The sequence below is a fragment of the Planococcus citri genome, chromosome 2, assembly GCF_950023065.1.
Source record: "Planococcus citri chromosome 2, ihPlaCitr1.1, whole genome shotgun sequence".
NCBI classification, from domain to species: Eukaryota; Metazoa; Arthropoda; class Insecta; order Hemiptera; family Pseudococcidae; genus Planococcus; species Planococcus citri.
The window spans coordinates 73,040,500-73,184,678 of NC_088678.1; the positions used below are offsets into that span (position 1 = coordinate 73,040,500).

The window sequence follows — 144,179 nt, forward strand, 5'->3', positions numbered from 1 at the left end:
GAATTGCAGCTTCTGACATTTTTGCTGGTGATATGCTTTGGGCCCTCTTTCGATTCTCCTTTGGTTTTCCACCAGCCTTGGAATTTTTCAAAAGTTCATCAAAAGTTGAATAATGAAAAACGGTTCTTAAAATTTTGCGTGATAGTGTATTTTTGGATGTTCTTCTTGGTTTATTGTCTCGATCGAGAATTGTTTTGCTGATTGGTATAGTTACTTCTCTAAAATTGATTTTTCAAATTTCAAGACGAGCGTCTTGTTCACGTGAATTTTTTGTTTTTTTTTCTAAGTTGGTAGGTAGGAACCCATAAAAAAATTCGAAAAAAAATATTCTGAAGAATATTTAATTTTTTGCCCCTGTACTTGATTGAAAATGAAATGAGTGCCCAATGTTTGTATTTATCTAGAAGTAATATTGTGCTTATTCATTCGTTGTATTTTTATTCATTTCATTATGATATAAAAAAAATACATATGTAATACAAGTACATCTGCATAAATTATTTAGATGTCAAGATGTGGTTTGTTTACAGATTTTTAATTGAAATTTTTATCCTTATTCATCACTCAAAGAAGTTCGGTGTACCATGACTGTGATGTTGAGTATGAGCACATTTGAAATGTTGAATCGGTGATCGAATTACTCTTTCCATATTGGGCATTCCATTATAATTTTTGAAGTATCTGGATGACGTAGTATAGAAACGTGATCAGCGTCAACTTTATTAATTTTGATAGGGTTTTTGAAATACTGAAAAATAACAAGACGAGAGTTAGATTAAGTTTTTAACAAGTAGATTCTATGTATAAATCAGACATCTCGCGCATATTTTGATTTCATAAACGAAAAAATTAATAAATATTCATGTACCTGTGATAAGCTATAAGCTTCGTCTGAATCGATTGGATCTTCGATACTCCTGATCAGCTCGCAAGATGATTCTAGCAATACCTGAGGAGGGTCGTAATCGAGTAATGCTTTAATTTGACCATAAATTCTGTCGAGTAATTGACCCAAAATATTCTTATCATTATTCAACACCGACGCTAGCAATGAGAAACATAGCTTTTTTTTGGATTGCCAATCTCGTTGATTATTTATCAATTCAATATTCTGTAAAATGTATGCAAATGTAGGTATGATTGGTTGAATGTTTCATTAAATATATTTTTGTTCGAGTTATCTTATTTATATTAGGTGTTTACTTCTTTTGTAGCCTTTATCGGTAATAGTGTTCGCATCACGTTTACACAAGCCCTGTTCTGCATTTGTTCCTCATTCGAAAGAGATTCCCGACCGCTCTGCTTTTGTTTATAGTACGATGGTGAACATTCCATCAAGCATAGATATCCTAGTTTTCCACGTTTTTCCAAAATATTAGCCACTTCTAAAGCTATCAGTCCTCCTAAACTGTGTCCAATGAGGTAGAATTCGCGGTCATGTTTGAAATTCTTCAAGATGTACTGCAAAAAAAAAAAAAAAATCGAGAGTAAATTTTGTGATGCGGATGAAAGATATGTACAATATACTTATACGTAAGTGAAATCGAAATTTACATCAGCAAAGTAATCCGGTAATTTTGCATACGAAAAACCTGCAACTTCGCCAAAGTAATACTGAAAGCATAACTTTTGTCCGGGTAGTTTTTTAGCCAATGGTTCCATCGTCATTGCCAGTCCTGTAATTTTTTCCAAACATATGTACTTGTATAATGTATGATAATTTAGAATATCGCAATTATAACGGGGGGGGGGGGGGTTGGGAGGGGTACAAAACCCACTAATTCTCAAATTTTTTTTTCAAACTAATAAGGCATGTATTAGGCACTGCCGATAGGCATTCTCCTACACAATTAACAATGAACTTATTATTAAAATAAAATAAAAAATATCAAGTATAACATGATAGGGGGTCAGGTCTGTACCATCATCCCAACAGGAAGTACTTTAAATTAGATCCATTGGCTTGGTGCGGTCTAATCTTCTCTTGACTACCGAATTATCAAGAAGCTGAATTGCCTCAGTCTTTCGATAGTCTCGTATAGTAAACTCTAGTCCCCTCAAGTGTGACAATTGGGCAGATCCGGAAAATGGCACAAAAATGGTTGCGCACCTCGTGGTTTAGTCAGGAGCTCAAAAATTCTATAAATGAAGCATTACGTTTCCAAAACGCACCAAGTCCAAAAAAATATTGATAAGAAAATCATGGTACTTAGTACAATTTGGGAACGTAGAAATCAGCCATTTTGGGCGGCAACTTTATGCTAGATGGCCTTGCAACCTCAGAATCATTGAAAATGGACTTAGTGCGTTTTGGAAACATATGCTTCAAATATTCAGATACAACGAAAATGTGTTTGAAAATTATTGAAGAATTTTGAGTCAAAAATTGGATCATAATTTTGGGGATTCCTGAAAACTTGTCATGCGGCTTATTCAAATTGGTTAAAATTTCTGTAGAAAATCGGAAGTTTTTATCAGATCTTTTTTGCGCGATTTTAAATAATTTTGTTTTGGGAATTGAATCCTTATTTTGGGGTTCAAAGTGGGTTACCTGGAGAAGAAATTCGTAATATTTTTAGCGTCTCTTGACAATTTCAAATGCCAGAAACGAGATATGAATTCTTATAATTTTTGGCCAAATTTTAACCTATTTTGATAATTTGCCTGAAATTCATTCAGAAACGATAGAATAAAATCACGACCCAATACCAATAGTGAGCGCAAAAGTATTCAAACATGCTCACAAAAAACATTTTGTTCTTGGTAATATTTGAATTTCTTACGATATTCAACCCATTTGCGTGCGCTGTAAGTCATTTTTGAATAATTTTACAACTGTTCCTTTTACTCAAAATTAAAAGGGGGTAGGAGGGTGGTGCTAGAAAATTCGATTTTCTCCTGTTATGCTCGCCGTTTTTCGGAAACTTTGGTTCAAAATGGCAGTGGAATCGACCTCTTTTATGCTATACTGTTTAGGGGTTTATGATTATTTTGGCTACTCGACTTTATGACACCTTCTAAGTAACCATTTTCCTGCTAAATTAGTCCAAAATTCACACTAAAAGAGCATGAGTAAATGAGTATTCACCATCAACCTATGCGAAAATTTATTTGGACCTGAGGCGTTTTGAAAATAGGGGTTTCTAGGCTCCGCATTCCAATTGTGACACTCCGAAAACCCAAAATAAGCTAGGTCTTTTCTGACATTTTAGCAAAAAAAACAACATCTTTTTTAGGACCATTTAACGAAGTGCCTTGCCGGTCCAATTCTATTGCAAGGGATTTTCTCCCCAGTTATTATTACCTTCTAATCCAGGGAGCATGAATACTGTTGGCTTCTCATTGAACAGAATTACATTTTCTTTATCGTTTGTTTCGAATGGAATTCGACGAATCCACTTGTTCGAAAGCATTTCATCCATAAAGATTTGAATGTGTGATTTCACTTTGGCATCTGCGTAAGAAGTACTTGATGAAAGAGTTGGGATAACTTTCATGTCTCTGATTCAGTGTTGAAAAATTACCAGATTTTGGTCTGTGTTCTTTTTCCTCCTTCATTTGATTCAATTTAACAAAAGTCATGTTTTGTAAATCTTTGGTACTGAAGATTAGGTTGAATTCAGATTCAAGAATTTGTTTAAGTTCAATAGCTATTATGGAATCCATTCCTAGTTCAGGTAACGTCCACGATTGATTGATTGTCTTGAGATCTTTAATACCTAAATTAATCCGAATTCGTTGAAATCGCGTTGCTTTTGAGAATTAAGATGGATGAGCGATGAAAACTTGTACCTACCTAGTATATTTGCTACAGTGTTGACGATATTTGAATCCAAATAACGTTTCTCAGCTACTACAATACTGCTTACAATGGGACTGGACGCTTCTTTCATGAATAAATTCAATATCTCCAAGCAAGATTTGAGTTTTTGTTTCAATGTTCCAACTGTAATTTGAGATTTTTACCGCCGATAACGCAAGTTCATGTCTCAAGATATCCCAGTTTGAGATTAATTACAAATTTGTTTCATTGAGTCAAACTGGGATACCGAGAAGAATCAGAAAATTATTGAATGCTGAGACGTCATCTTACTTATAGCAAATGGAATATTTTGTTCTGCCAAATCAGCAACGATACCGACATCATCGATGGCACCCCACTGTACTGTCAATGCTGGTAACTTATCTGCAAATCTGCGTTCACATATCCTTTCCATTGCAGAATTAGCGTAGCCATAGTTGGTTTGGCATTGATTCCCTTGACCACAAACTGCACTCGAAAATACGACAAAATGTTTCAAATCTGGGCACATTTTTCTGCTCAAAACATCCAGATGTTTCGTTGCAATTGCCTTCGGCTCATTGCTAATGATGAAATGTTCTTCGGTTTGTTTTGCAAATTCATCATCTTTGAGGATCTACATAAGCATATGATTTATGAAAACAATATTCAAATTTGGTCAACTGGATAATTAGCTGAAATAAAAGATACTTACCACAGCGAGATTGAATATTCCATCTACTGGTCCTAAGGAAATGGCTGTTTGGAGTAGATTTCTGACCCCTGATTCTTTCGTAACGTCTTCTGTGAAGATTCTTACGTTGACACCGTATGACTGCCATTGTTTTATTCGATACGATTGATAGCCATTTTTTATTCCGGTCCGAGAACTCAGTACAATATTACGAGCTCCTCGTACAACCAACCAATCTGCTAACTCCAAACCGAATCCTCCTAAACCTCCTGAAATGATACGAATGTAGTATTCTCTATTTTTTTTTGGATATTTATAATAAATAATTCGCTCCCTTTGCTCCATGATGAAACACTTCTCACTAGGAGTATTTTTTATCAACTAAAGTGTTTATTATAATGTACTTATTCAAAAACTGTTTCTCATACTGACAATGAGGCGCAGTGCTTGATTATGAATAGTTTTATGAAGATGGTCAACAATATTCAGCGTTTATACGAACCTACTATTATATACGAACTGCTTTCAGTACAGAGAACTCGAGGTTTAACTTTCATATATTTCAAAGTCGGTCTAGCTTTGAGGTTGTTCTCTTCATTTCTTATTTTTATCAAAACTTTTCCCATGTGTTTTCCGGCTGCCATATATCTGAAGACGGTGGAAAATACTGTTTTAATCTTTTTTCACAATAATAAATAGAGGGGTCGCTTTTTGTTGGAACCTAGTTACCTGAAAGCTGATTCTACTTCATTGGCTTGAAAAACGATTCTTTTTATTGGTTTGATTATTCCTTGATTGATCATATTTTGCATCCTATCTCCAAGTTCACTTAGTAGTTTGATGTCAGTTCGCATGATGAGATCTAACTGTACGCTATAGAAACATATGTTCTTCAGGAAATGCCTCAATTCTAAAAAAAATCATTCGGTTATCAAATGTGAGTGTTGTAAAGGATAATTTGTTGTGCTCTTCTCCGCATTACGTTGTGATGGTGCGTGTTTGTCTTCAAATACCTACCTAGAGAATTGTTTTTGATCATGTCGAATTTTCCAATTTCCAAGAAATCTCCACTATCAGCCAAACATTTTATTGAAGCTTGTAGTTTCTCTTCAGATAGACTGTTGAGGACTACATCAACCCCACGACCATTCGTCTGTTCCATTATTAATTTTAGAAAAGAGGTATTTCTCGAATTACCAATATGGCTTTCAGGAATCTGCACAACAGGCGTATTTCTTAAGATTGGAATGCAAAAAAAATGTCAAAGGATTGTGAGCTAATTCAGTGAAGACCTTCGTTTTGAGTTGGAAGCGTCTCAGAAAAAATTTAACTCTGGTGATACTCTTTCAGGGAGGGGGAGGGCATTGACCTTTACCCAATCTGTTTTGAAAAAAATGGCCCGGTCCCATAAAACAATATTTTGAGATTCTGCACTGACCCAGCTTTTTATCCCTATCAAAAAATTACTTTTTTATTAAAATGAACAGAAAATTTTCATATTTTACCAATTGTATGTTTTTCGCCCAAATTGTTGTAAAAAATCTTAATTTTTGTTGTACCGAATTAAATTGTCAGTCCTGTTTTCTGCTCGAAATTTCATTTAAATAATTTTTTCTGCCTTTCGTCAAAAAATCCTGTTTTTGTCAAAGTTACAAAAAAAAGGTCTCATTTTCAGTAAAATTATCAAAAAGCTTCAATTTTTTCAAAATTTTCATGATGCTTTATTTTTTGTTGAAAAGCATTGTTTTTTTTTTTTCAAAATTGCTCAATAAAAGTCCTTTATTTTTGGCCAAATTTGTCAGAAAAGACCTGTTTTTCGTCAGGTTTCCAAAAAGGTCTCATTTTTTAGCAATTTGATCAAAAAGTCCCACTTTTTTCAAAATTGTGTTAAACCTACACTTTTCATCAATAAATTACGAGTACTATTTTTTAAAAAATCGTTAAAAAGGTCCTGTTTTGCGCTCAAGTTGTCAGCAAATTTCATTTTTTATCTTAAAAAACTGTCAAAAAGTCCTTCTTTGGGTAGGGTAAGAACTGGAGCAAAGAACGATTCGAAAAACCCCTATTCTAGAACACTCACGTTTTTCCTCTAGAGGCACACCCACAGCTAAAAATGTTTTTCTCACTTTACTCGTAATTTCTGTCACTTGGTTATATTATAAGATGTGAAATTTTATTTTATACTTGAGGAAAAGTTTTCCTGATGAATTGAACTTTTTCTGAGGTACCAACGGTTGTGAAAATAGTGCAGTTGTAATGAAGGCATATGTTAATGGCTGCTTGTCCAATTCCACCACTGCCTGCGTGTATAAGTACGGAAGATCCTGGTTTAAAATTTATTTTGAAAAACAAAGCGTAAACAACCTGCAGTGTGTTCCAAAGAAAATAAATAAGGCAAGTTTTTAATGAGCTTTAATTTAATTCTGAATTATTTCGATGTTTTAGAAATTACCGTGAGGTATACTACTGGGATAGTGGCTGCTTCTTCTAAACTTATATGATCTGGTACTTTCCATGTCATATTAGGAGTTGTTTCAACCATTGTTGCAATAGCTTCTTTTGACACTACGCCCATAATACGCAATCCAGTTTCATCTCTACCCGAAAATTCTATACCCGTGTAGCACTAAATGCGAATTAATTGAATTAGTTTTTTATACATATATTCTGCCAACTCTGGCTTGCCAATGAAATACCTACCTCTGATAGACGATCATGAATGGATGCATCCATTGTAGACATTTTTCCACTGGCTAACATAATGTCTCGGAAATTAAGACTACTGTAATAAACGTATGCTAGATTTGCATTGGAGTTTTGATACCTGCGGTTATGGAATAAATGAACGGAAATAATGGTCAATTTCCCAAAGTCTACGAATTTGTTTTAGAAAAATGGATATGTTACGTTTGTGGATTCAGAGATCCTTCGACCCATTTGAATGATGAAAAATTGCCTCGTTCTTCCAGCGTGCAAAATGCATGGGCAGCATCTATTTCTTGGACCGGTTCAGTTTTTAAATGACAATAACAACCCCAGTGTCCATCTTTGTAAACGTTATGCGATAAATTCTTATCTAATTGCGATCTGTAGAATGTGTTTTCCAACGAAAAATTCGCCGCCTTTGGATCCATTATGAAAACAAACCTTTGAATTTCAAAATTGGACGTGAAATTAATTTCAGCTAACCACTCAAACAGTGAAAGTTTTGGTCTGAGAGTACTCGAGGAGGTAGGGTCAATTTCCTTGATACATTTGATGTCAAAATATTCAATCTCAGCTCCTGTAAGTATTAAGAACGGCGTACCTTAAATCTTTTCCGACATCTTCTCTTCTGATACAATTTGAGAATCCTATTATTCCATTTTCCGGATCTTTTTCGCCATAAATGACCAATTTTTCATTTCTATTGGAGTCGATTGTCTTCAGTTTATTTCGAATGTTCGATACCCAAGCAAACGAATCACTATGTACTTTGATCCCTTTAAACGTTGGCTTGTTTTCCTTCAACTGTGAATTACCATAAGTAAAATTCCAAAAGATAGCATTACTTGTATAAAGACTGAATGAATGATATTCAATTGGGCTAAGTAAAGTTATTTTAAATTGTGTACGAACTTTGTTCAGTAGTAGAATATGCTTTGTTGCGTTGATTTTACGGCTGAAGCAAACATTAAATCCTAAAGTTTCATAAATATTGAAATTTTTGCCGGTTGTTTCTATCGTGATGAGGAATCCATTATCTTTCAACGAATTACGTATATTTTCTAGTTCCTGATTACAAAAACGATCACTTTTATGGCTGTATATTAGTAATTTATTAAATGCACTCATAATGTCTTAAGGCTATACATACGTCATGTTTTCTTTGTATGTTTGACAAAGCTATCAAAGTAACACTTTTATCGCTGGGTAGTTTTTCATTTGATATGGCAACCTCATGTGGCATCTGAATGGCAGTTGCTTGTTCGGAGTTGGGTATTAAGATGTTGATATTTCCCTAAAAAGGTTACTGTCTAAGTGTATATGTGTAACTTGAAATTCATTGGTGGGCATGTTTGTGCACCAAAAAATTCAAGTTTCCATTTTTGGGTTTTTAATGAAGTGATCTTGAGATCGTTAAAAATGGGTCAAAATTCCGCCAGAAATTCAAAATGATCCGACGGAAATGCTGCTGAACATTTTTGAAAGGCTGTCCAGTGTTTGGCCAATTTTAATAGATAGCAAGTAGCATGAAATTATTTTTTTCAAATCCCGAAAGTCAAACCTCAGTTGTGATTCAAGTTTTCAATGAAATTTTAATCAATTCTGATATTAGAAATATTTGAATATCTTGCAAAATTTTAACATACAGGGTGCCCAGAAATATCGAGTACCCCTAAAAAAGTTTTCTACTAAAATACTTTGGTTGGTCACAGCGAATGATAATAATGATTGCACATGATTGGTTGTTGGACTGGAGAGATAACATTGCACCAATCATATGCATCTATTTCACGTTGCCAACCTATATTTTTAATGAAAAACTTTCTTAGGGGTGCTCAATATTTCTGGGCACCCTTTACTTGTTTTGATAGGTCTCATGATGCATATGACATCATATTCAGAAGTCCCTAAAATAAAGACAATTTTTTTGCAGGATGGTCCGAGAAGTAGTGAAGGTATTTGATGTACTTTCAGTGGTTTTAAAAAAAATACGATGCAACGACTCACCTGGATAAAGGGTTTATCACTCAATGCATCCTTAATTGCAGGTGATATCATATCCTCAGTAGTGTAATCAGGATCGAGTAATTCATACATTTTTATTTGAAATTCCATCGTGTTTTGCAGTATTATGTTCACGCATAGTCGGACCCCCTCCTTCTGATCCATTTCCTATTTGAAAATTTTGATAAACGATTGAGAATATTATATCGAATCGAAGTTGTTATAGATTCCATACCTCTTCGCTGGTGTAAGGTATAAATTGATACTTTTCCAATACCGGCTCTGCTAGACTTCTTTGACGAGAGATTGTGGAACAGCGGAAATCCCACATTTGAATACCACCCGAACTGATGAGACGATGGATGGGATGGAAATGGACAGGAAGTGCTGGAATACGAGTATATTTATTAAATTGACGCTATTCCAATTCGATGGAAACTTGGTTACCAAAGAACGCTTACTGCGGTTTGTCTCGTCCAAAGACTGTAGTATTTCAAAGTGTTTCTCAAAATCGATGACGATTTTCTGTATGAAAGTTGGTACGAGAAGTTCGCGAGTATCAATGCTCAATAGCTGCAGTTGGGCCATGGTGTCCATGAAACTGACGTAATTATAGTGCCATTGTACTTCGCCATATGTACCTGAAATACGAATTCAGCTATTTACTTGAGGATTTTTCAGCTGTTTTGTCGATGACGTCACTCACCATCACTTTTCGCCCTAAAGACCTTTTTGAATACTCCTCTGTATTGGTATCCTCGAAGTCTTAATTCCTTGTAGAAATCGCTGGTGCTTAGAAAGTTAATACATCCTGAATCTGAGAGCATGACTTTATCATTGGTCAATGCGGTATTTTCTAATTTTTTATCAGTGTTTTCGAGTATTCGAATGGTTCCTGAGGCTACAGCAGCACCGCTTTCACTCACTTCAAAACTTTTACTACTAATTTGAATTGTTACGTGAAATTTGAGGACATCTGAAACGATTTTAAGCGGGTTAGAAGAAGGACAGTTTCTTGTTTGGATCTGTTTTAAATGCCGATGAAATCTGTGTAACCTTTCTCAGGTACATTGGTTGCTCGTTCAAAACGAACATTTTCGAAAATCACTGGTATCTTTGTGGGTTTCTTTCCATGAATAGTAGAAAATGTTTCTAGAACTAGCCACTGAAAAAATAAAATCCACGTTTATACTTATTTCGTACCTATAGAAGATAATTTATTTTCATAGTTAGTCAACAAACCAGGTATCCTAATCCAGGGTACAGATTTCTTCCATCTATAACGTGATCTTTAATGAACTCGTATTCATCATTACTTGATCGTATGATAAAATTTCGTTCGGTGATTAACTCTTCGTCGGTTAGTCTACCCACTGACCATTGTTCATCATGTTGCCATTTGATCAGTGGTGAAATCATCGGAGTCGATCTGCTGACTGGAAATTCTACAGTAGGGTACAACGCACTCAACTTAGGAACGCATCCTGCTTCGTATAGTCTGCAGATGTAGCATTATTTCGATTTTAAAAAAAACAAAAGATACATTTTTTTGTTTACGTTGCCTGAGTAGATGAATACTCACTTTCCAAATGAATTGAAGAAAAATTCGACCTCATTTTTATGATTTTTCATCGTTAATGATATATTTGATACGGTTTTGGGTAGAGAACGTTCGAGTATGGTATTCAGGATACCGTGGGGAGCTATTTCAATAGTTATCGCATTAGAAGGAATGTGACGACAGCCTTCTTCAAATAATACTGCATTTTGTAAATTGTGGGCGTGGTATTCGGCCGAAGAGTATTTCACTCTTTTCATATTCCATTCCTGCTCCGGAGCAGAAGTACAGATCCATTTTTCTGAACGAAGTTTTGGCTCAGGGATTATCTATAAACGATTGCAATAGGATTATGATGAACTGGTACGAATATTTCTCGAAGAACTAGACGAATCCCTAACTTGATCTTACCTTTTTCAAATGCGAAACGAATTTTGGACCCAGTGGAGCAATGAAGCGACTGTGGTATGCTATGTTAGCTGTGTTAACTTTTCGAACAAATATTTTCTTTTCTGTCAGCTGTTCGATAAATGTTTCCATCATCGAAGTTGGACCTGATATTGTGCAGCTGTTTGGAGAATTGTGACAAGCGATTTCGATTCCCGCTGGGACAAGATCTTTCATAGTTTCATAACCCTCTCCTGTAAATAGGTACTTGTTTAGTGAAAACTTTTTGAAATATAAATCCAAAATATGACCGTTCACTTGCACTCTCCAATTTTGAGTTAAAATGAACTGTTGCATAGTCATTCAAAAATTAGGCATAGTTTTGAAATTTTTGGAAATTTTTCGTACGATTTACCGAAACGGGATCAAATTTTTTCGAGAAATTCAAATATATACCTAATATTGCAGAAGAAATGTTATTTGATCATTTTCGTAAAATTTTGACCTCAAAATTGGTTCATAATTTTTGAGATCTGCGAGAAAAGAAGTGTCATGTGATTTATCAAAGTGAGTTGAAAGTTCTGTAGAAGATCATCAAAATCTTTTTTAGCACCGTTGAAGAATTTTGAGCCGAATAAACATATGAACTCTTTTTCACGAACTTCGGTTCAATGGGAAATTGAATTTTTGGCGTCGAAAAAATATCATTCAAATTTAATTTCTAAATAAAACCCGTTTATCCAGTTATGGACTGTGACATAGATCAAAATATATTACCAACTGCAGCCATCGTGCCATGAACTAATTCAGTTTCCATCGACACCAATCCACGATAATAAGCTGCCAGCATCACTTGTTCAGTCGTGAAGCAATTGTCTGCATATCCACATCCCAATTCTCCGACGGAATGGCCGATTATTCCATCAGGTTCAATACCAATTGCTTTCAAAGTATCGAATAATGCAATCTGCGGTGAAATAAGCACAACTTTAAACTCTTTCACGGATTTGAAATGCTGAAAATTCTAGTGAAGAATCGCAGAAAGTACTTGAATGGCTGCAATTCCTAGAAACGAGTTTAAAATGTTATCGAAAATTTCCGGATCATCTTCTGTGATAATTTTAATCACATCGATTCCTTTTGTTCGCAGTATTTCGTAACATTTGCGTATTGATTCGGCAAATATGGGCAAATTCATTAACGATTTTCCCATCGCTGGCCATTGTGATCCCATACCCGAAAAGACAAACCATACTGGTCGTTTATCACCGGAAAACAACTGAAATTTTTATTCTGTTGAGAAAGTAATTCGTTATTTGAGAAATTTATTCTCGAAGAATTCTTACTGCTTTGGATTTTGTGTGAGGAGAGTCTTTGTGTAAAATAATATATCCTCTTTGTAAATGACCGCTGATATCATCGCTGAAAATTTCATGTAGCAAAGCCACGTATTCTTCATCTTCGTAATTTTTTTCAATCTGATTTTAAAGCAAGAATAGATGGTTGATAATTATCAATTTCAAGAGGTGGTGGGGGCGTGAACAAGTTTAAATCCTTACATCATTCAAAATACAATCCACGGCTTCTTCAGTACGTCCTGAAACTGCAACTATTATTGGTATCGTTTCGCTTTTGGATGCTCTGGATTTTTTAATTTTTCTATGAGGTGTTAGTAAAACATGTCCATTAGCTCCTCCTGCACCAAATGTATTCAAAGCGAAATATTCTCCTTCCAGCGGCGTTGGTTTTGTTATAACCTTTAAAATGGATACATAATTATGATCTATTTGTGAAATTCCGTCTAATGATCTATGTACTTGGCGTGTTCCATACTTCTAGTTTCCCATTGTGCAGACCTTTGATGTCTGGATTAGGATTATTGAAGTGTAAATTCGGTGGAATTAAACCACTTTCGAAAGATATGATTAATTTGATAATTCCGCATAATGCGGCAGCTGCTTCAGTATGGCCTATATTCGATTTAACGGATCCAATTTTTAGTGGAGTTTTTCGTCCTTTGCAGAAAAACTCTTCGATTGATGTACCTTCTACAAGATCTCCGACCTGAGAATTTTTACAAATAATGGAGTTAGAATCGATTTTTTGTACTTTAAATGTAAGTATCTGTTGGGTCATTCCATGTCAATTCGACCAAAAAAATGCGATTTTGAAAGTCATGTCTTTCGATTTCACTCAAATTTTTTTTACAATATCTACCCACCCAGTACTTAGATAAGAAACCGGCAATTACTTTGATCCCAGCTCCCTCAGTGGACGGGTGAGGGGGCCTCCATTATTTTCACATTTTTTCGAGGTACTAAACTTCTCAGCAGCGCATTCTTCCAAAACTATGATATGTACTTTGATCAAAACTGATTTCACAGCTCGAAACGGTATTGAATTTTGAACTTTTTAAGCATTTTTAAATTTTCAAAAGTCGAAGGTTGAACTTTCAAATTGAAAGTTTAAATTTCAAAATGGTGCTATACGTGGGAGCTACTATTTAAAATTCTGAAGAAATTTCCATACATGTACCTTTTGATGCTTTTTCGAAATATTCAAGTTTCGAGATTGGATCTCTTGGTGGAGGGGGAGCACCCTCACCCCCAATTTGGGGCAAAACTTTCGAAAAAAATCTGGGGCATGTGATACATCGAATTGTATGTTTTTGGTAATGCTGAACACGAATATGACGTTAGATTTTTGATTGGACTCTATTCACGGCCCCCAGCACCTCCTCAAATGGGGTAAAAGTTCAAAATATGGTTTTTTCGTGCGACACATCAAATAGTATGTTTTTGGTGATGCTGAACACGAATATGACGTCAGATTTTTGGTTGGACGGGGTACTGGGAGCCATGGGTGAGGTCAATTTTAAAAACTACGGCTATATTCGTGTTCAGCGATATTGAAAACATACTATTTCATGTGTCACACTATTGAAACCACTTTTTTTAGGTTACCCCCCTTGGAGAGGTTCTGGGGGCCGTGGATGGGGTCCAATCAGAAATCTAACGTCATATTCGTGTTCAGCGTTACCAAAAACATACAATTCGATGTATCACATGCCCCAGACTTTTTTCGAAAGTTTTGCCCCAAATTGGGGGTGGGGGTGCTCCCCCGCCACTAAGAGATCCCATCTCGAAACTTGAATATTTCGAAAAAGCATCAAAAGGTACATCTATGGAAATTTTTTCAGAATTTTAAAAATGGAAGCTCCCACTTACAGCGCTATTTTGAAACTTGAAAGATCAACTTTCAAATTTTGAAAATTTCAAAATGCCTAAAAAGTTCAAAATTTAACACCCTTTCGAACTGTGAAATTAGTTTTGATCAAAATATCATAGTTTTGGAGGAATGCGCTGCGGAAGTTCAGTACCTCGAGATAATGTGAAAAAAATGGAAGTCCCCCACCCGCCCCCTGAGGGGGATTGGACCAAACTGATTGTGAGTTTCTTATCTACTGGGTGGGTAGATATTGTGAAAAAAAAATTGAGCGAAATCGAAAGACATGACTCAAAAACGTTGGTAGAATTAACAAGGAATGACCCTGTTACATTTGATTAGAATGTATTTTCATCATTTTTACCGGCGTTCCTGTTCCATGAGCTTCCAGATACGAGATCGATTGCGGATTGACGTCGATCTTTTTGTAGAATTGTTCGTAGAGTTGTTTTTGTTGTGTGATGGAAGGATACGTGAATCCTTCCATTTTGAACCCGTCACAGTTGGTTGTCGAATGAATAATATTGGCGTAAATCCTTTTCGCATGGGTTCGTTTTTGTAAAAAAATGCTCACCACTGCTTCGCTCCTGACATAACCATCAGCTGCGAAATTTCCATTCATAAGTGATAAATTTTGTCGATGTTGTAGGATTATGCCTAGATTTGGTATGAAAATATCTTACCAGTGATGTCAAAGGGTGTGGATTGCCCTGTTGAACTAAGCAATACAGTATTCTTCATATGATCTTTGGTAGAAAAACTAAAATTAGGTGCACACACAATGGCTGCATCACATTGACCGCATTGGATGTATTTAATGGCCATGTCTAAAGCGTACCCGGACGAAGAACATGCCGTGTTCACTCCACAACTAGGTCCTGTTTTTGAATGCGTAAATTGTATAAAATACGTTTAAGTTCGTTGGAAAAATTATATTATGTTAATTAAATTGGTCTATTGCCATGCAAATCCAAATAATTTGAAATCCGGTTGGCGGCTGTGAATTGGCCTCTTTGCACGGCCACGTCGTGATCTCCAATTTTGGTTTCTCGAGCTGGATCACCCTCATCGCTGCCATCCCAAATTCCGCAGATAACTGCTATATTTTTACCTTTTATTTGCTGCGGATTGTAACCTTTGCACAGAGAATTGTTTGCATTTTTAGTGAATTTTTTCGAACGGATTTCTGCTTGTAAGCTGTAGCGAATTTCATGTACCTGCATCCAAAATTGCTTCGAATGTTTTCTCAAGAAGTATCCTCGAGGCGACAGTCATACCTTCAGCTTGGCGATGAGTGACGTGGAAAAACGTGTGATCGAAACGATCGATCGTTTTTACTGATCCCATTGCTACACCTTTAAGAAAAAAATTCCTATTTAGTCATCGAATTGTATGTTTGTTTGTTTTTTTCGAAAAGAAAAGTATTCATTTAATGAGAAAAATTCGTTGGCGTATTATAAACTTACTGGCACCGTATCTGTGAACTACCGAAACCATATCTTTTCCCGACAATAAATTCTCTTTGAGTTCTTGAACATTTTCACTGTCTGGAAACACTCCAGAAATTCCGGATATAACAATATCATCCGAGTTGTAAACATCGTCGCGTCGTGTTGCCATCGTGTCATGCAGAATTTAACACAAACAGAGCCGAAATTAAACCATGATGTGATCTGTGGTGTTGTTAGTTGTAAAATGAGGTTGTGGAGCAGAATTTCCTCGGATTTAAGTATGATAGCTATTGCTCGAACAAAGGAAAGTAGCCGGAATAAAATGAGTATGTAAATTTGTTCGCAATTAAAATTCAAACTTGGTTGGAATTTTTTTACCTTGTCTTGTTCGAATACCACAATTAGGTACATTGTTTGGGTGAATTTAGTGTATAAGAAATTTCACTAAATGCAATTTTATGTTAAATAACGATTTACCTCTGGCTGGGAGAAGAATTTGAATGCAAAATAGGTACATGTTTGAAATTCACGTCATCATTATGCATATTGCATACTTATACGAAATTTTCATGAAAATACGAATAGTGAAAATTTTTCAAAGTAAACGATATGGCTTACCAGCAGGACGTCGCACGTAGACCAAACGAAACCTTGTCTGGGCCACGTGTGTCTAATTTAATTTGACGAACTGCATACTTATTTTCAATACCTGAGTAAACATATTACTTATTGTAAAAATGGAAATTTTCTAACAAAAAAAACTGTGCAATTGGCAAACACAACCTTGTATACCTACGGTTTTAGCCTGAGGTAACATAATATGCCTGTAAAGTAATATAATATGCCTGTTATGGCTTCATTTTTCTAAAATGTGCTTGTAAAAGCATGAATTTTCAACATACATCTTTGAAATTTTTCCATTTGATTTTAAGCGAACATGATGTGATATTCATTTTTAAAATTGATAAGGAGCAAATAAAACGAAAAATTGAAATGAAACGTTATCTTTTTGGCGTCTACTTCTTTAGATAATATCGTGAGATGTTTGAAGACGATCAGAAAAGCAAACATATTTTACAAAAATTAGGCTAAAAACTTGAATATAAATTTTGACTCCCCCCACGCCTTAAAAATTCCATAAGTGCTCGAAAAATCTCCTGCTGAAAGGCCTTCTAAAAGTCCTACTCAAGTCCTACTCTTTCATTTCGAAATTTTATTAGACACCCGGTTTCTCAAAAATGAGCACTATTTGACTATTTTACCAATGATTGACGCTTTTTGACTTTTTTCCTCCAAAAATCGGCACTTCTTTACTTGGTGAAATTCGATAAAAAAAAAACAAAAAACGGAATCTTACTAGTAGATTTGGCAAAAAACATGATTTTTGTTTGGCAATTTTGGAACAAAAAGAGGACTTTTTAAAATGCGAAAATCAAATTTTTTTAGATGTTCGGGGCAGGAAGGGGTGGTACAAAAAAATATGAACTTACAACTTTCGAGAATTAGCGTGCCGTCAACTAGGAAGTGACCAACAAAGATGCTATCTAACAGAGACATTCGTGATGTCAACGTCTTCTTTCATCAATGAATATAAGATAAGTATAACTACCCACTTGAATTTTATTCCTTTTGTTTATGATTTCAGATTTCGTAGAATTGTCCAGCGTAACATATATTTCATGCTATTCATTCAGTTGAGTTTTTATCTCTCGGCGGTGGTAAGTGAACATTAATTAACTTAAGTATAATTATTTTGATTTGAAATTTGCACGATTCGATTGTTCAATTTCAAATACTATTTACCTACTTGTATAGATTTGAAACAAAACTCGATGATTTCGAACAAAGGTGTTGAAATGGTACACCCCCCCCCCCCCTCCCCCCGAGAAGATAGGCAAAATGCCCTCAACCTCGGATTTTGAGGAAACGCACAGGGTATGTTTAGTACCCCGAAAAAATAATTTTGGGCCCATAACCGACCCCCTACCCCATCCCCCTCAGTCTGGGGTGGGGACAAAAAAACGTGTTTTTCAGGGGGAAAATTTTGCATCAGCGCGTAATTGAGATTTTATTCTGTGCACGAATAAGTATAGTTAGAAGATACATGAGGGTACCTCCCTGAATTTTTTCAGAACTTTTCATCGCATGGGTGGAGATGAAGGGACAAAAGAAAACTTTAAATCGACATTACTGCGGAACGATGTTGAATTGTTTTTGAAAAAAATTTCCAATTTATATTCATTTGTTTTGTTGGAAATGAAGGATTTGAGCTTTTTCAAAACTTTCATTTTTCAACGTGATTTTTCTTTGAAAGTTCCACTTTTTTGTGGTCTGATCAATTGGGCAGGGTACTCTATTACACCCATTAAAGCAAATTGTTTCCCGAACATAGGAACCTAGAGAACCTCCAAAGGGTGACATAGAAGTAATGTGTTAATTCATTCGTTGTTGTACATATTATTTTTTATTCATCGCATATCTATTGTGTACATTATTTCGTGAAATGTCAAGCAGTGGTTTTTGTATAGATTTTTTAAATCGATTTCGGAAAATTGATGATGCGAGTTATTCTTTCCATATAGGACATTCCATTATAATTTTTGAAGTTTCCGGATGATGTACTATAGAAACGTGATCAGCATCAATTTTATTAACTTTGACAGGGTTTTTGAAATACTGAAAAGTAACAATACGAGGGTTAGATTGAATTTAAATGAGATGATTCTAGAATGCGTGGAAAGAGATATGAATGTATTAATCAAACGTCTTACGCGCCTCTTGATTTCATAAACGAAAAATGCATAAATATTTATGTACCTGTGATAAGCTATATGTTTCGTCCGAATCGATTGGATCTTCGATACACCTGATCAGCTCGCAAGATGATTCTAACAATACCCGAGGTAGTTCGTAATCAAGTAATGCTGTTATTAGACTATAAATTCTGTCGAGTAATTGACCAAAAATGTTCTCATCATTATTCAGCACCGACGATAGCAAAGAAAAACATAGCTTTCTTTTGGATTGCCAATCTCGTTGGTTATTCATCAATTCAATATTCTGTGAAACGTATGCAAATGTACGTATAATTGATTGAGAATGTTTCATTGAAGATAGTTTTGTTTAAGAGGTGTTTACTTCTTTTGTAGCCTTTGTCGGTAATAATGTTCGGATCACGATTACACAAGCCCTGGTCTGTGCTTGTTCTTTATTCGAAAAAGATTCCACACCGACCTGCTTTTGTTTAGCGTGAAATGGTGAACATTCTATTAAGCATAGGTGTCCTCGTTTTCCACGTTTTTCCAAAATATTGGCCACTCCTAAAGCTATCAGTCCTCCTAAACTGTGTCCGATTAGGTAGAATTCGCGGTCATGGTTGAAATTCTTCAAGATGTACTGCAAAAAAAAAAAAAAAATCGATAGTATTAATCAAGGGTAAATTTTGTGATGTGGGTGAAAGGTACATAAATTATAAGTTAAATCCAAGATTCACATCAGCAAAATAATCCGGTAATTTTGTAAGCGGAAAATCTGCAACTTCGCCAAAGTAATACTGAAAGCATAGCTTTTGTCCGGGTAATTTTTTAGCCAATGGTTCCATCGTCATTGCCAGTCCTGTAATTTTTTCCAAATATGTATGCAATTACTTGTACATAAAATGTGTAATAAGCTGGATTATCCGAGTTTTAGGTGGGGGGGGGGGGGAGGGGAGGGAGATGTGCATATCCGAAAACCCAAAAAAGGCCTTTTCTGTCATTTTAGCAAAAAAAAAAAAAAACCACTTCATTTTTTGGACAGCCTAACGAAGTGCTGGTCAAATTCTATTTCAAGGGAATTCCCACCGGTTATTACGTACCTTCTACTCCAGGGAACATGAATACTGTTGACTTTTCATCGAATAGAATTACATTTTCTTTATCGTTTGTTTCGAATGGTATTCGACGAACACACTTGTTCGAAAGCATTTCATCCATAAAGATTTGAATTTGCGATTTCACTTTAGCATCTACGTAAAAAGTACTTGATGATTGAGTGATCGAGGCAAACATTCGTGTCCCTGATTCGGTATTGGAAAATTACCTGATTTTGATCTATGTTCTTTTTCCTCCTTCATTTGATTCAATTTAACAAAAGTCATGTTTTGTAAATCTTTGGGACTGAAGGTTAGATTGAATTCTGATTCAAGAATTTGTTTCAGTTCAATAGCTACTATGGAATCCATTCCTAGTTCTGGTAACGTCCACGACTGATTGATTTTCTTGAAATCTTTAATACCTGAAATGCATCAGAATTTGTTGAAATCATGTTGCTTTTGAAAATTAAGACGGATGTTCGATGATAACTTATTCCTACCTAGTATATTTGCTACAGTGTTGAGGATATTTGAATCCAAATGATGTTTCTCAGCCACTACAATACTGCTTACAATGGGACTGGACGCTTGTTTCATGAATAAGTTCAATGTCTCCAAACAAGATTTGACTTTTTGTTTCAACGTTCCGACTGTAATTTGAGATTGTTTCCATGATTACTCATGTTCGTTGCTCAAGATATCCCAGTTCGAGATAAATTCTAATTTTGTTTCATTGAGTCAAACTGGAATACCGAGGAGAGTATGGAAATTATTGAATGCTGTGACGTCATCTTACTTATAGTAAATGGAATATTTTGTTCTGCAAATTCGGCAACGATACCGACATCATCGATGGCACCCCATTGTACTGCCAATGCTGGTAACTTATCTGCAAATCTGCGTTCACATATCCTTTCCATTGCAGAATTAGCGTATCCATAGTTGGTTTGGCATTGATTGCCCAGACCACAAGCTGCGCTAGAAAATACGACGAAATGTTTCAAATGTGGGCACATTTTTCTGCTCAAGACATCCAGATGTTTCGTTGCAGTTGTCTTCGGCCCATTGCTAATGATAAAATGTTCTTCGGTTTGTTTTGCAAATTCATCATCTTTGAGGATCTACAAAACCATGTGATTTTTGAAAACAATATTCAAAGCTGATTAAGTGGATTATTAGCTGAAGTAAAAGGTACTTACCACGGCGAGATTGAATATTCCCTCTACTGGTCCTAAGGAAACGGCTGTTTGGAGTAGATTTTTTACCTCTGATTCTTTGGTAACGTCTTCTGTGAAGACTCTAACGTTGGCTCCGTACGACTGCCATAGTTTTATTCGATACGATTGATAACCATTTTTTATTCCAGTACGAGAACTAAGTACTATATTACGAGCTCCTCGTACTACCAACCAATCAGTCAACTCCATACCAAATCCTCCCAAACCTCCTGAAATGATACAAATCTAGTGTTATCTTCCTTTTTCGCACATTTGTAATAGATAATTCACTCCTTTATGGCGTTATGTGGTTGATTATGAATGGTCAATTATAAAAACAGAATATATTCATCATTCATACGAACCTACTATAACATACGAACTGCTTTCAGTACAAAGAACTCGAGGTTTAGCTTTCATGTATTTTAATGTTGGTCTAGCTTTAAGGTTGTTCTCTTCATTTCTTATTTTTATCAAAACTTTTCCCATGTGTTTTCCGGCTGCCATATATCTGAATATCGTCGTGAAAAATGTTCGAAATTTTTTACACAATAATGTAGGTCGCTTTTTTGTTGGTACCTAGTTACCTGAAAGCTGATTCTACTTCATTGGCTTGAAAAACGATTCTTTTTATTGGTTTGATAATTCCTTGATTGAGCATGTTTTGCATCCTGTCTCCAATTTCACTAAATAGTTTCGTGTGATTGTGCGCGATAAGATCTAACTGTATGCTATGGAATGTTATGTTCTTTAAGAAATGCCTCAATTCTGAAAAAAAAGCATTTGGTTATCAAATGTCGGTGTCATAAGATGTGATTGTGCATGTTTGTCTTCAAATACCTACCTAGAGAATTGTTTTTGATCATGTCGAATTTTCCAATTTCCAAGAAATTTCCACACTCAGCCAAACATTTGATTGAAGCTTGAAGTTTCTCTTCTGATAGACTGTTGAGAATCACATCAACCCCTCGACTATTTGTCTGTTCCATTATTAATTTTAGAAAAGTGGTATTTCTCGAGTTACCAATGTGGCTTTCAGGAATCTGCACAACAAGTGTTTTTAATAAGAGTAGAACGCGAAAGAAAAGTCGAAGGATTATGAGCAAATTCATTGAAGACTTTCATTTCAAGTTGAAAGCTTCTCAGAAAAAAATTTAGATCAGGAGCTGCTCCTACAGGAAGAGAGGATATTGATCTTCAAAGAGTAAGCATTTTTGAAATACTCAAGAATTTTTTTGTTCTTGCCCTTACCTAACCTGTTTTGAAAATTCCATTTTTTGCCAAATTTACTTGTATGTTTTTCGCCAAAATGAATTGTCGAAGAAATATTGGTTTTTGTCGATATTGTCATGAAGCCTGAGCCTCCCCCTTCCTCCATTGAAACGTTCCGAAAAATATTTCAGGGGTCTGGAAAGTTGGAAAAATTAGTCCATAAAGGGAAAACTCATCATTGAAAAAAAAAAATTGAAAAGTTAAATTCTCAGTATTTTACCAAAAATCTGCTCTCTTTGAACATTCATGTTTTTCCTCTAGGAGCATATACCCGGAGCCAAGAATTTTTTCTTAATTTGCTCGAAATTTCTGTCACTTGATTATAAGATACAATATGAAATTTCATTTTGTACTTGAGGGAACGTTTTCCTGATGAATTCAACTTTTTCTGAGGTTCCGACGGTTGTGAAAATTGTGCAGTTGTAATGAAGGCATATGTTAATGGCTGCCTGACCAATTCCACCGCTGCCCGCGTGTATAAGTACGGAAGATCCTGGTTTCAAATTCATTTTGAAAAACAAAGCGTAAACAACCTGCAGTGTGTTCCAAAGAACATTATTAAAACATATTTTATATGAACTTGAACTTAATTGTGAATAATTTCAATATTTTGTAAATTACCGTGAGGTATACTTCTGGGATAGTGGCTGCCTCTTCTAAAGTTATATGATCTGGTACTTTCCACGTCATATTGAGAGTCGTTTCAACCATTGTTGCGATAGCTTCCTTCGGAAGTAGTCCCATAATACGCGTTCCAGTTTCATTTCTACCCGAAAATTCTGTACCAATGTGGCACTGTACGTGCAAATTAATTGAATTAGTTTCCTATATATTCTGTCAAGTTTGGCTTGCCCATCAAAATACCTGCCTCTGATAGACGATCGTAAATGGGTGAATCCGATGGAGACATTTTTCCACTGGCTAACATAATATCTCGGAAATTAAGACTACTGTAGTAAACGTAAGCTACATTTGCGTTGGAATTTAGATGCCTGCGGTAATCGGATAAATGAACAGAAATTATGGTTAATAATTTCTCGAAGTCTACGAATTTGTTTTAGAAAAATGGATAATGTTACGTTTGCGGATTCAGAGGTCCTTCGACCCATTTAATTGATGAAAAATTGCCTCGTTCTTCGACCGTGCAAAATGCATGAGCAGCTTCTGTTTCTCGGACTGATTCAGTTTTCAAATGACAGTAACAACCCCAGTGTCCATCTTTGTAAACATTATGCGATAAATTCTTATCTAATTGCGATGTGTAGAATGAGTTTTCCAACGAAAAATTCGCCGCCTCTGGATCCATTATGAAAACAAACCTTTGAATCCCAAAAATTGGACGTGAAATTAATTCCAGCTAACCACTGAAATGGTGGAAGTTTTGGTCTGAGAGTGTACTCGAGGAGGTAGGGTCAATTTCCTTGATAATTTTGATTTCAAAATATTATCTGAAGACTAATAAAAGGGAAGACGAGTGGAAAATGTCGAAATTCTGTAGATTCCTTATATTTGTTGACCAAACAAAGCAAGCTTTTAGGGCAAAAAAAAGGCGAGGGTTTGTATTCGTGTCTTTTCATCTCAACTCCTTCAAGTCTAAAAACGGCGTACCTTAAATCTTTTCCGATATCTTCTCTTCTGATACAATTTGAGAATCCTATTATTCCATTTTCCGGATCTTTTTCGGTGTAAATGACCAATTTTTCATTTCTATTGGAGTCGATTGTCTTCAGTTCATTTTGAATGTTCGATACCCAAGCAAACGAATCACCATGCACTTTGATCCCTTTAAACGTTTGCTTGGTTTCCTTCAACTGTAAATTGTCATCAGCAAAATTCCAAAAAATAGCCATAATTGAAGACGTCATAACAAAAAGGGGTATATATGACACATATGTCCTTTTTGAGACGAATCCATATTGTTATTCTTTAGACCTTCCTCTATCATATGAAACCACCCCCACTTCACAAAGTCGAAAAACCAGTGAGATATCACCATTTTAAAACTGTGAAGTCAATTAAAAATTTACTTTTTCAGAGATTATGGGTTACTCATGGTCGATTTTGTGTTGTCAACCATTATTTACCTGGTTTAAATCCAAAAATTTGCTCAAAAACATTTTTATAAATCAATAAAAAAAATTTTAAAAAAATTGGCCAAAAAAACTTGTCTTTTTTGTTGTTTTTTTTTACTCAACATAGCGATCTTTTTTCAGAGATAATGGGTTACTCATGGTCGATTTTGTGTTATCAACCATTGTTTATCTGGTTTAAATCCAAAAATTTGCTCAAAAACATTTTTAAATCAAAAAATAAATTGGCCAATTTTTCGCTTCAAAAAGGACATATAATATGAAATGTTTGAACGCTTACCGCTAACACACGGTTTCCTCCAGACTGATGGTGCATAGCATTTCATATAGTTAGATAGTGAGAAAATAAGATAAAATCGTCACCATGTTCAAATATGCACATTTCTAAACTTCACAAGCACTCAAACTTTCAAACAGTTTTTTCTCAAAATACAACTTTCACACATATGTCCTTTTTGCTATGACGTCTTCAATTGTAAAGACATGAATAAATGATATTCAATTGGGCTAAGTAAAGGCATTTTAAATTGTGTACGAACTTTGTTCAAGAGTAGAATTCGCTTTGTTGCGTTGATTTTACGGCTGAAGCAAACATTAAATCCTAAATTTTCATAAATATTGACATTTTTGTCGATTGTTTCTTTCGTGATGAGGTATCCGTTATCTTTCAACGCGTTGCGTATGTTTTCTAATTCCTGAAAACAAAAATGATCACTTTTATGACTGAATAATTTAATAATAAGATGCACTCATAGTGTTATAAAGGCTCTACATACGTCATGTTTTCCCCGTATGTTTGACAAAGCTATCAAAGTAGCACTTTTATCGTTGGGTAATTTTTCATTTGATATGGCGATCTCATGTGGCATCTGAATGGCAGCTTCTTGATCGGAGTTTGGTAATAAGATGTTGATATTTCCCTAAATAGGTTATAGTCTACGTGAAACTTGAAATTCTTGGGGTAGATTGTTTGTGCACCAAAAAATTCAAGTTTCCTTTTTTGAATTTTTTGATGAAGTTACCTCGAGATCAATCTAAATAGGTTGAAATTCCGCGAGAAATTCAAATAATCCAACGAAAAATGCTTCTGAGCATTTTTGAAAAGCTGTCCAAAAGTTTAACCCATTTTAAAAAGTAGCAAGTAGGTAGCTGGACATCATTTTTAAAAAAAAAAAAAATGCCCGAAAATCAAACCTCAGTTTTAAGGTCAAAATTCTTCAAAAATGGTCAAAAATTTTTTTTGATAGAGATATTCGAATTTTTCACGAAATTTTAATCCATCCTGATAGGTTGCAGGGCTCCATCTTCAAAATTTCCGAAAATTACGGTCAAATTTTGGGCTCAAAATTATTCGAATTTTTCATTAATCATGACAACAATTTTTTTTCGCCCGTTGGTCTGAGGAGTAGTGAAGCTTTTGAATATAATATGTGCTTGCTGTGCTTTTAAAAAAATTGTGAACCAATGACGTACCTGGATTAAGGGTTTATCATTCAATGCGTCCATAATTGCAGGTGATACAATATCCTCTGTAGTGTAACCAGGATCGAGTAATTCATACGTTTTTATTTGAAATTCCATCGTGTTTTGCAGTACTATGTTAACGGATAGTCGAATCGCCTCATTCTGATCAGTTTTCTATTTGAAAATTTCATTTTCAAATTATGAACGATTGATAATATCGTATCACATAGAAGTTGTGATGAATTCCATACCTTTTCGCAGGTGTAAGGTATAAATTTATAATTTTCCAACATCGGCTCCGCTAGACTTCTTTGACGAGAGATTGTGGAGCAGCGGAAATCCCACATTTGAATACCACCCGAACTGATGAGACGATGGATGGGATGGGAATGGACGGGAAGTGCTAGAATACGAGTATAATTATGCTTTTAAATTGGCACAATTCCAACTCTATGGAAACTTGGTTATCAAAAATTGCTTACTGCGGTTTGCCTCGTCCAAAGACTGTAGTATTTGAAAGTGTTTTTCAAAATCAATGACGATTTTCTGTATGGAAGTCGGTATGAGAAGTTCACGAGTGTCAATGCTCAGTAGCTGCAGTTGGGCCATGGTGTCCATGAAACTGATGAAATTATCATGCCATTGCACCTCGCCATATGTACCTTAAATACGAATTTTTTAGGTATTTACCTAAGAATTTTTCAGCAGCGCAATCAATGACGTCACTTACCATCGCAGTTCACCTTAACGACCTTTTTGAATAATCCTTTGTATTGGTATCCTCGAAGCCTCAATTCCTTGTAGAAATCGCTGGTGCTTAGATAGTTATAGTCTGAACTTGAAACTATATCGTTGGTCATTGTTGTATTCTCGAATTCTTTATCAACGTTTTCCAGTATTCGTATAGTTCCTGAGGCTACAGTAGCGCCGCTTTCACTTACTTCAAAACCTTTAGCACCAATTTGAATTGTTACGTGAAACTTGAGGACATCTGAAACGAGTTTAAATTGAGTTAGAAGAATGCAGTTTCTTGTTTCGATTTGTTTTAAATGAAGATTAAATCGGTGGAACCTTTCTCAGGTACATTGGTTGCTCGTTCAAAACGAACATTTTCGAAAATCACCGGTATCTGGGTGGGTTTCTTTCCATGAATGGTGGAAAATGTTTCTAGAACTAGCCACTGAGAAGAAAATCCACGTTGTTACTTTTTTTGTACCTAAACTAGATCATTTATTTTCATAGCTCGTCAACAAACCAAGTATCCTAATCCAGGGTACAGATTTCTTCCATCTATAACGTGATCCTTAATGAACTCGTATTCATCATTGCTCGATCGTATGATAAAATTTCGTTCGGTGATTAACTCTTCATCGGTTAGTCTACCTACTGACCATTGTTCATCATGTTGCCATTTGATCAGTGGTGAAATCATCGGAGTCGATCTGCTGACTGGAAATTCTACAGGCGGGTACAACGCACCCAACTTAGGAACGCATCCTGCTTCGTATAGTCTGCAAAAGTGCAGAAGTATAATTATTTTGATTAAAAAAAGACCTGAAGGTGCATTTTTGTGGCAACGTTGTCTAAGTAGGCGGATACATACTTTCCTAACGAGTTGAAAAAAAATTCAATCTCATTCTTATGATTTTTCATCGTTAATGAAATATTTGATACGGTTTTGGGTAGAGAACGTTCGAGTATGGTATTCAGGATACCGTGAGGAGCTATTTCAATAGTTATCGCATTAGAAGGAATATGGCGACAACCCTCTTCAAATAATACTGGATTCTGTAAATTGTGGGCGTGGTATTCGGCCGAAGAGTATTTTACTCTTTTCATATTCCATTCTTGTTCCGGAGCAGAAGTACAGATCCATTTTTCTGAACGAAGTTTTGGCTCGGGGATGATCTAAAAATAATTGCAATAGGATTATTTTTGTATCATGATGAACTGATGTATCTCAATGAAATGAATGAATACTTGACTCGATCTCACCTTTCTCAAATGCGAAACGAATTTCGGACCTAGTGGAGCAATGCACTGACTGTGGTACGCTATATTAGCTGTGTTAACTTTTCGAACAAATATTTTTTTTTCTGTTAGCTGTTCGATAAATGGTCCCATTATCGAAGTCGGCCCAGATATTGTGCAGCTGTTTGGAGAATTGTGACAGGCGATTTCGATTCCGGCTGGGACAAGATCTTTCATAGTTTCATAACCTTCTCCTGTAAATATGCACAATTACACATGGTTCTTGAAAATTTTGCTAGAAAAGTACCTAGAGCCTTGAAAAAAATATCCAAAAAAATGACGTCGTTCCCGCACTCTCCAGTTTTGAGTAAAAACTGGCTCTCGTACTACATATAATTATTCAAAAATGAGACGTGATTTTCAGAATTTTGGGAAAATTCTCGTACAGTCTATCAAAATGGGATCAAAGGCAAACATTTTAAATATCTCAGAAAATGTTTTTTCGCGTTTTGGAAAAATTTTGGGCTTAGAATTGGGTCATTATTATCGAGAGTTGAGAAAAAAGTGTCATGCAACCATGCAACCCATCAAGATTGGTTACAGTTACCTACAGCATAAAATCCAAAATGTTTGTCAAAACTTTTTCTAAGCACTTTTGAAAAATTTTGTGCCTAGAATTAGGTCCTGATGTTTTTTGGAAAAGGTACTATGAGACCGATCAAAATGGGTTAAAATTTGTCAAGAAATTCAAACACTTTGGCAAAGAGATTTTTTGACCATTGTTGATGAATTTTGAGAGCTAAATTAGAGCATGATTGTTATTATATGAAACGAAACGTCAAGTGGCCTATGAAAACAAGTTATACTTTCGCGACAAATTGAAATATTTCGACAAACAAGTGTTTTTGAGCATTGGATCTCTCGAAAAATTTGAATCCAGTTTCGAAAGCATTTTTTGTCAGTTAACCCTTTCGAGGTCGAGGAGGTTCCGGGGTACGCAAATTATAAATCTGGTGATTTTGTCAAAAGACATGTCTCCAAAGTTACAAAACAGAAAAAAAATTATCAAAAAATGAAAAATTCCAATCGCAAAAGAGGAAATTTGAAAAAACAATTTTGCTCATATTCAATTAGAGAAATGAGCGATGGAATGAAAAAAACAGTGTAAATTATTAAGTTACAGAAACTGAAAATAAAAACCAATAGACACGTTAAAAATATGAACATAATAAATTTTAAGGAAGGAAAAAAAATTAAAAATTGAAAAAAAGGTCAAGCCGCATTTCCTAAAGTTACCAATATCCAAAGGACCAGAAATCACAGTCTGGTGAAAAATGAATATAAGAAATAAGAATTTATGTCACCAAGAGAGCTTTTTTCATGAAGTTGAAAAATGGCATCGCATATCCAACACTAAGGAAAAATTGAAATTTTAATTGACAAATCAATACAATCCTGAAAATTGACTCAATTTGATGCTTTCTGAGTCCAATGGTTTCCATTTCAAAACATTTTATCTGTTGGTTTTGGGATAGAACATGGAAAAGTGCATCAGAAAATTATCAGACAGGTAGTGGAAAAAGGAAACCTGTAGTCGCAAATAGACAGTTTTTATTCTATACTGGAGACAAAACTGTTTTGATCAGGCTCAGAGTAGGGTTTGCGATGCGGGTTTCATTTCAAAAAACGTTATCTGGTCATTTTGAGATGAAACATAAAAAAATGCATTGGGAAATCACCAGACAGCGTGTGCAAAAAGGTAACTTGTGGTCATAAATAGACAGTTTTTATTCTGCAGATCTGCACAGATGAGTTTTCTATTTGGATTAGGTGTAAATTCTCAAAAAATCCTAAATGGAGTCTTTCCATTTCAAAAAGTTTTATCTGGTGGTTTTTGGATAAAACATGAAAAATTGGATCGAAATATCACCATATAGGGTGTGCAAAAAGGGAACCTGTAGTCGCAAATATAAGTACAGTTTTTATTGTACACTGATGACATTACCATTTTGATAAGGTTCAGATTTGCAGAAAATGTCAAAGAGTAGGGTTTGCGATGTGGGTTTCATTTTTAAAAATTCCATCTGGTGGTTTTGGGATAAAACATGAAAAAATGCACTGAAAAATCACCAGATAGGGTGTCGAATATTGACAGGTTGTATTCCACTAGATGAGTTTTCTATTTGGCTAAGTCGAAAATCTCGAACTGCTACTCGCTGAAATTTGCGATGCGGTTTCAATTTCAATGAGTTTTATTTGATTATTTTGTGATGCAACATGACGAAATGCATCAAAAAATCACCAGACAGGGTGTGCAAAAGAGAAACTAGTATTCGGATATAGACAGTTTTTATTCCACATTGATGAGGTTTTTATTTGGCTAAGTTGAAAATCTCATAAAATGCTACTGACACAGATTTGCGATGCGGTTTCCAATTTAGTAATTTTTATCTGATGGTTTTGAAATGCAATATGACAAAATGGGTTAGAAAATCACCAGATGGGGTGTGCATAACTCAAACTGTAGTCGGACACCGATGATTTGTAAATTGATTATGTTTCTTGTAGTAGATGTTTTTATGGATTTACTGTGTTGATTTGCGACTGGTTTATGCGTTCTATTGGGTGTCTGAAAATCGTATTCGAACAACTGCACGATGTTGAACTCAGAAAGCATCAGATTGAGTCAATTTTCAGGATTGTTTGATTTGTCAATTAAAATTTCAATTTTTCCTTAGTGTTGGATATGCGATGCGATTTTTCAACTTCATGAAAAAAGCTCTCTTGGTGACATAAATTCTTATTTCTAATATTCATTTTTCACCAGACTGTGATTTCTGGTCCTTTGGATATTGGTAACTTTAGGAAATGCGGCTTGACCTTTTTTTCAATTTTTAATTTTTTTTCCTTCCTTAAAATTTATTATGTTCATATTTTTAACGTGTCTGTTGGTTTTTATTTTCAGTTTCTGTAACTTAATAATCTACACTGTTTTTTTCATTCCATCGCTCATTTCTCTAATCGAATATGAGCAAAATTGTTTTTTCAAATTTCCTCTTTTGCGATTGGAATTTTTCATTTTTTGATAATTTTTTTTTCTGTTTTGTAACTTCGGAGACATGTCTTTTGACAAAATCACCAGATTTATAATTTGCGTACCCCGGAACCTCCTCGACCTCGAAAGGGTTAAGGACTGAGACGTGGACCAAAATATGTATTTTACCAACTGCAGCCATCGTGCCATGAACTAATGCAGTTTCCACCGACTCCAATCCACGATAATAAGCAACCAGCATCGTTTGTTCAGCCGTGAAGCAATTGTCAGCGTATCCGCATCCTAATTCTCCGTGGGAATGGCCGATTATTCCATCAGGTTCAATACCAATCGCTTTCAAAGTATCGAATAATGCAATCTGCGGTGAAATAAGCACAACTTTAAACTCTTTCACGGATTTGAAATGCTGAAAATTCTAGAAAACAATCGCAGAAAGTACTTGAATCGCCGCAATTCCTACAAACGCGTTTAAAATATAATCGAAAATTTTCGGATCATCTTCTGTAATTATTTTAATCAAATCGAGTCCTTTGGTTCGAAGTGTTTCGTGACATTTGCGTATTGATTCGGCAAATATGGGCAAATTCATCAATGATTTTCCCATTGCTGGCCATTGTGATCCCATACCCGAAAAGACAAACCATACGGGTCGTTTATCACCGGAAAACAACTGAAAATTTTATTCAGTTGAGAAGGTAATTCGTTATTTGAGAAATTTATTCTCGAGGAATTCTTACTGCTTTGGATTTTGTGTGAGGAGAGTCTTTGTGTGAAATAATATATCCTCTTTGTGAATGACCGCTGATATCATCGCTGAAAATTTCATGCAGCAAGGCTACGTATTCTTCATCTTGGTAATTTTTTTCAATCTGGTTTTAAATCAAGAATAAATGGTTGATAATTATTAATTTCAAGAGGTGGTGGGGGCGTGAAGAAGCTTAAAGACTTGCATCATTCAAAATACAATCCACAGCTTCTTCAGTACGACCTGAAACTGCTACTATTATTGGTATCGTTTCGCTGTTGGATGCTCTGGATTTTTTAATTTTGTGATGAGGTGTAAGTAGAATATGTCCATTAGCTCCACCTGCACCAAATGAATTCAAAGCGAAATATTCTCCTTCCAGTGGCGTTGGTTTTATTACAACCTTTAAAATGGGTACAGAATTATGATCTATTCATAAAATTCCGTCTAATGATCTATGCAACGTGCTCCGTACTTCTAGTTTACCGTTGTGCAAACCATTGATCTTTGGGTTAGGATTATTGAAATGTAAATGCGGTGGAATCAGGCCACTTTCGAAAGATATGATTAATTTAGCAATGCCACATAAAGCAGCAGCTGATTCAGTATGGCCCATATTCGATTTAACGGAACCTATTTTCAGTGGAGTTTTTCGTCCTTCGCAGAAAAACTCTTCGATTGATGTGCCTTCCACAACATCTCCAGCCTAAGAATTTTTACACATATGGAGTTAAAATTGAATTTTGGTACCTTGAATGTATCTGTTACATTTGATTAGAATGTATTTTCATCATTTTTACCGGCGTTCCTGTTCCATGAGCTTCCAGGTACGAGATCGATTGCGGATCGAGGTTGATCTTTTTGTAGAATTGTTCGTAGAGTTGTTTTTGCTGAGTGATAGAAGGATACGCGAATCCTTCCACTTTTAATCCGTCACAGTTGGTTGTCGAATGAACAATATTGGCGTAAATCCTTTTCGCATGCTTTCGTTTTTGTACAAAAATGCTCACCACTGCTTCGCTTCTAATATAACCATCAGCTGCGAAATTTTCATCCATAAGTGACGAATTAAGTCGATGTTGTAGGATTCAGCGTCTGGATTTGGTATAAAAATATCTTACCAGTGATGTCAAAGGGTCTAGAATGTCCTGCTGTACTTAGCAATACAGTTTGCTTCATATACTCTTTGGTGGAAAAACTAAAATTAGGTGCACACACAATGGCTGCTTCACATTGACCGCATTGAATGTATTTAATGGCCATGTCCAAAGCGTATGCGGACGATGAACATGCCGTGTTCACTCCACAACTAGGTCCTGTTTTTGGATGCGCAAATTGTATTAAAGGCGTTTTACTTTGTTGTAAAAAATACCCCATTTCAAATGGTCTATTACATACCATGTAAATCCAAATAATTTGAAATCCTGTTGGCGGCTGTGAATTGGCCCCTTTGAACGGCCGCGTTGTGATCTCCGGTTTTAGTCTCTCGAGCTGGATCACCCTCATCGCTGCCATCCCAAATTCCGCAGATAACTGCTATATTTTTACCTTTTATTTGCTGCGGATTGTAACCTTTGCACAGAAAATTGTTTGCATTTCTTGTGAATTTTTTCGAATGGATTTCAGCTCGTACGATTTAGCGAATTTTATATACCTGCATCCAAAATTGCTTCGAACGTTTTCTCAAGAAGTATCCTCGAGGCGACAGTCATGGCTTCAGCTTGCTGATGAGTGACGTGGAAAAACATGTGATCGAAACGATCGATCTTTTTTACCGATCCCATTGTTACACCTTTACGAAAAAAATTGCAATTCAATCGTTGAATTGTTTGTTTGATTTTTTAAAAAATTGAAAAATGTAGGTACCTATTTAGTAAGAAAAATTATTTGGGGTATTTTAAACTTACCGGTGCCATATCTGTGAACTACGGAAACCATATCTTTTCCCGACAATAAATTGTCTTTGAGTTCTTGAACATTTTCACTGTCTGGAAACACTCCAGAAATTCCAGATATAACAACATCATCCGAGTTGTAAACATTGTCGCTTCGTGTTGCCATCGTATCATGCAGACTTTGACACAAACAGAGTCGAAATAAAACTATGAAATGATCTATGGCGTTGTTAGTTGTAAAATGAGGTTGTGGAGCAGAATTCGCTGGGATTTAAGTATCATAGGTTAATGCTCATAGAAAGGAAAATAGCCGGAATAAAATGAATATGTAAATTTGTTTGCAAATAAATTTCAAACTTGTTTGGAATGTGTTCATATTGCCACGTTTGAATACCACAATTATAATTGTTTTTGTGAGTTTAATGTATTAGAAATTTCACTAAGTGCAATTTTATGTTAAATAACGATTTAGCTCTGGCTGGAAGAAGAATTTGAATGTAAAATGCATTTCTGTACGATTTCTGGGTAATCCGTTTACTAGTCGCATTTTTCAAAATTTCAATGTTATCAACAACTATAATGAGTAGGTATTAGGTACATAATACGTAATGTGGACATGACACTGAATTGCATAGCGTTCGGTTTATTTATTATTATTCGTGTTACCGAGTGATTGCAGAAAGGGAGGTGGGTGAGAGTATGTTTTGTTTGCGTTATTTCAAGTTCATCAAAATATTTTTGTTTTGGTTGAAATCCGAATTTTTTCCAGTTATTCATTACCTGTATAAAACTAGTACGTATCAACTCGAAATATACCTCACGTACTGTATTTTAATTTCCACGAGATTCGAAATTTTCGATTTTTTCTTTTCAAAAACTGTGGAAACCGAAGATCCGCTGGAGGCTCCAGAACGGTTCGAATGGAGGGTTCACACCCAGCTCTCTTATATCAATTTGCTGACATTTTAATTTTTTCTAATTTTGGCTCAAAAAACGTTCAAAAATTCGCCGAGAATCGAAAAATGAATTTCAGTTTCTGACATTTTTGCTGGTGATATATTTCGGGATCCTTTACCAATTCTACTTTGTCCAGTTCAAAATCCTCGTAAGCAATTTATAAATTATCAACCACTCAGTAGAATTCTATAAGTGGTTTTTGGGGTTTTTGGCAATGGCCCATATCAATGCAGAATCTCAAGTCACACACATTTGATGAAAATGAGTAAAACAAATCTAAAATTTCTTTGTAATTTTGATGAGATTGAAATACATATAATATGATGTACCTATTTCAAAACACGTTTCCAAATGCTTTTATGACCATAAAGAAGTAGCCACCTCTCAAAAAATGCCAAAAAGAATTCTTAGTGGAAAAAAACACCTCCTTTAAAAAATGTAAAAATATTTTTTTTCAATTAAAATCTTAATACAAAAAGAAAAAAAAATTAATTGATTTTTTAAATAATTAATATTAAATTTGATATGAGGAAATATGCCTTCATCGCGTAAGGGATAATTAATAAAAGCATCGTCTTAGTGATGAGTATAAGAAGCATCGCCGTAGCGATGATTAAAACAACAACTCCCAAAGACTGCGCAAGTCTGGTAATGTGAGAACTTCTACTATTACATTTTGATGACATCTCAATGTCATCAATAGCCGCGCATTGAACGATGCACCTACGACTATAAATAGAGCAACACAGCCACGAGCCAAACTAGTTGTATTTATTTTCATAGAAGATGCTTTCTTCTAATTAAGCTGCTCGTACAACCGGGTTGTACTGAGTTGCATTTAAAATGATCTGAATTTATAATCAAGTTGTACCAATTAAATGGTATGCTCGTGAATCTCGAATCCGACCGTCGCCAATGTATGTTAGAAGCGGATGAGTTCCCTTTACTGGGACACTCATCCCCTATTTTTTCCGATCTCGCCCACTTCTATAGTGGTTAATATTATTTCGCTTCGTGATTAAAATTATCGATCGTATTTATTCACGCCTTATTGGGTATTCTTCCGATCCTGCCGGCCATTGGGATATACTTCTCGTCTGAAAAGGCACTTTATGAAAATAATCAATTCCTGCCGACCATGTCTAGTATTAGGGACATACCAAAGAGGCAGGAAAATTGGACAGTTTGTGAACCTGGTGAGAAAGTCACCTGCATTAATCGCACATTTTCTAGGAAATGTGTACAGTTTCAATGGGTAAGAAATTACCAACCTCATGATCCATTAACGAATATTAATTATTACTTAACCTGCTAGTTCGAGTTATAAGGTAATAGACCCATTTTATACTCGATTAACCTATAGAATATGTATCTTTAATAATGTTTCCGAGCAACAATAAATCATATTATCTTGTATGTATGTATTTGATTGGTGATTGGAAAATGTTTCTGTGAAGAATGAGTAGTATGACTGAGACCTCTCCGATATATTGAGCTAACCAGGCGAGGCAATTATTCACTACCTTAGGGAATATTTCTTGATTCAACTAAGTAGGTGGAAATTCTGATAATAACTATCTCAATTATGCTAATTCTCACTCTATCAAATTTATTTCTATAAATATTTAATTTTAAATAAATTAATCTAAATTAAATTTAATTTACAAAAACTTTAAAATCATAATTTAAATACATTTTCCAATATATTTACTTTGTTACGACTTATTTTATATAATTAAAAGTGACGGGCAATAATTTTTTCATATTCTGAACATCTTACCACATTACTTACATTAATTTTAAGTTTTTTAACTAAATTTTGAGATCTTTGTTGGGGGCCAAAAAACGTATGAATTCATTAAAAATCAAAAAATGCACTTCAGCTCCTAAAATGTTGACTGATATGGTGTGATTTGCATGCTCTTTTGATCTAGCTTAGATCGATTCAAAAAATATTCTGCCATTTGGGATTCCTGATCACTTGTTTTGTCAAAAAAAAGCACAAATTTCGTAGCAATTTTGTCGGAGAGAATTTTGACGCAAAAACATTACAATTTACAATGCCAAAAATTGACACTCTGATAATTTTGATAAAAAACTGGAATTTTTTGATAGTTTTGCAAAAACAGAATTTTTTTGAGCAATCTTGGCAAAAACAGGACTGTTTTGACAATTTTTTTCAAAAATTGACCCCTTTTGATAAGTTTACCAGAATTGGACACATTTTAACGATTTTGACAATGACTATTTTACCAATAATTAACACTTTTTGACTAGGGTAAATTTTGTGAAAAAAAAAACAGAAGCTTATGAGCAAATTTTGGAAAACAGGACTTTTGTTTGGGAATTTTGGAACAAAAAGAGGACTTTTCAAACGTGAAAATCAATTTTTTGTAGATGTTCGCGATAGGAAGAGGGTAAAAAGAATTATGGACTTACAACTTTCGAGAATTAGCGCGTTCCCAAAAAGGGAGTAACAAAATAAAGGCCTGCTTATCTCACAGAGACCTTTGTAACGCCAATGTCTTCTTTCATCAATGAATATAATACATAATAACTTAACTACCCACTTGAATTTATTTCCTCTCATTTATGATTTCAGATTTCGTAAGATTGTTCAGTGGAACATTTCATGCTATCCAGTCAGTTTGGTTTTCATATCTCTTGGTGGCGGTAAGTAAACATTAGTTGACTTATTTTAATTTGAAATTTGCACAATTCGATTATTCAATTTTCAAATACTATACATTTGAATCAAAACTCGATGATTCGAACGAAGACACTTTCTGAAGCAATTGTCTTTATAAATTTCATCGCAGACATCAGTTTTTTCCCTTGAACTGATGCCCACTGATTATCATGCATAAGGCAAGTAGATGCATATTTATATTTGTAATTTTTATTATTCATTGCATTGTACACATTCAGGTTCTACATAGTACATACATAACTATTCTTTCTCAAAAATCGATACAAATACGTAGATCTGTCAATTTTCCCTCGAACTCGATGAAAATTGCTTTATAATTTCCGCAGTTTTTGAATGTTGCAAAATGCTCACGTGGTCAGCATCGATCTTTTGAATTTGTATCGGATTTTTGAAATACTGCGAAATATAAAAAAATGCATAAGTTACGATTATCGAACTAACTAGAACTAGGTTATTCGAGAAAAACTGCTAAAATATCCACGTACCTTAGATAAACTATAAGCTTCGTCCGAATCTAGTGGATTCTCCAGGCATCTGATCAGAACACATGGTGATTCGAGCGATGCTAGAGAAACTTCGTATTCGTGTAACGCTTTGTTTTTATGGTAAAAACTGTCGAATAATTGATTCATTGTTTTCTCATTGGACGACTTTGGTGATAGTAACGATAAACATAGGTTCTTCTTGGATTGCCAGTCTTTCATTTTCTCAATCGATTCAACGTACTGTAAAAGATATTAAACTTTGCGTAGAATCTCATTATTTTTCTTATGATATTTTGAAGGCTGGATAAAAAATTATGAAGTTTTATCAAAAATACACTGTATTTGAAATTTCAGATGATGAAACGAGTAATATTTCGCGTTTACTTCTTTCGTATCCATTGTTGGCAGAAAATATTGCAGCAGGAATAAACATGCTTGATTTTCTGTTTGCTCGTTCGATAATTTCATCGTTTGCTGTCCCCAAAATGCAGGAGAACACTCTATAATGTAAAGATGCCCCTTTTTTCCATATTTTTCTAGAATTTCAACCACTCCCAATGCGAATAGTCCACCCATACTGTATCCGATGAGATGAAATTCGCCATCTTTGTTGTTACAATTTTCCAAAATGTACTGCGAACATTACAATATTGGTGAATAATATATTAAAATCCTTCTATCGTTAATTGCCATCTGACTTTATCTTGTAATCGACTAATCGAGTTCACCTACTTTGGCGAAATAATCCAGTGTTTGTTCAATCGAATAATTAACAACTTCGCCAAAATGGTATTGAAAGCAGAGCACTTGTCCGGGTAGATTTTTGGCCAGTGACTCCATTCCAATAGCTAATCCTACAAAATGGACATGGAAATGGGTAATTTAATATTTATCGAGCGAAGAAAAAAGTTCATGGTTGTCGAATACTCCAGTCTTACCTTCGATTCCAGGAAACACGAACATGGTTGGATTTTCATCGAATGTAATAGGTTTCTCGATGCCATTTTCATCGAATGGGATCCGATGAATGCTTTTATTCAAAAGTACCTCGTCCATAGCGATTTCAAGCTGAGATTGTGGTTTTACCCCTGGATAGGTATCATTTTTCTCGGTTAAGCTATTAAATGAGCGATTTAGCGTCAACGATTAGAGATTAAGTATGTTACCTGATTTGGAATTATTTTCTTTATCCTGCTTCATTTGATGTAATTTAACGAAAGTCAAGTTTCGTAAATCTTCAGGACTAAAGATCACGTTGAATTCGGATTCGAGAATTTGTTTAATTTCGATTCCCAAAATAGAGTCCATGCCTAATTCCGGCAATGTCCACGACTGATTGATGGTTTTAAGGTCCTTAATGCCTGCGACGATGCGAAGATTTATTTTTAAATAATTCTAAATTATTGTATAATATCCATTTCGAGTTATGATTAATCTGCATGTTTTTACCCAAAATATTCGCAACAGCGTTTATTATGTCTGAATCATGTCGACGTTTTTCAGCTATCACGATACTGGCTACAATAGGACTCGATGTTTGTTGCATGAATAAATCCAACGTTTCCAAAGTAGATTTGAGTTTTTGTTGCAATGTTCCAGCAACTAGATATTTATGAAAAAATTAATGGAATAGGGTCAAACAATGCTCAGAATTAATGGTATCCATCGTGAAGTCAAAATTTACAACTCTTTGTACCCTCGGGAGTGTTGAGATTCGATTTTGAAAATTAATTTGTTAATAGGAGGCTATAAAATCATCTTGGCTGTGATTTTTTGAAAAATTCTAAATATGTAGCTTTCAATTTTTATATTCCATTTAGGTACAATGTTGAGCTTTCACCATGAAATTTCAACGTCGAGCTTTTCATACAGAGTGTCCACAAGCCTGAAAACCTGGAAAAGTCAGGGAATTTGGTCGGTCTGAAAAAGTCAGAGAATTTTGGAAATTTACAGCATCTTTTACATAAAAGTCTGGGAATTTTGTGAAAAGTTACTTCAAACAGATTTTTCCATTTCTCATAATGAAAAAATTCACCGTCGCTTTGCTCAGGCAATTTTTTTGCTGGTCAGTTTTGTCTAAAGTGATATTATCACTTTAGTTTTGTCATAAATTGCCAAATTCCCAGAAAGTCTTGTTTTTTGCAAAAATTGTTAAAGTCTTGCATTTTATCAACTTATGAGTTATGAGCAGGGCTCGGATTTTTATGCTGGAGCATATTTTTTGTATGCATAGAAGATAGGGAATTTTTCAATTATCTCCATGATTCATGATATTTCATCAAATAAAATGAGCCTAATTCGTTAGAGCATATTTTGGCATATTTCACCATAAAAGCATATAAAAGCATATTTCGGCATTTTTTAGGGAATATTCCGCATTTTTAGAGCATATTTTACGTTTTTGGCGGTTTCTAGGGAATATTTTGATCAATTTCAAATTTTTGTCCGTATTAGTGTTTGGCTATTTTTCATTTTTTTTTCCACAAAATTTGTAAAACTGGCAAGAGCTCGCTCGTACCTACTTAATTTTTTAAAATTTATTTTAGTTGTTTTTCAGACCTTTAATAATTCGTAATTTTAAAACGCTCTATTTTGCATTCTGTTCGTGAATTCTTGGTATTACACAACAATATTAGTAAAGTCGTACAGGAATTGATTTTCCCTGCAAAACAATACCCATATCGTTAGGGAATATTTTTAGTTTTTAGAGCATATTTTGGCATTTTTTGGGGAATATTTAAGCGCATATTTTGGGTTTTTTAGGGAAAGAATATCCGAGCCCTGGTTATGAGTAATTGAGTATCATTAATAAATCTTGCTCCTTAGCGCTAAAATGTTTCGCTTTTTTGATAAAAATGGTTAAGAAGATCTGCCTTTCACTGAAATTGTGGAAGTCTCATTTTCTGTCAAACATAGCAAAAAGTCTCGTTTCTAGCCTAAATTGTCAAGAATTTTTTTTTTTTTTTTTTGCGAAACAGATGCTATAAGAATTGTGTTGTTTTTTGCATCCGAAAATTCCCACTCTTTTCGAATAATAGTTGTAATGTGTCGTTTTTTCGCCAGAAATTGCTAAAAAAAAAACTTTTTTTTTTGCTGAAATTGTCAAAAGTCTCGTAATCATTGCTAAAAATCGCAAAAATTCTCAATTTTTGGTCTAAAATTAAATTACCAGAAAAAATTGTTTTTTTTTCAATTAAAAAGTTGCCAAATATTTTGTAAGTAGTTCAACTTTTTCTGCAAAAATTGGAAAAAAGGAATTGCCAAAATGTCCTGCTTTTTGCTGAAATTAAACAAGTTACTATCGGAGTTTCATTTTTAGATTTTAATTAAAAACAAAAAGTTCTGTTTTTTTGATATGTATTTTTTTTGCATTAAAAATGTATTACCTATGTTTTGTTACTTTTTTGGTTGCTCTTTGGTTACTATCTTGAGCGTTGTAGGTTACTGAAGTCGTTTTTTTTTTTTTTTTTTTGGGAAAAAATGTATGACCCCTGGAATTTCAAAAAGCTATTGATTAAATTTGAGTAATGTCGGAAAGATGAAAAGATGAACAGACAAAAAGACGAAAAGATGTAAAGAGGAAACGACAAAACGACGAACCAACGAAAAGACAAAACGACGAAACGACGAAAAGACAAAAAGACAAAAAAACGAAAAAGATGAAAAGACGAAAAGGCAAAACGACGAAACGACAAAAAGACTAAACGCAGGGTGTCTAACAGGTACTGCAGGTACTGCAAGTACTGTAAAAGTACTGCATTGAAATCCTCAGTACTGCATTTTGCCTGAAAAGTACTGTATTTTTTCTCAGAATCGTTGATTTAAAATTTTTTAAAAACCTCAAAATGAATTAATTGGTGAAAATTAAAAAAAAAATGTTCATTTTGTACCTCAAAAGATGGCATCACTTGTTAAATTAATACTTGTAAAAATTTTATCGACAAATTCCAACCGGTTCAAAAATATATTTTTTTTCTTGGGGGGGGGGGGGAGTCGATGTAAGCTGGATTAAAAAAAATAAGGTAATGCAAAAGGTACTGTAAAAGTACTGCATTTCTTCGGAGACATTTTGTTAGACACCCTGAAACGACAAAAAGACAAAAAGACGGACAGATGGAAAGAGGGCAAAACACCCATGTGAAAAAATACCAATAGTTTCAAAAACCCTATAGGCATTTTTGTAATACTTATCTATGGTTTACTGGTTAACCATTGATAACCTATGGTGTTTTAAAAACCATTGGTATTTTTTTACTAGGGTGGAAAGATGGAAAGACAGAAAGACTGGATGAAAGAATGAATTAATAAAAACATAAAATAATATTTCAGTATTGAAATGAAAATAAAATGAAATTGCAGTATTTAGTTCAGAATTCAGTTCAGTTCAGTATTCAATTCAGTATTCTGTCCAGTTCATCATAAGATGTTGAGGTTTCAAATTAAAAATGTTAAAAAGTTTTTGAAAAATGATGTTCTTCCATTGTGTCTATGCTTGAATGCGAAGTATTAATACAATTTTTGTTCATTTAACAGAACGCCTCTCTTTTTTAAAATTTTGATACCATTGATTAAGCGCTTAGCACGTTAAAATCTTTGATTTTTTCCACTAAAAAACCAAAAAAAAAAATTTTCCACCAAGTTTGATTAAGGGCCTTTCTTTTGACCACGCAGCCATGCTTGAAAAAAAAAGGGCACAATTGTAGATCTATTAACGATATTCGGAGCTCATGATGTTCGAAAGAGTTTTGCTAAAAATCATCACAAATGCGTGAAACTACTTACTTGTTATGTTGGATACATTTTGTTCTACCATTTCAGCAACGATACCAGCATCTCCTACAGCTCCCCACTGGACAGCCAAAGCGGGTAAATTATCGGCATGCCTTCTTTCACATATCCTTTCCATCTCAGCATTAGCGTAACCATAGTTGGTTTGTTTTGGATTGCCTAAACCGCATACTACGCTAGAAAACACGACGAAGTATTTCAGTTCTGGGCACATTCTCCTGCTTAAACTATCCAGATGCCTTGTAATAAATGCCTTTGGCTCATTAGCTATTCTGAAGTGTTCTTCGGTTTGTTCAGAAAATGGGTCGTCTTTGAGGACCTGAAAGCAAAATTGGTGGTTGAAAATGAATGATGACCTTTTTTCTATAGCGTCACCTTTTCAAATCACTTACCACTGCAAGATTAAATATCCCTTTTACTGGGCCCAAAGAATTAGCCTTTTGAAACAGATTTCTTACACCTATTTCTTGGGTTACATCTTCTGTAAATATGATTACTCTGACATCGTACGAGCGCCATAGTTTGATTCGGTATGATTGATAACCATTCTTGATTCCTGTTCTCGAGCTCAGTACGATATTACGAGCACCTCGTACAATCAGCCAATCAGCCAGTTCCATGCCAAGTCCACCCAAACCTCCTGAGATTCATGGATTAACAATCGAAAACTTTCATTAGAACGAGGATACATTATGATTAATTATTCATCATCCCCATACGAACCTATTATAATATAGCTGTCGGATTTTTGACACACGACTCGAGGTTTAGCTTTCATTTTTATTGGGATCGGTTTGACGTAATCTTGGTCATCTTCATCCCGTATTTTTATCAAAATCTTTCCCGTGTGCTTTCCACTTGCCATGTGTCTGGTTAAAGGTTTTAAAGGTTGGTTGACAGAGTTGATGAATTTCAATCAGACACGAATGTTTGTAAATCCATAGATTGCCAAATACCTGAATGCGGATTCGACTTCATCTGCTTGAAAAATCGTCCTTTGTATTGGTTTGATTATTTTTTTATCCAGCATTTTTTGCAGCTTATCTCGAAGTTCACAAGTCAGTTTAGGGCTGGTTTTCATTATTACGTCTAATTGTATGCTATGAAATGAGATGTTGTTCACGAAATGTCCCAGTTCTAGTGGAAAAAATTACCGTGTAAGTTGTATAGTTTGTGTGTAAAATTCTCGCATAAAAGCGAAATGAATGATGAAGTGTAAGTTGTGTAATGTTTGGGCTAGTTTGTGTGTAAAATAGTGAAGTACATAAAAACAAAGTGAGCTATGAATTATACATACCTAATGGATTGTTTTTAATCATATCGTATCTTCCAATTTCCAAAAAATGTCCATGGGTGGCCAAACAACGTACTGATGCTTGGAGTTTATCGTCAGATAAACTATTCAAAACTACGTCGACTCCTCGACCATCTGTCTGTTTTTTGATTAATGTCTCAAAAGACGCATCTCTTGAGTTACCAATATGACTTTCTGGAATCTAAACATTTTATTGATTTTATAATTTTTGAAGCTGGGGTTTTGGAAAAGTATGGTGGAGGATTGTAATACTTGTGGGAATGTTTTTCTAATGAAATCCACTTTTTCAGGAGTACCAACGGTGGTGAAAATGGTACATTTGTAGTACAGACAAAGGTTTATGGCTGCTTGCCCAATACCACCACTTCCAGCGTGTATAAGTACAGACGATCCTGGTCGTAAATTTATTTTGAAAAAGAAGGCGAAAATGATCTGCGAACAAAAACCGGTTCATTTTCAGTGTCATAGTTCAAATGCAATTGCTTATTTTCATGGGGTGTTTTTTTTTTGAAAAACTTGTCAAAGCATTTTAAGGGACCGAAGGGCTAATGCGAGTGAATTTTAAATGAAATCAGTTATTACCGTGGCGTATACTACTGGAATGGTGGCTGCGTCTTCTAATGTCATATGAGCTGGCACTTTCCAAGTCGTAGTGGGAAGAGTTTGTACCATTGTTGCGATTGCTGCATAATTCACCAACCCCATTATACGTGTTCCGTTTTTATCTTTTCCAGAAAATTCAAATCCTTGATTACTCTGTGGGATAATTGGTCATAGTATTAGTACAAATAATACGCATAATCCGTACCCACCTCCGTTCATTCCCTTTTTTAAAAAAATGTCTACTGAAAAATTCCAATCTGAATCACTCAAAACTTCCTTTATCCCTTAATGTCGTCCATTCGAGCCGATTTCAACCATTTTTGAGCAAATCTGAAGCCTCCAGCGTTCGTTTCTTTGGATTCCACATTCACCTGACTCGATCGATTCACTTTTTGAAAGACTGGAATTTCTGAAATATTGTAGGAGGCTCCGGAACGGCTTGAAACATACTTCCAGTCGACTCAGCATGTTGAAATTTGAGTATAATGTGAATTTTAGGGTGCAATTTAATGGAAATATCAACTTTTTGCAATATTCCGGAGGCTGCAGAACTGCACAAAAAGGCTTCGAAACATTTTCCAACCTGTGACCCAAATTTTATTTCCAAAATTCAACCAAAATCGAAAAATGCTCTTCATTACCTAAAATTTTGGTAATTTTGACGTATTTTTGCATGATTTTTTTTTTAAATTTAGTTTTGTCTACTCGTACCTAGTTCAAAAATTGTTATGCCGATTGGAATATTTATCTTGCAAACATCGCACTGAAGTGTAGATTAAATACTTACTTCCAGTATACGATTATAAAAAGGTGTATCCAAAGCAGAAATTCTACCAATTGACATCATAATATCACGAAAATTCAAACTGCTGTAGTATACATGAGCCAAATTTCTGTCTAGATTTTCATTCCTACATAAAGAGGTAATTACGAGTAATTCAAAATTGTTCTCGGAACCCTAGCATTATTTCGTGTGTATAGAAAATTTTGAGCTTTACCTGAGATAAGTTGATGGTGCTTCTACCCATTCGAATGATGATAGATTTCCACGTTCCTTCAATGCACAAAGCGCATAAGAGGTTTCCACATTTTCAGATAGTTCAACTTTTGAGTGACGGTAGCAACCCCAAGTTCCATTCTTGTAAACGTTGTGTGACAGATTTTTATCCAATTGCGATGTGTAGAATGAATTTTCCAGAGAAAAATTCGCTGCTTCGTCGTCCATCATATAGACACACCTAGGTGTTTAAAATTTCAATAGATTATTTTTATGGGTTGATGACTTTGAAGAGAGTTTCATGGGAAACACTTTTTGTAAATTTATTTATATGAAACCATTTTTCAGGCAATTTAAAACCATAGAATAATTAATGATTGATTATTAATTATCATTTTTTATGAAACAGAGTAAAGAGAGAGAGAGGCGTCGAACTGAAAAAAAACACTGAAAATTTACTGCTTTTCATCATCTAGCTCATTGGAAATAATTAGCCCTTCGCTATACCCTAGAATAATATGATTTACGAACACCCTTACCTTAGTTGTTTCCCGTTTTCTTCTCTTCTTATGCAGTTGAAAAACCCTAATATTCCATTGGTTGAGTCGTTTTCCGCGTATAGGACCAATTGTTGGTTTATTGCAGTTTCGATAGTTTTCAGTTCATTTTGAACGTCCGATATCCAAGTATACGAATCTCGTTTCACTTCAACAGCTTTATAAATTGGTTCATTCTTCGTCAACTGTTGAAAATTCGAGCGAAAATACGAATTATTTGAAAAATATTGTACATATTGGTGTTTTCGATCATACCTTGTTCAAGAGCAGGATTTTTTCCGAATCGTTGATTTTACGACTGAAGCAGACATTGAATCCTAAATTTTTGTAGTCAGCCATGTCCTCAACAGTGGGTTCTTTCGCGATGATGAAACCGTTATTTTTTAAAGCATCTTGTATATTTTCAAGCATCTGGAAAGACATGTGATATTTAACGAGAGAATTTTTGGATTCGAGTTTATCTCGAATGAATAATGATGTGGATGACTTACGTCGATTTTGTTCTTTATATTCGATAATACTATCAGTGTGCAGTTTTCATCTTTTGGTAAATTTTCGTTCGATATGGTGATTTCATCCGGGACTTCTATTTCTGCCTCAAGATCTGAGCTTTTCAAAATGTTGACGTTAGCCTTCGAAATGAATATAACTTTTCATAATACATGTATGTAATTCGTGCATTTTCTGCTTTATAGCTTCCTTCGTCCATCAGCCCTTTATAGAAAATAGAAATTTAATTCAAAAGTACCTACCTGAACCATTGGTATATTGCATAATGCATCCCAAATCATTGGCGACATTATGGAATAATCTGAATTATAATCGGAATCAAGCATCTCGTAACTTTTAACTTGAAATTCCATCGTGTTTTCCAATGCAATTAGAACGCATAGATGGATCGCCAGATTTAATTCGATTTCCTTTTTGAAAAAATATCAATTTGAATTCCATGCAGTACTTCTTTGACTTTGAATCATTGGAATTTTTTTTTACCTCGTCGTTGATATAGGGCACAAAGTGATATTTCTCCAACAGTGGCTCGGCTAGATTTTTTTGACGAGGGATGGCAGTACCTCGCCAACCACTCATTTGAATAGCCCCGGAGCTCATCAGACCATAATTAGGGTAAAAATGAACTGGAAATTCTGAAAAAAATAAGTATTCTCATTTAGAATAAAATAATGTTATTGAGCTTATTATCGACACACCAACTTAACGTATAATTAGTTCAATGCTGATTTTGACACGAGGAAAGAAATCGACTCAAAATCAGACCATTTTTTATCCTTAATTTATAATTTACCATAGTTGTGATTTTTTCTTAAAATAATGAGAGAATTTGAGAGAATTTTTTACATTTTTTTTTTGTGTTCCATCGAATATGTTTTTTCCGAGCCAACTTTTCTCCTAGTTATTGGTTTTTATGAGAAAATTAAAAAAAAAAAATCAACCTACTCTTTACTTGAAATCAAGCCTTTGAAAAAAATTTGCGAAATGTTTTAAAAATGTCCTTCTAAAAATCCTGCCAAAGTCTGCTTTTTAATTTTTAAACTTTTATTAGACATGTTGAATTCATCCAAAAATTATTTTTATTTTTGCCTCAGAATTTTTTTCTGAATAGTATGATTTTAACGAAGAAACCTCCTCCTGTTTTGGAAAATATTCTGATTTCCTTGCATGAAGCCCTCTCCCCACACAAAGTTGGAAAAAATAAAAAAAATCGAATCAGTATTCGGTATTTTTTTTGTTGAAAATTTTCCTATTTCTGGGTCAGAATTTTTCTAAGTAACCTTCTTTTCAAGAAAACCCCTTCCTCGGTCTTCAATCCCTCTAGAACTGGAAAATAAGTGTGAAAAAAAATGATGAAGTCTATGAAAATTTTAAAATATTTTCTCATTTCTGGCCAGAATCCTTCTGAATAGTCCATTTTTTAAAACAATGGATTCTTTTTAAATTAAAAAATTACTTGGAAAGAGAAGAGAGGTTTTTTAAGGAATGCAGGCTAATGAAAAAGTTGAGAAGGATTTTTGGTGTTGAATTTTTCATTCTATGCTATGTTCATTTTTTCCTATTTAGAGGAAGGGATTCTGTTCAAGGGTATCAACATTGTTCGGAAACCGAGCGCGATTTTTGCCCAAAAAAAGGGCTTTCTATATACTCTCTAAATTTGAAACAGTCAATTTCACTGCTTAGCAGTCACGACATTTTGCCTTTTTAAAGCAGTAGTTTTTTTTTACTGCAAAACAGTGAAAAATTACTGAATTGGTCAGTCAAAATGATTTTTTACTGACCAATTCAGTAATTTTTCACTGTTTTGCAGTAAAAAAAAACTACTGCTTTAAAAAGGCAAAATGTCGTGACTGCTAAGCAGTGAAATTGACTGTTTCAAATTTAGAGAGTAGAAGGATTTTCCCCAAAAATATCATAATTTTTTAGACTTTGGTGGGAGGGACAGGGCTGGCTCTATTCAAGGAAATCACCTTATTTGGGGCACCGAGGAATTTTTTTTTGAAAACAGAATTGTTCAGAAAAATTATCACTCATAAGTAGGAAATTTTTAGAATTTTTTACCCATTTTGATTCATTCCATTTGTCTTGATTTTCTATCGAAGTGGATAAAGGGGCTTTATAAATAGAGAAAAAAAAAAGCTCGTTGAAGAGAGAATACTTACTGGGATTTTCTTTGTCCAAAGATTCCAGTATTTGAAAGTGTTTCTCGAAGTCAATAACGATTTTGCGTACAAACGTCGGTACGAGAAGTTCGCGAGTATCGAGGTTCAGTATCTGTAGCTGAGCCATGCTGTCCATGAAGGTAACAAAATTCTCGCGCCAGGATATTTCCGCATAAGTACCTGAAATTTGAATCAATTTTATCGTGAGAAGCTTCAGAAATGAAGTCCTATATACAAATTTATGAACTTTCCATGTAAAATAAAAAGTCTCTTGCAATTTTGTATATTAAAGAATCGAAAAATTGGTCTTTGAAACATCATAAATGTGTTGTTGTACTTTTTTTTTATTAACCAAAAAAATCTGTTTTCAAGCAAGTTTATTTTTTGAAAAATTTTTCAAAAATGGAAAATTGAAAGCAAAAAATTGAAAATTGAGCCTTAAAACTCTAGGAAAATTCAATCAGCGTTGTGAAAAGACTTTCGCAAAATTGCAATTGTCACATCAATGTTTTGATTTTTTTTTGACGAAATTGAGAAATTATTATATGTACTTAAACAGAGGATGCCATACCATCGAAATTAGCCCGCGCAATATTCCTAAACATTCCTTTATACTGGTATCCTCTCAATCTCATCTCCTTGTAGATATCGCTAGTGCTCAAATACTCGTCATCTGTATTGGAAATTGTGTAATCAATAGGTTCCAGGTCTACCATTTCTTTATCAACATTTTTCAGCGCTCGTACGATCCCTGTGGCTACAGTGGCTCCGTTTTCAGTCACTTCGAAAATTTTACTACCAACGTGAATCGCTACGTGAAATTTGAGCCCACCTGAAATATATTTTCATTCGCTTAATAAACCACCTTTCGTCTTATTTACCCACTTTGAATGGTAGACAAAAGTTTGTTCAACCTTTCCGAGGAACGTTGGTTGCTCGTTCGAAGCGAACGTTCTCGAAAACTATCGGAATCTTGGTCGCTGTGGTTTTTTGGGCGATTGCCACCGTATCCAGAACTAACCACTAGAAAAGGGATTGAAGATCCTACTGTATAATGTGATCTCGTATACATATGTATTACGACGTGAGAAGAATCTGTGTTGGAAACAAACCAGATATCCTAATCCAGGATATAGATTTCTTCCATCGATAACGTGGTCTCTTATGTATTCATACGAACTATCATCTGGCTGAATGACAAAATTCCGTTCGGCAATTGTGTCCTGTTGGGTTAGTCTACCAACTGACCACTGTTCATCATGTTGCCATTTAATCAACGAGGAAATGGTTGGAGTAGACTTGCTGACTGGAAATTCAACCGCAGGATATAATTCACTCAGCTTGAAGACGCAGCCTGCTTCGTACAATCTACAGATTTTGAACATTTACTCGTATAATTGAAAATATTTAGTTCAACTCGAATTTGTGTGAGAAGAAAGATGTACTTACTTTCCCAGTGAGTTGAAGAGAAATTCAATTCCGTCTTCGTGATTTTTCATCGTTAATGAAATATTCGTCGCAGTTTCAGGCAGTGAGTGTTTAAGTATAGCGTTTAAAATCCCATGAGGAGCTATTTCCACGGTGATAGCGTTACTAGGAATATGATGACATCCTTCTTCGAAAAATACCGGGTTTAGTAGATTATTCGTGTAGTACTCTGCGGAAGAATACTTCACCGCATCAGTATGCCATTCGTGTTCTGGAGCCGAAGTGCATATCCATTTTTCTGAACGAAGTTCTGGTTCGAGAATGATCTGAAAAATATTCAGGACCAATTTACGAATTACCGAAATCTCAAATAGCCTATTTCGAAATTGGAATCCAATCGATAATTCGATATTACGTTATTCAGATGTGACATTAATTTCGGGCCCAAGGGAGCGATGTATCGACTGTGATATGGTATGTTGGATGTGTTAACTTTTCGAACAAATATGTCTTTTGCCTCCAATTGTTCGATAAATTCGTCCATTTTCGATGTAGGACCAGATATCGTGCAGTTTTTTGAACTATTGTGACAAGAGATTTCAATTTCGTCCGGGATCAGATCTGTCATCGTTTTGTAGCCCGCTCCTGTAAATTGAATACTTCGTTTGAATTGAACCGGTTACATAGATACTAAAGGGGTTAGTTTTGAAAGTATTGAATTTTGAAAGTACACATCAAATCAAATGGGTCATTCGATGTCAAATCAGTCGGATTTCGTAATTAAGAAAAAAGAAAAAATGGCATCATTGGATCCCTTCCCTCTCCCTTTAATTCCTTCAAGGCAGGTGAGATGGGGAGTTGAGCTTTTTTGAAAGCTTGATTTTCAAAGGCTTATCAAAATTCCCATCTGTAATTTAAAAATTTGAATAGATCCAGGAAGCATACAATCATACATTTGTATGATACTCCGTATTTATTTAAAACAATAAAAACACAGCGAACCATTGGTCTTCCAATTTTTTCAGAATAGGGGAAGGGGGTGCTGAAAGGTCATTGAATAGGTCAAATTATAAAAAATGAGTTTGTATTCGTATTCGGTCTTTTGAAAACATTTTTTTTTCACATTTTGAGCAAAATTTTGGGACTCTGTACCCTCCATGGAATTAGACTTACGTATCTCATGACGAAAAGTTCATTGTTGTAAATATTATAAAAATAGGCTTCATGGATTTTTTTTTTGAATTTTCAAATTAAGGCTTCAAAACACGGCAATCTATAAAATTTTGGCAAGTATTTCTGAAACTGCTCTCAGTGTAAGTTTCAAATGCCACGAACAGATTTTCTATGGATGGCGGCAGTCTCAAACCATTGAATTTCAATGTTGGGGCATTACGACAAGAAATTTTCAGTGAAGTAGAATAATACTCGTATATTCAAATCACCATGACCTAATGAAAGTTCATCAACATTTGGCAGCACTAACAAAAAAGGATAAAATGACTTGAAAATTTTTAAAAAGAATTACACGAGTAAAATCATTGAAAATTATCTAAGTACTGAAATCTGATGTATAATTTCAGAAAACTTTGGCAAAATTCAGCGAAAATTTCATCGCACGTTATCTAAAAATGTTTTTAATGGCATGGCATAGGAACATTTTGAGAACATTAAAATCATTAAAAATTACAAAACATTATAAAATTTTAGAAAAATAGGTGAAAATTGCAAAAAAAATGAATTATTGTTAAGAATAATCAAAAAACTATAAACTTTGACCGAATTAAAAATTTTTCCGATTTCAATTTTTTTGAAAATTTTCCTGTGAAAAATTTGATTTTGTTAATTTTTGTATCTGTGGGGGTGGGGAGGGGGTAGATTGGAAAGCTTTCTAAAAAACTTGGTTGAAAAAAAGGACAAATTTTATGACACTTTCTGCAGTTATGACAAATCATCATTCTATTTTTGAAAATTTCCGATTTATTATTTATATTGAATATTGATATTTTTCAATAATAATCTAAGCAGTCTATGCAAAATTTCACCCAAATGAGAAATTTTCCCTAATTTTGGTCGTCTTTTGATGGTCCGTCAATTTTTGATATTTTTAAGTGATTTTCACAATTAATTTTACAATTTTTAATGATACTTTACTTTACTTTGGCCTTTGACCATTATTATTTCATAATTTTATAACTAACTAATCCACCTTAATTTTTCTTTGTTTCAGGTGAGTAGAAATTTCCTTCCAAAAAATATGATCGATTATGAACTCGCGTATAAGAATAAGTGAGTAATTTTTATAATCCTCATGAGAAAAGTCACTCATGTCACATGTGTCCTTTAATTTTCAATGGCAAATCTAAAAAAAAATTCTAAAATCACGGAATTTGAAAATCAGCTGCAGAAATAATTGTTCATCAGGTTTAAATCGAGCTGATCTGATTTTACGAGTACGAATTTGGAAACAGTAGATCAAATTTTTGAGTTCTCGAACGATTTTGATGAATTTTAAAATAATCAAACTTGGGTCAAAAATGAAAAAAAATCAAATTTTTACTAAATCGGCCAAGTAGGCTGAAATTTGGTGTGTGTCCTGTTTTCGACACTCCAAATCGATTGGAAACGGTTTCGAACCATTTGAGTGGTGGTTCTGGAGCAGCCTAGCAGATTTTTGAAAATTGAAATGTCCACCACATTTTATCCAATTGAGTTGTTGAAATGAAATTTACTTAGTACCCCATTTTTAATATTCTGAGTCGATTGGAGGTGGTTTCAGGCTGTTCCGGAGCCGTTGGGTGTATTTTGGAAATTACAGGTTTTCTAAAAAGTGGTTTAAAACCGGACCAAATCAACTACAAATATAACGTCATTTTTTTCAACAAAAAAAAAAATACTTAGTATACAAATTTTCTTCCAATTTCAATTTTTTTGAAAATTTTCCCGTGAAAAATCTGATTTTGTTAATTTTTTTTTTGTGTGTGGGTGGGCTGTTAGACAATAGACACTATGAACCGATGATAAAATTATTCGAGTCATTTACCGACAGCAGCCATCGAACCATGAATTAATTGAACGTCTATCGAAACCAAACCACGATAATATGCAGCCAGAATAGTTTGTTCAGCTGTTAAGCATCCGTCTGCATATGCGCATCCTAATTCTCCAACAGAATGACCTATTATTCCATCCGGAAAAATACCCACAGATTTCAACATGTCAAACAGGGCTATCTGTGGATAGAAAAAAACGTGATATGTTTCTATAGAAAACCCTTTCATGACGGGCAGAGAGGTGAGGGTCATGCAGATTTACCTGAATTGCCGTTATTCCCACAAACGAGTTTAAAATATTGTCAAACATTTCGGAATTATCGTCCGTTATTATTTTGATTAAATCAATCCCCCTTTCCAACATGATTTGATGACTTTTGCGAATAGATTCGGCGAATATGGGTAATTTCATCAACGATCTTCCCATCGCAGGCCATTGCGATCCCATACCAGAAAAGATAAACCATACAGGTCGTTTATCGCCGGAGAAAAACTGAAAATTTATTCGATCAAGTTACAAATTCACCTAAGGGGAAATTTACTCGTACTTCAACACAGATTTCTTACCGTTTTGGATTTTGTGTGAGGCTTGTCTTCGTGGCAAATGATGAATCCTCTGTGAAGATGCCCGCTTATATCGTCGCTGAAAATCTCGTGTAACAAAGCTACGTATTCTTCATCTTGATGATTTTTTTCAATCTGGTGGATAATCAAGAGAAGAAACTCGAATATTTTGAATGGGGTGTAGGAATGGTTCTGGAATAAATTTTTCTTACGTCGTTGAAAATGCAATCGACAGCTTCCTCGGTTCGTCCAGAAACGGTTACAATTTTCGGTATTGCATCATCACTCGGCTTGTTAGCTATTTTGATTTTATTATGAGGAGTTAACAACAGGTGACCATTGGCTCCTCCAATTCCGAATGAATTCAAACCAAAATATTCTCCTTCTATAGGCGTTGATTCTGTAACAATCTGATATTATCTAGGTCAGTATAAGAAGAGGCTTCAGAGCTAAATTTCATGCTAACTTTAATCCAACATCCTCTCTCTGACCCCCCCTCCTTCACTTCAAATGTTTATGAAGGTTACCTGCAGTTTTCCATTATGTAAACCTTTGATGTTCGGATTTGGATTCTTGAAATTTATATTTGGTGGAATGGTTCCAGTCTCGAAAGACACAATTAGTTTAGCAATACCGCATAAAGCTGCTGCTGCTTCACAATGACCTGTATTTGATTTAACTGTTCCAAATTTCAGAGGAGTTTCGCGATCTTTGCAAAAAAATTCTTCAATCGAGGTGCCTTCTACAACATCTCCAACCTGTAGAAAGAATAACGTTCAATTGGGTATACTGTACTCGAACGCTCTGATAAAGAAGCCTATAGACAAATATTGGATAGGTAGAGGTACCTGTGTCCCTGTACCATGAGCTTCTAAATACGATATGGATTTCGGATCGATGTTGATTTGTTTGTAGAACTGTTCGTAAAGATGCTTTTGTTGCACAACAGAAGGAAATGAGAAACCCTCCATTTTGAATCCATCGCAGTTGGTTGTCGTGTGAATGACATTAGCGTAAATTCTTCTCGCATCTTTGCGTTTTTGTAGAAAAATACTCACTACAGCTTCGCTTTTAATGTAACCACCAGCTAAGAAATAATGAGAAGATGTTGAATTTGCCTAATTTTTAGCAAATTAGTGGGTTATGCCAGTCATCCAAAAAAAAATTACCGCTTTCATCAAAAGGTGCAGAAAGCCCTGTATTGTTTACAAGTGCTAATGAATTCATGAATTCTTCGGTAGAAAAGTTGAAATTCGACGAACATACGATTGCCCCATCGCATTGGTCATTCTTAATGTATTTTATAGCCATATCTAACGCGTACATTGACGACGAACATGCTGTATTCACAGTGCAACTGGGTCCTAGTAAAGAAGAGAAAGGGGAAAGGCTGAAATTCATCGCGAAATGAGTGGAATAAAACAGCCAATTCTCGGTTTTTAGAATATTACCAGTTGAATCCAAAAAATTAGATATTCTGTTAGCGAACATGAACTGCGTTCTGCTTATACCCTCTTTGTAATTTTCAATTCTTAAATCATAAGCTGGATCACCTTCATGGCTACCATCCCATACTCCGGCCAAGACAGCTATTTTCTTGCCCTTTATTTGTTGAGGATTATAACCTGCGTGTAAAGTGTAATTTTTTGCATTTTTATTACTCTCTTTAGTTATTAGAACATCAAAAAAATCAAGATTCAATGAAAGGGCTCACCCTCTCTCTATAATTTCAGGACTGATTTGAAAATAATGTCGGAATCATGCGATTTATAAAATTGTTAAAAATTGTCGGTTCTTTGCAAAAAATTTCAAATGTCTTTCTTTTTTGACAAAGGCCAGAAAAGTCTCGCTTCGTTGCCAAAAATTGCCAAAGTCTCGCTTTTTGTCAACATTTTCTAAACTAAGGGATTTTTCCCCAAAAGGTAGCAATTAAGTCTCGCTTTTTGCCCAAAATTAACAAAAATTCCCAATTTTGTCAAATTGCAAAAAATCTTGCTTTTATTTACCTGAAAATGCCAAAAATTGTCACAGTTTTTTTTGTTCTAAAAATTGTTCAAATGTCTCGCTTTTTACCTGGAATTTAAAAATTCACGTTTGTACCAAATTTTTAAAAATCTTGCTTTTCTACTGTAAAATTTATAAAAATTTACTTTTTTTTTCTCAAAAATTGCTCGAAAAAGTCACTATAGTAAAATGTAATACGATATAATATATTATCCTTCAAATGGTATCATGCATAGAGATTCCCCGCATAATGCGGGGAATCCCTCACAGTAATACTACTTATTCATGTGACAAAAAATTTAAAAAAGGTATTTTGAACCGTAAATGATATCATTGTGAGGGAATCCCTCACAAATGAAAATTGTGTTTCTACCCAATCACACATCACGCGGGGTAAGGGTGGGGGTAATTTTTCTGCCGGGGATTCCCTCACAATGATATGTACCATGTATGTAACTTTTTCTCAATTTGGGTACAGGTGTGTGAGAGATTCCCTCATAGTGATAGATACCATTCATGGTTTTTGCGGGGATTCCCCTCCACTGATACCATTGGCGTAAAATTGTGACATGATACTGTTTAAAGGTTATGTAAGGTACATAAAATCAACACCTGCATCTAAAATCGCTTCAAATGTTTTCTCGAGCATAATCCTTGCTCCTATTGTCATGCATCCGGCTTCTTGGTGAGTTATATGAAAAAAAGTATGATCAAAACGATCAAGTGTCTTTACTGCGCCTATGTGCATCGCTATTTATCGAAATAAAACAATCAGGTGTTGAAAAATGTTCACTATTTTCTAAAAAATTTTAAAAGTATTTATGTAAAAAAACTTACTTCTTCCATATCTTTCAACTGGTATGATCATGGATTTTCCAGCTAGTAAATTTTCTTTAAATTCTTCGAAATTTTCGCTATTCGGAAACACTCCTGAAATTCCCGAGATCACAATATCGTCCGGATGGTGAATTTTCCTGTTTTGGGTCGCCATTTTTATTCATTCACAAAACCGAAATAGCACAGAAACACACGCAGTTGTTTGGTGTAAAACAGAAACACAGTGAACCTACGAGTAAAAGTGGTAATTTTTTAGCCTAGGTAGATACTCGTATGTATAAGAAAAAATACCTACATCGAAATTTTTCCCATTTTTGAATTTCAAATTTAATGTATTCTTGCTTGATTGGTACCCTTGATCATTTTCTTTTTCAAACTCATAATTTCTGGAATAATTAATTTGGCAAAAAATTTAAGTATACAATTATTATAATGTAAATTGCCTTGTCCTCGAAAATTTGCATGCGTCGAAGAACAGAGAAACCAGGTGTTTGAACTGTTCATACCTAGTTGGATATATGTTTATAGTTTTTAATTTGAAATTTCGCGAGTGTGGTGAAAAGAACAATTAAGCATCATCTTGTACTACTTTTAGCGTGTTGATCAGTGTCTTTATTTGCTCAATTTTTATCGCAAAAAAACGACGGAACTAGTCTCCAATCGACAGAAATGCGCAATCTTCAAATTCAAAATTAATTGTAAAATTTTGTACTAAAAGTAAATTTTGAACAGTGTTGATGATTCATACTTAGTTGAAATGAATGAAATAGAGTGTTAGAATGTAAATAGACATAGATATACAATATACTTACTTACCTACATTTAATAAGGTACTGCGAGTAATTACATTTCAGGCAATTACATCACGTACATTACCATTCAACTTTGTATACCGAAAAATTACCTGCGGGTATTTTAATTACCCATTACTAGTACCTATGGCGAAGAAAAAAATGAAAAATGTTGAAGGATTTCGGCCAAATTCAGTAAAAGAGATTTTCCTGTTGAGTTGAAAGTCACTCAGAAAAAATGTTTGCAGGGGGTGCCAGTGTAGGGGAGATAAGAATCTCCAAAGAGGAGATATTTTTGAAAAAACTGTTTTTTTGCTGTAGTCTCTTCACAGATTGTTTTGGAAAACATGGCACAGTTCCAAAAGATAGTACATGAGATTCTGCGTCGACCTAGACTGTTGCTTCAAGACCACTTTTTGGGTTTCACTTGCAGTTGAAAGTCACCAAAAAATGACTTATCTTTTTGGTATTTGTGTTCTAAGAAAACATTTTTTTTCAAGTAGTTATTTTGCATGTATTTTCCAACCACAAAACTGTCTAGGAAACTACTCATTTTCCAATCATATGAAATTAAGAATTTAACATGGATACCTGTTTTTTCCCACTCTTATGGAAGAATTACACTAATATTTCCCACAAATGAATTATGTATGAGTACATCATGAACCACCTATGGCGGTTAAGGCAATCCTGCTCATCACAAATTTCAAAAATTTCCTACCAACAGAAATGTTTTTCTTTTTAAAATACTTATACTTTGTAAAAGAAAAACCACTTGCCCTGAAAATGGGCTCAAATGCTCCACAAGTTGATTTTAAAGCCCTCAAATTAATTTCCACACCTTTTACATTGAGAAATTTTCAGATTCTGTGGAAATGAAAAATCACGCTGGAGGCTCCAAAATGGTAATACTTACGAGGGGTGATCAAAAATAACATAGACAATTGCTCTGGTAAGAGTTCTATTGAAGCTATATAACTCACAAACATATCATCTGAAAGCTGCATCTTTCCTCAATAAAATCATCCTTAGTATAAGAATTTCTGTTCAGTGATTCCCAAAATATGGTACATAGAACAAAAGTTCTCAAGGTGCACTCGGCGATTTTTGTTTAAATAACAAAAATTGGGTGAAAAAACGTTTATTTAATTAATTGCACGAGGAGTATTAATTAATTTTACATAACCTTCAAAGTAATAACCACCGTTATCAATACATTTGCCCCAACGGCTTGTCAACTTTTTAAAAAACGTTTTTGATTCCACGACGCGAATGGCACAAAATCGAAAATCATTGCACAGTGTTTTATTGAATTTTGCTGATGGACTGAAACCGCTCCCCTCTCAAAAATGCAAACATGTTTTAAGCAGTTGAAAGGCTGTTGGGCTAAATATATCGATAACGGTAGTTGTTACTTTGAAAATGATGAAAAATTAATTGTGCATAAATATTTTTTTCACCCAATTTTTGTTATTTAAACAAAAATCGCCGAGTGCACCTTGAGAACTTTTGTTCTATGTACCATATTATGGGAACCACTGAACAAAAATACTCATACTAAGGATGATTTTATAGGGGAAAAATGCAGCTTTCAGATGATATGTTTGTGAGTTGTATAGCTTCAATAGAACTCTCACCAGAGCAATTGTCTATGTTATTTTTGATCACCCCTCGTACTTACCAATGTAGAGGTGATTTACTATAATTCTTGATCCACTTGTTTCACATCATCATGGTGGTGATTTGTGCTCAAAAATGAAAGTATTTGACAATTACCTACATACTTTATTATGTTAGCTTCCAATTGTTCCAGTGATTAATATGATGGCTGTATTTTGGATTTTGTACGAGGAAAAAAAATGATAATTGAAAGAAATTTAGAATACCAAACGAAGGAATTTATTTCATAATCAGCTTTAGATGATAATTATGTAGAAAGTAATCATGGCATTCTTCTTGTGAATATTATAGGATAACCAATTTTACTTCCTATACTCAAAAATATTGACAAGTTATCTCTAGTTAGTTCCTTTATGTTTGTTGATAGATGATATTTTCGTATAACATACGCAATTTGAGTCTTGATTGACATTATGGCATACCTTCCCCCTGCGAATGAATAACACCGTCGTGTTCATCCAATTGATGAAGGTACATAATAAAATTCAAATTCAAACGTATAGACATAATTTACGAAAAAAAATTGATATTTTATTTATATATACCTTACCTAAACAAGATCGTGGCCCACTCCCAAAACTCATAAAACTTCCTTTGGGTCGATTTTCCACTGCGTCATCGCTAAAGTGTTCCGGATCCCATTTTTCTGGATTTTTATATAACTCGGGATCCTGGTTGGCAAGATGTAAAAGTGGTACGACTGTGATATTAGCTGGTATAATCGTATTGTCTGTAGAATAAAGATTTCAAAAAATCAACAATCATGAACAAATCGCTCCACACGTTTTACTTTTTTGATCAAATTAATTTTCAGTCTTCAGTGATCGACTACGACAGTGGGTTCAATTTATTGAAATATTTTATAGTTTTTACCTCCTAATATGCATTCTTTATGAGTTCGTCTTACTGTAATCGTTGCATGAGAATATTTTCTTGTGGTTTCTTTGATGCATTGTTCCAAATATTTCAATTGATGCAATAAATGATCTGCAGTAAGACTTTCGTTGTTTTTGAAAAGTTCACAGACTTCTTCATAAACTTTTTGCTATAAAATGAGGCATTTGTATGAACTTCCAATTAACACGTTTTTCATTAAAGAAAAAGATGTGTGTCTACTTGAATATCTTGATGCATGGCCAGCATCAGAAGAGTGTATCCCACATTTAATTCTGAAGTTTCACTACCCTGTTAATTAAGAAAGAAGGAATACCTCGTATGATATTTCCACGTTAAAATGTTACCTTTTAATTTTAAATTAAAAAAAGAAATTCAGTACAATTTTACACTCACTCCAATAATTATTTGTATAAGTTCATCTGTCATGCGTGTTTCAGTGAACGTTGGCTCTTGCAGGCCTCCTTTAACGATTAAACTGATAATTGATTTTGAAGAAATGTCTAAAAATGTGCAAAAATAATAGGTAGTAAAAATGGGATGTAGATAATTAGTATGTATACTTTGAAAAGATGACGTTTATCAGGCGAAATTTACTCACCATTTTCTTCTAAATCTTTTTGGTTTTTATGATTATTCAGGGCGTCTTTCACTATCTATATACAATTAACAATAAAATTTAAAAAATAGGTAAGTAGGTCTGGGTACCTAGACCTACGTATACCTAAGTGCAGTTAATTCTACGTTACCTTAGCAGGCAAATTACGATATTGCTGGATAATATTTTCTTTTCCTGTTAGTTTTAAATACATTTTATGAATAAAACTTGGATATAACCAAGGTCTTGTCATGCGCTTTCCTATGTTATACAATGCCCTAAAAAAATTACATTTTATTAATTACCAACTTAGGCATTTAAGTGATCATAAAAAAATTCTGATGTTCTTAAAAAATTTCCATCCAAGAATGTATCAAGCGGAGCAGGATTTAGATTTTTGAAAATTTTAGTACACCCTTTATTAAAGTTGAAAATCACACAGAGAAAATTTTGGCTCATGAAGTGGGGGATATGGAGAACTCAGTGAGTAATAATCTGATCTCTCTGGTTTGGGCAAAAAAATAGACAATTCTAACTTACTGGGGAACAGCATCAGCAAATTGTTTTCCTTCTTCTCCCAAGCTATCAATTGGTACACCGATTGTGTTTTCTGAAAGAAGAATAATGCAAATATTTCTTTTCCATTGCACGTTGGACTTGCTTCGGAAATAAAATCAAGTTAAAAATTATTTTTCTTACCTATAATTATATCAAGATTAGTTTTCACCAAAGTTTCTCGAATATTGAATACTTCGCCAGAATCTGCTGTCGCCTCAAAGGAGTCCGCAAGAAGTGAAGCTTTTTTATTAAAAACATCCACGTATCTCGAGAGCATAATCGAACTGAAAGCTGGTGCGAGAATTTTTCTCGATTTTTTCCATTCGTCATCTGTAGGTAAAAATTTTCAAATGCAGTGTACAAGTATACTTATGCAATCTGAGTTGCGAATTAGGAAGAAATCTATGTTGTTGGATAGTCTTACAGTTAGCGTTGATTATTCCGGTGCCCAACCATTCATCTCCCAAGTTGAGAAATTGGTCACGATCTTGACTTTGGTTTAATATAGCCTATGAGAATTGAGAAGTAACAATAGTAACTACAATTTAATGCTACTCAGGTTTATCAAAAAAAAAAAAAAAAAAAAAGGGAAATTCAAGACGACTTACTATAATATCGTCATATTTTTTCAAAACTATGACAGGAAAGGGGCCCAACCAGAAAAGTAACCGACGATGAGGTCTCATTATATTTTCCATCGTTCTCATCCTATCTGATTCATAAAATTTCTAATCAAATTTGTAGTCCCAACAAGGTATTGTGATTTACCTGGTAGACCAGTCGAAGCTAGATCAAAAGAGCGTGCGAAAATACGCCACTACAAAACATTTTAGTTGGCAAAGTGCTTGTTTAGAATTTACGTAGAGCGATTCTGTGAAAATCAAAGGGTCAAAAATGGAGGAAAAATTGAAATTTCACCAAATCGAGCCAGAAAGCCGAAATTTGTTATGTACACTGCATATTTTTTTCATCCCCCCCCCCTTGAATCGGTTAGAATCGTTTTGAGCAGCTTTGGAGCCTCCAGATAATTTTTAAGAGTATAGAAATTTCTAAATAGACACTTTACCCAATGACGCTGGAAAGGTGAAATTTACTTTAAGTATACTCTAATTTCAATCAAGTCAAGTCCATTGGAGGTGATTTCAAGCTCTTTTAGATCCGTTAGTTATATTTGTCCAAATTAACTTTTTTTTCGAAAACTAGAAATCTCAAAACATAGCTACAGACTCCAGAACGTTCTGAAATCATTCTCAATGGACTCGGCATGTTGAACTTCGGGTTTAAAGTGAATTTCAGCTTTCCAATTTCATTAGGTAAAATTTTTTGTTGAAATTTCTATTTTCAGAAATCTGCTGGAGGCTCGAAAACTTTTCGAAACGGTTCGAAACTTTTTACAATCGATTTGGAGGCTCTAAACACAGTAGATATTGAATTTTTCCTTTCTCAATTAATTTGGTAAAATTTTAATTTTTACTCCATTTCTGCAGATGTTTAAAAATTTACTAAGAATTGAACAATCCACTTTAGCGTCTGAAATTTTGGCTGATGTTGTATTTTTGCATGTTTTTTCGATTTAGCCTCGTTCGCTGTTCAAAATTGCTTCTGATACGTCTCAGAATAGGTACCTCCTTCTTAAGTTTTAGAGGGAATAAAAAGTTTGATTTTTTTTACCTTTTGGTGAAACGCGAGCCATAAGATAATTTCCAAATAAAGGTAATTTAGGATACGATGGAAATTGCTTCAGTAGTTCGTAAAACCTTTTGTTTCTCAATTTATCCACGTATTTCATTAAAATGAAAATAATTACAATTAAACTCGCGAATAACACGAACGCCATTTTTTTTAGAAATGGAAAAATCATTAACAAAACACTATGGTTTTTAAATAAGTACTGGAAATGAATAATCAATGAGGATCAAGAAGTTTTAACTCCTGGCCTGCCAACTACCTAAATATTTACGAAACGCAATCACATGACTGATTCTTAAAAATTCAAACAGCATTGGGATTAATTTTTCTGAAGGGGGAGGGGAAATGGTATGTAGATAACGTTTTGTTTTAGGTACGCAATTTTTAAAAATATCAAGTACCTATTATATATATGTACTTGTATAATTAAGCATGCATTATTTATGTGCAATAACTTATGGAGGTACGAAATAGCTTAAGTATTTATGTTAATCACGGTTCGCGCAGGAAACATGTTATTATAAAATTCCTTCAAAAAATTTTTAATACGTTTCTACGAGACCGCATGCATGATTAGCGTTTCGATCATCGTGAATATTTTGATGTATTGAAAACCGTTCTAGCATCTCAGACGAGATGAATAATCTCGCCCTTTTGAAAAATGTCAGTCCCAAAGTACTAAATAAAACTGTTTCAAACGAACAAATTCGTTTCAATGAGGTTTTTAAAATCAGAAATGAATAGACGACAAAATGTATGGCACGTAAAGAAGGACTATATTATTAATGTTGATGAGAGATCATGAATTTATCACATTCATCAACAGTGCTTAAAATCACACAAGCTCAGTTAATTAATCATAAAAATGTTGAGAATATTAGTGAAAAAAACTAATTACTCGAATTATTCAAAATGAAAACCTACAAGGTTACCTTAAAATCAACCTATCAATCTTCTATTCAGAGAGAATTTCTGAGAAACAAACATTACCAAAAAAATACAAGAAAAAATTTTAGGTCATTAATTTACCCAAAATAACGAGCTCGTATGTAAAAAAAAAAAAAATATTCAGTAAAAATACCAACAAGCTGATGAAATAGAGATCCACATCGAAAGCCTATGCGAACGAATGACCCATATTCGCAAGATGACGACCAAAATTATTCCACAATATCATTGACTAATCCAAGCTTGTAAAATAATCCGTCGGAATAGCCATCAATTAAATCGAATCAAACATCTGCGAGTGTCCACCGGCACGAAAAAGGCGAGAATTTGACCTAGGTAGCACAAAAGCACGAAAATAGTGCAGAAAGAGCCTTTCAGGATAAGATAGTGAAATTCGCCCTTACTCCAATTTTTACGAAACTCACTCAAAATGTTAGTACGGATGTGAAACCATCATAAAAATTTTTTGAGCCGACCCCCCCCCCACCCCAACCCCAGAAATGCCCATCTATGTGTTAAAAATTCAAAATTCTCGTTCTCCGGAGGGGGTGGTCCAAAAATTTTGAAACTTTCACAAAAAATAATCACTAGGTAGGTGCATGCGTGAAATTTTTTTCAAAAAAAATGTTCGTTTTTGGGGGGTTCAAAATTCCAAAAATTCGTAGAAAAAAAACGGGGAGGGGGGCCTCTGCGAAATTTTTTCAGAAATTTAGTTACACCTTTAGGTATAACATATAATTTTCCCAGGGTCCCAAAGGGCGGTGCAACATGGTAAAAAAAAGAAAGTTTAAAAAAAACATGTTTTGTCAACACTGTTCCACGGCACCACCGTGAGAAAACTTCACCTATCGCGCGCTCTCAAACTTGGATTTTTTTTCAGAACCCTATTGAAATACCATAATTGCCATCAAAAGTTTTTTTGGTGAATATTTTCTAGGGTGGTGTGGTGAACAACAAAGGTATACCTACAAGAATTTTCAACCCCCTCCCTTCATATTTACCCCTCGAAATTGAGGGTTCTCAAAAATAAATCCAAGTTTGAGAGCGCGCGATAGATGAAGTTTTCTCACGGTGGTGTCGTGGAACAGTGTTGACAAAACGCGCGGTAGTACTGCAGAGTGCAGATACATGTTTTTTTTTCAAACTTTCTTTTTTTTGACCATGTTGCACCCCCTTTGGGACCCTGGGAAACTTACATGTTATACCTAAAGGTGTAACTAAATTCAGAGGCCCCCCTCCCCGTTTATTTTCTACGAATTTTTAGAATTTTGAACCGCCCAAACCCCCCCCCCCCCAAATATGAACATTTTGTTTTTAAAAAAATTTCACACACGCGCCTACCTAGTGATTATTTTTTGTGAAAGTGGATGGTTCCTACTATTAATATCGGGTGATATTTTCCCAGGGGAACCCATAGTGGGGCTGTGGGGTGGCCCCAAAGTTGAAAATTTCAAAAATTTTTAGAACCACTGTTCGAAAATGTAAAAAATTAAAAGTAGCGAATATATGTTGCTTTAAGGGTAAGCAATGCAGCACGTAACGCTTTTTTCATTTTTGACCTTTTTGGGGGTTGTGGTGGGGGTATTTCTATTTTTGAAAACTTTGGAACCCCCTTTTTTGACCCTTCCCGTCGAGCCCCGCTAACGCCCTTTTCATGGTTTATTGCTACTAGTAGTAAGTTCAATTGATATCATTTGCAACCCCCTCAACAACTTGGCTCATATCGAAAAATTCAATTTTTGATTTTTTTTGAGGTCTACATTTTGGGAAACCATGAAAAGCTATCGAGGTCCGGTTTGCGAAAAAGATGTCGCATTTTACTTCTTAATCGACTGGCATGCTTGAATTTTTATTTCAAGTCAATTTTTAACTTCATCTTTGAAGATCACATTCGGGGGTGGCGAACTTTGAGAACCCCTGAAAAAAGTTCTCAAGTCAATGTTTTCAAACTTTGAGCTGAAATGGTCTTAAATACATGTGTTTAACCAATATAATAATTATGCGAATGCGATACTTTCATTCAATTTAGTCATTTTGGTTGATTTTATCAAAAAAAAAGCAGCGTTCTATCAAAAAAAAGGTAGTGATTGAACAACAGACATAGCATTACCGAATCATCCAAAATGACCAAATTGAATGAAAATATCGCATTCGCATAATTATTATATTGGTTAAACACATGTATTTAAGACCATTTCAGCTCAAAGTTTGAAAACATTGACTTAAGAACTTTTTTCAGGGGTTCTCAAAGTTCGCCACCCCCGAAAGTGATCTGCAAAGATGAAGTCAAAAATTGACTTGAAATAAAAATTCAAGCATGCCAGTCGATTAAAAAGTAAAATGCAACATCTTTTTCGCAAACCGGACCTCGATAGCTTTTCATGGTTTCCCAAAATGTGGACCTCAAAAAAAAATCAAAAATTGAATTTTTCGATATGAGCCAAGTTGTTGAGGGGGTTGCAAATGATACAGGGTGTCTAACACTCCTATTTATCCTATATATCCTATAAAAGTCCTTTTATTTGCCTATGACACCTTTTTGTCCTTTTAGTGTCCTATTTTTCAACAATTTTATCCAAAAGTCCTATTTTTTACCAATATGACTTTTTCAAATTTTCAATTTTCCCCCCTTTCTTTCCGGAATTTTGAACTTGTAGAAAAGAGCTGATTTGTCGACTTTTGTAGAACTTGAATCACACATTTTTGAGAGCTTCTGCCCTCGCTTCGCTCGGGCTATTTGCTTTTACTTTTCCCAATATGTAACTTATTGTTCAAATTCAAGAAATGTTCAAAGTTTGAATCAGAAAGATAAACTCCTCCTTCTTTACCAAATTACCCATTTCTTTTTACTTCTCAGCAAAACATGAATTTTTTGAAAACTTTTAGCTTAGCCTTGCTTCACTCAGGTTTGTTTGCTTTTCTTTTTCAAGTTTGAATTTTTCTTTTCTTTTTGTTGAATTGGGGTGTTGAATCATCATTTAAATTTTAAGATTTTGTAGCAAAATAATATAAGTAACTTATCACTCAAAAAACATCGTTTTTATACCTCTCAAAATACTGAATTTCTAAAGCTTTTGTCCTCGCTTCGCTCGGGCCCGTTAGCTTTTCTTTTCCAATTTTAAATTTTCAAAAAAAATCATAATTTAAATTTCAAAATTTTGAAGCAAAACATTCGAAAAATTTGTGCTTTTTTCCAAATTTTCCATTAATTTTTTTACATTTTTTAAAAATTTGTTATTTTGAAACAAGTTTTTTATTCGCCAAATTTCATTACATTGACAAGAACCTAAATACATCAAAAATTGTAATGATAAAATTACCTTTTCGACATACGCTTGCTTGAAAATAATCTTGGGATGTTTGAAGACATTGGATAAGCGAAAAATTTGAATGTAAAGTTTTGCCTCGCCCACTGCATGCCTCCCCCTCTTGAAAAATACCAAGTGTTCAAAAACTGTCCTGTTGAAAGTTCCGCTAAAATTCCTGTCGCTAAAAACTTGAATATAAATGTTGACCCCCCCCCCCCAAATACATTACAAAATTCCACAGTAATGCTGGAAAAATGACCTGCTGAAAGTCCTGCTAGAAGTCCTATAAAAGTCCTATTTTTTCATTTTGAAATTTTGTTAGACACCCTGTGATATCAATTGAACTTACTACTAGTAGCAATAAACCATGAAAAGGGCGTTAGCGGGGCTCGACGGGAAGGGTCAAAAAAGGGGGTTCCAAAGTTTTCAAAAATAGAAATACCCCCACCACAACCCCCAAAAAGGTCAAAAATGAAAAAAGCGTTACGTGCTGCATTGCTTACCCTTAAAGCAACATATATTCGCTACTTTTAATTTTTTACATTTTCGAACAGTGGTTCTAAAAATTTTTGAAATTTTCGACTTAGGGGCCACCCCACAGCCCCCTATGGGTTCCCCTGGGAAAATATCACCCGATATTAATAATAGGGACCATCCCCTATAAGAAAAGGCCATTCAAGTCTCGAAGTAGCAAGGGGCACGAAAATGGCCATAATGACCCTCCTTCTTTAGCTTTAATGGGGTAGAGAAGAATTTTGAAAAATGTTTAAAGTGATCGAGGAGGTTACAATTATATTATTATCGATTATTTGCATCCCATTTTGCAATACAACCATATCTTATGTTCGTCAATTCTTATCCAACTTCCGTAGGATGGGATGACGATCTGCTTGATAAATTTACTGATTTTTTGTTAGTTTTATCTTCGTATTTCCTTGCAGTTTCTTCCTCCCGGACAGGAAGTAAAGTGTTCATAAATGGCAACTATCAGTAGCTATGCACGATAAGGATAAGAAATGAAATTGCTTTGGTCTTGCGATAGCCGTATCCGGACATAGAACGTGATTTACACTGCATTCTAATTACTTTCCAATTGTTTCATTGAATAGTGCAGTTGTGTTCTTCATTAGTACTGTAGTTGATTCAAATCGTATTCGTTGGCGTGAAATTTCGAATTTTCGCGAAATCATGTCAGAAAATTCTTCCAATTCTACTGAACCGATTAGTAATGAAAACGTTGCTCGTATTTTGGCCCTTTTGAGGACCGGAGACGAAAAAATTGGCTCGACTCGAATCGATAACGCGATTTTAATCGTCGGAAAGAGCGGATCGGGTAAGACAACTTTGACTAATTTCTTAGCTGGAAACAATGCAGATCTCATATCCGAAGAACTGGGTCAAGATACAGGCGAATATATAATTCGCGATAAAAATAACAAAATTAGTGATGGAAATAGCACGATTATCTCGAAAACGATATTTCCCGAATTGGTATACGATAGCGAGACCAAAACCGTCTTAATAGATGCTCCCGGATTCAACGATCGAGGTCGTAATGAAGCTTACGATATTGCGGCTGCTTGTTTCATCAGAAAGGTTCTCAAGAACGTGAAAAACGTGAAAATTGTACTGACCGCCAACCACCCATCTCTTCGTAGCGGCGTCAGTCGCGACGATTTTCCGGATTTATTAGAACGAGTAACCACCCTGATAAAAAATATCGACAGATACGTCGATAGTGTGGCGCTCATCGCTACCAAAGTCGACAATGCTTATACAAAACGAAAAATTCGAGGCGAAGCTGAGCTCGTTCTTGTACCCGATAAATTAGTCATTGAAAATATCGCCAAGTTTTTGTCCCAGGTTGAGAACTCCTTGAAAAAAATGCAGACTTCTGATCCGATTTTGAAATCGAATTCCACATTATCTCAAAACGAGCTATTTTACAATAATAGCCAGAAATTACTCGATGCTTTGCTTCGAAAAAAAGGCAGCGAGTATACTAGACTGGGGCTTTTCAGACGTCCGGATGCTGCTGGTCCCATATCTAAAATCGAGTTACTTCAAGAGGGCAAAAAAATCCTCAAAAATATGCTGAAAAACAACCTCGAATACGCACCAATCGATGCGTCCGATATCGGTTACGCCGTCTCCGATAAGTCTAAAAATATCATAACGCAATTGGTTAGTGAAATTAATAAAAATATCGTCACCGATATGTCTCAAATAAACGATATCTTGATCGATTTCTTCAGACAGTTGGAAAACAACTTGTTCGACGACAGCATTTACGTCCTGAAAGAACATTTGGAAGCTTGGTCCATTGCCTTGGCCAAAATATCAGCCATCGGCGAGTCTGCGAAAGTCGACGAATTGGTGTCCCTAATCGAAGGCAATATCACCGAGTTTTTTAAACGAGCCGCTGACCCGCTTCTCAACGATATGAAAAAATTAGGCAATTTCATGGACTTCATTCAAGACGTGAATGACAAGCAGTTTGAGTCGTTCGCTTGGAAGTGGGTGGCCGAATTGAGAGAGGCGGTCATCTACGTAGAAAATTCGCTAAAATGGTATAATTTCCTGATAGCCCTTTACGATAGGTTATCAGACCAGGACGTACAGAAAGATACCAAACGCTTCCACGTTCCAAAATTCGAATCCAAGTCCGGTTGCCTTGAAAATTTCGCCGATTTTTCCAAATTCTTCTTCGAAATAAGTAATTCGCGTATTCTCAACGTTCAGTATTTAAAAGAATTGCAAAAAGTGACCATCGACGTTATCAAAGTGCGATACTTTGATCGAGTGATCGAATCGACTTTACAGCCGTCTGTTAATTTCTCCGAGTTTAATAATCCAGGACCTAGACTCCAAGTTACAGGAGAGTACGTTAAAATTAGCGACGTTATCCAGCATAGTCTTTACCCAGGGAGTAAATCTGTGCAGGTATTGGCCACTCATACCGTCTTCATCGACGCAGATATGACCAAAGAAAACGATATCTCGATTATCGCTCCTCGTTGGGTCATTATCGGTTCCAGAGTGATTAATTTGAATGGTTCCCGTGCAAAAGTCTGGTACTCTGATAAAGCATCAAATGGCTTGTGTTCAGGTTGCAGTGGTAAAAATGGTTTGCCAGGCGAACCCGGAAAATCGGCGGGTCACTTCTTTGGTCTCGGTGACGTATTTGAAAATGCTTCGCAGCTACAAATCCAAGCTGTAGGCGGATCAGGTGGCGGAGGACAGCACGGTGGAGATGGAGCGAAAGGAGCTACAGGTTTAACTTATAACATCGTAGAAAGTAAAAGGTATTTGTATTGTCCTTCTAGTCAGAGTTGTTCTACTCAAGTTTTATATCGAGCAGGAGATTTATGGTCTTACTATGATATGTATCTAACATTATATGGTACCGCCGGCGGAAGAGGAGGCGATGCTGGTCGAGGAGGTGCTCCTGGACTAGGCGGATTCGCCGGTAATGTCACCGTAATCGGCGTAGGTAACGAGAACCCATTAATTTTGCAAAACGTGGCAAAAGGAAATGATGGCGAGTTCGGCTTACACGGTAAATGTGGCGAAGGAGGCGAAGGTGGGTATAATAAATGTTCAAGAATTTGTGTCAACTGCTCTGATCGAAATAAGGATTCGACTTACGACGATGGAAAGCAGCCGGATGGCGAGAAAGGTACATGTTTGTATTACTCATCGGTGGCTAACTCCAACCTGGAAGGTCGCGCACAACCTGCTGGAATCAACTTCTTCTATCCTCTTGCTTCCTTGATTAGCGACTTCAGAAACGAGCTGGTGAAAAATTTTGCCAACTGTATTCGCAAATCGCATTCGAAAATATTCTACGAGATGCTCCAGAAAGAAGACATACTGAAGTACGACAACGTCGACGTGATTTTTTCGGAATTTCGCCAGCTGCAGCAGTACAGCGAATTCCCTCCGAATTTCAGCAAAACATTATACGAATCTCTTTTGAAAAGAATCGAAAAAATCTCAACACCGGCGAAAGATCCGTTAAAACTTGAAAGTGGTAAACCATTCGATTTTTTGTCATCGGCTGTGATTAGTAAATTGACTGGACTGGAGAAAAATCAGCATGCTAGGTTACCTTTCAATCATCGTGAATATTTTGACGTACTAAAAACCACAGATGTGGATAAAATTAGTCGGTATTTCGTCGACAGAGCCAGTAAGGATATCGAGCAGACTGAAAATCTCGTCGAAATAGTTGCCAACGATATTTACAGCGTTATTGAACGTTCCATTTATAAAATCTCCAGTTCCTGTCTGAATGATGATTTGGATATGCTGCAAACACAGCTCTTGAAGTTAAAATTATTTTCCAAATTTAAAACGACGAATGAATTTTTATCCTTGGCAATTTTCTTGGCGAAACTTGATCTGGACCTTATCCACACCATGCGTATTACAAACACTATACCCTCTGTTGAAATTTCTCTCTCTGCTGTTGATGGAAGTATGATCAATTCTAAGCTTGCAGCCATCAAGAAAGCAGCTGAGAAAGAGGCAGATGCCATCGAAGGTGCGATATTGAACGAAATCAGAAGTCTACAATCACTCGGAGACGAATTCGATTTGGCTGCTGATCAACTGCAAGATGCTGCGATGAATTTAAAATCACGGTCGTCTGTTTCTAATAAATCAAACCAGTTTTCGATATTTTCGAGCATCGTAAACGAGATAAAAACTATTGATGGAATCAATTTTGCCCTTTTGAAAAATTTCGGCCCCAAAGTAAACGCAACGATTGATAGATTTGAAAAAGATTTGAAGATTATTCAGTGGAACGTTGATCTATTCGCTGCTTCGACGACGGATGAGTTTGATAGACCCAGTTTAACATCTGCAATCGATAGTATCCGAGAAAAAGGCGCAAATTTCAGTGAAATTGCTCGTGAAGTATTTCATTCTTTGGAGCCTGTGCTAATTACATTGAGGAACGGCCTCACAGGTGATTTATTCAAAACTGAGGATATAAAGAAGCTAAGAGTGATGGTATCTGATGCTCTTAGTACCATCAAATGGAAGTTTTATCAAATGACATCTCAAGTTGAGATTGACGAAGATTTGCAAATAATCACACAAAATTTCGATGAGGTTTTGAATCGGCTTAGCACAATATTCAACGAAGTTCTACCCGATCAACATCATCGAGCTATTTTAAAAAATCTGCATAGTCAGCTTAAAATGAGAGAAGAACCGAATAACGAACTTGAAAACTACTTGACAAAAATGATCAGTGCTGATCAAATTTTCTACGAGTATAAGCATTTGGTCGATGCTTACAAAACGTCAATTTTTCCATTCGATGTATTGACCAATCGTACGCTGACTCTTCCTGTTATCCCTCAAGTTGATGAATCATTAGTCAAATACCAAACTTTCATCGCTGATAACATCAAGCAATTGGAGGTGGAATTGGATTCTTGGCAACAAAGCGTGAAGAACGTAACCATTGCCGAAGATTTCAGTATCAGTAATGAAAATGGAGCTTTCTTTGCTTGGAGATATGATCAGTATAAAGAATCCATTTCAAAGTTATTACGTGGCCGAGCGGTTGTGTTGAAAGCGTCACTTGATGTTGGTGATAAACGTCAATGGCTGAAATTTGACAATATCGGGCTCCGTTTCGTATCCAGTAATTCGACGGTTCAGCAGTCACTCGATGAAGATCTAAAATACTTTAATGTCAGCATGACCCATATGGGTAATTCTTATTTTTCATTATGTAATCGCGTTCGATTAGTCAACCAAGATGCTACTCAGTTCATTCATAATTTTAATGAAAGCACAACACAAGTAGTTGATCCAAAAACGAGCTCGTTGAAACCTGTTTTGAGTCCATTTGCAACGTGGATGTTGAAACTGCATCCAATCGACGAAGATGTCACTTTCAGCATACTTAATCCGTACCGTAAATTAGCCATCAGTATCGAGCTCGAAGGTAATGCAACGTTCGTCGATTCAGTAAACATAACTACGTGCCAAAAAATTGTTTTGAGCGATTTTGATATTCATCAGCTTCCTTCAACATTAGAAAACGATCACGAAATCGCGAAAAATATTTCTGGCGCTGATCAATCTCCTTCCGCATCATTAGCAAACAATTCTGTTGCCCATCAACTTGTTTCCAGCACAGAAATCAGTTCAACGCACTCTAATACGGTGAAACGTAAAAAACGAGACATCGGTTCTTCCAGCAGGGTACCAGACAATCGTGGGTTCAATTGGTGGAATCCGTTCAATTATTTCTCCAGTGTCAAACCTAATTCTAAATTCGAATTGCCTTCTAAAAATCTGTTTTTGGGTCGAAACGAAGAACATTCCACAACTATCGATTATTCCTCACCTTTGAATATAAACGGGGCTTTGGCATTGATCGATTTCGTCGTCAGGAATATCACGAAAATCAAACCGTATCGATCGATGGAAAAATCCATGAGTGCCGAAGAAGCTCGAGTAATCGCTCTTAATATCATCGAGGAACTGGAGAACATGTTGAGCCAGTTACCAGAAGAGAAACATGTTTCACTGTCTGATTGGCAAGAAAAAGATCCTGTTGAATTAGTAGCTCAGCTGGAGAAAAATATCTTGACTGGAGATCTTTCATCGGTGAAAGAAATCTTATTCGATTTGGTCCCGCTGGATATACCCGACGATGAACTTGATTCTTTGTTGGGACGACATTTGGGCAGTGCTGACATTCGAGGAAATTTCGAAAATCATCGTAGCACTGTAGTTGGTGGCAGAGGTCATCTTTTTGGAGTGATGGATGTTGACTTCGCCGATCAAGCTGGCATTCTTTCGGCCAATAGTTTTAATCAAACTGCTCTCGAATAAAATAGTAAGCTTTTTTTATCTCATTTACCAGATAAAATTATCTTTATCAAATTGTCTGCTTTGTAGGTACTGTAGGTGCTCGTAATATGGAATATTTTTCATGAAAAACTGGAAAAACAGAGGGAATGAAATACACACTAATTTTTTCCATAAAATATTTCTTCCATTGATGTCAGAAGTTGATTTTATTGACGTTGACGTGTTTCAAATTTTAATACGAGTAATTTTGTTTTTTCAATTTCAATGTTGAACGTGAAAAAAATTTTGGCCTCAGGGAAACGAAGGGAAAGTTTTTGAAAATTCATTAATCGCTTTATTAATTTATTTCGTGTGTGGGGGGGGGGAGGGAGAGGAGTCGAGTGGAGATCTTTTTGAAAATTTGGTCGAAAAAAGGTAGTGAGATAGTTGTGATTTTTTCAAAATAAAATCCATTGAATACCATCGTCGGAGAAGGAAGTAAAAACCCATGGGATTCTCCTTGCTTACACAATTTCTTTCCAACTTTTTCCAACTCACCTAATTTTTCCCAAAACCTTCCAACTTTTCGCCTAAAATTTTCGGTCGTGGGAACTGAGACATCCCATCCACACCCCCCCCCCTCAGTTCGGCACGCCACTGAAGTTAGCGTTACGTGAGTCAGCGTGAATGAGCGATGAATTTTTTTTGGCGCAAAATTCATTATGCATTTACCTTTTCATCTTCTTTTTCTTTCTCTCATTTCAAAGTTGCTATTCTTCTCATTTTCTCAAGGACCAAGACGAGGGGGAAGGAGTTTAATATCATTCAAAAACGTTTTGTCTCCATTGGTGGAGAGGAATTGGTATACCTTTAAATTCCTTAAAATGAAGAAGATACAGTTTAAGGGCCATATTTTATAAACGTTACTTGGGAATTGCTCGGCTAAGTAGCGGATTTCTCTTCAAGCTTTCTAGCAAACAAATGAAAATTTCGTATTTTCACAATAATAAATGAATATTTTAGAACCCAACATCTCAATTTAATGATAAATCCATTTTTAAAAATCCAATCACGCCTGGGAAAACAGCTTCGAAATTCATGTTCTTTATTTCTGTTTGGAACGCTTTATATATGAGGCATTCTATATCATGATTGAAACTTAATTAATAAATCTCTACTTGCGCATTAATACACATATAGGTAGTTGGATAAAACAATAGTGATTTTCAATTTAGAGTATCATTTTTGATTTTCGTGGTTATTAATCATTCCAATTTTCTTTTTTCAGTCCTTGAAGAGCTCGTATACATATAATATCGGAACCATACCTGTTAATCAATCATCTGCAAAACAACTCTATTTCACTTGGTAAGTGAATATCTTCACTTAGCAATTTTAATACATATCATTAGTATTTATGAGGGAAAAAAAGTTCAAAAAATCAAAAATTTTATGTTTTCGAGGTTTTTATTGAAAGGAGGAGTATCGATAAGGGCATTTTTTGGGCCCGGACAGTTATCGACTCGACTACTCTTAAAATGTTGTAATAAATGTCCCAAATGCGAATCCGTGGTTATTCAACTCAACATGACCATTTTTTGGGCCCCAGGGGTTCCCTAAGTTGTGAATAAAAAAATAATTTTAGGGACCACTGAGTATTATTTTCAAAAACTTTTTCAGCGTAATATATCTGTTTGAACCTGATAAACGTTATGCGAGGTGAATTTTTTTATTTTCGTCCCTCGGGGGCAGAAATTGGGGGTTTTGATTTTTTGAAAATTTTGTAACCGCCATTTCGAACCTACCCCTTTGAACCTCGCTAAAAAGCTTTTTTTACAGTTTATTAGTATCCGAAAGACCTCCATCATACCAAATTTGAACTCAATAAAATTTTGGGCTGGTACTCAAAAATCCAATTTTGCAATTTTTCGTAATTTCGATATTTTGGGAACCCCTGGAAAAATAAAAACCTGTGATTTGCGCCAGAACGTAACGTATTGAGGTATATATATTCAATAATTTAGGTGAAAAAGTTAAATTAAGCTCCCTGTCTATTCGTAATTTTGAACCCCTTTTTTAGAGTCCCCTACTTTAGACACCCCTAAAAAAAAGCGTTGATGCATATTTTTTCAAACAAATTGAAAAATTTACATTTGAAACACTCCAGCAAGTGCTCGATAATTTTTCATTTGATTTTTCTTGTAACTTACAAAATTGAGCTATTTTAAGTCAAATTCTGAGATTTTACTTTTCGAAAAAACGTTAAAATCACGTTTTCACGATTTCAATGATGTAAAATCTCAGAATTTGGACAAAAAAAGCTCAATTTTGAAAATTACAGGTGAAATTGAATGAAAAATTATCGAACACTTGCTAATGTGTTTCAAATATACATTTTTTAGTTTGTTTGAAAAAATATGCATAAACGCCGTTTTCAGGGGTGCCCAAAGTGGGGGGCTCTGAAAAAAGGGTTCAAAATTACGAATAGACAGGGAGCTTAATTTAACTTTTTCACCTAAAATTATTGAATATAGAGTAAGTGGGGGCAAGAGTACGCAGCGGGGTAAGAGTCCGATTTTGAATTTCTCATATTTGGCTACACTGAAAAATTTCAATTTTTTTAGTCACATGTACCTTTAGCAAAATTTAGTCACCCTACAAAAATTGGCAACCCTGCAACGTGTTTGAGTAGTGAAAATATCAGTTTATATTTTTCACTGTTCTTCACTGTAATTTTTACGTCTTCATATTTAGCATGTCAAGCTGCGATAAGTGATTTTTGAAACTATTTGAATGATCATTTTGTCAAGACCATGAGTTAATAAGGTACCCTTTTCAATCGTTGAAATATTTTACTGATAAGATCTCAATTTTGGATAATAATTTATTGTTTGTTATTTTATTTTTAGGGATTATGTTAGAAAAATGGATCAAAAGATCATGCCGGAGAGCGTATTAAAAATGTTGAGAATCGAAATCCTGATATTTATTATGTAGGACTCTTACCCCACCGGGTGGGGTAAGAGTCCTATTTTGACACTTCGTCTTTAAACGTTAATAACTCCAAATGCTGACGACTTTTTTTTTTTTTTCAATAAAATCTTGTAGCTAAAGGTTCCCAGATTGTATAAATATACTTACCCTTCCCCTAGACAAATTTGCAGCCGAATAATAGCGTTTCAAACACTAACTGCGGACTCTTGCCCCTACCTACTCTATACCTCAATACGTTACGTTTGGCGCAAATCACAGGTTTTTATTTTTCCAGGGGTTCCCAAAATATCGAAATTACGAAAAATTGGAGAATTGGATTTTTGATTACCAGCGCAAAATTTTATTGAGTTCAAAATTTGGTAGTATGGAGGTCTTTCGAATACTAATAAACTGTGAAACGCTTTTTAGCGAAGTTCAAAGGGGTATGTTCAAAATGGTGGTTCCAAAATTTTCAAAAAATCAAAACCCCCCAATTTCTGCCCCCGAGGATCGAAAATAGAAAAATCACCTTGCATAACGTTTATCAGGTTCAAACAGATATATTACGCTGAAAAAGTTTTTGAAAATAATACTCAGTGGTTCCTAAATTATTTTTTTATTCACAACTTAGGGAACCCCTGGAGCTCAAAAAATGGTCATTTTGGGTCAATTAACCTCGGATTCGTATTTGGCACATCGACTGGTTTTTTTTTTCATTTTTTTCTTGTACCTACATGAAATCTGCTGGTCACAAAAAGGCACTCTAGGTGTCCGCCTGTGAATTGACAAAAATGTAGATGAAACTCGCGAAAAGCCGCAATTTGAAAAATTCTGGAAAATTGAAAATCGAAAATCGCGCTGGGTGTTCCAAAATTGTCGAAAATAATGAAGCCCGTGAAAAAGAATCACAAAACATGAGAAGATACACGAGCAAACCTACCTAATTCAGTTGTGGAATTTAACGAATTCTCATTCTCAAGTTCCAAATTTTCTCAATTCATGCACCTACCATGAAAAAATCCAAGTTTGATCAAATCGAGTCAGCAATCGTTGATTTGGTTTATACCTCGTCACCCGGATACCCCTATCGTGTTCAACAAGGATAAATTTGTTAATTTTATTCTAGAAAATTTGGCTTGAATGAGGTAGAGAAGAATTTTGAAAAATTTCTAAATGGATCGAATAGGTCACAAAATTCTAGTTACTTGCATCTTTCATTGCGTAGCTAACAATAATATGTAGGTGGGTAGGTGCTAGGTACCTAATGTTTGTCAATTCTTATCCAACTTTTATAATTGATAATGATAAAGTTACTGATTCTTTCATTTTATCTTCGTATTTTCCTGTAGTTTACACTTCATTATCTTCATTTATTCTGTTTGCCATTCTTCCTTCCGGACAGAAAGTTAAGCATTTATAAATACATACTGTGTAGTATCCAATATCCATTCATGTACGATAAGGATACGACTTAATTGAATTTGTTCATTTGCCCTGCATTCTATTACTTTTATTTTGCAATTGTTTCACGAGTAGTGCGGTAGTGTTTTTCATTAGGACTTGACTGATTTGAATCGTATTCGGTAATGTAAATTTTCGAAATTTCGCGAAATCATGTCAGAAAATTCTTCCGATTCTACTGAACCGATAAGTAATGAAAACGTTGCTCGTATTTTGGCCCTTTTGAGGACCGGAGACGAAAAGATTGGCTCGACTCGAGTCGATAACGCGATTTTAATCGTCGGAAAGAGCGGTTCGGGTAAGACGACTTTGACTAATTTCTTAATTGGAAATAACGAAGATCTCATATCCGAAGAACTAGGCCGAGATACAGGCGAATTCATAATTCGCGATAAAAACAACAAAATTAGCAGCGGAAACGACACCATCATCTCAAAAACAATATTTCCCGAAGTGATTTACGATCGCGAGACCAAAACCGCCTATATAGATTGTCCCGGATTTAACGATCGTGGTCGAAATGAAGCCTACGACATCGCGGCGGCTTATTTCATCAAAAAGGTTCTCGAGAACGTGAAAAACATCAAAATTGTGATGACAGTCAACTACCCTTCTCTGCAGAGCGGACTTAGTCGCGACGATTTCCCTCATTTATTAGAACGAGTAACCACTCTGATTAAAAACATCGATCGATACGTCGACAGCGTGGCCCTCGTTGCTACCAAAGTCCATAACAGCTATACAAGAAGAAAAGTCCAGGGTAACGTCGATCTAGTCCTGGTACCAGATAAACTCGTTATTGCTAACATCGCCCAGTTCTTGTTGCAAGTAGAAGAGTCTTTGAAAAAAATGCGGACTTCTGATCCGATTTTGAAATCCAATTCTACCTTATCTCAAGATGGGGCGTTTTTCGATAACAGCCGAAAATTGCTGAATGCTTTGTTGCAGAAAAAAGGAACCGAATATGCTAGATTAGGGCTTTTTAGACGTCCTGATATTGCGGGTCCCTTATCTGAAATCGAATTACTTCAGAATGGCAAAACGATTCTTAAAGGTATGTTGGAAAATAACCTCAGTTACGCCCCTGTAGATCTGGCTAATATCGGTTACGCTGTTTCTGACAAGTCCAAAAACATCATTAGGGATTTGGTGGAAGAAATTAATAAAAGCATTGCCCACGATATGTCTCAAATAAAAGACATGTTGATCGATTTATTCAAACAATTAGAAAACGACTTTTACGATGACAGCATCTACGTTCTAAAAGACCATTTAGAAGCTTGGAGCATAATTTTGGCTAAAATATCCGCCATCAACCATTCAGCGAATGCTAACGAGTTGGCATCGTTGATCGAAAATAATTTCCCCGAATGGTGTAAACGAGCATCTGAGCCGATACTCAACGATATGAAAACATTAGGCAAGTTTGTCAGCTTTCTTCAAGATGTAAGTGAAAAGAAATTTGATTCGTTCGTGTGGAAATGGGTCGATGAATTAAGAGGAGCGATAGCTTACGTTGATAATTCGCTCAAATGGTATAACTTTCTGATAGCTCTTTACGATCGATTATCAGACTACGATGTGCAGAAAGATCCCGAACGTTTCCATGTTCCAAAATTCAACTCGACGTCTGGTCAACTTGAAAATTTCGCTGATTTTTTTCAGTTTTTCAACGAAATAAATAATTCGCGTATTCTCAACGCTGATTATTTGAAAGAGCTACGAAAAGTGACCATCGACGATACCAAAGTGCGATATTTCAATCAAGTGATCGAATCTACTTTACAAATAATAATACCTCTTCGCTTTGCCTTGTCTTTTAGTCCTGTTCGTAGACTCGAATTTACCGGGGAGTATGTGAAAATCAGCGACGTTATCAAGCATAGAGTTTATCCAGCGAGTGAATCTGTGCACATAGTGGCCACTCATACCGTCTTCATCGATGCAGATATGACCAAAAAAGGTGATATCTCGATCGTCGCTCCTCGTTGGGTCATTATCGGTTCCAGAGTGATTAATTTGAACGGTTCTCCCGGAGAAGACTGGGTCCCTGATCAAGCGCCAAGCTGCGGGTATGATGGCTGCAATGGCCATAATGGTTTGCCAGGAAAACCCGGAAAATCAGCTGGCCACTTTTTTGGACTGGGTGATGAATTCGAGAATGCTTCGCAGCTGCAAATCCAAGCCGTGGGCGGAACAGGTGGTATGGGTCAGCGAGGTGGAGATGGAGCGAAAGGAGCCTCAGGTTCAACTTATTCCATCGAACAAAGTCGCAGGTATTTGTATTGTTCCACTGGTCAGAATTGTTCTACCGATATTTCATTTCGACAAGGTGATTTTTGGTCTTATTGGGATATGTATCTGACCATTTACGGTTCTGCCGGAAAACGAGGAGGCGACGCTGGTCTAGGCGGTGCACCTGGACTGGGCGGATTCGCTGGTAGTATCACCATAATCGGCGTAGGTAACGAGAAACCGGAAATTTCGCGAAAAATAGCGAAAGGAAACGATGGCGAGTTTGGCTTACATGGTACTTGTGGCGAAGGAGGCGAAGGTGGGCATAATATAGTTTCAAAAATTTGTGTCAACTGCTTTCATCAAGAGAAAGATTCTACTTACTATGATGGAAAGCTATCTGACGGCGATAAAGGCACTTGTTTATACTTCTCGTCGGTGGAAAACTCCAACCTGGAAGATCGCTCAGACCCTGCTACAATCGATTTTCCCTACTCTCCAGGTTCGGTGATTAGCGTCATGAGACAAAAACTCGTTGCAAATTTCGATAACTGTATTCGGAAATGGCGTTCGATGAAGTTTTATAAAATGCTCCAGAAAGAAGATATCTTGAAGTACGATAATAACGTGGAGCTAATTTTATCTGAATTCGCGGCGCTGAAATGGCACAACCACAAATTTCAGCCTGATCTTCGCCAACAACTTTATGCATCTCTTTTGCAAAGAATTAAGAAAATCTCAAAACTGTCGAATGATTCTGAAAGTAATGAACTATTAGAATTCATGTCATCTTCCATGATTAGTAAATTAACGGAGCTAGAGAAAAATCCTTGTTCTAAATTAATGTATAATCGTCGCGGATATTCCGAGCTATTACAAACCACCGATTTGGAGGAAATTGAAAGGTCTTTTTTTCGTAGAATCAAGAACGACATCAAGTGGACTGAAAATCTCACCGAAATTGCTACCAGCGATATTTACAATGTAATTGAACGTTGCATATATAAAATCTCAAGTTTATCTTCAAATGATACTTTGGATAAGCTGGAACGGCAACTCTTGAAGTTGAAATTATTTTCTAAATTTAAAATGATGAATGAATTTTTAAGTTTTGTCACTTCGTTGGCGCAAGTTGATCTTAATCATATCGAGGCCATGAGTGTCATAAACACTTCACCTACCGTTAAAGTTCATCTTCCTACTGTTAATGGAACTTATATCAAGGCAAAGCTTAAGAGCATCGAGAAAGCATTCGAGAAAGAGGTAGATGCCATCGAAGATGCGATCTTCAACGAAGTCAGGAGTCTACAATCACTCGGAGATGATTTTGATCTGGCTGTTGATCAGCTTCAAGATGTTGTGATTGATTTAAAATCGCGTTGGTCTTTTGTTGATAAACCAAACCGGTATTCGACATTTTCCGAACTTAAAACAATCAATAAGATCAATTCGGCTCTCTTGAAAAATTTCAGTCCCGAAGTAAATGAAACTGTTAATAGATTTGAAAAAGATATGAAGATCATTCAGTGGAACGTTGATCTGTTTGGTGCTTCGACGACGATGGAGGAGTTTGCGATAGATCCAGTTTAACATCTTCCATCGATAATATTCGAGAAGAAGGCATTCGTATCGATGATATTGCCCTTGTGATACTTCATTCACTGTCCGATGTGCTGAGTTTTGTGAAGTTTGGTCTCACAGGTGGTTTGTTTCAAGTTGAATCTGAGAACTTCGAAATGCTTAGAAAAATGACATCTCTCGCTCTTGGTACCATCAAAGGGAAATTTCACGAATTGATTGCTCAAATTGAAGTAGACGAAGATTTGCAAACAACCACACAAAATTTTGAACAAGTTTTGAATCAACTGAGCACAATGTTCAATGAAACTTTACCTGGTCAACATCGGCGCGCTTTCTTAAACGATCTCCATAATATTGAACTTGATAGAAAGGAAAAACTGACTTTCTCTATTCGAGAAAATGAGGCAACATGGATCAGTGCTGATGCGCTTCTCTACGAGTATGAGAATTTCATCGAAGTCTGCAAGATGTCAATTTTTCCATTCGATCTATTAACCAGTTATACGTTATCTTTGCCCTATACTCCTTTCAACGTTCATAGATTATCGACTGAATATCGAAGAATTATCGCTTCTAACATTAAACAAATTGAAGCTGAACTTGAATCGCTGGAGGAACGTATCAAAAACGTAACCATGGCTGAAGAATTCAATAGTGGTAATGAAAATGGAGCGTTTTTTGTTTGGAGAAATGACCCGTATAAGGAATCGATTTCAAAATTATTACGTGGCAGAGCAGTTGTGTTGAAAGCGTCACTTGATGTCGGCGAAAGACGACAATGGCTGAAATTTGACAACATCGGCCTCCGTTTCACATCGAGTAATTCGACCGTTCAACAGTCACTCGATGAAGATCTGAAATACTTCAACGTCACCTTGACCCATATGGGTGACTCTTATTTTTCGTTATGTAATCGCGTTCGATTAGTTAATCACGATGCTACTCGGTTCATTCATAATTTCAATGAAACCGTTACTCGAGTCGTAGATCCGACAAATAGCTCGTTGAATCCGGTTTTGAGTCCATTTGCAACGTGGATATTGAAACTACATCCAATCGACGAAGATGCCACTTTCAGCATCCTGAATCCGTATCGTAAATTAGCCATCAGTATCGAACTCGAAGGTAACGCAACGTTTGTTGAATCAGTAAACAGAACAATGTGCCAAAAAATCGTTTTGAGCGATTTTGATATTCACCAGCTTCCTCCGAGATTAGAAAAGGATCAAAAAGTCGCGAAAAATATTTCTGGCGTTGATCAACCTACTTCGACAACGATAGAGAGTAGTTCTGTTGACGATCAACTTGTTTCCAGCACGGAAATAAGTTCAACCTACTCTGATACCATTGAACGCAAAAAACGAGACATCGGTTCTTCCAGCAGCATACCAGACAATCGTGAGTTCAATTGGTGGAATCCGTTCAATTATTTCTCCAGTGTCAAACCTAATCCTTCAAAATTCGAGTTGCCTTCTAAAACTCTGTCTTTGGGTCAAAACGAAGAACACTCCCCAAACATCGATTATTCCCCACCTTTAAATATAAACGGGGCCTTAGCATTGATCGATTTCGTCGTCAGGAATTTCACGAAAATTAAACCGTACCGATCTATGGAAAAATCCATGAGTGCTGAAGAAGCTCGAGTTATCGCTCTCAATATCATCCAGGAACTGGAGAACATGTTGAGCCAGTTACCAGAAGAGAAACTTATCTCACTATCTGATTGGCAAGAAATAGATCCTGTTCAGCTGTTAGGTCAGCTGGAGAAGAATATCTTGACTGGAGATCTTTCATCGGTGAAAAAAATCTTATTCGATTTGGTCCCGCTGGATATACCCGATGAGGAACTTGATTCTTTGTTGGGTCGACATTTTGGCAATGCTGAAATTCAAAGAAGTTACAAAAATACTCGTGATGTTGTACCTGATGGTAGAGATTATCTTTCTGGAGTATTGATCGATCACGCTGGCGTTCCTGTGGTCAATGAAAGTTTAAATCGAACTCTGCTTAATTAAAATAGTAAGCTTTTTTATTCTATATGTACCTCATAATGAGTTCTTTTCTGTGTGCAACATGGATATTTGAGAATAGATGAGAAGTTGGAAAATAATGGGTGTAAAGTCTGTCTATTTTAAATCATGGATATAATTTGTTAGGTGTAGGTAATATATTGGTGATTCAGTGATTCCCCCCTCCATCACCCATCAATTGTCAGAAAGTCAACAATATTTTCCCCAAATATTTAAACGTCCGGCATAATATCAGAAAATCAATACATTTTTTTCTTCGAAGTTTGCAAAAGTCAATCTCACAACGACTGGGTACAATGTCAGAATGTCAAAAATAATCGTATCCATTTTTTTTTTCAAATTTTCAGAAGTCAGCCAGAGGCGCACAGTGTTCCGAAATGAAGAAGTAGCGGCCAAAAATCAAATTTTAAAGCAAAATCCGTAAAATTTCGGAGATGGGGGTTCTTTTGGTCGCTGAAGTCGATTTTGGCATTTATTTTACCCCTAATCTCAAAATGAGCCCTTAATAAAGGGGGCTGGGGTGGTGCAAAATCAAATTTCAGAGCAAAATTCGTAAAATTTTGGATATGGGGGTTTTTTAGGTCGCTGAAGTCGATTTTGGCATTTATTTTACCCCTAACCTCAAAATGAACCCTCAAAGGTGGGAGGGGGCGGTGCAAAACATGAAATTTCGATTAATTCGAGGTGGGCAATCGAAATAATATATTTTTTTAGGTCGCTATAGGATATGGGGTTTTTAGTGCAGGAGATTCGGCATGTAACCGGGAAAAAAATTGTAATGTATTATATAAGGTGTCCTAAAAAACATATCCAAAATCCGCTAAAATCCGCGCAGGCGTTCACCCCTTTTTTGAAGCTTTTGGGGACGCCCCACCCCCCTAAAATGAGTTGTGGTAAAAATTGCAAACGAGGTGTCAAAAAGCATTAGAATTTCACGCTGAACACGAATATCACATTTATTTTTCCATATTTTGACTTTTAGTTCGAGTTTAGAGGCTCAAAAGTTATAAAAATGTCATTTTTTGAAATTTTGCCCAAAATTTACCAATTTTAACGGAATTTTAGGAGCAAAACGGCTTTAAATGGTCAATTTGAACAGGAAAATGTTTTATAGAAGGTGGTGGGAGAACATAAAGGATACTTGTGTCATATTCAAGGTCAATTGATTATCCAGAGCCATAAATCAAGTGTCAGAAATCGGATAAAATGCGACATTTACTCTCTTTTTTTTTGCTCTAGCCTATTAGCATCACAACCCGCTCTAATTGTCAAAAAATTCCAATTTAGATTTATTGCAAAGTTGACCGCGCCATCCCCACCTCTGTGTATGCTCCGAATCGCCATAAACCTCGAGCAAATACTCAAAGTGGTCAAAACCTGCACTTATTGTCTCAACTTATGGTGTAACGTAGGTATGTTCATATGTTGTAGTCTGTGTTAATCGCCGAAAAATTGAAAAAGAAAAGGATTCAAAGGTACTGCTGTTGTGACTGGGAAAATATTGGACAAATTTGTTTACTTTTGTGGAACTAGAAATTTTCCAATCTAGCCTTAATGGAACAATTTTTGATGACTTTGAATTGTAAAAGGGATGGCTTAGTATATTTTTCAATGAAATTTTATAACGTGAAAATCGGGAATTTTTTTGAAAATGATATAAAAATATTTATTCAACTTTCCCGGTTTCCGTTTGTTTAAACCTACGAATGATAAGAAATGGAAACCAAATTCGAAACAGGCCTACATTGAAATGATTGAACAGGGAATCGTTATACAGGCTATCAATTGAGAATCTTCAAAAAAAAATTTTGTTTCCTTTTTTTTACACAGACGATCATAATAAGATTACCTACTTCAAAAATTGGGATTCACTATTCGCCAACAACACTCCCAATAATACTTAATAGGCTCATCAATTTTCTGACAACATCACTAAACTCCAGTTTGGGTAATTATTACAAAGCAATTAAATGTGCATAGGTAAACAATTTTGTGGAAAAGGTGGCAAAAGGAAGTGAAGAGATGATTCATAACTACATAATTAGGTTTTAAAATCCTATTCTAGTTAGGAGCATGGTCAAATTGATGGATGCTGCACTTCACTTTCTATCACATGAAGTATGGATAAGTACATAGGTACCTGAGAAGTTTGATTCAAACGGAAGGGTGGTAATGGCGACTCATAATTTCATTATATTTTCATATTTAACAGTAAGGCACTTCATTTTGTGTGATTTTACCATCAATACTTACAGTGATGCATAATTATCCAATATCTTTCATTGCAGAAATGTGGAAAATTTCATGATTTTTAGGTTAAATTTTTATTTATGCATTTTTTTTTTTTACATAATTTGAATTTTTAAATAAGTACCTAGTAACCTAAAAACCTACTATTATTAGTAAAGGTGAGACTGGATTCAAATTTGCGAAATGGTATAGTTTGTTGCGATTTTACAGAACGTCTTGATTGTAAATAATTTCTGCCTGGAGTATTTTTTGTGTAAGTACCCCTATTTCCATAGTATTGCCCAACAGGACTATAAGAGCAGGTTTTGACCACTTTGAGTATTTGCTCGAGGTTTATGGCGATTCGGAGCATACACAGAGGTGGGGATGGCGCGGTCAACTTTGCAATAAATCTAAATTGGAATTTTTTGACAATTAGAGCGGGTTGTGATGCTAATAGGCTAGAGCAAAAAAAAAGAGAGTAAATGTCGCATTTTATCCGATTTCTGACACTTGATTTATGGCTCTGGATAATCAATTGACCTTGAATATGACACAAGTATCCTTTATCTTCTCTCACCACCTTCTATAAAACATTTTCCTGTTCAAATTGACCATTTAAAGCCGTTTTGCTCCTAAAATTCCGTTAAAATTGGTAAATTTTGGGCAAAATTTCAAAAAATGACATTTTTATAACTTTTGAGCCTCTAAACTCGAACTAAAAGTCAAAATATGGAAAAATAAATGTGATATTCGTGTTCAGCGTGAAATTCTAATGCTTTTTGACACCTCGTTTGCAATTTTTACCTCAACTCATTTTAGGGGGGTGGGGCGTCCCCAAAAGCTTCAAAAAAGGGGTGAACGCCTGCGCGGATTTTAGCGGATTTTGGATATGTTTTTTAGGACACCTTATATAATACATTGAGCCAAAAAAACCTTTTGTAACAATTTTTTCCCGGTTCGGCTAATTTTTGGCTTAAATCTCCTGCACTATTTCTTTGGTTGCTGAAGTCGAATTTGACATTCATTTTCCCCCTAACCTCAAAACGAGCCCTCAAAGGAGGGAGGGGGTGGTCCAAAACATTTTTGAAAAATTCGTGAGGGTATCGAAATAGTTTTTTTTTGGTCACCAAAGTCAATTTTAGTATTCATATTCCCGTAGTAATTTTTTACTTGGAAATGTTTTAAAAAAATTAGAAAAACAGCATTTATGCAACTTTGCATAGCAATTTTTTCAAATGGGGCAGGGCAGCAAATTTTTCAAGGATGTTTTTCTTCACATGCCATAGTACCCCAGGGATGTGATATTTCCCGCTGATGTAGCTTGGATTTTTTTAAAGAAAAACTTTTACCTCAAAAATAGCATAAAAAATGAGTTTTTTTGTGATGAGCATGCCATGGTAGAAACTAAAATATTTTTGGAAAAATGGAATCAACGATTTTTATATTCAAAAATGTCCATATTTTGATGCAAACCCATAAAGTTTTGAAAAAAATTAAAATTGACACGTTTTACAGCATTTTGAAGTTACCAGTTTTTTTTTGACTATTTTGAGGTACCTCAATTCATTCATTTCTGTAGGCAAGCAAAATAATGGAAAAATGTTTGAAATCACAGAAAGGGACGTGGAATATAATGTAGAAAACCGCTACATATTCGTAATCAACTTTTGAGACTTGTTCAATCTGAGGATTTTTTGAATTTTGGCCGCTACTTCTTCATTTCGGACCACTGTGAGGCGTGACGAAGTGATGTGTCGTGGGAGGGGCGGGAGAAATTTAAATGTTCCCAACTTTTTTTAATCAGATTTTCCCAACGTTTTACTCTTCACCTCCTCCCCTCTTCAATTACTTTTCATGGTAGTTAGCCAGATGTGGTTCGAACAAATTTCAGAAGGGGTAGTCGGAAGCCAAAATGTTCAATAACTTCAAATGTTCAACAACGATGCTTTTATAATTATGTAGACGGTACTTGACAAGAATTGTTCCATTGTAAGGTTATTGAAAAAAACTAAACACATGTCGATTTTTCACGCTATATGTATTTCCGCGTAATAATTCTATTCCTTTTAATATTGTACCTAAGGTTAATATTTATGTAGGTACTGAAATCCGAAATGAAAAATTCGCAATTTTTTCGTTTTTTTTTCAACAATTGGGCTTTAATAATTCAACTCAAAAACAGGACAGAACATTTTCGATTTTGGCTGAGCGAAAGCTTTAAAAAATTTATAATTTGTGCATGAGGTACAAAAAAGTCATTTTCAATATAAGTTGTTTTACGTTAAAATTTTGTGCTTTTTAGTATTTTCGAATGAAATTTCGTATCTTTTTTAGTCATTTTGTTTATTTTTTTTTTTTCGCACCAGTACCAAATCCGTAGGTATTGATTTTGTTATGTTTCTTGAATTTCTGAAGTTAATTTTTCATTCCTTGAAATTTTTGAAGAATTGCACAGTAGAATTCATATTTGCCCGAGGGGAGTGGCGAGAGCAAAAAACTTTGAAAAAGTAGATAATTCGAAATGTAAAATACATGCTTGATGCAAAAAAAGTTGATTTTCATAGTTTCGACATTTAAAAATTTCAACAATAGTATTCAGGAAATTAATAAAGACTTAGCGAAGCGAGGAGGAAAACTTTTAAAAATTTATAATTTTACAACCCTCCAACTTTGGTCAGAGAGACGAAAAGGAAAATTAAAAATTCAATCGCCCCTGGGATAACTGCTACAAAATTCAATACTTAGCTGTAACCAATTCCTCCAGTAACGTTTATACATAAATATAGTCCTAAATTAGAAAACGTCTCAGTAACATCTCCGAAAATGTGGTTTATTTCTGTTTGGAAAGCCTATGAGGCATTCTGTATCATGATTGGACTTTTTGATAAATCTCTACTTACGCATCAATACATACCTAGATAGTTGAATGAAGCAATAATGATTTTTAATTTAGTGTATCATTTTGGATTTTTGTGGTTTTTAATAATTTCAATTTGATTGTTTCAGTCCTCCTTGCTTATCTTGAAGAACTCGTCCATAAATCAGAACCATATCTGTTCACCAGTCATCTGCTAAACAACTTTAACTATTCCACAATATGGTGAGTGAATATTTTCTTTTAACGTCTTTATAACATAATATTTATGAGTGGAAAAAAAGTCAAAAAATCAATAATTTTCTTTTTGAAGAAAGTGTTTGAAATTTGAGTAGCGATATCATGTCTAAAACGAATTTCTCAAATTTTGATTTCATTTTCAAAATCACTGCGTGATTTTTCAATTTTTCCAGAATTTTAAAATTTCTTCGTATCACGTAGAAAATAATTCGGGTGGCTAAAAATCGAATTGAAGCTTACTTTCGACCTCTAATCAGGGCTGGTGACCGAAACGATCGTTTTGTTCCGTTCCGTTCATGAACAAATCACTTCGCATTTTTACTGTTCTGTTCCGTTTTGCTCATAATTTTTTGTTCCATTCTGTTCTGTTCTGTTCCGTTCCGTTCCATTTGTTCTGTTCTGTTCCATTTGTTTTGTTCTGTTTCGTTTGTTCTGTTCTGTTCCGTTCCGTTTTAACAAAGGGGGGGGGGATCCTACTTGGCAGAATTTTTTTTGAATTGAACTAGACAAAGCTAGATCAAATCATCGAATGAACAAATTAACATGCAAAATTTGACACCATCCGAAATTCTGAAAATTTCAAAAACTGAAGTGCATTTTGTTTCTCATTTTTAGATGAATTTAATTTTTTTTAACTCAAATTTGGTCCCAAAATGAGAAAAAAATCAAAATTTTACAAAATTCTGAAAAATGAAAATTCATTTAGAAAACCAGAATTTGGAATGAGCTACTTATAGGTAATCTTGTCCCGCCGAATCAATTGAAAATGATTTTCAGCCATTTTGAGAAATTCTGCATTTTCTGCAACCTTCCAGCAGATTATTGACCTTTTGAGAATCGAAATTCCCACTAAATTTTACCAAATGAAGATGGAATTTGGAAAGCTGAAATTTGTTCTGTTCTGTTCTGTTCCGTTCCATTTTTTTTCCTGTTTTGTTCTGTTCTGTTCAAGAACACTTCATTATCTTATTTGTTCTGTTCTGGTCCGTTCTGAATAAGATTTTTTCCTGATTTGTTTATTGTTCCGTTTATTTGTTCCGTTCTGTTCCGTTCCACCAGCCCTGCCTCTAATCGATTAAAATGGAAATGAAATTCGCGAAAAGCCATAATTCGATTTTTAGCTACTCTCCAAATTAATGTCCACGCCTTTCGGGAGAAATTAGGTATTTCTGGAAAATCGAAAATCGCGCCGGGGGCTCCAAAATGGTCGGCAATGGTGAATTTCGGTTGAAGAGAGTTCAAATTAGTTTGATTTTGATCATTTCTACCGAATAAACATCGATTTTGGAAACCGGAATTGAAGTTGGGGCTTTCAGACCATTCAGCCACATCGGAGTTGACAATGTTCTCTCTACCCTACTTAAGCCAATGTCAACGAATTTTCAAAAAATTGTTTTTTTTGTCTGAAACCTGGCGGGGGGAAGGGGTAAGCATTCGGACCGGTATGAAGAGTATTCGGACGAGATGACAAAACGTAATATTGCCCAAAATTTGTTTTTTTTTTTGATTATGGTACTGCAGGATTTCCTATTTCACGTAAGTATGGGATGTTGTAGTCAAAAATCATCTAAAAAAAACCGTTTCTCAATCCCTTAATTTTGAGTTGAAGTTGGCCATCGGTCCACATTTTGATGAAAATATGAAAAAAATTGAAAAGTGAGGCGACATAGTATTTGTTATTATTAAAACTCTTCAGAAACTAAAAAAACTGCATTTTTGTGGATTGGTTGTTGTGCAAAAAAACAATAAAAAATGAATTCCAAAAAAAAATCTGTGAAAGCTGAAAATTGTAAAAAGTTCGAACTTTTTGCAATAATAAAAATACATACTTAATGAAAGTTGACTGTGCAAATTGGGGATTTTTGAATATTTTTAAAGGATCCCAAACGGCTGTTGTCCGAATTTAGAGCTGTGGGAGAATCTTGAAAGATGTCTGAATTACTTAATCGAAGAGATCACAAGTATTAATTTTTTATCTATTGTTTGTATTTCATTTTGTAAAACAATCATAATGTTCGTCAATTCTTATTCAACTGTCGTATGGTGGGATGACCATATAATTGATAAACTTACTGATTCTTTCGTTTTATCTTCGCATTTCTTTTGCGATTTTCAATTCATTATCTTTATTTGTTTGCTATTCTTCCTTCCGGACAGATATGTAATGAAACGTGCCATGTACAATAGGATAAGGAATAAAAATGTTTTTGATTCATGTGAGAACTGTATCTAGACATGGGACGTAATTTACGCTGCATTTGATTAATTTTATTTCCCATCTGTTTCATGAGTAGTGCGGTAGTGTTGTTCATTAGAACTTAATTCAAATCGTTATTCGGTAGTGTAAATTTTCGAACTTTCGCGAAATCATGCCAGAAAATCCCTCTAATTTTACTGAACCGATAAGTAATGAAAACGTTGGTCGCGTTTTGGCCCTTTTGAAGACGGGTGACGAAAAGATTGGCTCGACTCAAGTCGATAACGCGATTTTAATCGTTGGAATGAGCGGATCGGGTAAGACGACTTTGATCAATTTCTTAGCTGGAAATAACGAAGACCTTATATCCGAAGAACTAGGCCAAGATACTGGCGAATTCATAATTCGCGATAAAAATTACAAAATTAGCAGCGGAAATACCACCATTATCTCTAAAACAATATTTCCCGAAGTTATTTACGATCGCGAGACCAAAACCGCCTATATAGATTGTCCCGGATTCAACGATCGTGGTCGAAATGAAGCCTACGATATTGCGACGGCGTATTTTATCAAAAAGGTTCTCGAGAATGTGAAAAATATCAAAATTGTGCTGACCGTGTACCACCCCTCTGTTCGGAGCGGTGGCAATCGCCACGATTTCCCAGTTTTATTAGAACGTGTAACTACCCTGTTTAAAAATATCGACAGATATGTCGATAGTGTGGCGCTCATCGCTACCAAAGTAGACAACTCTTATACAAAACGAAAAATCCAAGGTAAAGCAGAGCTCGTTCTTGTACCTGATAAATTAGTGATTGAAAATATCGCCACATTCTTATTGCATGTTAAGGAGTCTTTGAAAAACATGCAGACTTTTGATCCGCTTATAAAATCAAATTCTACCTCATCTCAAGATGGAACGTTTTTTGATAACAGTCAGAAATTACTTGATGCTTTACTTCGAAAGAAAGGCAAAGAGTATACTAGACTCGGTCTTTTCAGACGTCCTGATGTACCAGGCACAGTATCTGAAATCGAATTACTTCAAAATGGCAAAACAATTCTCAAAGGTATGCTGGAAAATAACCTTAGTTACTCGCCCGTAGATGTGGCCAGCATCAGTTACGCTGTTTCCGATAAATCTAAAAATATCATTAGGGATTTGGTGGATGAAATTAATAAAAGCATTGTCCGCGATATGTCTCAGATAAAAGACATGTTGATCGATTTATTCAAACGATTAGAGAACGACTTTTACGATGACGACATTTACGTTCTAAAATACCATTTGGAAGCTTGGAGCATAATTTTGGCTAAAATATCCGCCATCAACCATTCAGCGAATGCTAACGAGTTGGCATCATTGATCGAAAATAATTTCCCCGAATGGTGTAAACGAGCATCTGAGTCGATACTCAACGATATGAAAACATTAGGCAAGTTTGTAAGCTTTCTTCAAGATGTAAGTGAAAAGCAGTTCGATTCGTTCGCTTGGAAATGGGTCGGTGAGTTGAGAGAAGCGACAGCTTACGTTGAAAACTCGCTCAAATGGTATAACTTTCTGATAGCTCTTTACGATCGATTATCAGAATACGACGTGCAGAAAGATCCCAAACGTTTCCAAGTTCCAAAATTCAACTCGGCTTCGGGTGAGCTTGAAAATTTCACGGATTTTTTCAAGTTTTTCAACGAAATAAGTAATTCGCGTATTCTCGACGCTGAGTATTTGAAAGAACTGCGAAAAGTGACTATGGACGATACCAAAGTGCGATATTTAAATCAAGTGATCGAATCGACTTTACTAATAAGACCTCTTGACTTCACCTTGTCGCTTAGTCCTGTTCGTAGACTCGAAATTACCGGAGAGTATGTGAAAATTAGCGAAGTTATCCAGCATGGAGCTTACTCAGAGAGTGAATCTGTGCAGATATTGGCCACTCATACCGTCTTCATCGACGCGGATATGACCAAAGAAAATGATATCTCGATCATCGCTCCACGTTGGGTCATTATCGGTTCAAGAGTGATTAATTTGAATGGTTCGCCTGGAGAAGACTGGATTCCTGATAAAGCGTCTAACTGCTCGTACGATGGCTGCAATGGCCTTAATGGTTCGCCAGGAAAACCCGGAAGATCAGCTGGTCACTTTTTTGGCCTCGGTGACGAATTCGAGAATGCTTCGCAGCTTCAAATCCAAGCCATAGGTGGAGCTGGTGGTATGGGTCAGCGAGGTGGAGATGGAGCTGAAGGAGCCTCAAGTTTGACTTATGACTTCGGTAAACATGAAGAATCGTCGTTTTTGTATTGTTCCTCTGGTAAAATTTGTTCTGCCTACAGTTCATTTGATCTAAAATATGGCAGCGTGTCTCGGTGCTATGTACGTATGACCGTTTATGGTACTGCCGGAGGACGAGGAGGCGACGCAGGTCGAGGTGGCGCTCCTGGACTGGGTGGATTCGCTGGTAATATCACCTTAATCGGCGTAGGTCACGAGAAACCGTCAATTTTGCAAAAAATGGCGAAAGGAAATGATGGCGGGTTTGGCTTACATGGTACATGTGGCGAAGGAGGCAAAGGTGGGCATGATAGTTCATCAAAAGCGGATGTCCCCTACGGTAGTCAAAATAAGTTTTCGTATGAACATGATGGAAAGAAACCTGACGGCGATAAAGGCACTTGTTTATACTTCTCGTCGGTGGAAAACTCCAACCTGGAAGGTCGCGTAGACCCTGCTACAATCGATTTCCTCTACTCTCCAGTTTCAGTGATTAGCGACATGAGACAAAAACTTGTAAAAAATTTCAATAACTGTGTTCGGAAAGGGCGTTCGATTAAATTCTATAGAATGCTCCAGAAAGAGGATATTTTAAAATACGATAACGTGAAGCTAATTTCAAGAGAATTCGGGTTGCTGGAGCAGTACCTCAGCAAATTTCAGCCCGACCTTCGCAAACAACTTTATGAATCTGTTTTGCAAAGAATAAAGAAAATCTCAGAACTGTCAAATGATTCGCCAAAATCTGAAAGTGATGGACTACTCGAATTTCTGTCATTCTCCGCGATGAGTAAATTGACGATGCTAGAGAAAAATCAGTATTCTAAATTAATGTATAATCGTCGCCGATATTCTGAGCTATTACAAACGACAGATTTGAAAGAAATTGAAAGTACTTCTTTTCGTAGAATCAAGAATGACATCAAGTGGACTGAAAATCTCACCGAAATAGCTACCAGTGATATTTACAATGTAATTGAACGTTGCATTTCTAAAATCTCAAGTTTCTCTTCAAATAATGCTTTGGATAATCTGGAACGGCAACTCTTAAAGTTGAAATTATTTTCAAAATTTAAAATGATGAATGAATATTTTGTTTTTGTAGCTTCGTTGGCGCAAGTTGATCTTTATCATATCGAGGCCATGAGTGTCATAAACACTTTACCTGCCGTTAAAGTTCATCTTCCTGCTGTTGATGGAACTGACATCGAGGCAAAGCTTAAGAACATCGAGAAAGCATTCGAGAAAGAGGTAGATGCTATCGAAGATGCGATATTCAACGAAGTCATAGGTCTAAAATCACTCGGAGATGAATTCGATCTGGCTGTTGATCAGCTTCAAGATGTTCTGATTAATTTGAAATCGCGTTGGTCTTTTGTTGATAGACCAAGCCGGTATTCGACATTTTCCGAACTCAAAACAATCAATAAGATCAATTCTGCTCTCTTGAAAAATTTCAGTCCCATAGTAAATGAAACTGTTAATAGATTTGAAAAAGATGTGAAGATCATTCAGTGGAACGTTGATCTATTTGGTGCTTCGACGATGGAGGAGTTTGATAGATCCAGTTTAACATCTTCCATCGATAATATTCGAGAAGAAGGCATTCGTATCGATGATATTGCTCTTGAGATGCTTGATTCGCTGTCCGGTGTGCTGAGTTTTGTGAAGTTTGGTCTCACAGGTGGTTCGCTTCAAGTTCAATCTGAGAACTTCGAAATGCTTAGAAAAATGACATCTTTCGCTCTTGGTACTATCAAAGGGAAATTTCACGATTTGATTTCTCAAATTGGGATAGACGAAGATTTGCAAACAACCACACAAAATGTTGATCAAGTTTTGAATCAACTGAGTACAATGTTCAATGAGACTTTACCTGGTCAACATCGGCGAGCTTTCTTAAACGATCTTCATGTTGAATTTGATTGGGGACAAAATCTGACTGACGTATTTCAAAATGATCTGACAAAATGGATAAGTGCTGATGCACTTCTCTACGAGTATGAGCATTTCATCGAAGTCTGCAAGATGTCAATTTTCCCATTCGATATATTAACCAAATATACGTTATCATTGCCCCATAGTCTTTCCAACTTTGACAGATCATCGGATGAATATCCCAAAATTATCGCTTCCAACATTGAACAAATTGAAGCTGAACTTGAATTGTGGGAACATCGTATCAAAAACGTAACCATGGCTGTAGAATTCAATAGCGGTAACAAAAATGGAGCGTTTTTTGTTTGGAGAAATGACCTGTTTAAAGAATCGATTTCAAAATTATTACGTGGCAGAGCAGTTGTGTTGAAAGCGTCACTTGATGTCGGTGAAAGACGACAGTGGCTGAAATTTGACAATATCGGCCTCCGTTTCACATCGAGTAATTCCACAGTTCAGCAGTCACTCGATGAAGATCTGAAATACTTCAACGTCACCTTGACCCATATGGGTGACTCTTATTTTTCGTTATGTAATCGCGTTCGATTAGTTAACCACGATGTTACTAGGTTCATTCATAATTTCAATGAAACCATTACTCGAGTCGCAGATCCGATAAATAGCTCGTTGAAACCGGTTTTGAGTCCATTTGCAACGTGGATGTTGAAACTACATCCAATCGACGAAGATGTCACTTTCAGCATATTTAATCCGTACCGTAGATTAGCCATCAGTATCGAGCTCGAAGGTAATGCAACGTTCGTCGATTCAGTAAATAGAACTACGTGCCAAAAAATCGTTTTGAGCGATTTTGATATTCACCAGCTTCCTCCGAGATTAGAAAACGATCAAGAAGTCGCGAAAAATATTTCTGGCGTTGATCAACCTACTTCGACAACGATAGATAGTGGTTCCGTTGACGATCAACTTGTTTCCAGCACAGAAATAAGTCCAACGTACTCTAATACGATGGAACGTAAAAAACGAGACATCGGTTCTTCCATCAGCGTACCAGACAATCGAGGCTCTAATTGGTGGAATCCGTTCAATTATTTCTCCACTGTCAAACCTAACCCTAAATTCGAGTTGCTTTCTAAAACTCTGTCTTTGGGTCAAAACGAAGAACACTCCCCAAACATCGATTATTCCCCACCTTTAAATATAAACGGGGCCTTAGCATTGATCGATTTCGTCGTCAGGAACATCACGAAAATCAAACCGTATCGATCGATGGAAAAATCCATGAGTGCTGAAGAAGCTCGAGTTATCGCTCTGAATATCATCGAGGAACTGGAGAACATGTTGAGCCAGTTATCAGAAGAGAAACGTATCTCACTATCTGATTGGCAAGAGAAAGATCCTGTTCAGCTGTTAGGTCAGCTGGAGAAAAACATCTTGACTGGAGATCTTTCATCGGTGAAAGAAATTTTATTCGATTTGGTCCCGCTGGATATACCCGATGAAGAACTTGATTCTTTGTTGGGACGACATTTGGGCAATCCTGAAGTCCAAAGAAATTACAAAAATACTCGTTATGTTGTACCTGATGGTAGAGATCATCTTTCTGGAGTGTTGACTGATCACGCCGGTGTTCCTGTGGTCAATGAAAGTTTAAACCAAACTATGCTTAATTAAAATAGTAAGCTTTTTTATTCTATTTACTGCATAATGAATTCTTTTCTGTGGGTAATATGGATATTTTGGTGAGAATAGGAGGATGAGAAGTTGGGAAAAAATGGATGTGATGTCTCCTCAACAAGGAAAATTTTAATTCATGGATAAAATTTAATAGGTATAGATAATGCTATTGGTAATTCAATATGGTTCTCTTCCCCCCTCCCCAACCCTCCATTGGTCACATTGTCAAATAATCAACAAGATTCTTCCTCAAGTTTTTAAAAGTCTGGCATAATGTCAGAAAGTTAATGCATTTTTTTTTCTTCAAAGTTTGCAAAAGCCAACCTCACACCGACTGATCGATTTTCTTACAAGGTTTTCTAGTTCGGTACAATGTCAAACAATAAGAAGGTAGGTATTACATTTTTTTCAAGTTTTCAGAAGTCATCCATAGGTGTGACGAAGTGATGTGTCGAGGTAGGAGCGAGGGAGATTGACATTTTCCCACCTTTAGCAAAAATGTCTGAAATGTGTTGTTGCTATATCATTTTCATTTTCTCAAGGACCAGGTTGAGGGAGGAGGGGTTTAATATCATTATAACACGTTCGGTTTTGTCCCCATTGGTGGAGACGAATTGATGCCTTGCGCCTTTCAATTCCTTGAATTAAGAAAATATAATTTAAATTAGGAAACATCTTACCTAGTTAAGTCTCCGAAAATGTCCTTTATTTCTGTTTGGAACGTTTATGAGGCATTCTGTATCGTGATTGGACCTTAATTAATAAATCTCTACTTGCGCATGAATAAGTACCTGTAGTTGAATGAAACAATAATGATTTTTAATTTAGAGTATCATTTTTTATTTTCGTGGCTTTTAATCATTTCAATTTGATTGTTTCAGTCCTCCTTGCTTATCTTGATGAACTCGTCCATTAATCGGAACCATACCTGTTTATCACTTATCTGCAAAACAACTCTATTCTACTTGGTAAGTGAATATCTTCATTTAGCGTTTTTTAAAAAATATCATACGTAGTATTATTGTACATGAGGGAAAAAAATCCAAAAAATAAGAAATTTTCTGTTCCTTGAAATTTGTGCGAATAGCGATATTATGTCTAAAACGAACTCTTCAAATCTGGATTACACCATTTTGACTTCATTTCAAAATCTCTGCAATTTTTTGATTTTTCCAGAAATTTTCAATTTTTTTGTAACGCATGGAAATTAATTTGGGCAGCTAAAAATCGAATTGAAGCTTACTTTCGACCTCTTCAACGAGTGTATTCACATTTGAGTCAATTTCTAAGCAGCTGGCCTTTTCGACTTCTTTTTTTCATTTTAATTTTTTTTTCTTGTAAAATCTCCCTCCTGGTCACAAAAAGACACTCTAATTATAGGTGTCCACCTGTGAATTGACTAAAATGTGGATAAAACTCGCGAAATGTGACTAGGTATTTGAAAAATTCTGGAAAAACGAAAATCGCACTGGGGGCTTCAAAATGGTCGAAAATAATGAAGCCCATAAAGAAAAATCGAAAACAGTACGAAGGTCGACTGGTCGAAGATACGCAAGCAAACCTAATTTCAGTTGCTGAATTTAACGAATTCTCAAGTTTAGAATTTGCTCAATTATTTTAGCTTATGTACCTACCTACCATGAAAAAATCAAAGTTTGATTAAATTGAATTAGCAGCCGCTAATTTGGTTTATTATCTGACTCGAGTATAAGTACAGGGCGATTTCATCTTCGAGGTCCTGTCAACAATCATGCATGAAAACTTATTGGTTTTTCAAGGGTATTATCTGTGCGCCTTTTTCGTACTTACGTAAATAAGTGTTATACATATGTAATGTACCTTATTCATTCATATGAATGAGTGCAGAACTTTGCATTGAAATCCCTTTTAATTAAAATGTTACAATAATTAAAAGCTGAGGAGTAGGGAGAAAATGATTAACTCCAAGTCTCCTCTCAATTAGAAAATTAAACAACACAAGCAATTTTTTTTTACCAAAAAAAAAAAGTATCTGGGCACCATCTAACCAAACCCAGTATGAAATAAAAAATTTGTTGATTTTTTTTTTAGAAAATTTGGCATTAAAGTGGTAGAGAAAAATTTTGAAAAAAATTTAAATGGATCGAAGAGGTCACGTACCTATTATTCTAGTTATTTTGCATATCTTTTTGTGTAACAATAATGTATAATGTTCATCAATTCTTATCCAACTGTTATAATTGATAAACTTACCGATTTTTTCGTTTCATCTTCGTATTTTCCTGCTATTTTAAATTTATTATCTTCATATTTTGTTTGTCTCTTCCTTCCGGACAGAAAGTTGAGCATTTATAAATGAAAACTAATCCATACATTACATAGAGATTGTGTATACACTAAATTCTACCAAATTTACTTTTCAATTGTTTTACGAATAGTGCGGTAGTGTTGATCGTATTCGTTGTTGTAAATTTTCGAATTTTCGCGAAATCATGCCAGAAAATTCTTCCAATTCTTCTGAACCGATAAGTAATGAAAACGTTGCTCGTATTTTGGCCCTTTTGAGGACCGGTGACCAGAAGATTGGCTCGACTCGAATCGATAACGCCATTTTAATCGTTGGCAAGAGCGGATCGGGTAAGACAACTTTGACCAATTTCTTAGCCAGAAATAACGAAGATCTCATATCCGAAGAACTAGGCCAAGATACTGGCGAATTCATAATTCGCGATAAAAATAACAAAATTAGCAGCGGAAATAGCACCATCATCTCGAAAACAATATTTCCCGAAGTGATTTACGATCGCGAAACCAAAACCGCCTATATAGATTGTCCCGGATTCAACGATCGTGGTCGAAATGAAGCCTACGATATTGCGGAGGCTTATTTCATCACAAAGGCTCTCGAGAATGTGAAAAATATCAAAATTGTGCTGACAGCGAACTACCCTTCTCTTCAAAGCGGAGTCAGTCGCGACGATTTTCCTCACTTATTGGAACGAGTAACCACTCTGATTAAAAACATCGATCGATACGTCGATAGCGTGGCCCTCGTTGCTACCAAAGTCCACAACAGCTATACGAAAAGAAAAATCCAGGGTCAAGTCAATCTAATCCTGGTACCAGATAAACTAGTAATTGAAAACATCGCCAAGTTCTTGATGCAAGTTGAAGAGTCTTTGAAAAACATACAGACTTCTGAAACGATTTTGAAATCGAATTCGACGTTATCTCATAATGGGGAGTTTTTCGATAACAGTCGAAAATTGCTCGATGCTTTGTTGCAGAAAAAAGGAACCGAATATACGCGAGTGGGGCTTTTTAGACGTCCTGATGCGGCAGGCCCTGTATCTGAAATCGAATTACTTCAAAATGGCAAAACGATTCTCAAACGTATGTTGGGAAATAACCTCAGTTACGCTCCTGTAGATCTGACCAATATCGGTTACGCTGTTTCTGACAAGTCTAAAAATATCATCAGAGAATTGGTGGAAGAAATTAATAAAAGTATTGTCTACGATATGTCTCAAATAAAAGACATGTTGATCGATTTGTTCAAACAATTAGAGATCGACTTTTACGATGACGACATTTACGTTCTGAAAGAACATTTGGAAATTTGGAGCATAAAGCTGGCTAAAATATCCGGAATCAGAGAATCGGCGAATGCTAACGAGTTGGTATCGTTGATGGAAAAATATTTCCCCGAATCGTGTAAACGAGCATGTGAGCCGATATTCGACGATGTAAAAAAATTAGGCAAATTTGTAAGGTTTCTTCAAGATGTAAACGAAAAGCAGTTCGATTCGTTCGCTTGGAAATGGGTCGACGAGTTGAGAGAAGCGATAGCTTACGTTGAAAACTCGTTCAAATGGTATAATTTCCTGATAGCTCTTTACGACCGATTATCAGACTACGACGTGCAGGAAGATATCAGACGTTTCCATATTCCAAAATTCAAATCGAAGTCCGGTTCCCTTAAAAATTTCGACGATTTTTCCAAATTCTTCAACGAAATAAGTAATTCGCGTTTGCTCACCGTTCAGTATTTAAAAGAATTGCAAAAAGTGACCATCGACGATACCAAAGTGCGATACTTTGATCTAGTGATCCAATCCATTAAGCACACTAGCGAGTCTAGCATATTACAATATAATCCAGAACCTAGACTACGAGTTACTGGAAATTACGTTCATACCAGCACTGTTGCCTGGGTTAGTAGAAGAATGAGGCCAAAATGTAAGTCTGCGCAACTATTGGCAACTCATACAGTATTTATCGACGAAGATATAACCAAAGAAATCGATATCTCGATCATCGCTCCTCGCTGGGTCACCATCGGTTCCCGAGTGATTAATTTGAACGGTTCGCCAGGAGAAGACTGGATTCCTGATAAAGCGTCTAACTGCTCGTACGATGGCTGCAATGGCATTAATGGTTCGCCAGGAAAACCCGGGAGGTCAGCGGGTCACTTTTTTGGCATCGGAGACGAGTTCGAGAATGCTTCTCAGCTGAAAATCCAAGCCGTAGGTGGAGCAGGTGGTATGGGTCAGCGAGGTGGAGATGGAAAAAAAGGAGTCTCCGGTTCGACTTATGATATATGGAAAAAAGTAAAAAAGATTTGTATTGTTCTTCTGGTCAGAATTGTTCTACCCGAATTTCGGGCGATAATTGGTCTGGTTATTGGGATATATATCTGACCATTTATGGTACTGCGGGAGGACGAGGAGGTGACGCTGGTCGAGGTGGTGCTCCTGGACTGGGCGGATTCGCTGGTAATATCACCATAATTGGCGTAGGTAAAGAGAAACCCGAAATTTCGCAAAAAATGGCGAAAGGAAACGATGGCGAGTTTGGCTTACACGGTGCTTGCGGCGAAGGAGGCGAAGGTGGGTACAATAGAGTTTCGAAAGTGTGTGTTAACTACTATCGTTCAGAGAGAGATTCGACTTACAATGATGGAAAACAACTTGACGGCGATAAGGGCACTTGTTTGTATTTTTCGTCGACGGAAAACTCCAACCTGGAAGGTCGCGCAGGCCCTGCTACAATCGATTTCCTCCACTCTCCAGCTTCAGTGATCGGCGAGTACAGAAACAAACTTGTAGAAAATGTCAATAACTGCGTTCGGAAGTCTCATTCGTTGAAATTCTACAGAATGCTGCAAAGGGAAGACATCATGAAGTACGATAACATCGATGTAATTTTCTCGGAATTTCAGTGGCTTGAACAGTTCTATAACAGATTTCCTCTCGGTCTTAGCGAATCGCTGTACGAATTTATTTCGAGGAGAGTTCACGATATCTCGAAACAAGGGAATGATTCGTCGAATGCCGAAAGTGGAAAATTATTAGAACTTGTGTCATCAGCGGTGAGAAGTAAATTAATTAGACTAAAGAAAAATCCGCATGCTAAATTAGCGTTCAATTATCGCGACTATTTTGAAGTATTGAAAACCGCGAATGAGGAAAGAATTGATCGGTATTTTATCGACAGAGCTAATAAGGAGATCGAGCTGGTTGAAGATATGGTCAAAATCGTCTCTAGCGATGTTTTCCATGCAATTGAACGCACCATCTTTGAAATCTGCAGTTTCCCAGCGAATTATGATTCAAAAAAGCTGAAACGCGATCTTCTAAAATTGAAGTTATTTTCTATATTGAAAGTGGCTGATGACATTTTAGATTTGGTCACATCCCTGGCGAAAGTTAGTCTGGCTCCAAAAATCTTACCCTCTGGTAACATTTCCACCTCTGATGTCGATGAAAATACTCGTATGATCGAAGCGAAGCTCGCAGCCATCAAGGAAGTAACTGAGAAGGAAGTATATGCTATCAAAGGAGCGATGTTGAACGAAATTAGAAGTCTACAATCTCTCGGAGATGAATTCGACTTGACTATTGATCAACTGCGAGATGTTGAGGCGAATTTGAGACCACGCCCAAGGTCTATTGTGGATCAAGTTACCTCGACTTCGATGTCTTTCAGCGTCTCAGATTTGATACGAATTATCAAAGGCATTAATTCCGCTCTTGTGACGAATTATGGTCCTAAAGTAAATGAAATCGTTATCAACTTTGAAAACGATGTGAAGGTTATTCAATGGAACGTCGACTTACACGATGCTTTGGCGAAGGCGGAGTTGAATGGAACCGATTTGATATCTTCCATAGATAATCTTCGAAAAAATGAGATAAATTTTGATGAAACTACTCGTCATATGCTTGATTCGTTGGAATCTGTAATACTTCCTTTGATAAGAAAGAGTCGCACTGGTGATTTCTATAATTCTGAGAGTTTTCAAAATTTTAGAAAAGTGGTGTCTGCATATCTTGGTGAATTGAAGTCGAAAATTCACGCGCTGGAATCACAATTTGTTATTGATGAAGATTTTCCACCAATCGTAGAGAATTTAGAAGAAATTTCCAATCAGCTGGTCACAATAGTTGATGAGGTTTTACCTGCTCAACACAATCGAGCTATATTGAATAGTCTGCATTCTTCGCTCAAAATGAAAGATGTTCCAGGTGACCATGTTCAAAACTCGTACTTCACGAAAGTGAATAATGCTGATAAACTTTTCTACCAGTACGAGCATTTGATCGATGCCTGCAAAACGTCAATTTCCCCCTTCGATGTATTAACCAATCGTAAGCTATCTATTGCTGCTATCCCTCACAATGAAGTTGATGAATCATCGGTGCAAAACTTGCTACACCAAAGTATCATCGCTTCTAACATCGAGCAATTGGAAAAAGAATTCGATTTTTGGGAACTACGCATCAATAACGTCACCACGAGCGAAGAGTTCAATAGCGGTAATGAAAATGGAGCTTTCTTTGTTTGGAAATATGATCAGTATGAAGACTCCATTCTAAAATTATTACGTGGCCGTGCGGTTGTGTTGAAAGCATCGCTCGATAATGTTGGTGATGAACGACAATGGCTGAAATTTGACAATATTGGGCTCCGTTTCATATCCACCAATTCGACGGTTCAGCAGCCACTCGACGAAGATCTGAAATACTTTAATGTCAGCATGACCCACATGGGTAATTCTCATTTTTCTTTATGCAATCGCGTTCGATCAGTGCGCCATGATGCTACTCGGTTCATTCATAATTTCAATGAAACCATTACTCGAGTCGTAGATCCGACCAATAGCTCGTTGAAACCGGTTTTGAGTCCTTTCGCGACGTGGATGTTGAAACTGCATCCAATCGACGAAGATGTCACTTTCAGCATCCTGAATCCGTATCGTAAATTACCCATCAGTATCGAGCTCGAAGGTAATGCAACGTTTGTCGAATCAGTAAACAGAACTATGTGCCAGAAAATCGTCTTGAGCGATTTTGATATTCATCAGCTTCCTTCGAGGTTAGAAAACGATCAAGAAGTGGCGAAAAATATTTCCAGCGCTGATCAATCTCCTTCCGCATAATTAGCAAACAGTTCTGTTGCCAATCAACTTGTTTCCAGCACTGAAATCAGTTCAACTAACTCCAATACGTTGGAACGTATAAAACGAGACATCCGTTCTTCCAGCAGCGAACCAGTCAATCGTGGCTTTAATTGGTGGAATCCGTTTAATTATTTCTCCCGTGTCAAACCTACTCCTAAATTCGAGTTACCTTCTGAAACTCTGTTTTTGGGTCGAAATGCAGAACACTCTCCAAATACCGATTTTTCCCCACCTTTAAATATAAACGGGGCTCTGGCATTGATCGATTTCGTCGTCAGGAATATCACGAAAATTAAACCATATCAATCTATTGAAAAATCCATGAGTGCTGAAGAAGCTCGAGTTATCGCTCTCAATATCATCGAGGAACTGGAGAACATGTTGAGCCAGTTACCAGAAGAGAAACGTATCTCAATGTCTGATTGGCAAGAAAAAGATCCTGTTCAGTTGTTGGGTCAGCTGGAGAAAAATGTCTTGACTGGAGATCTTTTATCGGTGAAAGAAATCTTATTCGATTTGGTCCCGCTGGATATACCCGACGATGAACTTGATTCTTTGTTGGGACGACATTTAGGCACTGCTGACATTCAAGGAAATTTTGAAAATCGTCTTGGTACTGTATCTGATGGCAGAGGTCATCTTTCTGGAATGATGGATGTTGACTTAACCGATCAAGCTGGCATTTCTTCGGCCAATTATGGTTTTAATCAAACTGCTATTGAATAAAATAGTAAGCTTTTTTATTCCATTTACCAGATAAAATTATCTTCATCAATTGTCTGTTGTGTAATATGGAATGTTTTTCCCCTGAAAAACTGAGAAAAAGTTTATTTTTTCACCTCTGGCATTTTCTCAAATTGGAACGATATTTAAAAAAAAAATTAATTCTGGAATAGAAAAGAAAATGTTAAGGTTCATAATTGATAAATGATTATTGATTAAAATTTCACTATGATTATCTGGTAGGTTAGGAAACGTCTTTTTGTTGATAAACATGAGTCACGAAAATCTCGCCAACTTTACCTACTATTCGCAGAAAAACTTCCTGTAACTTTCAAAATTGAGCTATTTTAGGACAAATTCTGGAATTTTTACTTCCTTGAAATCATGAAAACGTTATTTTAACGTCTTTTCGAAGAGTTAAATCTTAGAATTTGATCCCAAATAGCTCAGGGTCATTCCATGCCAAATCGGCGGATTTTTGCACGAGGGGTCTTCGATTTTTTTCAAAATCAGATCATTTGTAGAGGTCATCAAACGATGACGAATGACGCAAACCGGACATTTTTTCGATTTTTTTTTGACGGAGCTGTGGCGCTTCAAAGTTCTCCAAAATGGCCGAAATGGAAAATTTCAGTTGCAAATTGCTCCGGTTGTACGCGGTATAGAATTTTGAACTTTTTCTCAAATTGTAGTACTTTGAAAGGGCAATCGACGAGTGATGTCAAAATCAGTGTTGCCACTTTCAAAAACCTAAAAAAATCGATTTTAAAACTTATAATTTGAATATAACCACGATGTTCACCAGTAAAAATTCTGAAAAAATTCTCAGTTTTAGTCCTTTTTATGTAGAATAACATATCAAAAAATTAGACTGGCATCTTTTTTCATTTTCGAGAAAAAAAAATTACAAGTTTTACAATTGCTGCAAAAGTACCATCCGAAACCTAAAAAATGAAAATTTTTGCATCTTTGAAATATTTTACCAATGTGTAGACGATAATGTGAAAAAAATCCACCTCCCCCCCATTTGTCAACGAATTGACATTTTTCGTGCTATAAATTTTTATTTCAAGAGTGAAATTAATGCATTTTTCGTCAATTTGTCGAACGCCATTATTAGGGGTGTCTAAAATGGAAGGCTCTAAAAAAAAAGTTCCAAAATTACGAAAATACAAGGAGCTTACGAATATACACCTCAAAACGTTACGTTTGGCGCAAATCGCAGCTTTCTAGTTTTCCAGGGGTTCCCAAAGTATCGAAATTACGAAAAATTGGAAAATTGGATTTTTGAGTACCAGCGAAAATTTTTGAGCTCAAAATTTGGTAGGATGGAGATTTTTCAGAAATAAACTGTAAAAAGCTTTTTAGCGGGGTTCGAAAGGGTAGGTCTATGAAGGTGGTTCCAAAATTTAAAAAAAATTAAAACCCCATAATTTTTTCCCCCGAGGGTCGAAAGTAAGAAAACCACCTCGCATAACGTTTATTTGGTTCAAAGAGATATTTTGTGCTAAAAAAGTTTTTGAAAATAATACTCAGTGGCTCCAAAAATTATTTTTTTATTCGCAACTTTGGGAACCCCTGGAGCCCAAAAAATGGTCATTTTGGGTTAACCAACACCGATTCGTATTTTGGATATTTATTATAACATTAAACGGCCTTATCGCAACTCCTCCTTTGGCATTTATGTTGCAAAGTGAACAAGAGTTTTCCCCCAAGTTTTTAAAAGTCCGACATAATGTCAGAAAGTCAATACATTTTTTTTCTTCAATTTGTAAAAAGTAAATCTCACACCGACTGATCGATTTCCTTCCCAAGTTTTTCAAGTTCAGTATAATGTCAAAAAGTCAACAATAAGTAGGTACCTACTTATTTTTTTAGTTACAAGTTATTTCCCTTTTTCATCCTCGTTTCTTTCTCTCATTTCGATCAAGTTTGACCGCACGTAGCAAAAATGTCTAAAATGTGTTGTTGCTTTCCTTTTCATATTTTCATTTTTGGGGGCGGGGGCGGGGAAGGAATGTTAAATCATTTAAAAATGTTCTCTCTCCATTGGTGAAGAGGAATTGGTATTTGGTACGTTACAATTCCTTAAATGAAGGAAATGTAGTTTAAGGACCATATTTTGTAAACATTACTTTGGAATTGATTGGGTTAGTTGCGAATTTCTCTTCAATCTTTCTAGTAATAAACGAATGACAATTTCGCATTTTAAAAATAATAAATTAATACCTGCTTCAGGACTTTAGGACCCAGCTTCTCAATTTAATGATGAATCCACTTTCAAAAATTCAATCTTACCTCGGAAAACAGCTTCAAAATTTATCATTAGGTACTTGACTACTTGACCACGCTATTTCTAAGTAACGATTAGAAGAAGTCTTAGGTCACATCTCCGAAAGTGTATAACTTTACTCGTACATATTTCAGTTTGGAACGCTTATGAGGCATTGTGTATCATGATGAAACCTTAATTAATAAATCTCTCAACCATAATGATTTTTAATTTGGAGTGTCGTTTTGATTTTCGCGGTTTTTAATCATTTCAATTCGATCTGTTTCAGTCCTCTTTGCTTATCTTGAAGAGCTCGTCCATAAATCGAAACCATACCTGTTCATCAGTCATTTGCAAGCAACTTTATCCACTTGGTGAGTGAATATCTTCACTTGGCGTTTGTTCAACATTATATTATTTGTAAGGGCAAAAAATTCAAAAAATCTTAATTTTTCTGTTTTGAAGAAAATGTTTGAAAGGCTACAGGTGGATAAGTAGTCAAGTACATATAATGAATTTGCCCCCGAGAGCTTCAGGGTTGATATTTGCATGGAAGGTGGGTACCCTTGAGCACCTTACGCCAGGAAAGTTTCAGACCCCCAGACCCCCCGTATTGAAAAGCCTCCCCCCTTTCTGAAATTACAATAAAAAAAAATGTCTCAGCCCCATGTGAACCGATTTCTTCAATTTTTTAGTACGTTGTAAACATCCATAAGAGGTATCCTCACAAAAATGCCCCCCCTCCACCATATTTTCCCCTCAAAATGGAGTTTTTTTTAGCTTTGTTTACCCGTTTTAGCGATGACCATGATTCGGCACAAAAATGGGAATAGAATTTTAAGTGTGTTTTTGACCCCTAAAAAACATATTTTTTTCAAAAAAAAATTTGAGGTGGGGCGTGGTCAAAAATTGAAAAAACTTACAGAGGGGGGGATGGATTCTGGTGTAAATTATTGTTTTTGGTAAACGAGGTGCCGTTTCCATATGAATCGAACCCCCCGAACGCGAATATGACGTCCAATTTAATATTACCCTCATCCACACCCCTCCAGTGACTCTGCCACCACCTCAATGTTTACTATATTAAAAGTTGAGTTATTTTCATAATGTTGGTGTCTTTTTGACTCGAACAAAAATCAAATTGAAGCTTACTTGAGAATCTTCAGACAACGAAGGGCGGGGGGGGGGGCTCTCCGCTACGCTTCTATGTAATTTTTGTTTAGTACACACGAAAAAAATTTACTTCGCCGGTTCTGAACCAGATTGCGTAAACTGGTACAGGTAAAAGGTTCAGTTGAGGTATACAGGCTGGCTTTCTACCCTATGGTAGGATTCACAAAAAGGGCAAGTTTGAAAACGTAGGTATAGATATGTATCACTGTAGAATAAGAAGGTGGATGAGAGATGCACCGAACACGCGAGAACCGCTTTTAGATACCTACGAGTATTACCTAACAATGTCGTTAGGTCGAGTGGAATGTAACAGAAAGCCTCTCGTCTCGTCTGTCTGTACGCCTGTCTATCGCGTCGCGATCTCACATACCTCTACATAGGTATGTGATAACCGCGTATCTATACAGGGAACGTGATTTACACTGTATTCTATCAATTTTACTTTCCAATTGTTTTACGAATAGTGCGGTAGTGTTGTTCATTAGCCCTTAATTCAAATCTTATACGTTGGTGTAAAATTTCGAATTTTCGCGTAATCATGCCAGAATATTCTTCTAATTCTTCCGACCCGATGAGTAATGAGAACGTTGCTCGCATTTTGACTCTTTTGAAGACCAGAGATGAAAAGATTGGCTCGACTCGAGTGGATAAGGCGATTTTAATCGTGGGCAAGAGCGGATCGGGTAAGTAGTCGGGTCTGAATTGGTCATCCGCTCGTTAATTCTGTCGAAAGCAATTTTATGATTGATTATTGTTCTACTCAAAAAAGCTATCTCAAAATCCTTTTTTTGATTTTCTGTCGAAATTTACAGAGATACATTAAGAAATATAAAAACAAAAAGTGTTTAGAATTAAATTTACTTTCAAAAGACCCGTATCACAACCAATTTCCTCACCTCCCCCTCGATTCCATAGGACCCACCATTCCCCCTTCCCAAGATTCCAATATTTGATTAATATGTGTGTATATTAAGGCATAAAAATACTCGAAACTATAATCACAAGGGAACCTCTAGAGGTGTCCGCCCCCAAATCCAAATTTTCAGCTGCCCAAGTTCATTTTTCGATTTTTGGTGAATTTTTGAAAATCCAAAATTGGCTATTTTGGTGATTTATGTTTTTTTTAAAAATAGTACGTACTTGATCAGTAATAATGTTGAAAATAAGTCTTAAAACTGATATTAACTCCCCCAAATCCAAATTTCGCCATTTCCAGTCATTCTAGAGCCTCCAGCGCGATTTTTAAATTTCTCCAGAATTTTGAATTTGCTCCAGAAGGCGTGAATATGAGGTTGGGCAGCTAAAAATCGAGTTGTGTGTCATGCTCGATCTGTTTAACGAGTTTATCCACATTTGAATCGGTTTTGGGAGGGACACCTCGAAGTGGTTTTTTGACCAGCTTTTTTCATAGATAAGAAATCCAAAAAAATCAAAATTTTACCGTTTCCAAGGAAATTTTTGAAATTTGCGCGAATCGCTGTATTTTGTCCACAACAAACCCCCCGAGGCCGATTTCCGCCATTTCCAGCCATTCTGGAGCCTCCAGTGCGAATTTTAAGTTTCTCCAGAATTTTGAATTTGCTCCAGAAGGCGTGAATATGAAATTGGACAGCTAAAAATCGAGTTGTGTGTTATACTAGATCTGTTTAACGAGTTTATCCACATTTGAGCCGATTTTGGGAGGGACACCTCAAGAGTGGTTTTTTGACCATCAAAATAAGAATATCCAAAATCAAAAGCTTCCCGTTTTCGATGAAATTTTCCGAATTTGCGCGAATCGCTGTATTTCGAGTCACAACAAACCCCCCGAGGCCGAGTTCCGCCATTTCCAGCAATTCTGGAGCCTCCAGCGTGATTTTTGAATTTCTTCAGAATTTCTCAGAATGGCTGGAAATGGAAGAACTCGGCCTCGGGGGGATTGTTGTGGACGAAATGCAGTGATTCGCGCAAATTTCGAAAATTTCCTTGGAAACGGTAAAATTTTGATTTTTTGGATTTCTTATTATGAAAAAAGCTGGTCAAAAAACCACTCTTGAAGTTTCCCTCCCAAAACTGACTCAAATGTGGATAAACTCGTTAAACAGATCGAGTATAGCATACAACTCGATTTTTAGCTGCCCAATTTCATATTCACGCCTTTGGAGCAAATTAATAATTCTGGAGAAATTTAAAAATCGCGCTGGAGGCTCCAGATTGATGGGAAATGACGGAATTCGGTCTCGGGAGGTTAGTTGTGGACGAAATACAGCGATTCGCCCAAATTTCAAAAATTTCCTCGCAAACGGGAAACTTTTGATTTTTAGATTTTTTATTTGAAAAAAAACTGGTCTAAAAACCACTCTTGAGGTGTCCCTCCCAAAATCGACTCAAATGTGGAAACTCGTTAAACTGGTCGAGTATAACACACAACTCGATTTTTAGCTGCCCAACTTCAAATTCACGCCTTCTGGAGCAAATTCAAAATTCTGGAGAAATTTAAAAATCGCGCTGGAGGCTCCAGAATGACTGAAAATGGCGAAATTTGGATGTGGGGGGGGGGTTAATATCAGTTTTAGGACTTATTTTGAACATTTTTACTGATCAAGTACGTACTTTTTTGAAAAAAGCATAAATCACAAAAATAGTCAATTTTGAATTTTCAAAAATTTGCCAAAAATCTAAAAATGAACTTGGGCAGCTGAAAATTTGGATTTGGGGGTTTTAGAACATGCTCCTTCCAAAAATCGCGGTCCCGTTCAAATCGGAGGCGGACATTTCAAAAAGGTTCCCTTGTCAAGCTTGTTCTGTTGATTAGCAAATTACATATAATACCTATTAGGATAGAAGTGGTACATCCAACATCCTCCCTATTGCCATATCCCCTACTCAAGTTTGATTTTTTTCTCTGCTGCAAAATTACATTTTTTTACTCGAAAGGTTGAAAATAGGGTATAAACTCATTTCACCGTTTTCATTTACATGCCTGTTCATTTCTCGATTTTTGATGAATTTTCAAAATTTCAAATTTGCCTTGTTTTCTATGAAAAAATGCCGTAAGTTTGATAAGATTAACCAGAGAAAGTTGAAATTTAATTTATGTATACTCTACTCTAGATCATTCGAGTCGATTAGTCATGATTTCGAACCATTTTTGATCCTCCAGCAAATTTTTGGACTCTAGTTTTCTAAAAGGTAGGAAAGTACATAGGTAGTAGATATACCATAAATAGGGACAAAATGTCATTCGATTCAGACACATTGTTTTCAAAATAATTTTTTTTCAAAGAATGTTTTTAATCATTTCTTCATTTCATATGTCAGTGTTTACCACATTTTCCGTTCATTCAAAAGTGATCACTGGCGAAAATCCTGGTCTTGCGATGTAAATTTGCATTAAAAAATTGAAAATTTGCATCAAATTCAATCAAAATATTCATGCCTGCATTCAGAGAAGCATCGATTATAATCGATGCTATATCGATTATTTCGTCCCAAATAATAGGATATAATCGATTGATCGTCCAAAATATCAGTTGTTCCGTGATCGGTTAGAATTGAGTGACGTCAATCATCGCGCGTATTTCAGCATTATTGAATGAAAACAAACAGTTTTCATCAAGATTATTTTCAATTGTCCTCCCTGAAATCAAATATTGGAATCTTGGGAGGGGGAGGGTGGGTCCTATGGAATCGAGGGGGAGCTGAGGAAGTTGGTTGTGATACGGGTCTTTTGAAAGTAAATTTAATTCTAAACACTTTTTGTTAATTATACTTCTCAATGTATCTCTGTAAATTTTGGCGAAAAATTAAAAAAACGGATTTTGAGAGAACTTTTTTGAGCTTTTAAGCTCAACGGTTGTTCCAAACAAAAATTGAAGATGACCACATTGTACATATAGAGGAGATGTTAAGGAACAATTTTCATTCAAATTTTTTTCTCGTACGACCAATAGGTGAAGAGGTAGACGGATTTTCAAGTTAGGGAGGTGGACCCTCAGAAAAATGGGAGCAGAAAAAATCGCATCCGGGCTAAATTTTTTCGTACTGACCTGTAGAACAATAATCAATCATAAAATTGCTTTCGACAGAATTAGCGAGCAAACGTCATTTTTTGTCAAATTGAGACCTGACTAACGACAACTTTGACCAATTTCTTATAGCTGGAAATAACGAAGATCTCGTATCCAGAGCGTGTGAGCCGATACTCGACGAATTTTTGTCATCAGCCGTGAGTAGTAAATTGATTAGACCGAAGAAAAATTCGCATTTTAAATTAGCGTTCAATTATCGCGACTATTTTGGGATGCTGAAAACCGCGGATGAGGAAAAAATTGATCGGTATTTTATCGACAGAGCCAACAAGGAGGTCGAGCTGGTTGAAGATATGGTCAAAATCGTTTCCAGCGATATTTCCCACGCACTCGAACGCACCATCTCTGAAATCTGCGGTTTCTCTTCGAATATAGATGATTTTATAAATCTGGAACGTAATCTTCTAAAATTGAAGTTACTTTCCGTATCGAAACTGGCCGAAGATATATTAGATTTAGTCGCATCGCTGATGAAAGTTAGTCTGGCTCCAGTCCAAATCATACGTACTACGAAAATCTTACCCTCCGATAAAATTTCCACCTCTGATGTTGATAGAAGTATAATCGAAGCGAAACTTGCATCCATCGAGGAAGTAACTCAGAAGGAAATATATGCCATCAAAGGAGCGATGTTGAACGAAATCAGAAGTCTACAATCACTCGGAGATGAATTCCATTTGGCTATTGATCAACTGCGAGATGTTGAGGCGAATTTGAGGCCACGTCCATCTATTATGGATCAAGTCACCTCGACTGCGATGTTTTTCAATGTCTCAGATCAGATACAAACTATCAGAGGCATCAATTCCGCTCTTCTGATGAATTATGGTCCTAAAGTAAATGAAAGTGTTACTAACTTTGAAAACGATGTGAAAATTGTTCAATGGAACGTCGATTTACACGATGCTTTGGCAAAGGTGGAGTTTAATAGGACCGATTTGACATCGTTCATCGATCACCTTCGAGAGAAAGAAAGTAATTTCGTTGAAACCGTTCGTGATGTGCTCGGTATGTTGAAATCTGTAATATTTCCTTTGATAAGAATGAGTCGCGCTAATGATTTTTATGGCCCTGAGAGAAAAGTGGTGACTAACTATCTTGGCGAATTCAAGTCGAAAATTCCCGCGCTGGTATCAGATCTTGTTGCTGATATAGATTTTGTGTCAATCTCGGAGAATTTAGGAGACATTTTCAATCAGCTGGTCACGATAGTCGACGAACCTGCTCAACACAATCGAGCTGTATTTAGTTGCCTGCATTTGCTCCCGATGAAAGAAGTTTCAGGTGACGACGACGTTCAAAATTACTTCACGAATATGATCAGTGGTGATAAACTTTTGTACGAGTATGAGCATCTGATTGATGTCTGCAAAACGTCAATTTTCCCATTCGATATATTAACCAATCGCAAGTTAGATTTTCCTGTTATCCCTCACGTTGATAAATCGTCGATGCAACATCAAAGTATCATCGCTTCTAAGATCGAGCAATTGGAGACAGAAATGGATTTTTGGGAACAACGCATCAATAACGTCACCACGAGCGAAGAGTTCAATAGCGGTAATGATAATGGACCGTTCTCTGTTTGGGGATATGGTCCGTATGAAGATTCCATTCGAAAATTATTACGTGGCCGAGCGGTTGTGTTGAAAGCATCGCATGATTTTGCTGATAAACGACAATGGCTGAAATTTGACAATATCAGGCTACGTTTCACATCCGGTAATTCGACGGTTCAGCAGTCACTCGACGAAGATCTAAAATACTTCAACGTCAGCATGACCCATGTGGGCGATTCTCATTTTCGTTTATGCAATGACGTTCGATTAGTGCGCCACGATGCCACTCGCTTCAGTCTTGATTTCAACGAAACCACTGCAGAAGTAGTTGATCCGAGAAACAGCTCGTTGAAGCCTGTACTGAGCCCTTTCGCGACGTGGATTTTCAAACTGCATCCAATCGACGAAGATGTCACTTTCAGCATCCTGAATCCGTATCGTAAATTGGACATCGGTATCGAGCTCGAAGGTAACGCAACGTTTATCAAATCAGTAAACCGAACTATGTGCCAAAAAATCGCTTTGAGCGATTCTGATATTCATCAACTGCCTTCGAGAGATGACAACAATTCGGTGGAGCAATTTCAAGGAGGATCCATCACACGTAAACGACGAGATATCGATTCTTCCAGCAGTGATTCGGGCAACCGAGTGTTCAACTGGTCAAACCCGTTCAATTATTTCTTCAGTGGCAAATCTGAACCTAAACCAGAGCTACCTGCTAAAACTCCGTTTTTGGGTCAAAACGGAGAACACCTTACGAAGTTGGATTATTGTCAATTTTTGAACATAAACGGTACTTTGGCATTGGTCGATTTCTTCGTTAGAAAAATCACGAAAATCAAACCGTGTCAATCGATGGAAAAATCCACGAGTTCTGAAGAAGCTCGAGTAATCGCTCTCAATATCATCGAGGAACTTGAGAACAAGTTGAAGAAGGTACCGGAAGACGAATATTTTTCATGGTCCATTTGGCATGGCAAGGATCCCATTGAAGTGATGTGCCTACTGGAAAAAGCCATCTTCGCCGGAGACCTTTTAAAGATGAAATACATTTTAGCTGACTTGATCCCGCTGGATGTATCCGATTATGAACTCGATTCATTGTTGGAACGACATCTGAGTTGTGCTGGAATTCGACGAAGTGACGCAGACGCGAATGCTCTTGATAATTTACCCGATGGCGGAGGTCATTTTTCCGATGTGTTGAATAACGATTTTATCAATCCAGGAGGCATTTCTTCGATGCACAATGAAAATCTAAATCTCACCTTGCTCAATTAAAATAGTAAGAAATCTATTCTATTTTCCAACTACATATAAGACTGACTTAATGATAATAAAGTATAAATTATTCTTGTGAGAGATGCAGAAAACTAACTGATGAAAATACATCAAGATTCAAGTTTATTATCTCCCTTCTCCGTCTTTTCTACGGTACTCATCGATGTTTTTTCTTATTTTAAGAAATAATAAAACGTAGGTACTGTGTTTCCCTTCAGATTTTCCCTGGTGGGTGGGGGAGGGGGAGGCATCAATGTGCTTGAGTAATTTCTGTTCTGCGTCATCTGTGAAAGAGGACTCATTACAAAAAAATTAAAATTCGAAAAAATTCAAAAAATGAACAAAGGAGGAGTATCGATAAGCCCATTTTTTGGCCCCAGACAGTTATCGACTGAACCACTCTTGTTGTAATAAATGCCCCAAATACGAATCCGTGGTTAGTTGACCCAAAATTACCATTTTTTTGGGCTCCAGGGGTTCCCAAAGTTGCGAATAAAAAAAGAATTTTTGGAACCACTGAGTATTATTTTCAAAATCTTTTTTAGCGTAAAATATCTGCTTGAACCCGTTAAACATGATACGGGGCAATTTTTCCATTTTCGATCATCGGGGGCAGAAATTGGGGGGTTTTAATTTTTGGAAAATTTTGGAACCACCATTTTGAACCCACCCCTTTAAACCCCGCTAAAAAAAAGCTTTCTACAGTTCATTAGTATTTGAAAGACCTCCATCATACCAAATTTTCAGCTCAATAAAAATTTTCGCTGGTACTCAAAAATCCAATTTTCTAATTTTTCGTAATTTCGATATTTTGGAAACCCCTGGATAGCTGGAAACCTGCGATTTGCGCCAAACATAACGTTTTGAGGTATATATTCAATTAACCAGATGAAAAAGTTTAATTAAGCTCCGTGTACATTTGTAATTTTGAACCCTTTTTTCAGAGTCCCCCATTTTAGGAACCCCTGAAGAAGGCGATTATGCATTTTTTTCAAATAAATTGAAGAATTTACATTTGGAGCACACCAGCAAGAGCTCGACAATTTTTCACTCGATTTTACCAGTAACTTTCAAAATTGAGCTTTTTTGGGCCAAATTCTGAGGTTTTACTCTTCGAAAAAACGTTAGAATCACGTTTTCATGATTTCGACGAAGTAAAATCTCAGAATTTGGCCCAAAATTGCTCAATTTTGAAAGTTACTGGTAAAATCGAGTGAAAAATTATTGAGCTCCTGCTGGTAAGTGCCAAATCTAAATTCTTCAATTTATTTGAAAAAATATACATAATCGCCTTTTTCAGGGGTGCCCAAAGTGAGGGGCTCTAAAAAAAGGGTTCAAAATTACGAATATACAGGGAGCTTAATTAAACTTTTTCACCTAGGTAATTGAATATATGCCTCAAAACGTTACGTTTGGCGCAAATCGCAGGTTTCCAGCTATCCAGGGGTTCCCAAAAAATCCAAATTACGAAAAATTGGAAAATTGGATTTTTGAGTACCAGCGAAAATTTTTATTGAGCTGAAAATTTGGTAGAATGGAGGTCTTTCAGATACTAATAAACTGTAAAAAGCTTTTTAGCGGGGTAGGTCCAAAGTGGTGGTTCCAAAATTTTCAAAAAATTGAAACCCCCAATTTTTGCCCCAGGGGGTCGAAAGTAAGAAAATCACCTCGCATAACGTATATTTGGTTCAAACATATATTTTATGCTAAAAAAGTTTTTGAAAATAATACTCAGTGGTTCCAAAAATTCTTTTTTTATTCGCAACTTTGGGAACCCCTGGGGCCCAAAAAATGGTCAATTTGGGTCAACTAACCACGGATTCGTATTTGGGGCATTTATTACAACAATTTAAGAGTGGTTCAGTCGATAACTGTCTGGGGCCAAAAAATGGCCTTATCGATACTCCTCCTTTTTATTTTTTTTGTTGTGAGTGTAATTTTTATCAACTTTTTCACGAAATAAGGTACACCAGAAAGAGGTCAAAATAAGACAACTGAATAAAAAACTTTTTGTGATGATTGAAATTGAAAATTGAATTTTTTCGAATTTTGGTTTCTTTGTTAGGAGTTCATTTCATCGAGTGAAAGGGGTTCTTCAACTTTTTCGACAGATACGTAAAAATAGAGGTCAAATGGGTCAACTTCACCTATCAAAACTTTTTTTCAAGTTTTAAATCAAAAAATAGTTTTTTTTCGCAAACTTAAAAATTTTTTAAATCGACTTTGCAACATGTTACCATCCTAATTTTTTAATATGTTGTTCAGCATGAAAAGTTGTCCATAATATATTTTTTCAGAATTTTTGAAAGTGGGAACGATACGAAAACTACGTTTCAAAACTTTTTGAGCTAATTTTTTGTACGAAAAAAAGTGGCAACACTGATTTTTATGATATCACCTATATCACCGAAAAGCCTTTCAAAACCCCTAACTATGAGAAAAAGCTCCATTTTGGTAGGTATCGCGGTTAATTGAGTAATCCACTGCTGAAATGGATGATATTTTAGGATCACTGAAAACTTTGACACCCCCTGGCTGCCTTTAAAAATGGTCTAGAGGGCTGCGTTTTGTGCCATTGTTCATCCCTTCGGAAGGTCTTTCCACAGGAAAAATTTCAAAAAAATCGCCGAACCCCCCTACCACTTCTTGGTCCAATTGACGTGGAATGACCCATAAGCAAAGAGTCTCGAAGATTTATCATTTTTCAAATTGGAACAATAATTTCTTAGAACTATTTTTAGACGTCAAATAGGACAATAAAATTATCATAATGCTGAAAATATGGGAAAAGATCTTACCCGGGTTAAGAGTCATGTCTTTCGATTTCGCTCAAATTTTTTTTACAATATCTACCCACCCAGTAAATAAGAAAGCCGCAATCAGTTTGGTCCCAGCCCCCTCAGGGGGTGGGTGGGGGGCTTCCATTATTTTCACATTGTCTCGATGTACTCAACTTCAGCAGCCCATTCCTCCAAAACTATGATACTTTGATCAAAACTGATTTCACAGTTCGAAAGAGCATTGAATTTTAAACTTTTTAGGTATTTTGAAATTTTCAAAAGTTGAAAGTTGAACTTTCAATTTGAAAGTTCAAATTTCAAAATGGCGCTGTAAGTGGGAGCTACTATTTAAAATTTTGAAAAAATTTCCATAGATGTACATTTTGATACTTTTTTGAAATATTTAAGTTTCGAGATGGCACTCGTTGACGGAGGGGGAGCACCCCCCACCCCAATTTTGGGTGAAACTTTCGAAAGAAAATCTGGGGCATGTGATATATCGAATTGTATGTTTTCGGTGACGCTGAACACGAATATGACGTCAGATTTTTGATAGGACCCCATCCATGGCCCCCAGCACCTCCTCAAAGGGGTAAAAGTTCAAAAAAGCGTTTTGTTCGTGTGACACATAGAATAGTATGTTTTTGGTGACGCTGAACACGAATATGACGTCAGATTTGTGATTCTACGTGAGTCATTCTAACTTGTATTCTTTATACCTATTGTGTATTTTCTAGGTAGTTACATAATCGTAGTACGTAACTAATACGGTCGATTTATTTTTTATGCTTAGAATTTCCAATTATAAGTATCCAAATATTCGCAGAAGTTCGTAAATTTCAATTCGTTATCGAAGCAACAATTATAATTAAAACAATTTCTTTGAAGCACAATATCAAAAGCACTTTTTGTTATCAATTGAACGTAGTAGGTAATCTTTCCGTGTTAGAATTTCGTGTAATGAGGGAACTGACGGCGATTTTGCATAGATGTAGGTAAACTCCCTAATTACGGTTCATTAATTGATTATTGATCATAATTTTATTGCTTATCAGGTAGGTTAGGAAACTTATTGTCAATAAAAATAGGAACTCGTAATTCATAAAAATCTCGCTACTATTCACAGAAATGCTTTTAAAGCAACGAAATTTATCAAATTTCGGGGGGAATTCGCAGAAAGTACTTATTGTTGAACAATTAATCATTTTAATTTTGTATGCCTAAGTTGCTGATCTGATACGTTCCACATAATTTTGTACTGGACTTGAGAGGGGGAGAAAAGATAGAAAAAAAGCATTGAGCATTCAAGAGGACAGTGTTGAAAGCACATAATTACATATTACCTGACTACATTAGAGTGGATCACCAACAAAAAGACTAATTTCAGCAGAGACTTTCATTTTAAGCTGAAAGTTACCCTTAAAAATGTTTAGGTTCCAAGATGTCCTGGAGGGAGGAGAGGTGAGGCGTTAAAGAGGATCCATTTTGAAAAAGTCGTGGTTCTTTCGTTCATGTCGCTACCCAACCAGTTTCGGAAAAAATGACCCAGTCCCAAATGAAAATAATTATTTTTATTAATGGCTAAGGTGGCAAGAAGACTTGATATCACTCAATAGTACATAATTATTTTGTTCAGTCGTTGGAGACATGGAGAGGAATTCGTGCCTTTCAAACCCTTGTAAAAATGAATAAAAATGTTGCTGAGTTCAAAAAATTTTTAGTTACATCTCTGAAAATTTGTATTACAAGTGATTTACATTTATTAATTTATTAGCTACTCTAATTACGTACTTATCTACCTAATAACGAATAAGTCTCTGCTATCCATATTTGAAGTTGAAATAGAAGGCTAATGATTTCTAATTTAGAATACGAGTGTAATTTGATTTTCGTATTTAAATTTTGTTTTAATAATTTCATTTTGGTTGTTTCAGCCATTTCTGTTTCATCTTGAAGAACTCTTCCATTATCGTATCCGTAACTTTTTAAACTCTATTTCGCATGGTGAGTCATTATTTTCAATTTATTTTTTGGAAATAGTTGATAATAATGTTTTATATATGTACCTATCTTGCAGTTTACGAGCCTCGTTCATGAACCATAGTTTTAAAAATTGTACTTGCAGAGAGTAACCTATTTAAAAATTGCGTTTCTTAATTCCTACATACAGGGTGCCCAAGAATACTGGGCAGTGGGCATGATATGAAAAACATGAACAAATTGAAGAGAAAAAAACTTTCCAACTAAGAAAATTGTTTTCTTGGTATCTTTCAAAATGGTAAAATAATTGCGCAACGGTTGTGCTTCTATCCAATTTTGAAAAAAAATCAAATTTCAAAGTTTTCCATCAAAGTCGCTTTTTTAAAAGAATTTTGAATTTTTTTTCACCTTTTGTATTTCTCCTTGAAAATAGAAAAATTCTGGCTCGAGTAATTTTTGTCTTTCTCCAGCTCCCTCTCATTGAAGCGTATTAGAATAAGTTCGTGTAATATTGTTAAAAGGTAAGAGGTAATTATTAAGTGTGGTGGTTATTATCATTTAATATACCTTGGGGGGAGGATAGAAATATTCCCTAGAGAGTGAACATTTCTCATTAACCAGCTAGCTCAGAGTACACTTAGTAACACGAATCATCTAATGACATTATCACATAATAAGATGTCCATTTTTACATGAATAAAAACAGATATGAGACGATTTGTTTAAATAATATATTTACACATGACAAATATCCCTGCAATGTAAGCCAAACTTAGTATATAAAGACTGGGTACTTAGTAAGGTTTGCAGACTAGGGGTCTTATGTCTAGTCATACATCACACGGTGATGAGCGGATTATGAGTCGAAGACTGTCAATAAGTGATTAAACTCAACATCCCTTATGAATTAGTCGATATACCCGAGGATATACTCGACATTGTACTCATAAAGGATGAGCAAAGGAGGCACAAGTACCTCAAAACACTGTACACTTCACCCTACACCTTTAGGCTCTCCTAATACTAAGGCTTGTTTAGGGGACACGTTAGAACGTACACTTTAAACTAGAGAAACTTAACCGTGTCCGGAATCCAGGATAAATGCCCTGTGGTACCTCGCATACGCAACGGCATAATGGGATCACGAGTTAATATACACTTATTTTAACCATCTTTGAGTGGGCACTACTAATTAACCGAAGAATGGCTCGCCAGCCATGAGTACAATGTTTACCAAGTGACAGAGATGTAGCGAGCTCAAGATACTACATCCAAGTGATTTTACAGCAAAGACGATCCATGGTCGTACCGTCGATCATCAGAAGTTATCACGTTTCCCCTCTTTTGGAACTAGTCTTCCTTCCCCTCCGGTGAATGGGTACAGTAGAGACTACCTCAGGTGAAGAGGGTTACCTGCATCACCCAAGGCAGTCAAGGCATAACTCCTCCTTACAATATTTCCTTTAATCTTCTTATTCGAGTTTCAGAATTTTGAATTTTTTTACAGAATGGAAATTGTTTATAGTTTTAATTACCTATTTGAAATTGAAAAAATTTCATCTTGAAAGGATATTTTGTCTGGGGTTTTGAGAAAAATTCACCCTAAAGTTTCATTTTTTAAAATTTGCGTTGAAAAAAAAAATTGTCCATCTCGCCATCCCATAAGAAGTCTAAAAATTTTAAAAGGAGGTCATTGAGATTGAGGGCGGTATGTTTGAAAAATTCAATCTATTTACTGCCGAAATTTTAACTCATTTTGATGGGTCGCATGACACCTTTCTAAGTCCTAAAAATCATGCTCCAATTTTGTACTCAAAAGTCTTGAAAAATTCAACAACACAATACGTTCGTGTAAATTGAATTAATTAGAAAATGCTCACGCATCCCCCAGTTTTACTGTTAAAATTCTTCAGAAATGCTCATTTCACTTTCTAGTCAAATACTATTTGAATTTATCGCCAAATTTTAACCTATTTTAATATATCGCAAGATCAATATTGAGAAATTCTGCAAAACTTTATTTAGAGTGGCTAAAAATACGTAGAAGGTATAATTGAATCGGTGGGTGCAGAAAGGGAACAAGTCAGATTTTTGGAAATTTTTTTTTTCACGGATATAGGGGTTTCAAAGTACGACGGATCGACTGGTGATGTCAGATTTCCGCAAAACTGCCGGGAAAGTGGTATTTGGGCGCCGAAAAAGGGCGGATCCGCATTTATGACTTTTTTGTAAAATTTTTTAAATTCCTTGAAACATAACTAACATTTTTGAGAAGACCATTTTTTGAAATTTAAGTTAATCTCTGAACTGAAAAATTATGAAAAAATTAACAACTTCGGGAAAAAGTCTTAGAACTCAAGGGGTTTTTGATCAATTTAAGCGAGATAGCAGTCTAAATGATGTACTTAGATGTAGAATCAAGCCCCATTCGTGCCCGAGCAATTTCAAAAAAAATTTTGTCGATTGGGTGCAGAAAGGGTCTAAGTCCCATTTGTTTAGGCAGCAACAGCGCCGGCGCACGTGAATATTTTTTTTTCTAAACAGTGCTAAAAATTGTGTCTTGGGGTCCTCTTTCAAAGACCTCAAGCATGTTTACCAAAAATTTTTAATTTTCAAATAAATCAGTTTTTTGTTATTCCTGAAAAGTGCGAAAATGGACTTGTTCCCTTTCTGCACCCACCGATTCAATTATCTTTGTTAGTTTATCAAGGTCAAGGTACGTACATCTACCTACCTACCCATTTACCCAGGGATCTTCGTAAAATGTCAGTTCAAATGATTATCAGGAAATAGCCTAGGTACAGTACACTTTCAATGGGTCAGTAAGAATGTATTGAAAAAAGAGACGAATTTTAATTTTGTTAGTTCGTGAAATTTCTTTGATACGGTTGTTATGAAGATTTTACGATCTAATCAAGAAATTATTGTTATTTTTCCGCACGCTTGAGACGATTGATTTTAATGTAAAAAGCTGTGATTAAATATTATAGCTTACGTATTTTATCTGACCTTAGATTAGATTTTGAACTTTTTCGGCGATTTGCTGGTCGCAGAATGATTTATTTTCACTCGCCGATAAATGGGAAAAAACCAAGAATAAACTGATGAACTTGTCTGCCGTTTTCTCTGTTTCAAAGAAAATTTTTAATTAATGGCATCATCTGTTCAGTCTCGGTATGAAAAAATGATCTGTGTTGTTCATTCGTACTTCATCGCTTCAAACGTGAACAGTGTGCTTCGGTCTTCGTTCAGCTCAAGTTGCTAATATTTTTTTTAAATCGTGCTATAGTTCGAGTAAATTATCGGAATTTCGCGAAATCATGCCAGAAAATGCTTCCAATTCTTCCGAACCGATCAGTAATGAAAACGTTGCTCGCGTTTTGGCCCTTTTGAGGACCGGAGACGAAAAGATTGGCTCGAGTCGAGTCGATAACGCGATTTTAATCGTTGGCAAGAGCGGATCGGGTAAGACGACTTTGACCAATTTCTTAGCTGGAAACAACGAAGATCTCATATCCGAAGAACTAGGCCGAGATACTGGCGAATTCATAATTCGCGATACAAATGACAAAATTAGCAGCGGAAATAGCACCATCATCTCGAAAACGATATTTCCCGAAGTGATTTACGATCGCGAGACCAAAACCGTCTATATAGATTGTCCAGGATTCAACGATCGTGGTCGAAATGAAGCCTACGATATTGCTTCGGCTTATTTTATCAAAAAGGTTCTCGAGAACGTGAAAAATATCAAAATTGTGTTAACAGCCAACCACCCTTCTCTACAAAGCGGAGTCAGTCGCGATGATTTCCCTCATTTATTAGAACGAGTAACCACTCTGATTGAAAACATCGATCGATATGACAATAGCGTTGCCCTCGTTGCTACCAAAGTCCACAACAGCTATACAAAAAGAAAAATCCACGGTCATACCGAGCTGGTCCTAGTACCAGATAAACTAGTTATTGGAAACATCGCCCAGTTCTTGTTGCAAGTTAAAGAGTCGTTGAATAACATGCAGTCTTCTGAGTCGATTTTAAAATCAAATTCTACTTTATCTCATGATATGGCGTTTTTCGATAACAGCCGAAATTTGCTCGATGCTCTGTTGCAGAAAAAGGGAACCGAATATACCAGATTGGGGCTTTTCAGACGTCCTGATGCAGCCGGCCCAATATCCGAAATTGAATTGCTTCAAAATGGCAAAACCATTCTCAAACGTATGTTGGAAAATAACCTCAATTACGCGCCGGTAGATCTGGCCAGCATCGGTTACGCTGTTTCCGATAAGTCTAAAAATATTATTAGGGATTTGGTGGAAGAAATTAATAAAAACATTGTCTACGATATGTCTCAGATAAAAGACATGTTAATCGATTTATTCAAACGATTAGAAAACGGCTTTTACGATGACGACATTTACGTTCTAAAAGAACATTTGGAAGCTTGGAGCATAACGTTGGCTGATATATTCGCCATCAGAGAGTCCGCAAATGCTAACGAGTTGGTATCGTTGATGGAAAAAAAATTCCCTGAATCGTGTAAACGAGCATGTCAGCCAATACTCGACGATATAAAAAAATTAGGCAAGTTTGTAAGATTTCTTCAAGATGTAAACGATAAGCAGTTCGATTCGTTCGCTTGGAAATGGGTCGGTGAGTTGAGAGAAGCGCGAGCTTACGTTGAAAGCTCGCTCAAATGGTATAACTTCCTGATAGCTCTTTACGATCGATTATCAGACTACGACGTGCAGAAAGATCCTAAACGTTTCCATGTTCCAAAATTGAACTCGGCGTCTGGTCAGCTTGAAAATTTCGCGGATTTTTTCAAGTTTTTCAACGAAATAAGTAATTCGCGTATTCTCGACGCTGAGTATTTGAAAGAACTACGAAAAGTGACCATCGACGATACCAAAGCGCGATATTTCAATCAAGTGATCGAATCGACTTTACTAATAAGACCTCTTGACTTCACCTCGTCTCTTAGTCCTGTTCGTAGACTCGAAATTATTGGGGAGTATGTGAAAATTAGCGAAGTTATACAGCATAGCGCTTACCCAGAGAGTAAATCTGTGCAGATATTGGCCACTCATACCGTCTTCATCGACGCAGATATGACCAAAGAGAATGATATCTCGATCATCGCTCCTCGTTGGGTCATTATCGGCTCCAGAGTGATTAATTTGAACGGTTCCCCAGGAGGAGACTGGTATCCTGATAAAGCGTCTAGCTGCGGGTGGAATGGCTGCAATGGCACTAATGGTTCGCCGGGTAAACCCGGAAGATCAGCTGGTCTCTTTTTTGGCCTCGGTGACGAATTCGAAAATGCTGCGCAGCTTCAAATCCAAGCCATAGGTGGAGCTGGCGGTATGGGTCAGCGAGGCGGAGATGGAGCTGGAGGAGCCTCAGGTTCGACTTATAATTTCTACCAGGAATTTGAAAAAGAGTCATATTTCCATTCTTCCTCTGGTCAAACTGGTTATGCCAAAGGTAAATTTGAACTAGGAGATAGCGGTTTGTCTAAGTGCTATGTAGAGATGAGGATTTATGGTACTCCCGGAGGAAGAGGAGGCGACGCAGGTCGAGGTGGTGCTCCTGGACTGGGTGGATTCGCTGGTAATATCACCTTAATCGGCGAAGGTAACGAGAAACCGGCAATTTTGCAAAAAATAGCGAAAGGAAATGATGGCGGGTTTGGCTTACATGGTACATGTGGCGAAGGAGGCAAAGGTGGGTATGATAGAGATTCATACGCTTATGTCTACGGCATCCATCCACGTAAGAATTTTTCGTATAAAAATGATGGACAGAAGCTTGACGGCGATAAAGGCACTTGTTTATACTACTCGTCGGTGGAAAACTCCAATCTGGCAGGTCGCGCAGACCCTGCTAAAATCGATTTCCTCTACTCTCCATCTTCAGTGATTAGCGACATGAGACAAAAACTTGTAAAAAATTTCGATAACTGTATGCGGAAAGGGCGTTCGATTAAATTCTATAGAATGCTCCAGAAAGAGGATATCTTAAAATACGATAACGTGAAGCTAATTATATCAGAATTCGCGTTGCCGGAACAGTACCTCGACAAATTTCAGCCTGATCTTCGCATACAACTTTATGAATCTGTTTTGCAGAGAATTAAGAAAATCTCAAAACAGTCGAATGATTCGTCAAAATCTGAAAGTAATGAACTATTAGAATTTCTGTCACTTTCCGCGATTAGTAAATTGACGAGGCTAGAGAAAAATCCGTATTCTAAATTAATGTATAATCGTCGCGGATATTCTGAGCTATTGCAAACCACCAATTTGAAGGAAATTGAAAGTTCTTCTTTTCATAGAATCAAGAAGGACATCGAGTGCACCGAAAATCTCACCGAAATAGCTACCCGTGATATTTACAATGTAATTGAACGTTGCATTTATAAAATCTCAAGTTTCTCTTCAAATGATAGTACTTTAGATGAGATGGAACGGCAACTCTTAAAGTTGAAATCATTTTCCAAATTTAGAATGTTGAATGAATTTTTAGCCTTTGTCACTTCGTTAGCGAAAGTTGATCTTCACCATATCGAAGCCATGAGTATCGTAAACACTTTACCTACCGTCAAAGTCCATCTTCCTGCTATTGATGGAACGTACGTCAAGGCAATGCTCAAGACCATCGAGAAAGCATTCGAGAAAGAGGTATATGCCATCGAATATGCGATCTCTAACGAAGTCAGGAGTCTACTATCACTCGGAGATGAATTCTATATGACTGTTGATCAGCTTCAAGATGTTCTGATAAATTTAAAATCGCGTTGGTCTTTGGTTGATGGACTAAGCCAGTATTCGACATTTTTCAAATTCTCAAACGAGATGAGAACAATAAATAAGATCAATTCTGCTCTCTTGAAAAAATTCAGCCCCAAAGTAAACGAAACTGTTGGTAGATTTGAAAAAGATATGAAGATTATTCACTGGAACGCTGATCTTTTCGATGCTTCGACGATGGAGGAGTTTGATAGATCCAGTTTGACATCTTCCATCGATAATATTCGAGATGAAGGCATTCGTATCGATGATATTGCCCTCGAGATAATTCTTTCGCTGCTCGCCGTGCTGAGTTTTGTGAAGTTTGGTCTCACAGGTAGTTTGCTTAATTTTGAATCTGAGAACTTCGAAATACTTAGAAAAATGACATCTCTCGCTCTTGGTACTATCAAAGGGAAATTTCACGAATTGATTGCTCAAATTGAGATAGACGAAGATTTGCAAACGACCACACAAAATTTTGATGCAGTTTTAAATCAACTTAGTACAATATTTAATGAAGCTTTACCTGGTCAACATCAACGAGCTTTCTTAAACAATCTCCATATTGAACTTGATAAGAAGAAACAATCGCCTCACGTGTTTCCACGTGAAGTGGCAGATTGGATCAGTGTTGATGTACTTCTCTACGAGTATGAGCAATTCATCGAAGTCTCCAAGATGTCAATTTTCCCATTCGATATACTCACCAACTGTACGTTACCGTTGCCTTATGTTCCTCCCACCCTTAATAGATCATCGGATGAATATCGAAGAATTATCGCTTCTAACATTAAACAAATTGAGGCTGAACTTGAATCTTGGGAGCATCGTATCAAAAACGTAGCCATGGTTGAAGAATTCAATAGTGGTAACGAAAATGGAGCATTTTTTGTTTGGAGAAATGACCTGTATAAGGAATCGATTTCAAAATTATTACGTGGCAAAGCAGTTGTGTTGAAAGCGTCACTCGATGTCGGTGATAGACGACAATGGCTGAAATTTGATAATATCAAACTCCGTTTCACATCGAGTAATTCGACCGTGCAACAGTCTCTCGATAGAAATCTGAAATACTTCAACGTCAGCTTGACCCATATGGGCGACTCTTATTTTTCATTATGTAATCGCGTTCGATTAGTTAACCAAGATGCTACTAGGTTCATTCATAATTTCAATGAATCCATTTCTCGAGTCGTAGATCCGATAAATAGCTCTTTGAAACCGGTTTTGAGTCCATTTGCAACGTGGATGTTGCAACTACACCCAATCGATGAAGATATGAAATTCAGCATCCAGAATCCGTATCGTAAATTAGCCATCAGTATCGAGCTCGAAGGTAATGCAACGTTTGTCGATTCAGTAAACAGAACTACGTGCCAAAAAATCGTTGTTCGCGATTTTGATATTCATCAGCTTCCTCCCAGATTAGAAAACGATCATACATACATACATACATACATAATCCTTTATTAGCGAATTCTTATAATTTTCTTAAAATTAGTTTTACAAAATTAACGAGTAAACTATAAAAATAGAACCCGTCTCCGCTAGGCCCAGAAACGGGCATAGGATTCTTGCAGTCTCTCCCACTCGATTCTATCCTGTGCAACCCTGTGAAAGTGTTTGTGAGTTAGAAATTCATCAAGTTCGTCCGTCCACCTAGCCCTCTGCCTTCCTCTTTTTCTTGCTTCGTGACCCAAAAACCAAAAAGTTGCCCTATAAGTCCATCTGTTGTCAGTCATCCTGCCCACATGTCCTGCCCATTTCCATTTATTTCTTCTAACCCATTGTTTGAAGTTAAGATTATTTCTCAATTTTCTCTTCATTCTTTCTATTCTAATTTTGTCCCTTTTTTTGAAGTTTAGCATGGACCTTTCTAATGAGTTTTGGGTAGTCTCAATTTTTTTCATAATTTTTTTTGTTAATGTCCATGTTTGGGATCCGTAGGCCAAAGTAGGCAGAATGCATGCGTTGAAGATCTGACTTTTAAGATGGTTCTGATAAGCTCCTTTAAAAATACTTTTAAGCGCCCAAAATTTTTTCCAAGTTAAAGTTATACGTCTGTTTACCTCCTTTTTTGTACTATCTTCAAAAGATATAATTTGACCAAGATATATTGCTTCTGATACTATTTCTATTTTTTGGCCTTCAACTCTCATTTCTTTTTCTGTATCTTTTGAGAGAATTTTGGTTTTTTTATAATTAATTTTTAGCCCTGCGATTTCTGCTTTTTTGCTCAGTTCTACAATCATTTGTTCCAGTTCTTCTATACTATTAGCAAATAAAACCACATCATCTGCAAAACGTAAGTGACTAAGACGTTCCCCATTGATTAAAATTCCTTTATCCTCCCAATCAGTTGATCCAAAAACTTTTTCTAGCCCACAGTTGAAAAGATCAGCAGAGAGGGGGTCTCCCTGCTTTACTCCTCTCTCTATATCAAAATATCTCCTACTACGTCTGTAATTATCCTTGCCTTTAGGTTAGTATACATTTCCCTTATTATGTTTACCATAGCCTTTGTAACACCCTGTTCCAGGAGAGCCTTTTGCAGAAAATTGTGTCTCAGTGAGTCAAAGGCTTTGGCAAAGTCTATGAAGGCCAGGTGGACATTGAGCTTATATTCGTTACTTTTTTGGATTATCAGATTGACTGTGTGAAGGTGATCGATAGTTGAAAAGTTTTTTCTGAAACCTGCTTGTTCACGTTTTTGTTGTTGATTTAAAATATTACGTATTCTATTGCCCAAGGCTTTTGAGAAAATTTTTGACACTGTCGTACTCAGTGAGATTGGTCTATAGTTATTAATATCATGCTTGTCCCCTTTTTTATATAGAAGAATAATATCAGAAAGTTTGAAGTCTTCTGGTATACTCTGGGTTTCCATGATTAAATTGAAAAATTCTTTCATCTTATTAGCCAAAAGTTTTCCTCCAAATTTGAAGTGTTCATTTGATATTTGATCATGACCAGTTGCTTTATTGTTTTTTAAATTTTTTATAATTTCTTCAATTTCTTCGAGAATAAACTCTGGTTCCTTTTCGTATGGTTCCCAAATGGCTAATTCATCTTCTTTTGTATTGTCTGAGTAGAGCTGTTTATAAAAATCAGTTGCAATTTCGTTCATTCTTTTCCTATTGTATTGTTTCAAACCATTTTTGTCATTTAAATAAATTGTCCAAGTTTTACCCATCATTAGACTCTTTTTTATTGCTTTTGTACTTTTTGTTGATTCTAAAATACCCCTAATTATGTCTGTTTTCCTCTTGTCATTATATTCTCTCAGAGATTTCTTTATTAGTTTGCATAGTATATTTAGTTCTATTTTTTCATGGTCTGTTTTGTTTTTTATACGTTTCATTTTTTCCCTATTTTTTATCATTTCTCTGATGTCTGTAGGTATTCCGTTATTGCTTTGTTTTTTTGGTTTGTTTGCTACTTTTTCACTTGCATTTTTGATAGTTTCTTCAATATTTTTTGTAGGGTCATTTAGTATTTGTGTGTTTATTTCCTTTTTATAGGCCAAAGCATTCTCCTTATCAATTTTGTAGTTGTGTTTGGAGTTACAGACTCTAAACTTTTTTGATTTTTGTAGATTTAGCATGCATATAACTATCCTGTGATCAGAGTAGTAACTAAAGTTCTTTGCCTCGCAATTTTTTACATAATCAACGTCATTTGTGGCTATAATGTAGTCGATCTGAGCTTTGAACTCTTGGTTCGGTGATATCCAGGTCCATAAACGTCCTTCTCTCTTTTTGTAGAAGGTATTTATTATTTTCAGATTAAATTCTTCACAAAACCTCAACAACCTCCAACCCCTCTTATTTCTTTTACCATATCCATACCTTCCAATTACACATTCATCTTCATTTTTGCCCTTACCTATTTGACTATTGAAATCACCCATGATAAAAATATCTTTTGAGCTCTCGCTCTGTTTATTGATTACTTCTCTTAATTTTTCATAAAAATTCTCAATATCTAGTTCAGTTGAAGCTGAAGTGGGTGCATAGACCTGTATAATTTTTGTTTCAATTCCCCCCAAAACTATATTTAGTAGAGCAATTCGGTCTGTTATAGGTCTAAATTCATTTATATCTTTTATTAGATTCTTATGTACCAAAAAACCAACTCCTCTCTGACCATTTTCACAATTTGAGTGTGCCAGAAGGTGATTATTTTTAGTTATTTGTATAGATTCGCCCTCACGCCTTACTTCTGAAAGACCTAGAACCTGAATACCACCTTCACCAAAAGCTTCTTCTAATTCGATCAAATTTTCTTCAGTTTTCAGTGTACGAACATTGAGAGTAGCTAATTTTATGGAAAGAGACTGCTTAGCATCATTCTCACCCTCGGTGACTAGCCGTTCTGGGTAAGCGGAGTCCGGTATCTATCTGCCTGTACGTGATTTGGATTTACTCCTCGATCCTCCTCTATTATGTCTTCCACTTAGTTGTGATAGTGTCAGTGTTGGCTTGGAGTTTGATCGTAAACGCTGCTTCACTTGATCATTTTCACTAGACGATGATTTTAATTGAACATTCTCCTCCTTATCAGGTTCGAGTAAGCTCAGCTGAGAAAGGTGAGATATCCTCGTGAAAATTCCATTATCCTCTTCTTGTATCAAGACTTTTCCTTCCTTCACGTGGACTCTTGTTATGATTTTTAATTTCTTAAGATGTAGAGCTTGTCGATGAATCGCCATGTTTCTTGAAGTAAGATGCTCGTTCACGAAAATAGGAGCTGGTGATGCGAGATTCAAGTCTTTACAGTTAATTCTTAAAATACGTGAATTTGTAATCATCTCCGATTTCTTATCTCGATTGTTGAGGCGAGCGATAATAGCAGGTGTTTTATCCGGTTTACATGGCAAACGATGAGCAGTTGATATGTCGTATTCGTATAGAGTAACGTTTAATTTTTCAGCCACTAACATGACCAATGCACGTATATTTTCGTCTTCGTTCTGAGGGATGCCGTTGATTATGATATTCTCTATCCGACTATACTGATTAAGATCATTCAACTGATCCTGTAGCTTTTCGTAATTTTTCTTAATTTCTTTATTATCATTTTCTACCTTAGACATTCTCTCGGTGAAGTCCGCTACCTTTGCATCCGTACTCTTAACTGTGGACATAATCTCCTTCACGTCATTCATCATTGTTTTTAGCTCATTGATAAACTCTTCGTTCATGTTGCGAAATCTGTTCGAAAAAACGGGTAAAAATTGGCAAACAAATGAGCGTTTCTACTGGTTTAAAAAACGGTCTGAGAGATAAAATCACTTCCACTGCGCTCGAATATTAACGATACTTATCGCAATTGATAACACTTGTAACGCGAGAACGTACAGCATAAACGCATAAACACACGACTGACGTCTAATAGCATTACAACCGGACTCAATTCAATTTTATGCAACTCTCAGAAAACGATCAAGAAGTCGCAAAAAATGTTTCTGGCGCTGATCAATCTCCCTCCGTATCATTAACAAGTAGTTCTGTTGCCGATCAACTTGATTCCAGCTCAGAAATAAGTTCTACGTACTCTAATACGTTGGAACGTAAAAAACGAGACATCGGTTCTTCCAGCAGCGTACCAGACAATGGTGGCTTTAATTGGTGGAATCCGTTCAATTATTTCTCCAGTGTCAAACCTAATCCTAAATTCGAGCTGCCTTCTAAAACTCTGTTTTTGGGTCCAGACAAAAAACACTCCCCAAACATCGATTATTCCTCACCTTTGAATGTAAACGGGGCTTTGGCATTGATCGATTTCGTCGTCAGGAATATTACGAAAATCAAACCGTATCAATCGATGGAAAAATCCATGAGTGTCGAAGAAGCTCGAGTAATCGCTCTTAATATCATCGAGGAACTGGAAAACATGTTGAGTCAGTTACCAGAAGAGAAACGTATTTCAATTTCTGATTGGCAAGAAAAAGATCCTGTTGAACTAGTTGGGCAGCTGGAGCAGAATATTTTGACTGGAGATCTTTCATTGGTGAAAAAAATCTTATTCGATGTGGTCCCGCTGGATATACCCGACGATGAACTGGATTCGTTGTTAGGAAGACATTTGGGCAGTGTTGAGATCAGAGGGAATTTCGAAAATCACCGTAGTACTGTACCTGATGGCAGAGGTCATCTTTCTGGAGCGATGAATATTGATTTCACCGATCAAGATGGCATTGCTTCGGCCAATTATAGTTTTAATCAAACTGCCCTCGAATAAAATAGTGAGCTTTTTTATTCCATTTACCAGATAAAAATTAATATTGTCTGTTGTGTAATGTGGAATATTTTACCTGAAAAACTGGAAAAATAGAGGAAAAGACATACCTACCGATTTTTTTTTGTATAATATTTCTTACGTTGATTTATTGGCTTTGATGTGTTTCAAAGGGTATTTCAGTGTAAGATAGGCGAAATGGTCCTGTTCCCAGATTTGGAAAATTATGATGGATTATTGTTGGGTGCCTGCAATGAAAATTTTCGAGCGGAATTTCCGCCCCCCAACCCGCCATCTTGGACAGTATAGCCAAAAAACGCGTTTTTTGAGAGAAAAATTCTGTATCCGTGAGGTACCTACACGTTCTGATTTCTGATAATGCGATAAATCGCCACTGCGAACTTGCCAAAAATTCCCGATTAAGTCAAAATTATCAAAAAAGTCTCATTTCTGTCAAAATTATAAAAAGAATTGACCATTTCGGCATAAACAGAATTTTTTGGATTAATTGTCAAAAAAAAGGTCTTTGCCTACAATATTTTGTCAAAAAATTAGAACTTGCTGACAATTTTGACAAAATGCAGAAGTTTTGAAAATTTTGGCTAAAAGCAAAGTTTTTTTTTACAATATTATATATATATATATATATATATATATATATATATATATATTTGCTCGCGACCAGACATGTCAACTATGCTTGGCATATATGCAGAAAAGTGAACAAAATTTTAAAATTGGTATAATTCCTGTTCTAAATCACTTATTAAAATTTTATTTGCAGATTCAATCTAATATTAAAAAAATCTATGTTTTGAAAAAAGTAATCAGATTTTTAGGTTAAATTTTGAAGAAAAATGTTGAAAATGGAGTTGAAGTAATTTGAATTTTGAGAAAGTTAAGACACCAAAAGAAAGCTTAAACAGCATAAAAATTTTTGATGCTTCTAAATTTTCGATGGGCCAATAAAATACTGAAAAATTTTAAGTCAAATTTGTTGTCGTGTACACTCAGGATCGATGTATTTGCATACATCTCCACCAGCACATCACATTCTACTCACTACAAATTGACTGTAGACCCTGCGTTCATCCTCGCGCCTTGATTTCTAAGCCATGCGCCCTCTGGTGGAAGTTTCTGAAAACTCATAGTTGACTTGTATAGTAAAATTAACCCATGACTTGTCAACTATAGTTGAGAAGTTGGTCAGTCCACTTGTATAGTAAAATTAACCCATTCAATAGCTGACAAGTCTGGATACTAATACCTATATATATATATATATATATATATATGTATGAATTCATTTTGGCAAAAAATTGTTTTTTTTTTCATCAAAAAAAATTAATTTTAGCAGCGCTTTGGCAAAAAAGAGGATTTTTTTGAACATTTTGGCAAAAAGTAGAAGTTTTTTTGGGCAATTTTTACAAAAGTTAGGATTTTTTAATAATTTTGACAAAAAAAGAAACTTCTTTACAATTGTCACATAAACGACACTTTTTTGACAATTTAGGCAAAAACAGAACTTTGCACACAATTCTGGCAAAAAACATAACAAGGACTTCTTAGGATAATTTTGGCAAAAGCAAGCATTTTTAACGAAGATCAGAAGTTTTGAAAAATTTCACTTAAAGCAGAACTTTTTTTTTACAATATCTTATGTATTTATATATTTTGGCAAAAAAAAAAAAAACAAAAAAAATATAATTTTCAAAATGTGTGTCTAGCCCAGGTAAGCAGTAAGCAGTAGGTGAGTAAGTAATTAATTTTGACAATGATTTGGCAAAAAACAGGACTTTTTAGAATAATTTGGGCAAAAGCAAGAATTTTTGCCAATTTTGCCATCAGGATTTTTTTTGAACATTTCGGCAGACAATTCTGGCAAAAAACATAGATGGATCAAAAATACCAACACTTCACATAGGATATGCATAATTGCATACTCTATAAATGATAGAATTTCAAATTTTAAAATCCATAACTGTTCTTCAATCTACACTGCCGAACTCACAGCTATTTTCCACTGTCTCTGTGATATACTCACTTATGAATCAGAAAATAAGTCCTTCTTAATTCAAAGTGATTCCCTCAGCTCACTAACTGCTATCCAAAATCTTTTTTCCAATCACCTTCTAATTCAAAATATTCATAAAACTCTATTTGACTTACAAAATTCAAACTTCTTCATACAGTTTATGTACGTACCCAGCCACGTTGGAATCTTAGGAAATGAAATTGTAGATATTAATGCAAAATCTGCCACCACCCTTTCTCCCCTTATATTTATCACAGCTGACGACCTCAAATCTATCTTCACCCAAAGCACACTTAAGAAATGGCAAAACTTTTGGTCCCTCCAAACCACAAACAAGCTCTTTCAACATAAAAAATTAGTCCATCCTTGGAAAAACCTCTCCCACTTAAACAGACTTGAAGAAATCATCATAACCAGACTGAGAATTGGCCACACAAAAATCACACATAATCACCTCTATGAAAAGGCCCCAAAACCCACATGTCAGTTCTGCCTGTCAGAACTTATATCTGTCCAACACTTACTATTTCACTGTCCCTCCTTACATCAGCACAGACTGTCCCTACAAATAGATGAAAGATCCCTATTCATACCAGACGACCCTTCCGAAATTAAAAAATTCTTAGACCTAATTAAAAAACTTGACCTTACCAACTCGATTTAAATCTCATACGACGGGTGTAATAATCAAGTAATTACAAACACCCCCCCCCCCAAAAAAAAAAAAAAAACAAAGTATTTTGGTCATTTCTGCAAAAAAAATACTTTTTTGATAACGTCAAAAAAAGGTAAGTATTTTTCAACAATTTTGGCAAAAAACAGGACTTTTTTGGCAATTTTAACAACGGTTGGGATTTTTTATCATTTTTTTAAAAAAGAAACTTCTGTACAATTTTGGCAAAAATGATTCTTTTTTGACAATTTTTCTGGCTAGGTATAAAAAAATTTTAAAAATTTTTGCAAAAAACATTGTGCCTTTTTTGCTATTTTTACAAAAAAAAAAGTTGAGATTTTTTAATAATTTTGGCAAACAGCAAGGCTTTTTGTTTATTTTTACCAAAAAAATGTAGTATTTTTTGATAACGTGATACGATTATTTTACAACAATTATGGCCAAAAACACTGTGTTTTTTGACAATTTCGACAAATAATATTGGTTTTTGGATGAGAGTTTTAGGATTGATTTGAAGATCATTCAAGTCTAAATGTTGGGGGTTTGTTGTGTTAATTGAGTTTTAGAGTGGATGGGAAGGGTTGGTGGATGCATTTGAGATGAATTTGTTTGTTGTGAGAGTTCTTCTAAAATCTGGGGGTAATTCTGATGCTTCACAATAAATGCTATCTATTGGAGAGGAATAGAGGGCTCCTATACAGATCCTTAGGGCTGAATTTTGAATTGTTTTTAGGATATTTGAAGGTTTATTTGAGATATTTGCAAAACATGGGCTTCCATACTCAATTTTACTGCGAATTAGAGATTTATGCAAGTGAAGTAGGAGTTTGCGAGATGGATTATATAAATTTTCATTGCAGGTACCCAACAATAATCCATAATAATTTTCCAAATCTGGGAACAGGGCCATTTCGCCTATCTTACCGTGGAATACCCTTTGAACAGTAATTTTTTTTAATTTCAATGTTAAACATGAAAACAAATTTTGACCGCGAGGAAGGGAATGGAAAGTTTTTTGAAAATTCAGTAATCCAAAACTTTATTAGCGTTATTTTTTAGGCAAAAAATCGATTTTACTAGTCCTCGACATTTTCCGAATTCAAACAGCAATTTTCTGATCATTTTATATAACAGAATTTATTGACCTGGGCTAGGCGAGGGTAAAGGCTCTCGAGTCAGTTTTACACTAAAGTCGACACCCCGAATCGATTACCATCATTTTGCACCAATCCGGAGCCCCAGACAATGTTGTATTTTCTCCAGCAATTTCAAATTGCTCCAGAAGGCGTTCTGCTTACGTATGTAAATGATGAACTGCTACGTTCCTAATTTTTCATTTTGGGTATCAATATACTTATTTGTAGCAATGGTTGATGTTCGAACTCGAGATAGTAGTTTTATTTCTAATATCATTATTAAGTATGTCCCTAGTTTACCTATAATTCCATTTTTCAATAATTGTTACAGACCACAAATGATCCTGGAGAACTCTTCCATCAATGTTCATCAGTCAACGGACAGTTCATAGCTATATTCGATATGGTGAGTAAACATTGTGAACAGCTTTATTTTTTAGAATTTGTCCATAAATGTATGAAATAAGATTCACAGTATTATTTGTCTGGCTTCTGCATTTGATCACAAAAAGTTTTAGTGAAAATTTTTGATTTTCTGTCAAAATTTTCACTAAAACCTTTTATGGAGTATTTTGAAAAACGCGCAAAATTTTGACAGAAAATCAAAAATTTTCTCTAAAACCTTTTGTAATCAAAAAAATTTTGAGCTCATAATTCTTCAAAATTGCTCAAAGGACATTTTGGTTGAAATTTTTGATTTTTTCACGAAATTTTAACCCATTTTGATAGGTCGCACGATACTTTCTCGAAAATTCCAAAATTCATGACCCAATTTCGGGCTCAAAATTTTTAAAAATTACTCGAAAAACATTTTCGTTGAAATGTTTGAATTTTTCGCGAAATGTTAACCGATTTTGATCAATGCACGTTGACATTATAAAAAATTTGCACGTGATTAAAATTAACAAATCAAAATTTTAAAACTGATTTTGAAAAACAATCGAGAGTAACACTAGGCAACAATTTTTGACTTTTTTCGTGTGTTCGGGTTGAAAATGGGCTTAATCGATAGTTTAGACCCTAAAACAAAAAACAGAGTGGGATTTTTCAATTTGAATGGTTTTTGTGGTCAGGAGAGATGATCAAAGTTTCAAAAATGGCCGTTTTTGCCCTATTTCACGAGTTTCTGGCGACACCAGTATTGTTTTTCGAAAAAAAACAAGGTCATATTCGGATTCTACGCACTTTTTTAAGTAAACATCTTTCCCGGATTTTCGATTTTCGAAGTTTCAAGCGCATACGGAAGATTTTTGTTTGTAACATATTTTAAAACTCGGAGCGAGAGCCTCGCCCGCGCGAACACGGTTCCGCGCCACGATTACATCGTGGAGTAACGCCAGCGTCGCGCGCTCCGAGTTTTAAAATATGTTACAAACAAAAATCGTCCGTATGCGCTTGAAACTTCGAAAATCGAAAATCCGGGAAAGATGTTTACTTAAAAAAGTGCGTAGAATCCGAATATGACCTTGTTTTTTTTCGAAAAACAATACTGGTGTCGCCAGAAACTCGTGAAATAGGGCAAAAACGGCCATTTTTGAAACTTTGATCATCTCTCCTGACCACAAAAACCATTCAAATTGAAAAATCCCACTCTGTTTTTTGTTTTAGGGTCTAAACTATCGATTAAGCCCATTTTCAACCCGAACACAAGCATGCCGTTGCCTAGTGTAATTTAAACAAGTAATTCGGAGTTTTTTTCTGCGACTGGTTCATTTTATTGACAAAAGGTTGGTTTTTAATTTCTTCCATATGAAAAACGTGAATTTTGAAGAATCCTGTATACGCAATGGACTAAAACATTAAAAATATATCAATTTCTGTTCTTGGGGCAAAATACGAGTAAGTATGTAGAATTACTTGCTGACAACTTGGGTTCATTTTACTCAGAATCGTATGATTCGTAAAGATACCTAGTATTTATACGTCTGATACAAAATGTTTACGGAAGAAAATAGATGTAAAACGCTGACCCAGGTCTCGCCTTCATTGTTTGTATACATAGTAGCACGAAGAACACATGGTCCGTTCTAAAAACAATTAGTCATCATTTATAGGGGAATACCGTTTTCATTAAATCATGCTTTTCCAACGATAATCCGTGTACTGCTATTGCATGAGGTGATTCGTTGATTAGTTGCTCGTTGGTCCCCTGTTTTGCTGTTGTAATTAGCGTATTTTTTTGCATCATGAGTTGCAAGCTCGATCAACTTTTCGTTTTTTCTCTTCAATGTATATGCAGCAGTTTGCCAGTTTCATTTGTTCTGTATCTGTCGTTCTGGTGTTAACGTATTCATCTTTCGCGTTTTGAAATTTCAATTGTTCATTGATAAATAATTTATTGGTTCTTCATCTTTTACTGTTGAACTCAGTTTGCATTAATTTTATTCCTGCGGTCGATTGACTTTCGAATCTGAAGTTTAATTTTTGTATTCGTGGTTCGAGTTGAAGTGTTCAGTGGGTGAAGTGACCAAACATGGCTATGAACCGTATTATTTTCCCAAGTATCGATAATTTCAAAAAAGGTGGAATAAAAAGAATGGCCGATCTCGAGTACGTAATCATTCAAGAGAAACTGGACGGATGTAATTTTCGTGTGATTTATAACCGGAAGAAAATCAACGACGACGTTTGCGATGATAACAAAGAAGAAATTCAATTCGCCAGTCGAACAGTGCTGGTCAATGAAAAACGTATATTCCACGGATATCAACGACTCATACCAGAATTGGTGGGTAACACTAAACGTCTCGCCGAATGTGACGAATTAGACGACAAGAGTTTCGTGGTTTTTGGCGAATTGATCGGATCTAGCGAAAACGGTAGGCCAATTATTGGAAGATATCAGTATTTCGACGATACCTCGATGATAAAATTTTTTGCTTACGAAATTTTCATCGAAAAAGACGCCGCCGACATGAGAACTCTTTCTACACCTGCGGAATCAATGGAAAATATCAAAGGCGACGACGTTTACAAAGTAGCCACACGTATGGAATTTTTTCAAGCTCAGAAATTACTGAAAAAGGCCAACTTCAACGTGATTCCATGTACCATAATGCACGCTGCCGATTACTCGTACGAAAAGTTACTCGATTTTAAATCAGTCTTATTTAATCACAACGATTTCGCCCAAATGGAAGGTTACATGTTACGCTTCAAGTTCACCAGTTCCGATAAACTAGCAATTTTTAAACTGAAACCCGAGAATTTACCGGAATTCCGAGATAAGCTCGAACGTCCTGAGAAGAACAAAATGGATGACGCGTTTCTCGATTATCTGTCCAAAGTACCGTATTTGGACGACGATGGGAAACTACTCGATTCGAGTTATGTTGAGATTTGCATGATGGAGTATCATAAAGAGGTCAATATCGCCACCTGGAAAGAATTCTATCAGTTTTTTAGAAATATATCGCTGTGTTGTCGTGAAAATGAAAAACGCAATATTAACAAATTATGGGAGCAATTTCAAAAGTTGAAGGCTGATGTGAAATGATAGTGAAGAAGAATTATTGTTTTTTTTAAAATTATTGTGCATTCATCAGTCACCGTGAAAGGAATTTCCAATTGAAAAATTATTTTTTACTATTACAATTTTTTAAATTTGTTTCCAAAGTTTGTTCTTTTTTTTTTTGGAAATCAACAACGTTCCCAATGAACCTGTAGGCATCCAAAATCCTTTGTACCTAAAAAGTATCCCTTTTTGCCAAAAATTCATAAAATGCTAAAAAAATCTTGCTTTTTTACCTAACAATGCCAAAAATTTCCAATAAGTTCATTTTTTTTTACTAAAGGCTCGAAAAATCTCAAATTTTTTTTAACAATTACTTACTCAAAATTCTCTCTTTTTTTCAACAAGCTTGTTTTTTTCAAAGTTGCAAAAAAAAAAAAAAAAAGAGGTTTCGCTGTTAACCATTTTTACAAAATAAAACATGAAACGTTAAAGCTTGCATGTTTTCTTTTGAAATGTTTAATTTTCAACAAAAAAAATCTACGAATCTTTGAAACTGAAAAAATTTGATTTGAATAAATTTTGAGACTGCCTCTTCCCTTTGTAAGACATTTGAAAAAATTTAGTTTCAAAAGTTGTGCTTTTTTGCAAAAATTGTACAACGGTTGTGCTCCTTTTCTTCAGAACTTTGAAATTCTCCATTTTGGCCATTTTTTCAGAATTTTTATTTTTTTATATTTTTTCTTGTTCCTTTTAAAAATTGAAAAATGCTGGCTCGAATAACATCCAAACCCCACCCCCTTCCCATTGAGCATTAGAATGAGTCATAAGTCCTTGAAATTTTTCGTTTATTCTCTTCGTCTTTCAAAACGTTGATATTTTTACACTTTTTTCTAGTCGTCTTTGAAATTGGGGGAATTTTGAACCGGAAGGAATATTATCTCAAGTGAATTTTGACCCGGTTCCTCTCCGCCTCATCCCCTGAATTTACAAATTTGAGAAAATTCCCTGCCAATGGGTCCTGCTCTGGTCTGACTCTGACTTTGTACGAGTATTTAATCAAAAAAAGTTTCAGTGAACTTTTTTTTCAAAATACTCCGAAAATTATTTCTTAATTTTGAGCTCAAAATTCTTCGAAAATGCTCAAAAAACATTTTCGTTTAAATAGGTCGCATATACATAACACTTTTTTCAAAAATTCCAAAAATCATCACCCAACTTTAGGGTCAGAATTTTTCGTCGAAATATTCAAATTTTTTCGTAAAAGTTTAACCTATTTATTTTGATTGGTCGCGTGATACTTTTCCGAAAATTCCAAGAATTATGATCCAATTTCGGGTTTAAAACTTTAAAAAATTACTCGAAAAACATTTTCGTCGAAATTTTTGAATCTTTCGCGAAATTTTAACCTGTTTTGATAGGTCGCATGATGCCTTTTTTTTCAAAATCCCCAAAAATCGTAACTCAATTTCGAGCTCAAAATTCTTTTACCTAAAATGTTATAGAGCGGAAAATAACGTAAGAAAGCGAGGGCGAAAAGGAAAAAATTAGCACATACATTTTTTCTTCGGGAATGTGTTCAGATGGACCCTCTGAACTACCAAAAAAAAACCGCACCTCCTACCACTGGAGCTAATTTATTTAGGGGGCTAAAACCAGTTGCGATTCACGTTTTTTGCGTTTTACTCCGTAAATATTAGGTTTAAGAGAAAAACTACCATGACAAAAAATATTCTCCTTCAAATTCTCGATAATTTGATACTACTCTCGATACCCATCCCTCAAGGGGGGTGCATAAAAAATGGGGTGGAAAGAGTAGGTGTTTCAAAAATTGTCAGTCCAATAAATTGATCAAAGTTAGCACTTGATATCATTTGTTTTCGGTCAAATTTTTTTTACAAGGTCTACTCACCCAATTAAACTACTATTGGTTTGTCTTCAACCCACCCCGAGGGTTCGGGGGGAAGGGGGGGTTGCTTGATTTTTCAGCCAACACACCACTGAATTATATATTTGAAAAACGAATCTGGACGTACGATATGTCGAATAGTATGTTTTCAAGGTCGCTAAATACGAATATGAACTTATTTTCTGGGTACAACCCATCCAAGTCCCCTTGTGCCCCAAAAAGGGGGTCAAAATTTTGAAAAATCGCGAAAAGTCGAGTGATATATCGAATGGTACGTTTTCAAGGTCGCTGAGTACGATTATGAACTTATTTTTTGAGTAAAACGCCTACAAGCCCCCTAAGCCCCCAAAAAGGCCAACATTTTGGAAAATTGAAAATTCGAGTGTTATATCGAATGGTACGTTTTCGAGGTCGCTGAGTACGATTATGAACGTATTTTTTGGGTAAGACCCCTACAAGCCCCCCAAGCCCCTAAAAAGGCCAAATTTTTGAAAAATTGTGAAAATTCGAGTGACATGTTGAATGGTATGTTTTCGAAGTTGCTGAGTACGATTATGAACTCTTTCTCTGCTTACGATTCCTCAAAACCCCATTACGCTCCCCTAAATAGGATACAATGTTTGAAAGTTGCCAGAAATCGTGTAATATATGTCGGATATTATACTTTCAAGATCGTTGAAAACAAGACCATGGACTCATTTTTATTATCTCACTCATTTTACTCTTTACACGTCTCACCAATGCACCATATGATTATCCTCCATGTCTTTAGTAGGTAAGCTGTCAATCTTCTTACCTATCTCCTTGATTCCTGCCGTGGGAAGTTTTCAATTTCATTTATTATTGGCTACTAAGCGAAAACAAAAAATGAAATGAATTTTTTTTTATAAAAGAAACCATCGAAAATTTCAAGTTTGTGTTTTTTAAAAAAATGTTTTTTGTGTGATGGTTTTTTTTTCTAATTTAAAATGACAAATCAACGCATCAATTACTCCTTCAACGAAAACATACCATTCAATATGTCACTCAAATTTTCACAATTTTTTAAAATTTTGGCCTTTTTTGGGGGGCTTAGGGGGGCTTGTAAGGGTTGTACCCAAAAAATAAGTTCATAATCGTACACAGAGACCTCGAAAACGTACCATTCGATACATCACTCGACTTATTGCGATTTTTCAAAATTTTGAGCCCCTTTTTGAGGCACATGGGGGCTTGTAGGGGTTGTACCCAAAAAATAAGTTCTACTCAGCGACCTCGAAAACGTACCAATTAATTAAATATTACAATTCAAATGCTGCCAACAGCCCTGATTTTTTATTTATAAATTTCGTTGAACACCTTGTCAAGTCCTAGGT

General features: G+C 35.7%; 5 protein-coding genes across 5 annotated transcripts; all 5 read right to left on the reverse strand.

Moving 5' to 3' along the window:
* Nucleotides 1–418: 418 nt before the first annotated feature.
* LOC135837660 (fatty acid synthase-like) lies at nt 419–16,100 on the reverse strand. Its single transcript, XM_065353013.1, has 37 exons — nt 15,822–16,100; nt 15,573–15,710; nt 15,317–15,490; nt 15,039–15,233; nt 14,720–14,958; nt 12,964–13,194; nt 12,690–12,887; nt 12,477–12,608; nt 12,179–12,409; nt 11,908–12,097; nt 11,155–11,384; nt 10,768–11,072; nt 10,428–10,683; nt 10,242–10,350; nt 9,892–10,161; nt 9,647–9,826; nt 9,421–9,572; nt 9,189–9,353; nt 8,332–8,475; nt 8,094–8,249; nt 7,783–7,985; nt 7,383–7,622; nt 7,176–7,299; nt 6,928–7,101; nt 6,660–6,839; nt 5,493–5,691; nt 5,205–5,385; nt 4,978–5,123; nt 4,497–4,744; nt 4,094–4,418; nt 3,797–3,946; nt 3,525–3,719; nt 3,305–3,454; nt 1,555–1,676; nt 1,204–1,461; nt 869–1,111; nt 419–748 (listed from the first exon to the last, which is right to left on the reverse strand). Exons 1-37 carry the CDS (start codon nt 15,973–15,975, stop codon nt 638–640), a joined length of 7,098 nt encoding a protein of 2,365 aa, XP_065209085.1. The 5' UTR covers nt 15,976–16,100; the 3' UTR covers nt 419–637.
* A 2,151-nt stretch (nt 16,101–18,251) lies between these two features.
* On the reverse strand, nt 18,252–33,639 carry LOC135837663 (fatty acid synthase-like). Its single transcript, XM_065353016.1, has 37 exons — nt 33,381–33,639; nt 33,128–33,265; nt 32,872–33,045; nt 32,595–32,789; nt 32,274–32,512; nt 31,949–32,179; nt 31,679–31,876; nt 31,466–31,597; nt 31,168–31,398; nt 30,897–31,086; nt 27,698–27,927; nt 27,306–27,610; nt 26,958–27,213; nt 26,774–26,882; nt 26,433–26,693; nt 26,185–26,364; nt 25,954–26,105; nt 25,712–25,876; nt 25,015–25,158; nt 24,778–24,933; nt 23,757–23,959; nt 23,228–23,467; nt 23,017–23,140; nt 22,770–22,943; nt 22,502–22,681; nt 21,721–21,919; nt 21,464–21,644; nt 21,242–21,387; nt 20,859–21,106; nt 20,456–20,780; nt 20,160–20,309; nt 19,887–20,081; nt 19,663–19,812; nt 19,300–19,421; nt 18,945–19,202; nt 18,624–18,866; nt 18,252–18,482 (listed from the first exon to the last, which is right to left on the reverse strand). The coding sequence occupies exons 1-37, from the start codon at nt 33,532–33,534 to the stop codon at nt 18,372–18,374; spliced, it is 7,089 nt and encodes a 2,362-aa protein (XP_065209088.1). The 5' UTR covers nt 33,535–33,639; the 3' UTR covers nt 18,252–18,371.
* Nucleotides 33,640–37,202: 3,563 nt separating this feature from the next.
* On the reverse strand, nt 37,203–56,591 carry LOC135837664 (fatty acid synthase-like). The gene is made up of 37 exons (XM_065353017.1): nt 56,336–56,591; nt 56,111–56,248; nt 54,946–55,119; nt 54,664–54,858; nt 54,343–54,581; nt 54,022–54,252; nt 53,707–53,904; nt 53,498–53,629; nt 53,193–53,423; nt 52,921–53,110; nt 50,296–50,525; nt 49,902–50,206; nt 49,565–49,820; nt 49,367–49,475; nt 49,024–49,284; nt 48,453–48,632; nt 46,774–46,925; nt 46,533–46,700; nt 46,272–46,412; nt 46,036–46,191; nt 45,763–45,965; nt 45,225–45,464; nt 45,014–45,137; nt 44,206–44,379; nt 43,876–44,055; nt 43,606–43,804; nt 43,265–43,445; nt 43,032–43,177; nt 42,701–42,948; nt 42,303–42,627; nt 38,970–39,122; nt 38,687–38,881; nt 38,459–38,608; nt 38,253–38,374; nt 37,905–38,153; nt 37,521–37,760; nt 37,203–37,431 (listed from the first exon to the last, which is right to left on the reverse strand). The coding sequence occupies exons 1-37, from the start codon at nt 56,487–56,489 to the stop codon at nt 37,315–37,317; spliced, it is 7,086 nt and encodes a 2,361-aa protein (XP_065209089.1). The 5' UTR covers nt 56,490–56,591; the 3' UTR covers nt 37,203–37,314.
* Nucleotides 56,592–59,002: 2,411 nt separating this feature from the next.
* Nucleotides 59,003–62,834, reverse strand: LOC135837658 (cytochrome P450 4c21-like). The gene is made up of 12 exons (XM_065353010.1): nt 62,528–62,834; nt 61,465–61,568; nt 61,281–61,365; nt 60,998–61,186; nt 60,839–60,908; nt 60,450–60,576; nt 60,302–60,356; nt 60,097–60,203; nt 59,923–59,991; nt 59,680–59,851; nt 59,357–59,536; nt 59,003–59,235 (listed from the first exon to the last, which is right to left on the reverse strand). The coding sequence occupies exons 1-12, from the start codon at nt 62,715–62,717 to the stop codon at nt 59,069–59,071; spliced, it is 1,515 nt and encodes a 504-aa protein (XP_065209082.1). The 5' UTR covers nt 62,718–62,834; the 3' UTR covers nt 59,003–59,068.
* Nucleotides 62,835–131,776: 68,942 nt separating this feature from the next.
* LOC135834156 (uncharacterized) lies at nt 131,777–132,583 on the reverse strand. Its single transcript, XM_065347994.1, has one exon. It carries the CDS (start codon nt 132,581–132,583, stop codon nt 131,777–131,779), a length of 807 nt encoding a protein of 268 aa, XP_065204066.1.
* Nucleotides 132,584–144,179: the final 11,596 nt, after the last annotated feature.

Bases quoted from the DNA above. Each gene is read 5' to 3' on its own strand.
- LOC135837660 (XM_065353013.1), bottom strand. From the start codon at position 15,975: ATGGCAACACGACGCGACGATGTTTACAACTCGGATGATATTGTTATA. The intron at 12,410-12,476 runs GTAAGAATTCTT...TAAAAATTTCAG, and splicing joins CTCACACAAAATCCAAAGCA to TTGTTTTCCGGTGATAAACG. The intron at 3,455-3,524 runs GTAATTTTTCAA...CTTCTTACGCAG, and splicing joins AGAACACAGACCAAAATCTG to ATGCCAAAGTGAAATCACAC.
- LOC135834156 (XM_065347994.1), bottom strand. From the start codon at position 132,583: ATGAACGAAGAGTTTATCAATGAGCTAAAAACAATGATGAATGACGTG.
- LOC135837658 (XM_065353010.1), bottom strand. From the start codon at position 62,717: ATGATTTTTCCATTTCTAAAAAAAATGGCGTTCGTGTTATTCGCGAGT. The intron at 60,357-60,449 runs GTAACGTAGAAT...AATTGTATATAG, and splicing joins ATCGTAATTTGCCTGCTAAG to ATAGTGAAAGACGCCCTGAA. The intron at 60,204-60,301 runs GTGAGTAAATTT...GCACATTTTTAG, and splicing joins AAAAGATTTAGAAGAAAATG to ACATTTCTTCAAAATCAATT.
- LOC135837664 (XM_065353017.1), bottom strand. From the start codon at position 56,489: ATGGCGACCCAAAACAGGAAAATTCACCATCCGGACGATATTGTGATC. The intron at 53,424-53,497 runs GTAAGAAATCTG...ATAAATTTTCAG, and splicing joins CTCACACAAAATCCAAAACG to TTTTTCTCCGGCGATAAACG. The intron at 42,628-42,700 runs GTAAGTGATTTG...TTTTGCTTTCAG, and splicing joins GGATATTTAATCTTGCAGTG to GTCCTCAAAGACGACCCATT.
- LOC135837663 (XM_065353016.1), bottom strand. From the start codon at position 33,534: ATGGCAACACGAAGCGACAATGTTTACAACTCGGATGATGTTGTTATA. The intron at 27,611-27,697 runs GTGAGATCGAGT...AATTATTTTTAG, and splicing joins TCGTTTCGCATTTGAGAAAG to ATCATCCCCGAGCCAAAACT. The intron at 19,813-19,886 runs GTAATTTTCCAA...CTTTTTACGTAG, and splicing joins AGAACATAGATCAAAATCAG to ATGCTAAAGTGAAATCGCAA.